Genomic DNA, 144,179 nt, shown 5'->3' on the forward strand with positions numbered 1-144,179 from the left:
AAAATTTAAGGCCAGATCCTGATATTCTTATTCATGTTGAGAAGTCGCAGACTCTCTGACACTTCCCACAAAAATCAGTAAAATGCCTCATGATATGAACACTTTTCTTGGGCAGGAAGACTGGGGAGATGTAACCTAGCCATTGGTTGCCTTCTGTGTTTGCAGTACTTGTAGGGACAGTTGGGGAGAAGGAAGATTTCTGGAAGGCTCATTCATTACTAAAATAGTATATCTGCTCAGAAGCAGGGAAAAAACAGAGAGTAATATCGAGGCATCAGGCCAAGCGGTTCCTGAGCTGCAGGGGAGCTGGTGGTTCCCTCCGCAGCAGTGGCGCTCCTCAGGCAGCACCCGCTGCTGGCACCCAGCCCAGGTGGTCCCGGGGGCACTGCAGCTGCGGAGGGAAGCACCAGGCCCCCGTGCAGCTCAGGCAGGCTCCAGAGAGTTAAGAAAAAAAGATCAGGCTTACCACTCCCCTCTTCCCCCCCCCCCCCAGCCCCGCCTTTCAGTGGAGCCTGCCATTAATTGTAGATCCTGTGCTGGAAAGAGAGACATTTAGGAGCATAGGTCTGGAAAGGATCTCCTGGGTCACTGAGTCCAATGCTGTCACAGGCAGCCATGTCACATGAGCCTACTCATAATTTTAACATGTTTCTTCTTAGAATGAGCTGTTTTTGCTGTCACTGGGTTTGGCCATTTGCCTGTTTTGGCATTTTGTTTCCAGGCACTGCGTCTTCCCCAGTCGATTAGGGTGCCCGGGCTGCTTGTTGCAACTATGCAGACAGCACACCTGTGATAAAAGGCGTGAGGAGGAAATCGGGAAGAGAAGGAATGGATACAAGCTGAGATGGAGAGCTGCCCTGGAGCAGCCATTTGAAGTACATCAAAAGTGTTCTTGATCCTGCAAAACCCAGGTCACTTCGTGCAACCTAGTTATGCCTTTTCTGCTCACCACTTGCATACACACAAAACCTGGGTGTTCTTGTAACACATAAAACTTGGAAGAGATTCACACTGTCCTCTCCCCACAGCGACATACACCACCCATGGCTGTTTTCTGCCCTTCAGATTTGGTGCCAGGTTCTGCTGGAGTAAGGTACTGCTCAAAATGCGAAATGACAACCAAAATGATCTCTTGGTGACCTATGGTCTAGGGCAGGGGTTTTCAACCTTTTTTGGTCGGTGTACCCCCAGCAGGTGGTTAAGAAGTGGGGAGTCCCCCAGTGGCTGATCGACAAGCAGGGCAGGGTTGTTCAAAACCGTGGTAAAGTATCAGCAGCACATGACAGCGGTGAAAACAAAAGCAACAGCAGCACATGGGGTACAAGTGGTGCAGTGTGTTGGCGGCCCCACCCCCTGCTTCTCCATGCCACTGCTGCATACCCCCTAGAGCTTTCCTAAGTACCCCCAGTTGACAACCCCTGGTCTAGGGGAAGGAAGAAGAGACCCGTAACAACGGAGAATCCACAGCAGTCTGCTGTCCAACATCACCAGAGGCCTTTGATTCATTAGGAAATGGTGTCTGAAATTTTCCCCTGACGTAAATTAAGGCAAAGCTACTGACCATCCCACCAGGTACCATAAGTCTGCCTAACTCTATCTGAAATCCATCCTATTTTACATCATCTGAGGCTCTGCCCCAATGGAATTAAATTAACAAAAAACAAGTTCATATTCAGAGATACCAGATGATGACCAAAAGGGGCTGAAGGAATTCCTGGTACAGCTCAGCTGAAAGGAAATCTTCAAAGGATACAACTGCCTCGCTCTCACCTGGAGGTTAATGTTGAAAAAACTTAGTTCACAAACCAGGCAGCATCAGTGCTATCTGTAGGGGGCTCTAGACTTCCAGACATCTGCCCATCAACCAACCATTTTCATGACTATTAATCTCTGCTCAAGAAATAGTCAAGGACTGGAATAACAAGATTATTCCAAGTCAGGGCTCAGGTGCATTGCCTGGGCTGCAGAAGAAATCTGACAAGCAAGGAAGAGATGAGCACCAAAAAGAGAAGAAAACAACATAACTGAAGGCACCTGTTTTAGGGTAGTGTCTGTATATACACCTGCTCTTGTTTCTAGCATCACAGTCACCTCACAAACAGGGAGAAAGCAGAACAAGAACAGAACCGGTCTTGCCAGCAAGATAAGCAACATACAGTAGACAAAACTAAGACAAGGAAATGAGCCAAATTTTGCTCTACCATTTAATGAGCAAGCATATAACCACTTGCTCTACCAATTAAGGGAAGCATATAACCACTTCAATCTCCTCCCAAATCCAGGCTTTTGCACAGCATCGCTGAAATGATGGCTTAACTCATGATCACTGACTGTGAGCTGTATTCTTCATAGGAATCTTGGGGTTTCACTGAATGTCTTGACCGCTAATCCCTTACTCCTTCCAGTATGAGTCAAGAACTCATCTTCCAAACTATTCATCCTGCATATGCCAGTTCATAAAAATCAGACCCCAGCCTATTCATTACTTCATAGATTCATAGATGTTAGGGTCGGAAGGGACCTCAATAGATCATCAAGTCCGACCCCCTGCATAAGCAGGAAAGAGTGCTGGGTCTAAATAACCCCAGCTAGATACTCGTCTAACCTCCTCTTGAAGACCCCCAGGGTAGGGGAGAGCACCACCTCCCTTGGGAGCCCGTTCCAGACCTTGGCCACTCGAACTGTGAAGAAGTTCTTCCTAATGTCCAGTCTAAATCTGCTCTCTGCTAGCTTGTGGCCATTGTTTCTTGTAACCCCCGGGGGTGCCTTGGTGAATAAATCCTCACCAATTCCCTTCTGTGCCCCCGTGATGAACTTATAGGCAGCCACAAGGTCGCCTCTCAACCTTCTCTTGCGGAGGCTGAAAAGGTCCAGTTTCTCTAGTCTCTCCTCGTAGGGCTTGGTCTGCAGGCCCTTGACCATACAAGTTGCCCTTCGCTGTACCCTCTCCAGGTTATCCGCATCCTTCTTGAAGTGTGGCGCCCAGAATTGCACGCAGTACTCCAACTGCGGTCTGACCAACGCCCTATAGAGGGGAAGTATCACCTCCCTGGACCTATTTGTCATGCATCTGCTGATGCACGATAAAGTGCCATTGGCTTTTCTGATGGCTTCGTCACACTGCCGGCTCATGTTCATCTTGGAGTCCACTAGGACTCCAAGATCCCTTTCCACCTCCGTGCCACCCAGCAGGTCATTCCCTAGGCTGTAGGTGTGCTGGACATTTTTCCTCCCTAGGTGCAGCACTTTGCATTTCTCCTTGTTGAACTGCATCCTGTTGTTTTCTGCCCACTTGTCCAGCCTATCCAGGTCTGCCTGCAGCTGTTCCCTGCCCTCCGGCGTGTCCACTTCTCCCCATAGCTTTGTGTCATCTGCAAACTTGGACAGAGTACATTTCACTCCCACGTCCAAGTCGCTGATGAAGACATTAAAGAGTATCGGTCCAAGGACCGAACCCTGCGGGACCCCACTGCCCACACCCTTCCAGGTCGAGACCGACCCATCTACCACGACTCTTTGGGTGCGACCCTCTAGCCAATTCGCCACCCACTGAACTGTGCAGTCATCCACACCACAGCCTCTTAATTTGTCTCTTCATAAGACTTTAGCACAGAAAAAAACTGCATTTTTTTTTGTTTGGTACAAGAGGTGGGCTTGCACCGAGCACTCCATTCTTAACAGCTCTGCATTTTGATACATGTCTGAACCTGGACCTCGTTTTGGAGGTTAGGATAACACAGGCCATTGTCCTCTTCTACTGACTGAACATGATCAGAAGATAACAGCCTGGTACAACTAGTAACTGTAAATCCTGCAGCTTAAGCAGCAAAAGTTTACATTTCTAGAGTTAAAGACTCTAGATTTACTCTTAGATTATACCTTCATGCATGGGCTGTGGGGCAGGGCTGAACTGCTACCCAGCACGTCCATGGGTGGTGGATAATGGAATGACCTTCAGGGAAGCAGATGAATAAGCAGTCACAGACCAAGCAGCGACAGGACCTCCGTGATGTGGTGAGAACAGCAGATGGCAATGCTTTCCCTTCTGAAAAGCCACTGCCCCAGGGGAGCTGGGGCTACCAGAGGACCCCAGGCCAAAAACAAAAGAAAGCCCCACTTACCTCCTGCAGGGACTGAAAGACGCAGCGAAAGACGCGCCACAAATCCGCCTGCGCGGTTTGTTAGCTGTACCTATATTCAGCTGGAGCAAGGTGACGTCAGCAGGAGACGCAACCTGGTGGGGATAAAAGACTGCCCCAAGGACGCAGCAGGGGGGCGAGAAGGAGACAGATGCTCTGCAGGGACACCCGAGGGGTGCAGTGGCAGCGCCGGCCTGGCCAAGAAGGTGGGGGCAGATCTAGCAGCAGCAGGCAAGCCAGCAGCAGAGCCGGCGAGGGCTCGAGCGGGCGAGCCAGTGACGGAGCCGACGGAAATCCCAGTTGGCGAACGGACAGCGGAGTCGGCGAAGACTCCAGCAGAGAGGTTGGTTGGGAGGTTGACTGGCTAGCCAACTGGCCTCCTGGTAAGGAAGGCTGCTAAAGAGCGGTTAGAGGAAGAAACCCCAAGTGGGGACCAGCCGCTAGGTCAAGGGGAACTCCGGCCTAGAGGGGATCCACTATACTTTAGCAATCATGGTGGTTGGGAGTGCACAACACTCGTGGTGTGGCTCAGATACAGATCTGAGTGCGGGAATAGTTGAGGCCGGTGCAGAGGGCCTCAGCGTCTGTGTATTTTGGACAGAGACCCCGGGCCATTGGTGGCTCATGGCTGGATGGCCAGGAGAGATCAGGGTGGAGTCTGAAGAAATCCCGAGGTGCTTGAGGGCCAGAAGACCCACAATAAAAAGATGGCAACTGGCTGGGGTGTAGGGGAGGTTGGAGCCCTATGAGTGCCTGTCCCACGGCGTGGCGGGCCTGAAGGCTACCCCAAGGGAGAACCCCTCCACTGAAGTTATCATCAAAGTCGTGGGAGGCGAGATAAGGGGAACCCTGAACGTCAACCAGGGTAACCTTTGGGGTCCCACCCCAGACCTTGGCCATAGACAACCTCTAAGTTGGGCCAGGGCCACAAGGGAGCACCTCGTAGAATAGAGGTGGGCACAGCCACATATATCATTTGACAGTGCCATGACATGGCTAGTATAGGTTGCTACTATAATAAGCCTACCCAGGCTCCAGCCATGGGTCTACAAGTCCTCAGTGGCAGGGCAGGTTGAAGAAAATGTTAAAATCTCAATGGCTATGAAGACGGATGAAGGCTGCCGCAGATCCACAGTTATCTTGGTCTCAGGCTCTGCTACATACCCCTGATGCCCAAGGGATGACCCATCCACTGCTTTTACCATACGAGAGACAGAGAAAACAGCGAGTGCTTAAACCCTTGCTAAGTCTGTTCTACATCTTTTGAAAGGGAAATAAATCCAAGTGTCCAAGTTGATTTTTGATTTTATTCTGATTGACGTGACGCTTGCTCAGTCTCCGATTTTCATTGCCTAACAGGATTACTCTGGTAAATTATTTTTTGATGCATTTTTAATTGAACAATAGACTTAACTGATTGATCCATAGATTTTACAGCTGCAACTGCAAAGCTGAGAAGCTGACAAGTTGTACAGAAGGAGAAGCTCCTTTGTGTAGGGAAGGGAGCACCGAATGTATAGGCCTGGAGTTTTTGATGCATCCAAGTGCATCAAACAAACTCCCACGTGCATCTAGAGCCTCAGCACAAGATTTAGCACCATTTGGGAAATCACCATGTTTTGCCTAAGAAAGCATAGGATAGATTTTTTTTTATTATTATTATGTTAGACTAAGAGCTTCGTCACACTTCCATCTTTCCTGTGACCTTCCTCTTCAATTTTCCAAAGCACCTATGTATTTGCTTACTTCTAAACTCATTGAACAGTGTTACTAAATATTTACATTTACATTAAATGAGAAGCAAAACCCTGTGATAGGAAGTCCTGTAGGATCACAGAAACCCATAATTCTTGTTCAGGAAAGGTTGCAATCTAAGAAACAAGAACACTAATGTAATGCAGCAAGCAAGCAAAAATCAGAATATGCTGAGTGTGACAGCAGTGGAAGTTGCTGAACTACAGCAAACAAAAGCTCAAGTCAGTGACAGAGCTGGGAACAAAACTCCAGTGTAGTGTCTATATCCTGTAGCTCTTAAGGAATGGATTCACATATCAAATAGTTTTTTTCCATGTCACCACAATGCTGAATTGGGTATGTATAGTCCTCTCATTTTGAGAAGGGTTCAAGTCCAAAAGGTCTAACAACGATCTAAGATTTACTATTTCTTCTTTGCCAGTTTGCACAGCTTGATGCATTTCAGTTACAATGCAATAGAAATATAGGTGCTCAGATGCCATGGTAATGGCCTGATATGGGAAGCTATATAAAACGCTCCCTGTTTATGAACAATTAATTAAAACAGCTTGGGTTTTCCCATGCAGCCAGCTGGCAAACAGCCACCATGCGTCTCTCTGGTTATTTTAGTGCAGATTTTTAATGGAAAGGGAAAAAAAGGCTAGATTTCCATTATACATTTGCCTATGCCAAATATGTTCTTGGTCCAATCACTAAGTAGGATCCCATTTAAAGGTCAGCTTTTGCTCATTTCCCTGAGACCATTAAAGCATAAGCATCCACTAGACATCCTGCCTAGCCTATTAAAAAGGTTAAATGTTGTAAGAAAGCATACCTTTCAGTTCTAAATGCAATTAAACTTCCTGAAAATCACATCGCTTGCATATGTTTTGAAATACGTAATGAGATTTTCATACATCAGCAGGGCTGCAGAATTGATAAAAATCTTTGTATAATACTGTGACATGGGAAGAAAACCTGTTTCCTTCAACTATCATGTGAAAACAACTAGGTCGTGCAGAAGTTAGTTGCTAAAAGTTCCAGCCTGAGCCTCTGCAGCATATTAAAAGCATTATTGAAATCCAGTTTCAAACCCTGTTATGCTCGGAGCCGTATAAAGATAACAAAAATGACAGTCCCTGCCCCAAAGCGCTTGCAGCTCAGAAGTCAGGCAAGTTACAAGTGGTTAAAAGGGCAAATGGGAGTAGCCAGGCGGAGTGACAGGACAACATAAGAACATGAAGAGTTTGGCAGTGATAGGAATTCAAATCTCACCTTGTTAAGATTAAGCCCTTCATACATGGGCAACTCATCTTCCCCCTGACACTTGTTTTAAACTGCTTTGACAGTGTAAAGTAAGTGGCCTTAAACTGGATGTCAATGTAATTGCAAGAGCCCAGTAAAATGGCTTTCAGTGTAAAGGAGAATCTGGCTAATTGATCAGCAATATACTCCACTGATTTCTATGGACTTACTTGTGACTTATGCCTTGATACCCCTGCAATAGGGAAAGTCAGTGCATGTAAATGCAGGAGGCTTTTTATTAATCATTTTCCCGATTTTCTTTTTTGAAGTGATGAATGGGATTACGTCCTACATTTTATGGCATTTCAGTATAGCAAGTATGCCGTTATATTATGCTGTTGTTCGTAGATAGCCAGTTTTCTCCCCTCATACAAGGCCTGCTGGCTCATCAAAAGTCCACCCCCTCCTCTCCAGAGTGAAAAATTAAAACATCCCTCCGTGGTAATTCAGTTTAGACAATCACAAATCAAATGAACAGTTCCTGGAAAGGGGCCTTTGTGCAGTGGGTATTTCTGGTTTTTAGGCTGCCAAGAAAAGCAGTTTACATTAGCAGTCCACCGAATAAATGTAAATCTCTGGCAAAAATTGCATTTGCCGTCAAACAGTTAGACACAGCAAATAATAAAACATTGCAAAATGGAACAAGTGTTACAGATGTTGGCCTCTTTTAGATCCTTCATAATCAATATGTTCCTTTAAATTCTAATGTTATTTCAGTGCTTAAGAAAAAGATTGGGACTTGCTTTGATTTTAATGGTGCTTTTCATTTTAACAGTCAGGAAAAAGATGCTGAGCAGACTATTATTTTCCTTGATAGGGCTGTTACAGACTCTTACTTGGCCATCATACCAATCTTCCTTGCATTAGCTTGACATACATGATAATTTGGGCTGTTTCATTCATCCACTGATTTTCATATTCATCTTTATGCTTAGTGGAGACTGCTTGACCTTTTCCCTGCACGGCATACAGTACTATACAGTACTAAGCTGATTAAATGGATTCTAGCATTCTAGCTAGTTTCCAGTTATCATTCTGCATCTCACATATTCCTTTCACCTGCTGGACATTGCTCACTGAGAACCAACCCTACATCCTTACAGTGCTGGCTGGAAGTGCTGCGCTGCTGAGAAAGAGAACACGGTGACACAGATTTAACTTTAACACCAAGTCAATACAAATTAAACTTGGGTGCATTGGGTATTGTGATCACTAACAGAATTAATTTGGATCCAATGTGTGCCTCCCTTTCTGAATCAAGGGAGCTCTCAAATCAAAGCCCATATGCATCTCCCTGTATAAAACAATAACCCCTTCTAGAGCTGTGCAAGCTTCACTTCAATTTGACACATTGCACCAGCTTTCCAAACATGTCTCACTTGTTATTTATGTTTTGCCTGAAATTTTTGATGGCTGATGCAAGGAACAGAACTGAGTTCTCCGACAGCCTGGTTAGCCTGAGCTGAAACAGATACTGCATTTCCAAGTCTATGTCAAAACCTCAATATTTGTTCCCTCTTGGCTGCACCCATAAGTGACTGCCTACAACTAGCAGTGACAGCAGTATTGCTATTACAGAAACAGGAGGTACCTCCGCATTAGGAATGTCACGTTGTTTTCCCATCACATGAAAATTTCAAACTGCATTCATTTGGGGCACAATGCTGTAACCACTGGGCTTTTGGAATAAATAGCTAGACCTGATTTCTGGGGTGACACAACATCAAATTTGACTCTAATTTCTTAACTGATTGAAAACACAAATTTTAGACCACTCATTATTCACCTAATAATATTTCCCCAACTCTTGTTGTAAGCATGTGTTTGTAGAGGATTATAAGCATTAGAAAGAAAGGGAGAAAGTTATAAACTACAGCTATAATCATTTTTTTTGCCTCCAGAATTTGATTAATCTATAACTGGTTAATTATTAGAACCTTTATTCATGTATTACTCCACCAATGCAACTTTAGCATCTTATACAAACTTTAACTCCTTATACAAACCCAGAAAAGGGTTGGAGAGGACACAATATTAACTCCCAAACAGTGTCTCCCCTTTCATGGTACATGAAAACCAGGCATGGGTGTGGAAGAGAAGGGTTGTCTAAGTAGCACATCCCTGATTCTGCCATTTCTAATCCCCTTAATACTGCTGCTACATCCTCAACATCTCCTGATAATATACATATATATACACACACACATATATATCGCAAATCAATTTGGACATGAAAGGGAGAGCTGCTGATGCTGAAGGTCCCAAGGGATTATCACATTTGAGCTGGTGCTGAAGTTACAAAGTAATGGTCAACAATAATTAAAGCAGGACCGAACAAGATCTGATATTCCATCAGGAGCCCAGGACAGAACTGAGGACAAAAGAAGGGAAGAAGGATGATCTAGTGGTTAGGACCAAGAAATGAGTGGAACTGAGTTCAGCTCCCAGGTCTGCCACAGATTTCAAGTAGGATTTGCAAAAAACACCAATTCCCTTCCAGGATCAAGCTTCTTGCCTCTCAAGTAAAGTTAACACACCATTTCCTTAATCTGTTTTGCATTTGGATCGCAGGCTGTTTAGGGCAAATGCAGGCTCTTACTACATCTATGTGCAATAACTACAATAATGGACTTTTTCAGGAGCTAATTCAAGTAAATAAAAGAAACTTTTGGTTTTTTTCCAGAAGGCAAAGTAGTATTTTTACATAGAATGTGGCTCCATTCCTGTCATATTTTTTGCAGTGTATCTGTAGTTACATCCCAAGGTTTTTTTGTGCTTTATAAGATTGAAAAAAACCCCAACCTATTAAGTCCCCCTCCCCAAAACTGCTTATACTTCAAGGCCCCAGGGTGGAAAAAGATCATTGCACTTAGTTGTAAGTATGCACACACTATTACTTCATTCAGCGGTATATTTACTCCTAACCTGTCTAAACTAAATGAGACTACAAACATGATTAAAGTAGTAAAACGGAGCACCTGTCTTGATTCTTTCAGAACACAAGCTGCAACTAGACCCAGCCAAAAACAGTAACCGAAAACACGCACGTGAAATCATTTTCACAAGTGTGCACTTTAGAAAAAAGATTTTGTTTTCCTTCAGTGCAAAACCTCCAGCAAATCAGTAGTTGCTCAAACCTATAGCCCCTTGACCACCACTGAATTATGTTGACAATTTTTGCGTAATATTGTGGAAACATTTTTTTTTTTTAATTAAAAATACCATACTTGGAAAATTTTACCTGCTCTTCTGACATGGTAGCCTCAGTGTATTCATATTTTTCCACTCCCACAAGAACACATTGGTTTTCACTGAAGAGCTGTCTGCAATACTAAGAGCACTGAACTCATGACAATTGGTAATCATCTGGACTTTGCAAAAGTATCTAAGGAAAACATAAATAAAACATTGGGCACATTTGGGACCTCAGTGTCTTCCCATCCTAGATCTGGTCTTTAAATGGGATTTCCTATGTTAACACGCCCAGTTCCAAATCCACGTAACTGGACTGACACTTAGGCACCTGAAATGGATTTTGCAAGCTCTCAAACTTGGAAAGGAATTTAAAAGCTCATTAAAATGTGGGGAGGAAGCTTACAGGCTTGGATCTGAGAGGTGTATACCTTTCCTTTGGAATTCCATAGGATTTGAGCAACTAAATCCTTTGGGGTCCTTGTGCGTAGGAGAGGGAAGGAAAGGGTGCAGAGCAGGCATTACAAGGGCGTTCTTCCAAAGTTAAATGCAGTTATATCTTGCTTATACAGCAGTCTCCCCAAGGAGCCTTAATAATCTACTACAGCTGCCAACCAGTGAAATGACCTCTGCAGTTCATGGGATAGAGGCTCTTGCTCTGTTAATCCAGGTCTTGGATCCAGACACTTTATCAACAGCCTCGGAGAGGTACTGCCAGCATAGAGAGGAGGAGGTTGAAACCTTTATCTATTTAAAAGGTTTCTGAGGTACTCTTAAAAACCCCTCATGCAAAATGTATGGACCTGCCAGGCACCAATGGCATTTTACTTTCTAATCCCTTTTGAAACATAAACCCCAGTGCTATGAAAGTAAAGCAAAAATCACATTTGGGAATCAACAAGCTCATTTGCATTCAAAGAGAGAAGACCTCTTCTCATTGAGAAAAATCAATACATGTCAGAACAAGCCTAAAATATGCATTTAAAATGGAGATCACTGCAGTACCAGATTCTCATCAGGTTGATAAAATCACTGTAGCTAAGATTAAAAAGTAACAGAGTAAGTCAGATAATTTCCCCCCAGCCTTCTACCAGGAAATACCTATTTAAAGACATAATAAGCACAAACCCTGTTAAGCCTTTTGACTGGGAAGGAAAATAACCATTTCTTTTGAAACTCTGTAGTCTCTAAGGGCATTTTTAGATGCGTGTGCGACGCAGCACTGATTATGTTATTTCACGCCCTTAACCACATTTTCTTAGTCCTTGTGTTGTTGAGGGGCAACTTGAATGCATTTCAGTTTAGTTATTGGTGTATGAGTTAACAAGTGATACTGCCCTATTGTCGCTGGTCCACTGGCATGATAAAAGACTGTGGGTGCTGATAGACTGGGGGGGGGGGGGGTGCTTTACCAGAAAAGGAATCATGTCAGTTTGACCAGGCTCCCTAATGTCTTTATAGCTCGCTCGTGTGCTTCAGTGGGGCTTTTATCTGATGACTCCTGAATCCCCATCTGGTACTGTTTCAATCCTGCATCCTGTTTTCAGCTCCTCCTGGCTCATATAGAAACATTTGACTGACATCTCTAGCACAGCAGTCCTGTCATCATGGAATCCCTTCCCCAGTCAAAATGGGAGATAAAGTTAAGATTTTTCAAAACGGCTGAAAAAATTCTGCCATGTCTTTCAGTAATTACAGTGTACCCAAGTCTCCTGCACATGCAGCTTGTGTGCTCTTTAGTATGTAATGGTTGTACCTAAATGAAACAACTGATTTTTTCCAAGATGATAATCTCATTCCTAAATTCAAACCTCTGGCTAACAATTCAGCTCTTGAATAATCTTGGCTATTTGGGGTCTGTTTTCATGCATGATTATTGCCAGATGTTCAAGCTCACAGGGGTGGGAAGGAACCCAACAACTGTAACTCTAAGTGCCGCACAACTTAAATCCTCGAACGCTGGTTGATTGCACAGGGTGATGGGGGAAAGAGAAAATTCTCATAGCAGTGCTCTTTCATGACCACAATAGTTATTGGACGAAGGCACAGCACAGTGAGAAAAGAAACTCAATTCAATTAATTTAGCAAAAACAAAGATGCAGCGTGGGAATGAACCTGACACCGCCGTACAAGTCAGGCCACAATTACAGATTTCCTCTATCCATTAAAGAAGTTACAGCTGACACCAAGTTTGAAGCCCAACCCTTTAAACATCAAAATGCAGCAACAGCTTACAGCCAGAGTTCAAGGTTGAGTAAACCATTTTCTAGCTTTAGCTAGGTAGGGGGATAAACTCAGAAGAGAGTCAAGACAGTAAAAAAGTTGCAATAAAAAATAAAAGGAAACCATTTTTCACAGAAAAGGATTTCAACTGTTTTAGGATTTCAACTTTTTTCATCCAGCTTCAAACAATGGAATATGAAATGACTTGATAGACCTCTCAGGGCCAAGCCTGATTAGTACTAATTAACACATTCTGGAATTACTAGCAACACTTATAGAGGCCTAGCTTGCAATCATTTGCAGTGAACCTGTACATTTGAGCATCAGAATCTAGGACATGAGAGGTGGGGATTTTTTCCCTATTTTCACTGGCTTGGGTTACAATTTGAGCACCAAGTGACCAAATGAAAACAAAATGGATTTTTAGCTCTATCCCTGCATAGGCACTTCTGGGCTACGGGGAGACATTCAAAAAGCCCTAGCCTGAATTGATTCAATCTGTGCAGGTCAGTCTAATACTAAATCAGTTTGTAACCATACAGACATTCTAGAAATGCAGGCACCTGCCTGCAGTGGCTCAGGCTAGAAGCTAGGGGGCATTATAGCAGCCCTTCCTTTCCTTCCACAGTGATGAGGTGAGGCGGGGCATGGCCAGGCCCTGGCAGGATGCTCTGATTATGAAGGGGTTCCCCCCGCCCCCTTGATAACAGAGCATTTATCAGCTCTGTTATCAGCATTTATCACCCCCCTCCAATCAAAAAACAACAGCCTCTGTCATTAGTTCAGGCTCTTCTAATGGAGGGACATTACCAGCTGACCTGTTGATTAGCTCCAAAAATCCTTAAGCAGCACTGGCCTGTCTGCCACATCTTCCACAGCATGGACCGTAGCCAGCATATGGTTTGCTAGCTAAGATTGAGAGGCATCTGTGTAAGGCAGAGGGGAATGGGAAATCCCTGCTTAGCAGGGAGTGGGGAGGAGAGGGTAGGGGCAGGGGGAAGCCAGGCAGATGCCTCTGCTGAGTCTCTGCTGAGCTCCAGCCAGGGAGCAGAGGGGAGGGGCCAGCACTGCTGTGGGGCAGAGAGCCCCGCCCAGCCCAGAGAGTATACCGGGATGCTGGGGGAGTCTGGTTTAACTTAAACCAGGACAGGATCTTGGACAGACATTGCATAAACCGATTTGAGCCAAATCAGTTAAGTCTGATACGACATTCAGCCAAGTTTCTCTCAAACTGGTTTCAGCCATTTTTAAACTGGCTTATGTGCACTGAACATCTGTTCTGTTACAGGTTTAAACCAGGTTCTGATCACTTAAACTGTTTTATGTGTAGTATCTGTCCCTATCCCTGTATATCCCAGTAGGTGCCTAGTTTTCATTTTAGGCATTCAAAGAGGTTTGCTCAGCTGGCCACTAAATGCTTAGACTCACTTGAAAATCCTTGTCTCCAACATTAATTAGACATTTGCTATGCTTTACATGTCTTGGTGCCTGATCTGTGTCAGATCTGGGTTATGGAACCTTTCAGGAACAACAGTGTATTCCCAGTTTGCACCACAGCACAAGCCCATTTGAATGAACAGAAGAGAAATAATACACCCCATTTATATCCATATCTTCATAGTCACCATCCCAGTCAAAACTTTATTTTAAATTCACCCTCATTTAAAATTTCAGCCAACCAAAACCATAAAACAATAGTTCTAAAATTAATTGAAATTAACCTGATGCTTTTGTGACTTGCTGTCTGCTAGTTTGTCAGCATCATCATTAGGCTACAATTTATGAGCAATACACTGGAAGACAATTAATCGACTAAATGTTAAGAGACCAAGACCATTAAATTTGTCTACATGCTGAACAGAAATACAATATCGAAGTCCCAACTTCGATATAAATAAAAACTCCGATTACATTAAAACCTTATTCCCCCCATTTAAGCATGTGCATAGTTTCCACTGAGCTTAAGTAAACACACATATAGCTTTTTATGCTATTATGACTTATCAGTCTGATAAATGGTTATTAGGGCTGTGCAAAGCTTCGGGTGCTGATTTGATTCAGAGGAGATTCAGCCCAATTCGGCAGTCAAATCTCCAAATCTGAATTGAAACAGGAGACCAATAAAAAAGTTTGAATCAATTCAAAGTTCTCCAAATTGATTTGGAAAAGATTCAGAGATTTGGGCAGTCCCCACTTACTGCTGCAGGGAACTGGACCCGGACTTTGTGCTGGTAAATAGGGGGCAGGGAAGGGGAGGCTAGAGGAGGGGGGGCTAGAGAAGGGGGGAGGGGACCAATGGGGGGATCCCCACCAAACCCCATCCCCTGCCTGCTCCCCCAGGTCCCCTGAATGACCCCAGTCTCCACCCACTGTCCCAGCCCCACCCCATGGCTGCCCCATCCAGCCCCAGCTCCCCGCTCTTTAAAAGAAAAAAAAGCCCCCACTCACTGGCTGCTGCAGCAGCCTCGGGGCTTCTGGGGACTTGTGGCAGAGCACCCCTGCCACGCAATGTGGGGCAGAGGTGGGCAGCAGGGATCACCCCCTCCCCTCACCTGGCAGGAGCCAGTGAGTCTGGGTTGGTTTTTTTTTTGGTTTTTTTTTTTTAAGAACCAGGAGCTGGGGCAGGTGGGGCAGCCATTGACAGGGCTGGAAGATGGGGCCTGTCCAATTCGGAGATTTGGCCAATTTGGCAGCGGCCAAGTCTCCGAATCTGATCTGCCCGAATCAGTTCAGGACACTGATTTGAATCACTGAATCTAACCACAATCCCCCAAATCGGCCAAACCCGAGTCTGAAGTGAATACTAGCCACTTTGCACAGGCCTAACAGTTGTGCACTTCTCTATCTGAACTCATGGAGATATTTCTAAGGATTCTAATGAAGCTCAGAAAAAATATTTCTGATCATGTTTTAAGCCCATGAATACCTGTTTGCAAAAACTATTTGTGAAATGAAGTCAAATTTGTTTTCACCAAAAAAAGGAGGCAAACTCAGAGAAAATAAAACATCAAATGAAACTGGTCAAAATGTTTCATTTGGGTCAAAGCCGTGCTCCTTCTCTGCCAATCTTCCACTTAAGCCAGGAAACAGAAAAAGAAGGGGGAAAAGAAAGAAACCAGTGCCCCTTCAGTCTTTTATACCCCTTCAGTCTTAAGCACCTGTTCTTAAAGTTTACAGAAGACTAACACTATGCTTTTATCCATCATTCCTGATGAATGAAAAAAAAATCTGCAATTAATCCACAGAACTTGCTGCCACAGAAAAGCACTGAGGCCAAAATCTTAAGAAAGGGTCTGTTTACATACAGTTACCATAATTAATGATGACCTATTTGGAAAAGGAGATTAAACCTTGTACTTCTGGTCTTAAAGTAGTCCCATTATCAGAAACCAGTGTAGCCTGGGTACATCCAGAGGTGTGCCCTGTCTGCAAGTGGAAGGGATGGGGTGGTCAAGCAAGAGTGCTGTGAGGGCTCTGCCACCGGTGAGAAGTTCCCTCCTGTCTCTATAGAGCCAGGCAGGGACACATTTATTACTGTTTACCAAAATCCTTTAAAAAAAAAAGACGATGCTATTAATATATAAGTAATATCAATATTTACACATTTATAAAAACACAGCTAAATATGTACAATAACCACAGGCAAATATAGCAAGGCAAGTAAACACAGGTATCCACAGATAAGTTCAAGCAAGAACAACAACACAATCAAACCTCAATCTGCTGACATAACCCAGGCCACATTAAAATAATGACAACATATCTATCTATCTATCAATCAATAAAAAATATAACTATTTACAAAATGGGAGGTGCAATCTTCCCCCCCCCCCGCCCTTTGTGGCACAGACTATTTACTGTTCCCTTAGGGTGGCAACCCTGGCACCTGCTTTGGGGGAGGAGGGTCCCAGTACTTCCTCAGCCCAAGATGGGTCTACCTGGCCCCTGATCCTGCCAGATTCCCCTTTCAGGGCCTCCCCTCCTGGGGAGGGGGACCCATTCCCCGGGTACTCACGGATCCGGGTAGCAGGCTGCGAGCAGTTCCCAGAGCCATGGGTGCCTTGTTGGGGCTGCCTGGGGCCCTGCCTTCTGTCCTCCACTGCGGCTCAGGCCTCCACATGCGGGTCCCAATGCCCAGGCCTTGCCTCCTGCCTTGTGCTGGGGCTTGGGCCGCCTCATGCGGGTCCTGAAATCTGGACCGCCGGACCTCTCCTGCACCCCACTAGTGCCTCCTGGGTGCCTGGCCTCATGCTGGGGAAGGGGGTGCAAACTCAAGTGGTATGGCACCACTCCCATGGCTTAGGGCACCACGAACCACCATGTGCACCAAGTCCTTGGCCACATGCTGAGGGTAGCAGACCTGAGCCACCAAATGCAAATCCCAGGGTCTGGTGACCTCCATGCACCTCCAGATGCACTGGGGTTCTCACCCACACACTGAGGGTAGCAGACCCGAGCCTCCATCTGCAGCTCCCAGGGTCTGGTGTCCCCATGCACTGCTATGTGCACTAAGTATCCCGGGACCCAAGCTGCCTCCTGCAGCAACCAGGGTTGGCCCCATGCACTGGGCTGTGCATCATGTGGGGGGCCCCAGCAGGCTCTCCCTGCTCCCAGGGTCGAGGCTCTGGTGGCGATTCCTCCAGTGATGTCTTCAGGAGCCCAGGGCTATCACCCGCTAGGGCAGCTCTCCCCAGCTTTTCTTGGCTCCGCTGTTCTTGAGCCCCATGCTGCATCTGCCCTGCATGCCCTGCATGCTCTCTTTTTGTACACTTCAGGGGCTCTGCCCCTCAAGTCCAGCAGACCTGCCACACTGCAGTCTGCAATTAGGTTAGAGAGCTCCACTCCCCTCCCCCTCCTTTTGGGAAAAGGGCGGTGCCCGCTTTCCTCAGCTTGTTCCTGATTGGTGGACTGGCTCCACCCATCAGAAGTAAGGATTCTTGAGCCCCAGGACAGATTGGAGCTCAGTCAGGTAAGTCCGTCACACCAGTATGAGAACTAAGGGGAGACATATTATTCTTTATTTGTTTACAGCATCATGTTTATATCTACCAATGAAACCCTGGTAGAGAGACAGGATGCTGGACTCAATTTTGAGTCCAATCCAATCAAGAATCTCCTAGGTACCTATGATCATTTCAGACAGGTAGTGAAACTCAGAATCCAATTGCAATCATGCTTTTAACAGGAAATGCTATCTGGTTATAGTGATATATTAGTCTGCCAACCATGGAGAACAAAGCCGCGAAATATTTCTCATTTGATATTCACAGAGCAGCTGCAGTGAAGTGTTATGCATCTGTCCAGCTCTTCCTCAGGTTGGGTACCAGAAACAGAATGAGGCAAGCAGGCACAAGAGGCTGTCCTCCTCCAGCTCCCCTTGAAACATTTATGGCCATGGTTTCAGAAGATCTCAGCAACTATTGGCAGGTCTTTGGAGAAACTAACTGCTAATTTAGGTGTGTAAGTGGAAGCTGAGATGCCTTGAGGATCTGGCCCTACATGCCAATTTACTGGCTCAGCACCCAGTACAGATACCAAAAACACTCTCTAAACCCATTTACAAGTTGGGCTCCATTCAGACCTCAGTTGGCGGGCAATAAGTAAAGCCAGAACCAGATATATTGCACATTTAAAGCAGAAAACAGGCCAAGAAGAATTCCACTCTGGATGAGCTTATTGTTCAAGATCAGGTTCATGGCTACTTCAGAGATGAAAGACCAGGTCTGTGGAAAAGTCACGCAAATAGGTTTCACTATAGTCAATAAACCAAGAAGATCACAACTGCATGAGCCGGTTTAAGGGGCATCCATAAAGAAAGCTCCGTATACAAACACACACATCCATCCATCTAACTCCAGCAGTGCTCAGTTTCTACCTGTGGAAAGTTAGGCAGAAGGCAGGGCAGGGTGGCACCTTGTAGGCTCACCAGTTAAAAATACAAAGCTAACTACCTTTTTCCTATAGGTAGGTAGTTAAGAAATAAAGTATCTGTGGATGGTGCTCAGGGAAATGTAGCCCAATTCCTGGGGTTTATAGGATCACTAAAACCTGTACTGCACTAGAAAGCACAATCCTCAGGAAGTTTTCAACTGCTCCTACCCTGCCCTGGCTAAAAAGGAATGGAGTTTTTTTCAGATTTGGTCCAGCTCTAATACAAATGAATACAAACATATACAAAATGTTGTAATAATAAAACTCCGAAGTAGTGATTGCTCCAGGCTCTCTTTTGTCCTTTTAGTTCTTGGGCTACTGGATTAAAGAAAGCATATACACTTTGCTGTTAAGAAGGGTGTCTTCTGCAGTATACAAGCAATTGGAAATATAAACATAGCCCTCCAATCCACCCATTTGTCTTTTTAATTATTCTGAATCACAACCACCCTGAGATAACATCTCATTCTCTCTGTGTTTGAGCCACAGAAGCTCAGCAGAAACCTGATATCTTTGACCTCTTATTAAATTGAAGCCTGGATAGACGTGAGCGCTAAAGGAAAAGGATTATAGGGGTTTATATTCAGCGCTGTAAGAGAAAGAAAATCCCTGTCTCTGCCAGATGCATTAACTACTGATCTCACAATTGCGTAGAATTATCACTGGCATTCAATCTATGCTAATTCAATCTCGTCCAAGGAACGGTGATTCAACCCAGAACCCTTTCCCAAATTCATTCAACAGCTCTAATTAGTTAGAGAGGTGTTCCTATTCTCCACTCACGCTATATTATGATAGGTATTATTTAAAATGTATTATTAATATTCATTCAACAAACGGAGAATAACGAGGGGGTATTTTGACATACCTGAGGAGGGCTGTTTAGACACATCTGGTTACAGTTTTCTTTTTTCTTACAGAAACATTAACTTCTCATGTACATTGTCTCAGATGGCCAGAGCTGACTCGAGGTGATTTAGTAATTACTCGTTCGTTGGGTGGCCTGGTGAATAGAGAGGCGGACAAAGCTTAATGGTTGCAAAACTTTACTTACGCCGCTTGTAGCTGCGACGCAGACAGTCCGGTCGTTTGAACAACTACATGAGTTGCTCCAGCTGGCAAGGCTCAGGCTAGCTCATCCATCCACAAATCAAGCCGGCGGGGAAAGGGTACATCAGAGATTGAGCTTGGCGACGGGGAGAAGAATCAATAGGTGATCAGTCTATCGATCAGCTCAGCCGCAAGTCAGATCTCTTTTAGAAGCACTCTGCAGCGTGCTCAAAGTTCTCCGACTTGGGCGGAAGTCGCACGAAATTTTAAATGGCTAGCAAGCCAATTACTAGCTGCCACGTAGGAATAATTTAGAACTGGCCAATAGCGGGGCACAAATTTGCATTTGAAGGGAGGGAACTCTCTTGCACCGGGGTTTTTCTGTTGCAACAGAAAACCTTTGCTGTGAAAGAGGCTCTCATGTGGCGGGAAAAATCCATCGTGCCGAGGCACCAAAATCACTGGGTTGTGACATGCCCCCTTGCCGATGGCGCAACTGGAATTTTAGACACAAGTACATCATAAGGAATCTTTGTTTCAGGATTTACTGACCTGGCAAAGCTTTAACAACCAATACAAATATATATGTACAAAAAAACAATTTGATAGACCGGTCTTCTTAACAAACTATAAAATATAATAACTTGAACATATAACAACAACTATTGATTATCGTCTGATTGGAGAACATCTGCTTGGGATTCCCCTCGTTTAGTAGTCAGTCCGTCTTCTTCTATTAACAGGCAATGTCAATAAAATACTTAATAAAATGAGAGAGAATAGTGTTATAGTAAGTCCTGAGCGAATGGACGTTCGCCGTCTCAGTGTCTCCTTCACAACCATCACTCTATTGACTCGAATGAACTGTAGTTTGGTGCTCGACGAATCTCACAATCGGGCGGTTGTGGATTACTACTTTGCTGGGGTTAGACCTGTGAAGAAAGAGAACAACAACACAAAACAAAAGAGACTCATAATTGATTTCACTGTAAGGATACTGGGTGAACGTCGGAACGGCGAGTCATCCAGTTGTGATGAATGATAATAGGAGGATGATTGGGCTTTTCTTCTAATTGGACAGAATAGGTATTAGGATATTGTCCCGACCGTTGAACTGTTCCTTTGTGAACTTGTGGATGAGACTGATGGGGGTGCGGTATTGAGATCCACACTAACTCATCTGGCTGGAACTTGGGTTCCCAAGGTGGGGGTTTCTGGACATTAGCTTCGTCCCATAACGGTTTAGCAGTGTTCAGTGAGATGAGAAAGTCATGATTGAATTTAGTCCAGTTTTTAAATGTCCCTCCTCCTCTAAGGTGGTGTTGTTCTTTGTACAGGCCTATGTGTCTTTCGACAACGCCGTTGGACTGCGGGTGGTATGGCAGATGAAGATGCCAGGCTACATTGTGAAGACGAACAAATTTGTCTAGAGAGTTAGAGTTGAACAGGGGTCCCCCATCAGACTGAATCTCATGAGGGGGTTGCCAGGTAGCAAACACAGCAGTTAAGGCAGAAATAACGGCAGTGGCATTGCTTTTTCGTAAGGGAATAACTTGTAACTGTCTAGTTCCCAAGTCGACAACAACTAATCCTTTATTTGGCGGTTTAGACCCTGGGAGAGGTCCTAACAGATCTACCTGCCAAACTTTTCCTGCCTGAAACCGTGAAGAATCGAAAGCTCCGAGTTGATGTTTGGTTCTATGGCACTTTTCTTTTGCACATATCTCACAGGCCTGAGCTACCTTTTCCCAATCGCGCCGAGCTCTGTATGGGGCCGGCTCCATAAGGGTTCGGCACCAACGTTGATGGCAGGCCCGTGGCCCTGGGTGACCCCGATTTTCGTGAAGTCACATGAGGAATGTATTTACTTCAGGACCGGAGGTAGATGTGATAGGCAAGACTATGTCGGTCCGGAGTGGATCTTCTAAGAGCTTATCAATGACCTCATGTACTGGATCAGTATCCGGACGGTGGGACTTAGTGTGCCTAATCAACGGGAGGCGTACAAATTTAGTTAACGTTTTCGAGATGTCTTGCCAATCATTCAAATTTCCGGAGGGAAAAGCTGTACCGATAAGAATTTTATACATGTATTGCGAATCAATTGCGATGATTGGAACGGGGAGCGAGTCGTTATAACGTGTCAGACAATGTTCTAGTACCTTGAGGAATCCTAATAATTCACATTTTTGGGCCGAATTATCATCTGGGTCGGCTTGAAATATTTCCCTATCGTTACAAGCTTTGCAATAGTACCCATAGCCACTGCCATGTCGGGAGGTTCCATCTGAGGCCATCCACGCCGGGGCAGAAGTTCCATACAGTGTAGGGACCTTCTCCTCATCTTCTGGGCTTGGATCAGGTGCCGTGTCTTCCAACCTCCAGCAATGCCAGTTGTAATGGTGAGTAAGCACTAGCGTATTCCAGGTCTTAGACTCCCCCTGAAAATGTGGGTCGACTCTTTCCGCATCCAGCAAGGGTAACAATGTGGCACTGGGAGCGCGTAACGTCCCATGCCCCCTTGCTAATGGCTCCACCAGTTGTTCGGCTAGGAGGATTTTTCCTACAGCTCCATATCAATGTTGTGCCGCTTGAAGTGTCTTATGGGCCGTGTATACTAGCTCATCGCGAGGGTTATGTACGACAGGCCACACGTGGTTTGTGGTGAACCCAAGGGCTACAGTTAGTGACTCACCTAGATTGATGGCATGGAACTGTGTATCTTTAACCGTGGCTAGCAGGCGAAGCAGGTTCTGCTGATCTCCTTTCTTCCAGGGCGTAGACTTTCGGGATTTGTTACGGATCTGTCGCTGCAATTTGGTAAGGAGTGCCAAATCACTGGGTCCAACATAATGCCGATACCAATTTAAATGACCCAAAAGCTGTTGAAAGTGCCTCTTAGTGACAGGGAGGAATGTTTTTAATGGATCGATGTTAGGACCCTCATGCGAGATTCCGTGGCGGATGGAACCGATGTAACAAGTGCCAAGGAACATGATGTCATCTACAGGATGTAGGCATGACTTTTCCTCATTGATCGTCCATCCCTCACTTTGAAGGTGAGCGACTAGTTGGTTGACTATACTAGCAACTACGGAACTATCGCAACCCATGATGGCAATATCATCGACATAACTCCAAATTCTCAATTCCTCCTCTGGGGGAAGAGAGTATGAGGCTTGAAAATTCTTTAGGGTATTATTCATGGCACCAGCAGCTAGTGACGGAGCGTTGCGATATCCTTGTGGACAAACCGTCCACCTGTACATAATGCCATCAATACACATATTTAGTATTCCTTCCGGATCAGTTATCGGGATGGAAAAGAACATGTTTTTTAGATCCAATGCGACTCCGACCCACTTACTTTGTTGGAATTGTGCCATCTCAAACATACATTGTGGCAGAGTAGAAGGATTAGGTTGTTGAAGTACTTGACATCTTTTGTTAACCTCTCTATAGTCTATGACTAGCTGGGCTTCGTTAGGCTTTCCAGGTTTCGCAACTCCCCATCCTGATGACAGGTAGGTGCTGGCAGTTACGGTCTTAATACAGCCTCCTTGCTTGAGTCGCCGCAGGAGGTCAGTAAGGGACTGTTTTAGAGGACCCTTAGTTGGGAATCGGTCAATATCGCCAGGTGGAGGTGTTACGAAGCGTTGGTCGATGCCAATCCTGTTCTGGGATAATAACGGGTAATGCCTGTAGCACTTGTTCTTTAAGGTCAAGCCCTCTTATCCCTGGGATCCCTAAAATGTTGATGCCCCCTAGGACAGCCTCTAGGGGGTATCGGTGGCCCTGGACCCAAAATTTGACCTTCGTTGTGGCGGCGATAGCGTTAAGCCCTTGTACCTTGATCGTTTTGGTGGTCTTTTGGTAAGGTATCATTGAGGTAATTACATTGGTTTGAGCTCCAGTATCAAGAAGGAAGAATACTTGTTGTTGGTCATCCGGATCGGTAGGGTTGTAAACAGTGAGTTTGGCGTATGGACGAGGATCAGTGGGGTCAGGTTTGAGTTGGAGAAGGCCGCTGGCAGAGCCGACGGCCATTATTTGTTTTTTGGTGGGTCTTCGAATTTGAATCCTAATGTCTCGGCCAGACGATACTGGGCCCTTTTTCCCAAAATTCGCAACTGAGTCTTTGGTTTTCTTCTCGCTCGTTCCGGACTTACAAACATATTCCTTTCCTTTGTAGTTCTTTCCTTCGGGGTTCTTGGAGGTGACCACCATGGCTCTCACCGGGGGTTAAACCCTTGATGTCTGGATCTCAGTGTTTCGGCTGGCTAGGCTGAAGGTCGGTCCCTTATATCATCAGAAGCTTCTTCACCTTGCTTCATGAGTGCCTGCAGTCGTGGGAGATGACCTAAGAGATTTCCCACTGGTTGACCCGCCATTGGGTTCAAAAAGAGTCAGAGTGTAATGGCATTTGCTCCTCCGTATACCTCCACGCAGCCATCTATAGCTTCCAGGGGTGTTGGAATTGCCCCGGGGTTTGATAGGTGGCGATGAGCCCATCTCTCTTTGCATTGGACTGCTGTTAGTCCCATTGGATTCATTCTCAGGCTCCATGAAAGATATGACACCCCGACTATGGCCAGGAGGAGTTGCTCTGCAGTAGCCTTCTGCGGGCGGCCTTCATGCCAGGTGTGAAATTTGTGGGTTACCTGTCCCACTACGAGCACCGGGAGCGGGATGGGCCAGAGGGCACTGTCCGTGACCACATTCAAGTCGGTAGCACGCCCTCCGCTCCATGCCACTTGTCGGGTCAGGGCACTCGCTTCTTCCTTGTCTAAGGTGTCAGATCCAAATTACAATATTAATTGTCCTAACCACATGGCCAAGGTTTCTTCTGGTTTTATTTTAGATTCTCTACAAAGTTCCTGAATTTCTGGTCGGGCGTGTGTGCGAGAGATGACAGTGGTACGTGTGGTACCTTCTTCATCCGCAATATGCTTCATCACAGCTATCGGGTGAGCTGCAGCAGAGAAAGAGTTAAATTCTTCATCTGGGAGTGCTGGGTACATCCCTCCTCCCATTGCCCCCTCCCCGTGGCAAGGAGGTGGGGCCGTTGGGAAAAACATTACCTCGGGGGGCGGAGTCACTAGGCAGATCCCCGCCGGGTCTTCTGAAACTCCGCCCCTCCTTTCCGGGTTCCCCGGATGGCTCACGCTTCTTTCAGCGCCATTTTCTGCTAGCGGCATCATACGGCCGGTGCTTTTGATAGAAGTCGCTCCGGAGCACTTCGCTGTCCGCTCCAGCGACTCCTTACCCGCCGTATGCATCTGTGCCTCTAAATTTGCGTATTCCCTTAGTAGACCCGCTACTGTACGGAAAAGCACATTCATCATCTTTCCCTTCTTCCATTTAGTTAAACGCCATCTCGGCACATGACGGCCCTTAGTTTCCAGATCCTCCCGGAACTGAACGAGGAGCTCATGGCCCCGCGACCCAGGCACCAAATCCGGACAGTTGAACCAGTCCGTGGGGGTGGGTTCCCCTCCTTCCCTTAAGTATTGAGTGCATTGAGCAAACTCCTGAGCAGGGGCCAGCTTTTCTGCCTTCCGCGCCTTTACCCCAGCTAAGGATATGGTTGATGTTTCCTCCAGGGGTCGATAATAGACCCGGTCACTCCCCATTATGCACCCGAACTCCCCAAGGGATAGCTTAGTTCTCCATTCTTTCACGACTGCTTCTTCTCTCTTTACGGAGAAGTAACCATCAATATTTCTTTCATCTCCTTCTACCGCCTGGTGGTAAGTGATATGCGCCCATAGATCGTTTGCATTCTCTACGCGGCGGGTCCCGGTGCACCAGGGGCAGCACCCGATTAGGTTCATCTCCATCACCGTACCCTTAGATCCCATCCTCGTCGCCATGTCTTGGACGGCCAGAGCCGACTCGAGATGATTTAGTAATTACTCGTTCGTTGGGCGGGCTGGTGAATAGAGAGGTGGACAAAGCTTAATGGTTGCAAAACTTTACTTACGCCTCTTGTAGCTGTGACGCAGACGGTCTGGTCATTTGAACAACTATGTGAGTTGCTCCAGGGCAGGGCTCAGGCTAGCTCATCCGTCCACAAATCAAGCCGGCGAGGAAGGGTATGTCGGGGATTGCGCTCGGCGACAGGGAGAAGAATCGATACGTGATCAGTCTATCGATCAGCTCAGCCGCAAGTCAGATCTCTTTTAGAAGCACTCTGCAGCGTGCTCAAAGTTATCCGACTTGGGCGGAAGTCGCACGAAATTTTAAACGGCTAGCAAGCCAAGTACTAGCCGCCATGTAGGAATAATTTAGAACTGGCCAATAGCGGGACACAAATTTGCATTCAAATGGCAGGAACTCCCTTGCACCGGGGTTTTTCTGTTGCAACAGAAAACCTTTGCTGTGCATTAGGCTCTCATGTGGCGGGAAAATTCCATCATGCCGAGGCACCAAAATCACTGGGTTGTGACATACATAAGTTCACATTTAGCACTGCTAATGGAAACAGTGCAAAATCTAATTGGATGTTTTAATGTGAATGCTAACTGTAAACACACTATTTCACCCATCAGTTGAAATGCAAAGCTGCCTCCTTACCACGTGCCACCTTCAATCCCTAAGATTTCTGGAAAGGGACAGTTCACTTTCACTGATTAAAAACAAAAAATAATTCTTACATAGTATACAATTAGAGCTTGGAACAATACATCACTGGGGGCAAGAGATGATCCGCATTACCAAAGAACTGGACATTTAGATGGATGGTGTGAACACCTGCAGTTACAATATTAAGAAATAAATATGTTTTAAATCCAATACTATCTAGATCTTAAATTGTATATTTGCTTTGTAGGTCCTCAAGGCTTTAACCTAAGGTCAGGATAATAACATAAGAGGAAATCAAGGAACAGAAAGGTGAAATGACTTCTCTGAGGGAAGTCAAGAAACGCGGCAGGACCTAGACTAGAACCGATATCACCAATGAGGGAAGGGAAGGGGAGAATTAAATAACTGTATCTCCATTTTTTTTGGGAAGGCTATAAATCTTCATGCTACAGGGCACACACTAAACTAAAACTGAAGCAGATTAGGAAGAATCTCTCCCAGTGAACAGACATTTCCATAACATGTAGCATCATATTTTACATTTTCCTCTTACGAGTATAAGAAACAGGCAGACTAGTACACTAGATAGATCACCGGCCTGCTCTAATATGGCAATTTCTATATGCCTAAGGTTGCGGGGGGAATAAAACTGTCTGGTACAACTCACTCCAAGGAAAAATCTAGACGGCTCTAAAAAATTGAAATTAAAACATAAAAATTACAAGAACCTAATTTCCCTCCCTCCCCCACGTTGTGATATGATGTTATGTGCAGCATTAAAAGCACAATGTGAGTTATCATTTAAGGCTTACTTGAAAGATGCCATACGCTTAGATGCAGGCAACAAAATATAGGAATCTTGATGGATGAAGTAGGTTTATATCCATTCTAATTATATTCATAATACACTCATTTGAAATACCATAGGTATTATTTTGATGAATGTTACGCATTCTGTCTAAAATAAATTGAAATAACAATATAATGCAGAGCTGAAAAATATACTCTGTGCAAGTACTGTATCTCATTGACAAGTACTTTAAAAAAAAAGCCTAAGTAATAAAAATTACTGCTAGAAAAATCAAAGTGTTCCATTCCTAGATTTTATGGGGGCAATAAAAAATGACAAAGCAGCTCTAGTTAAGCTAGACTGATGAAGTGATATACTGCAAGAAAGGCATTTCAGGTTGTATTGAAACAGATTTAAAGTTGATATATAGCAAGTACAATAATTCTGCTGCATATTAAATAGAGCTTGAATGGAATTTTACAAAAGTGTAGACAAGCTAGTGTAGACATGCACCACAAAATTGTAAGCCAAACAAAAACTCTCTTCTTTCCCTCACCAAAGAATTTGGATGAAATCAACACGACTTTTCATCCATCAAATAGGGTGCATCATTGTAATCTCTGTTTGGTTTTTTTTAATTTTATTTTATTAACAGGAATTCAGAATGACCAACCTTTTTTTAAAATGTATTTTAGTTCTTCACTTTCTTTCATTGTAAAATAAAGGAAGATTTTGTGTTAAAAAATAATGGTATTCTAATGGAAAGCCATAACAGCAGTGCAGAATGTAGGCAGGATCACAGGATCTGGATTTGTGATCTGCATTTATTGTTATATGACTCTGGCCAAGTCACTTTTCCTTTCAAGGACCTTTCCCCTCCCAGGCTTGTTTGCCCTTATGTATACTCCATTGAGAAGGAACGTTCTATTACTGTACAGTTGGACGGTATCCAGCACAACGGGGCCTTCCTTCTCCTCCTCCATCTTCAAGGTGCCACTGTAATATAAATAAGAACAAGAATAAGGACTGAGTAATAGGTCACCACTGTGGTCCTTTGTGCTGGTCAGAATGATACTAAGTGGCCAGAAAAATCCTCCAAATGTAGTAGCTGAGGTTTCCATCACTGAGGTTTCCATGTCATCTTCCTTGAGTACTCTGTGGGAAGGATGCTACAGGGAGAGGGGAGCACTTATCTAACAGAACAATTCCCTTGGGGTAACTCTGACTGATAGTAGTTAGAGAAGATTGGTGACTGATCAACCTCAGGCCAGGAAAAGCATCTGTGCAGTCATTTAGCCTCCCTCTCATTTAGTTACCCAAAGCACGATCATATGCTGGGTCGCTGCATGTATGCAAACAGCCAATAGAAAAAAATTCCAATAGGCAGCACTTAAGAATGTAGAGAATAGCTGCTGGATTTATTGGACCAAAAAAAGATGTTGTGCCCTGCAAATGGCTTCCTCTGCCAGCTCTTAACAGACACAGATGAGAAAGGAGCCACAGGACAGTTAGAAAAGTATGTTATTTGTAACATAGCCTGAATTTTGATGCCAAAGATGAGACTTTACATTCAACTTCTACTGCGAGACAGGATGAAATAGAGCAATGGAAAATATGTTGTGTTTGTGCACGACAATTGAACAGTGACTCAAAACAACTGACATCAATGCCACATTCTCTATGTGGCTTGTGCAGATTTCTAACAGTATACCAGGCTTCTGCATTTCATATACTGCATTGAATTAAAGGGTCTACCACAGCTTCCCCATTAGGAATGAACAAATACTTCCCACAAAACTCAGTTCATTTACTCAATACTGATTTAATAGAAATCAGTAGACTGAGGTACAGAGAGCCATTCCGATATTTCTGATTGGAGCTATAAAAGTTATTTCTATTAAAGAGGTTCAGCTTCCAGAGATCTCTCACTTCAGGCAAATCTGATTTAGGATTTTCCAAGGTAAAACTGACAGTAGGGAGGATGCCAGCAGTATAACCATGAACCATTTAGACCCCAATTGTTAGTAGTTTTAGTTAATCTGGTGGTGCTGTACTTTACCCATAGACCTTGTTTTACTCAGAGGGGGGTAAGGGTTTTACTATATACCAGTACAAACCACAGCTTTCCAAGGACAGGTTCATCCATTCAAAGAGTGCCCAGCTGAACTATAGAGGTGCAGAGAGAAAGGCAGCTCTCAGGTCTAACTCATGGCACTTCACAGCAAGTGCCATGAGTTAGACTGATCCTCCTGGTGCAAGACATTAGCACACCCTCTGGTTGGGTCAGGAGGGTGTGCAAATTGAGTTTCAAGATACAGGAAAAGAGGCTGCATCTCTGCAGCCTCTTTCCCTAGCTCTGCCTCCCCCAACCCATGCCCCCGTCCCCACCACCACTGCCCCCCCCCCCCCGATCCCTTTCTGTCTCAAGATGGGAGGAGAAGGCAGGGGAAGGTGGTCTGTTCTGGGGTTTTGTAAGCCATGCTGGAATGGGGGGAGGGGCTCCAATCCACCCCCCACCCTCCAGTGCCAACTGGGCAACCCCCAGAATGAGCTCCCTCTGATCCCTTACCTGACTTCCATTCTGAAAACAGCACTCAGGATTGGGCTGGGTTGTGTCAGCTGAGCCCTGCTCCCAGTGTGCACAGACAGAAGTTAATGAATGTGCTCCACTTTGGAGCGCCTTCATCTGAACCCTCATGTAATAAGGGTTCAGATTGTCACAGAATCAGGCCCTTTTAAAGCTCGCTGCAGTCATGCACTTGTGTTTGGTTATGGCTGTCGAACCTTTTTTAGGGCCAGATCAGGTGAAAATGGTCACTTCTGTCTGTGCCATAGAAGTCCTTTGCCTCAAAGATGAAACAAAGCATTTTTCTCCTTAGAATGATCTTCCCCTGTGTATCCAGCAGACCTCAAGTACTGTGCCACTGTTTGGTTACACCTCAGCATTATAAAATGGTTAAACTGTTACCAAGCTTCTTATTTGTATCCCCGCTAAATGAGATGAGTCAGTGTGGAGAGACAGCGGCAAACAGCACTTCAGCATTAGAGACAACAGCATTGCTATCCTTGCAAAATTGCCCACACCATCCATACCAAGGAATGCGACTGATTTGTTAACAACAGAAACACTCTCAAAGATAAAGAAGGCTGGTATCCAAAGGACTGTGCATGCTATACCAATTATCTCAAAGAAACTGTAACCATGCTGTCAGCTTATTATGGGACACTTGTATACTCGGACAATGACAAAGCAGGAGACTGCTTTTGAAGCATTCACATTTATAAATGCTGACCAGCATAAGCCACTCTGCAAAAACAACTTGCTTTGTCAGTTCAAAATGAAAACACCCAGGTCTCGTGTATGCTCCACTGTCAAGATGGAGAAATGGTCTAGCCTTGGAGAAGACAGAATTAGCATAGGGAGAAAATTATATACACATCTTTCTGGCTCTGATATTAAAAAGACAATACGATACCACCTGTCCAATTTCCAGTTTATATTCCAAATCAGAGAGAAAGAAGTTATGTATTTATGTACAGTAGCAATGGCCTCAACCTTGGTCCCTGCTGCCCAAATAGTCTACTTTTCTTTGGTCTTCAGAATACATCGAGCTATTCTGTAAAAAACTATTTCAGAGGATGGGGTTAATCTGTGTCAGATAGGAGAGTCCTAAGTGCCTTATTTTAAGGTTTGGAAGAGGTGTTTTTTTTTTTTGTAATTTAAAGCAATTTTGTAATTTCCCTTTGCTTTTGAAATTCATCCCTATGCAAGAGGCCAGAAAAGAACAAGGCACCATTTAAGCCCTCAGATTTATCCATAAACTGACCCTCGGCAGAGACGAGCAACTTCCTATGTGAAATATCCACAGCTGCATACAAAAACAAGCGTTGGTGATAGCCAAGACCTTTATGCCACTATTGTGAAAAGCCATTCAATTAGACAGGAAAAGCCATACCATTAGGATTTACAGGGATAAACTAAATACCAGAATAATGGATCACAATGGCCAAAACAAGCCAAGACCTACCACTAACCTGACATACGTGGGTATAGGATGAAATGCATCTATACTCAAAGGGAAATCCCAAGGTCAGGTACAAATCCCGTATCATCCACAAAACACTGCCTAGGTAATGCTGCCCTTAGATCTCACACAGAACAGGACTCTGACAGCGTTTTCTCTCAACATATTCAGAAACTATTCTAGGCCCAAACACTTGCCCAGAATCTCTCTGTCGCTCCCTCTCAGCCTGGTGCATATGATTAGTGTGGCTCCATCCTCCAAAAGGTGGAACTGGACCTGGTTGCCCCCTGCGCCTCATCTGCCTATACATTTTTGGAGGATCCCAGGACTCATGAATACTTAATTCCAATCAGGATTAGGGGCTAATTAGCAGATGTCTCCTTTATGTAGGGGGGCATCTGGAGTGTGGACACACAATGAGCAGTGCTGAGCAGTGGGGTCACCATGGCTTGAAATACTGTTGACTCTGTGGGGCCCAGCCCAATGAGCTATATGGCAAATCATGAGCCTTTTGGCTTTAGACTACTATCAGGCATAGCTTGGGCTCTATATAAGTAGGTACAAAAGTGCTGCTTAAAGTGTCTTTATGGAGTACCTGTGCTAAAACTTGCAGCAGTTTCAAAAAAAAGATAAAACGCACCAATTCTGAATGAACTAAGTCTATGCTTATATCAAGATCAGTTTTTCAAATTTGCTGTTCACATGGTCAGGAAGAGCAGGGTCTGACAGTAAGGAGCGGGTAAGGGGATGCAGAGGGCTCCCTTGAGCTGCCTGACCCCACAGATTTATTTTTCCTGCTGTAGTAGTGGGAGGGGGACAAATTCAAAGCAAACCTTCAATAATTAGAGTCTCTACCTGGAAAATTGTAACAAATTTGTACATTTTGCACTTATAGACTAAGTATTGGAAGGTCATTCCATATTTGAGTAAATACGGTAAATCCAAATGCATGTGGACACAAGCCAGCCTTCAGGTGATAGCAAATGGGAATAAACCCTCTCTAGGGCAAATCTGCCAAATACATTTTCCATCATAAGCTTCCCTGCCTCTTTCTCTGAAACACGGCAGTGGCTAAAGTAAAACACGGCCCAGGTGACATTATTCATAAATCTGCATTAGGCTGCTGTATTTTCAAGTCGTGTATGTTCGTCACCCAGAAGTTTGCAGGGAGAAGGCATCAGAGGGAAGGCTCATTGAGCACTGAGGCTCCTGCCTCTCTCTCAGCCCACAAGAGGATTAAAAGCACAATGTAAAATGACTGTGAATAGAGCTTCTTGTGTTCACCTTTAAAATGAATTACTAGTGCTTTTTCCTCCATCTGTGAAGCAGACCACAAGTTCTCAGAGGTGTTGGTCATAGTCATGTTGGTCTAAGGACACAGGCGACAAGGTTCTTTAGGTAAATCTGATATCTTTTATTAGATCAACTCAAATTGTTGGAAACCATCTTCCTAGCAAGCTTTTGGGTTTACATACCCTTTGTCAGGCTGAGGAAGCAGATGCAGATGACTTCGTTGCTTTGTGATATCTGCACTCCTAAAACATCTCTATAAACAAGTCCTATTTTTATATAACATGGATATACATGCATGTGTGCAGCAAAGGGGCATGACTTTGGAAACCGATGAGCTGGTGTACACACATGGAAATACTTGTGAGTAACCCTGAGATAGTGAGGCATACTACATTTGTTCTGGCAAAGCTGCACTTGTGCGCCTTGGCAGACTTGAATAATAATTTTGCTTTGGGATCAACTCATTTTTGTATAAAAAGGGCCCATTTGCATTAAAAGTAATTTCTTATCACACTTTAACAAAGCCTACTCTATCCATTCATTTGAGGTTAAATTTTCAGTAAGCTGCATGACTAGAAGAGATTGCAAAACAAGAACTGGGGAACGTTGGAATTTAAAATAATCTTTTTTTAAGCATTTCATATAAACATTCATTTATGGAAGTAAATGACCCAATCTGTAAGCAGTTAGAGGATAAGATCCTCTTTTTACACATGTTATATTTACTAGGATGAGGAGAGGAGATCACAGGATTAGCAGCCAAGTGAAGGACCTTCAAACTCACCGGCTTGTATAGGATGTTTGATAGTAGTATATTATTCAACAACTAGACGTCTCTGCCTGCTGCACATAGTTCTAGACAAAGTACGATGCCTTTTATAAAAAGAGAAATAAAATACAAATCCGGGTCCGTTTTCATCACCGTTTGCAACATGTTAATAAATGCATCCTGTTGAAGAAAAGCCATGAGTTTTTAAGTTACGGCAGACAGGACAGGTCAAGGTGGCTGAAGTGCAACATTCCCTGGCATAAAACTTAATAGGGTGCTGATCTCTAAAATACAGAAATGACTTTCTGCAAAAGGTGCTCAGTTATTAAAGAGATATTCCATAATAGAAAACCCCCAAGATACAGAGAATGAGGGGGGGGGGGGGGGGGAAACTATTATAGATGCATGGGTAGGGATGAACTGAAATACCAGATGCAAACATATCTGGGCTTTGGGGAACTTGAAAATCCAACTCCAAACTTTGTGGTTCTTTAATTAGAGGCAAAAGTAAGAAAACCTGCAAGAGACTGAAAGGCTTGATTTGAATTTACACGTTCAACTTGCAGGTTCAGAGTCCACTGAGGAACCAAAATAAAGATGTTTTAGAAAAGCATTGCATTTCACTTTTATGGCTTATCCACCTGTTAGATATTGTCTGAAGTCTACATTGTGATCTCTATGGGGCATGGGCCGTTGTCTTGTTTGCACAATGCCTGGTATAATAGGGTCCTCATTGGGCCCTATGGTTGCTATCACAATAGTAGGAATAAATTACAAATCGCACACCGCTGGTTATGACGTATCACCCCTCCCTTGAACCTGTATGGAAAATCCTCCAAAAATTGCAACCCATACTAGAAAGAGACCCTATTCTTAAAAAGATCTTCCCAGAGCCACCCATCCTAGCCTTCAAACAAGCACCGAACCTTGCTAACCTCATCACCAGAAGCAAATTTCCTCAAGCCCAGAACACACCAAAAGGATCCAGACCGTGCCAGGACAAGAAATGCAAAACCTGCCAACACATCTCCACCACCCACACAATGACTACACCCCACAACACAGCCTGCATCTTACAGCTGCACCTCCAGAAATGTTATATACCTCATCCAATGCACCAAATGCCCTGATGGAAAATACGTAGGGGAGACCAAACAACAACGCACACCGGACATCTATCAAAGATAGAAATACCCAATTACCGGTGGGGGCACATTTCTCACAGGAGGGCCACTCTCTCTCCAATCTCTCAGTCCTGATCCTCAAGGGAAACTTACACAACACTTCCCAGAGACGAGCCTATGAGCTCCATTTCATCAACCTGCTGGATACTAGAGATCATGGACTAAACACAGACATTGGATTTTTGATACATTATAATCTGCCTGGCAACTGACTCCCCAGCCCAGCCCCTGGCTTCTTTACATTTCATTCCATCCAGGAAGAGCACACACCAACTGCTGCAACTTGTTAGCCTGACGAAGGGTTTTTGAACCCAAAAGCTTGCTTAATAACTATTCTCCAACTATTTGTGTTGGTCTAATAAAATATATCAAATTCACCCAAGGAACCTTGTCTGGCTATGCTAAAGAATTTGGAGAAATTATATGACCATTGTTCAGAATAAATTCCCACTTAAGGTGTGCACAAATGTACACACACACTTCAGTTTTGCCAAACCTAACTGAAGTTGAATGTGGAAGAACTGAAGCTGATTGCTTGTTTCATTGGGCCAGAGGGAAAACAGTAACTGTTATTAGAACATTTTAGACTTAGGGAATAGGTGACAGTCATGTATGTGCAGGGACTATTACAAGCAGCAGCAACGTCACCAATCCAATTTATCACCACCAATGAAGAAAGCTCAGCCGACCCTACAAGATTAAAAAGATGTTTTTATTATTCTGAGAAAAAAAAGTAACAAAAAAACAAAACCAAACAAAAAAACAAAAACCACCCAGAAGTCTCCCTGCAATGGAAGCATCTGATGGAATTTAAGGTTAGTGTGAAATATTAAATACGGGAAATGTTTAATGTTGCATTCAAGAAATATTGATGCTTACATAATGCATGGCAAAGTATTTAGTAATGCACCATGGTATAAACAAGCTGCGATAAAGGGAACCAGTCATCCCATGCTCATTAAACTGTGTTGATCCCCAATCACTTGGGAAATGCTAGTTTAGTGCTGTGACCTTCGGTAGACATTACTGCAGCCCAAACACCTCATAGCCACAGGTGCAGGTGTGAGACGGGAGATGCTTGTCCAGACAGACTGAGTCTGAACTATGTACTGTGCACATTGTTACTTATTTCCAGGACCCATCATGTGTTTTTCTTTACATGAATGCAACAAAAGCTTATATTGTATCAAAGTGCCACAAACTAGAATAGGAGTTCCCAGCCTGTGGCATGCATACCACCAGTGGTACGCGGACAACCTGTCAGTGGTACGTGTTAACAGACTTATTATATGACAAAAATTTGCTGGTGGTACTTAAGGGTGAACTGAGAAATTTGCTGGTCGTACTTAAGGTCATATCATTTTAAATCGGTGGTGCGCAATCTGTCAGAGTTTGGGAACTGCTGGACTAAAGGAGGTAGTCCTGGAGTTGGGACTTTGGAGACTTGCACTTCTATTCCAGGCTGTGCCACCAATTGAGTGGCCTTAGTTGTGTTGCCACCCTTCTCTGTGCCTCTGTTAAGAACACAAGAGCTGCCATTTACTGGGTCATGGGTCCATCTTACCCAGTATACTCTCCCAGACAGTGGCAGAGTGCATGCTGAAAGGAAGAGTGAACAGGGTCTGACCAGGGTTTTTCCCATTCTTCTTCTCTCACTTGCAGCCTCCAGCATTTAAGGTCTAGCAAGTTCTGATTCGGAGGCTGTACCCCGAACTCCTGTGCTCAATAGCTATGGATGCACCTCCAAGAATTTGTCTTGTCCCTGTTTAAATGTGGCTAAACTGCCACAAGATGCTATGCAAGCTGACAGTGAGTTCCACACGTGAATTCCACCCTGTGTTAAGAAGAACTTGCTTTGTCAGCTTCCCCTCCTCACAGTGGGATCTCAGTACTCACCTCCCTTCTGCTTTGACGTCTACTACTAAGGGAAAGCTCAGCAACTTGATTATCTTTATATTGTTAATACAACAAAGAGAGAGAGAGAGAATAGGCCTTTCTAGGAGCTGTATTCTGGCATTGTTTGCTCTCTCCCCTGAACACCCCCACCTTCCAAAATAGAGGATAACGTGATGGACACGGTATACAGCTGTTAATAGTAAATGAAACAGAAGTATTATGTGGTATAGCATATGCTTTAACCTTATTTCACATAATACAAGTAAAGTGTTCTGTCTTCCTAAACAACTAGAATAATTCGGTTAACATTTTCTGTTTGAGTCTCCCTTTGTTGAAATGATTTTAGTAAGGGCTTGACTTTTGGTTCTTTTCTTTTTTGGATTTGAGGTTATAGTTCTATAATTTTAAAACCAACTGTCTGAAAGTCTCTAGATTTTGGAAGACTATCAATACACTTGTAATATAAACTGTATCCAAGCTAATATTCTGGTTTGCTTTGGTGACAATACGTAGCCTGGCATTCTAATGTAACTTGTCTAGCTCAGAGCTGACTTAGGATGTGTTCAAACTGATCCTTTAATTCAAGTATTGTATTAATTCTTTTACTTAAAAATTAGCTGAGTCATTACTTTGTCTTAAATGCCTCCTTTTAACCTACATTTTAAGATAGCAGCTTGCAAATCACTACCACCTGGTGTTGATCAGGGGCAAGAACTTGTAATATCCAGTATCTGAGTAGGGGTGTAGGTTGTAGCTGTGTTATTATAGATATTATAATCTGCCTGGTAACTGACTCCCCAGCCCAGCCTCTGGCTTCTTTACTTTTCATTCCATCCAGGTAGAGCACACACCGACTGCTGAAACTTCCTTAGCCTGACGAAGGGTTTTTGAACCCAAAAGCTTGCTTAATAACTATTCTCCAACTATTTGGGTTGGTCTAATAAAAGATATCAAATTAACCCAAGGAACCTTGTCTGCCAATATCTGAGTACTAATTTATCCTACTGCTTACTGAGTAGTAATTTATCCGACTGCTTATCCCTCTTCTCCCTTTCCTCTCCATCTAGGTTTCACTTTTATGGCTTATCCACCTGTTAGATATTGTCTGAAGTCTACATTGTGATCTCTATGGGGCATGGGCTGTTGTCTTGTTTGCACAATGCCTGGTATGATAGGGTCCTGATTGGGCCCTATGGTTGCTATCACAATAGTAGTAATAAATTACTTATGAGCTGTATGCTTCTCTGCAAAGACATCGTCATCATTACAAATTAGTGACCACTGATGTATTTACTATCTACAGCCAAAAATTAGGAGGGCTCCGCCAAGACAGGGCTTCAAGTCAAGGCAAAGAAACTTATGGCAAGACACAATGGCAGGAAGCATGCCCCTTATCCTCAAGGATGGATAATTAATACATCATGAAACCAAACAGATCAATACAAGTCAATGGAAAGACTCTTCAGGTTGAGGTGCAACCCAGAACAGTCTTTCAACATGGTATGAACCTTCCACAGGTCCCCAGACAATTCTGCCCCATCCAATTTTGCAAAGGAAAAGGGCAGCTTACCTGGATTAATCCCTTGTTCAGCTGGACATGGTGGGCTTCGTATCTCCACACACACATGGCTCACATGACCATTTATCAACTTTTGCCACTTGCATTGTGGAAAGACCTAGAGACTCAAGCCCTTTTGCGTGAGGCACAAATGCCAAACAAAACAAAGATCGATTTTTCAGTGGAGAGCTTCAAAGATAACAGGTAACTGATTTGTTCGGATCAGAAATGAACGCAATCTTCTCTCTACTAATAAACAGGAGCACACAGGCCTCAAGTTGCAACTAGATCCATCTCTAGTGAAATCAATGGCAATCTTCAGAGGCTCAAGGACCCACATTTATGGATCTACAATTGCAGGATTGAGACCTATGTAGGCTTTATGTGACCCAAAGCATTGTAACAAAGCAGATGGATCTGTTTCTTAACTAACCCCCTACAGAATCCATGTGACTTGAAATGCTACTGCTAATTATTCTTATCACAGAATAGTGGGCACCTTGGGAAGATCGGAAGGAAGAGAGAGCTCTCGTATTATTGAAGTGTGATTTATCAGTGGAGAAAAAGCCACTGAAGGAATAAGAGGTTGTAAGACCAATAAACTATGGGCACACAGTTAGTGGAGTTTTCACTCCAGGCCACGAGACAGAGAAACTCCAAGACGAAGTAACTGCTAAGAAATGGAATGCAGGAAAAACATTCATGGGTTTTTTGTTTGTTTTACTTTTCCCCTTTGTGAAGATGAAAAGTTTTAATTCAAAAAACAAAACAAAACAGAACTGAAGAAGCCTATGCCAATTGAAGTAACTGATAGAAATGTGTGGTTGTTCTGAAATATTTACTACCCAGTGTTGAGTATTTTATGCAAGAAATATTTGTGCTTGTACTGGCACTTCATTTTAATGTACAGAAACATATTGGACCAGATTTGTCTACTGCCAGTAGAGGCCTCTTAAATGAGGCCTTGATGATCATGCTCCATAGAAGTTAGTGGGATTTTCACTACCTTTATGGGTAAGTGCAGATGTCACACTTAAATCAGCCTAGCCCTCGTTAGGTCAATCTAGCTGTTGATCTTTACAGACATTCAGGGAGGTTAGTTCTGGCAAAAAATGGACAGACAGATCTTAATTAGTTCACCCAAGGCAGCAAATTATGTCAGATCAGGAATGGTTTCAGCCCAATCTGCTGAACATCTGCACAAGTTCAGAGCACAGTCCTGAGGCTGGGAAAGCCCAGCCACTAGCCCCAGCTCTGGGGCCACACTCCTTTGACCCTCATAACCCTGACTGGGCTATTTTCAGCCCCCAGACTCCCCCACTTCTGGATAGGCAACAGCAAACCCACCAAACCCTACTCCGTACAGATCCACAAGCACCTCCAAAGATCCCACCGACCCCAAATTACTTAGATCGGGGTTCCCAACATATCTCCCAGCACTGGTGAACATGTGCACAAGCTACACCTGAACTATAATCACGCAGCTTCAAATAAGTCACATTATCATGGATCAGGTATGGCTAATATCTGCACGTACTATATGTGATTAGCTTTTTAAAAGAGATTTGCTCGTTAGCAAATCTGTCTATCATTGTCACAATGAGAGCGGTTGGGTGCTGACTGCTTGGGAAAGTAGATTCCCAAATGTGGGCTCTGGGAAACCGAGAAGATGACTGTAGGATCCCTTAAAAATCTGGGCCACAAAAGGCAAGAGGTAACGGGTAAGGCATGACATCTGGATCTAGTTCCAAAGTCCCTTAAACCTTTAGGAAGCTTGGATAAAAGGTATGGTTCAAGACACACCTGGAATAATGGCCGAAACGCAGTGTTACATTTCCTGTCCTATCTTTTGTTAAGGAAGGAAACGTTAAGTTACAGAAATGGGATTGAGGCAACCAACGAGCTCTGCTTTAGCATATTTTTACAGCAAGTTGTAGCTTGTAATGGTCTATCAACATTAAGCAAGACTTGCATCATTTCTGGATTGGGGCGCCCATGTTCAGACCAGGCATTTACCCTGCCACAGGGTCATTGCATGCCCTTGCACATTCTCCACCTCACATTTCCAATCCCACCTAGCCCCAGCTCCTACTGGAGTAAATGGGAAATAACCAAAATTCTCAGTGCAGGCCATACCTGGTCCTAACGCCTGACTTGGAGTAGGACTAACAGGCTTCATTACCAAAACTAATGATGAGTGTGGAAGAGAGGCGCACTGAAGAAACTTCTGGAGGCCTCTTCCAGTGACGCTTTTCCGTGATCCTATTTGAAATTCTCAAGCAAAACCTGCCTAAAAATACAGAAACATTCTTCATCAACAGTAGAGCCCTCGGATGGATAAACAGGGACGGCCTTGTACCAGATAACTCGAATGGCAAGACAGATGTGTTATTTTGCCTTGGTAGTGCTGGGAGTGATTCTTCAGTGACCGGATGAAAAATGTTTTGCATTGAAAACGTGTCTAACTTTACTGGACCAACTGCATGGCTGGGATAAAGATCACTCACAAAAACCCTTGTCTTTTGCATTATTTTGCCTTCTAATTGGTACACTGCATAATTTTGCTATACTTGCTGTCCAAGCAGGTAACAGGGCTTTATCTAACCTCAAAATCGCTATACAACCAAACTGTCTAAGAACCAAGATGCAAATCACAAACTGAAATCTCTAATTGTTCATATTCAAGCAGTACAAAGCCCAGCTGGATTCCATGCCACAGTTAGTTGTATTTGCAGCTAATATTGAAGTACTCTTCTTCAACTTCTTGTTTTCCAGTATATTAAAAAAAAAATCCTTACACCACTGTTGTCCCCTCCCTTGCCAACCTCATCATCAGAAGCAAACTTCCTCAAGCCCAGAACACACCAAAAGGATCCAGACCATGCCAGGACAAGAAATGCAAAACCTGCCAACACATCTCCACCACCCCCACAATTACTACACCCCACAACAGAGCCATCAGCATCCCTGGATCTTACAGCTGCACCTCCAGAAATGTAATAGACCTCATCCAATGCACCAAATGCCCTGATGGAAGATATGTAGGAGAGACCAGACAACAACTGCGCACCAGAATGAATGCACACCGGAAATCTATCAAAGACAGAAATACCATATTACCGGTGGGGGCACATTTCTCACAGGAGGGCCACTCTCTTTCCAATCTCTCAGTCCTGATCCTCAAGGGAAACTTACACAACACTTCCCAGAGACGAGCATATGAGCTCCATTTCATCAACCTGCTGGATACTAGAGATCATGGACTAAACATAGACATTGGATTTTTGATGCATTACAATCTGCCTGGCAACTGACTCCCCAGCCCAGCCCAGCCCAGCCCCTGGCTTCTTTACTTTTCATACCATCCAGGAAGAGCATACGCCGACTGCTGAAACTTCCTTAGCCTGACAAAGGGTTTTTGAACCTGAAAGCTTGCTTAATAACTATTCTCCAACTATTTGGGTTGGTCTAATAAAAGATATCAAATTCACCCAAGGAACCTTGTCTCCCCTTTTTAAGGCACTTGTGCAAATGATTCCTAAGTTCCTCTAGCTTAATTTTAATTTCCACTTCAAGAATTACCTTTTGGGGCAAGTACTTTGCACATCCTCCAAGTCCAAAGTTTTCCCTCCTCTTAAATTTTAACCATGTATAAAATGTGCAGCAGCACACAACACAGAAACAGTTGCTTTCCTGCTCTGCTTATCAAGTTGCATTGCTTTTGCTGTTTGTCAGCACAAGGGACCCAGCAGAGTCAGCCGACTGACACTAGGGTAAGCACCACACCACCTCAAGTTTAGTCACAATGTCTAGTCCAGGATGACAAAATAAATCTTTGTTACAGTGGAACAAGAGGACAAAGCAGTAAAAGGTAGCAGTGAAAGTTTGCTGTTCTTATCTACACTGACTATAAAGGTGGAAGGCCAATTCCTTCTTACATCTGTGTAAATCCACAATAATTCCAGGGTAGTGGTCTCAAGTTGGAGTTACACCTAATTTAACAGGAGTGTGGAGCCCAGCAGACAGCATTCAGAATAGGAGATCTTTTCAGAAGCAGTGTTGCATTAACATGCAGGATTACCATGCATACACATACACATAAATAACATGTTCACAAAACCCAACCCCTTAATTCTATACAAAACATAAGGAGCTTTGGTTGTCAGGCCCAAACATTTGTCTTTTGTGTTGCAAAGCACATTTCTTTTACATTAGGCATTCATTCAGCTCTAACTATTTCACTTCAGGGAGGTGTGCAATGGGATATCTATCCCAGGAAATAACCATGTGGTTTCTGCTTACCTGATATCGGAGCACCATTCCCACTCCCTCTCTGGATCACAAGTTCTGTCCCACTCTGGCTTGCAACACCGAGCTGAATATCCAAGTTCAAAGTCAGTCTGGTGTTTACAGCCTTTGTGCTTCCAGTTGCAGTAAGTCTGGAAACACACAAATCACAACTTCCCTATTAATTTGCATTAAGATATCCAGCACTCAGGATCTCTCTGTTCTGTGGAAATGCTTTTCCTTCTCTTGCCCAGTCACCTGATTTCTCCTTTACCTAGGATCAGTTACTAGAGTTTTCCTTTTTCCAGACATTTCCTCAGGCATGAATCAGGGGATCGAATGTGTTTGCAAGCACGCATTACATCACCATTCTAATAGTTGAGTGAGAGTTTGCTACTAAAATTGGGAATTACTTCCTTGAAATGGTTTGTGCTAAGAGTGTCTCACTATTCTCTGCAACATTGGGCCAGACCCTGAACTGACTTCCATGCATAGAGATGTTTACAGCATTGCCAGCATGGATGGTTCAAACTCATGAGATTTACAAATTATTTGTTTTGGTTTTTTTCATTGGCCTCCAGTTTTATTCAGCTGATAGAGTACATGTGGGTCATATTGTCAGCTTTTCTTAACAGCAACCAGGAAGGGTGTTCTCCCATACAAATATGATTCCAGGCATCCTGGCTTTAAAGGAACATGACAGCTCACCAGGGATCCTAGTTTTCTGTTTAGTGCAGAAAAATGCAGATTTTTCTCATTATAAGGGCAGGACCTGGCAGAGCAGGGTGAGGAAGCACAGTGAGCCCCATGCCACCATGGTGAGGCACCCCCTACCTGCCTGGCAGCAGCAGGGGTGGCACCACAGAGTTGTGTCCCCCACTGCTGCCAGGTGGGCAGGGAGCACCTTGCCATAACCTTTCAAATATTCAGTGTTGTTCATGTGTACACACATACCTTCCCTGCAGCAACACTCAAAGGAAGATGGTCTTCTAGAAGAAGAGGAAGAGGAAGAGAACTGAAATCCATGTATTTGGGGATCTGTTAATCTCCTAAATCAAGAATTGTCCAAAGGGAGGCCACTTGTGTAGAATCAGCATCCTGTCATTAGAGAAGGAAAAGAAAAAAACAACATCAATATTCCATCTCTCCCTCTCCCCCTCTCTCCTTCTCTCCCTCACACATACAGCCAGTCTACGTGAAGAATTACATGACAATAAATTCTTCTCCTATTGTGCGTGCACACTCAAGAGGAAGAAACAAACTGTAGCTCATGTCAGAAAACAACAGTCTCAGTTTAAAATATACCAATCCTAGCACCATATAGGCAGGTAAAATATTTTTATTTGTCAGTAAGTTATTTTCTTAAAAACAGACGCATGAGAAAATGTGCTTTGGGGAGAGAATTGGCAAAAAGTGAAGAAGGTCCAAAAATCAATAGAAAACTATGAAATAGCATGGCATTTATTATTAAGTGCAAAGAAAAGTACACCTTATCCAGTGTGCCACTGTCAAACTGAAATGTAGAAGAAGGATAGCAAAAGGAGCAAGAATGACAAATTTGACTTTTATTAGATTACAAATGTAGCTATATTAGTCTAAATCTGGAGTACTGACTTTATCCATTTACAGAGCAGGTACTTACGTACTATGTATGATTAAATACCCAAGTAGGTGTGGCTGCTTAATCTCAAAACATGCAATCTTGTGAGAACAGGTTTTCAAAACTGCCTCTAATTAGAAAGGTAACTGAAAAGGCTGCACAGTTAGCATCATCAGTGGTATTTCTGCTTCCAATCAAGGGGGTGAGAGTAATGGGAAAAAATAAGACATCACTCTTTACTAATAAATATCAAAACAAGGGAACATATTTTTGGTGAATACTTTGCCAAAAACAGGCAGTTTTGGGATAGGGCAAAACCTTTTGTGAATTGGGGTCATATCAGGTTACTAGTTTTGGACACACAAAAAAGGAGTGTGTGGGTGGCAGGCATTTTGAAAACGTAAAAATAATTTGTTTCACTGTTGTTGGAGCACAATGTTTCAACTTCCCTTTTGAAATGTTTTTTGGGGTTTTTTGTGTGTGTCAAATTAAAAAAAGAAACCTTGAGTCAACTCGAAACAAAGCTCTATTATTTAGGCACCTCTGTTGAGCATCTGCAGCTCCATTGACTTCAAAGGAAGTAGAGGCCATAAGTCCAACCAAATTGAGTTTAAGAAAGGTTATTAGCCAAACCTCATATCCCATTAGGGACTCCTCATTTATAGAAAGCTAACCTTTCTGTATGTGGCTTGTGTCACAACCAAATTAAGTAGTGCCCATGTCACAAACAAGTAATAACCATTTAAAACAGTTTTTCTGCACTAGGTTAACTAAGGGTTAACAATAATGATAGTAACCGCTTTTTTCTGCACATGTCAAAAAGAAATTTATTGCTGTGCCACTAACAGAGATAAAAACTTTTGCCTTCTTTGCTTTATATAAATCATTATAATTGGTCAAAGAAAACAGGGAGTAACCCTATGATAACACCCTAGCAAAGACCGCTAGATAATTGGCGATTCTAATTAGATTTATGACGTGGCGAAAAACAATTGGCTATCATACAAACAAAACCCGCTTACATTTTTCGCAAAGTCGAAGACAACTCTGCCCACACCTTGGAGTAAATCTGACAATTTGATCAGTTGTCAGCGTCTTCCCGCTGCGACCTCCCTGGCGTACCCTTGCCCCGCATGCCCAATAAGCCGACCGCCGGCCCGTATATATATATCTGCAGAATAACTGAATGACGATCTCTAAGCTGTAACTAACTAAGTATCTCTGACCTCCGTCTTACACCACCTTGACGTGAGTAAACCATCTTGCTTTGCAACCGATAAGCGTCCGCCTAATTAATTCCACTCCAAGCGTCACAAGTACCCGCCTGACGGCCTTCTAAGGCCCCGGACCCTTATCTGCCTGGGTGGGAGTCAGGGAGAGCTGCTGGCCGGCTGCCCTGGGTCCCGACAGCTTGGAGCCACTGAGAGGCTAGTAAGAAACAGCTTACAATCATATTCTTTTATGCAGCCGGAAACATTTATATAGTAGGATTAAAACAAATGTTTTAAACTGATGAAACATCTTCAGAAAGAAGTGTAAATGACAAGAGAGAAATTAAACCTCAAGCCTGGAAAGCTCCTGTATATTCCCCCCCCTCCCCCCCACACACTGTATCCCATTAATTTTTAAACTAGAGTAAAGATTAACTTACTCTGTTTTGGCAATGCTGATTTGCAAACTCTTCTGAGAGAACAGTCTAAGGAGACAAGTAAGAAAGAAAAAATGCCCTGCTATATTGGGACTTGGGGCAATGGGATGCTGTCTGATATTTAATATAAATTCATAACAAATGCAACTCCATTCGCTCACCAATTGCAATGGTTTCAAAATTGTCAATGGTATTTTCAAGATCTCTTAACAAATGGGCTATACATTCTGAACTGTCACACACTGGTATTAACATGTTCTGAATACTATCAATAGGAAAGTTTCCTTCAATATTATTAAATCCACCAGATTGACCAATTAATTTTTTTTTACAGCCCCTAAGGTCTTGACTCCACACAGAAAGTGAATTGGTTTAATTTAAATCATTTTGACTAGAGATAGACATTACACGTAAACCAATTTAAGTGATCACAAACTGGTTTAAACCTCTAACAGAACAGATGTGTAATGCACATAAACCAATTTCAAAATGGCCAAAACCAGTTTGAGATAAACCTTGGTGAATGTACTGTCAGACTAAACTGATTTGCTCAAACCGGTTCATGCAATGTCTGTCCCAGATCCCTTGCTGGAATGGGTAAAATGACAGAGGCTAACTGCTCTGGAAGTGTCAGTCAGCAGAGTTCTAAGTTGAGCCAGGCAGAAAAATTTCCTCAAAACCATGTTTGATAGAAAATGCCCTATGATTATGAGAAAACAGATTGGTTTCATGAAGTCTTATCAAATTTGACAAAACCCCTCTTTGAAAAATATGTCGGAGGTATATTTTATAACATCTCATTTAAATATTTTTAGACAAAACATTTGTTCATATGAGAACTCTTTGAAATGTTTTTATTAAAAATGTTGAAACTAAAATGAAATGCATATACTGTAGTAAAATGATGCATTTTAATTGACCCCTTATTTTTTTGGAATTTTGTCACGAGAAACAGTTCATAAATGCTTTTTATTTACCCTGACTTAGGATAAAAGATCCGTTTTCTGAACAGCTCAGATGTTGAGTTTACCAACTTGATTGATAATAATAGAAATCAGATCTGCACTTGTATTTTTAATCTTCATTAAAATGTGGACAGAAAGTTAACATTCCTTTCAGCATTTCAGTAAGCATGGTTAATAGGCAACATTTAAATCTTGTTTGGCAGCATCTGTGGTCTTTGATAATGAAGGACAGCTTTAGAGAAGTGCCCAGCCAGGAACTGATAACAGTGTTTATCTCCTCTAACTCGGTGTTCACCACCTCGTTAAGAAAACGACACAGGGACATTACCAACTACCTGTTGATTCTTCCTTTGTCCGGTCTGCCACAGCACACACCAGACCCAGCACGTGGTCTGCTAGCTAATGCTGTGCATCTACTTAAGGGATGGCAGAATCCCTGCTTAGCAGGGAGTGGCAAAGGGGAAGCCAGACAGATGCCTGTAGTCTGTGCCAAGCTCCAATCAGGAAGCAGAGGGGAGGGACCAGCCCTGCTGTCCAGCAGAGAGCCCCACCTAGCCCAAAGAACATGCCAGGATGCTGGGGGTGTCTGATTTACCTTGAACCAGCAAGAGGTCTGGGACAGACATTTCATAAACCAGTTTGATCCAAATCTGTTAAGTCTGATACTGCATTCAACCAGGTTTATTTCAAACCCATTTCAGCCATTTTCAAACTGGTTTAAGTGCACTGAACATCTGTTCTGTTACAGGTTTAAACCAGTTTGTGATCACTTAAACTGGTTTCTGTGTAGTGTCTGTCCCTAGCCTTACAGCCTTGAATATAACATGAATGCCTAGACAAAATTGTTTAAAACAAATGACAACATACACAGGACATTTCTTCTTCTCTCTCCCCATCCATTTCCTTGAAGGGAATGTGGCCTTGTTCTTGGTGTTTTGATGTTTTAGTGGAAACAGAATTTGTGGCAAATCTGCTTAACAGCAATAAAAAGATTGTTGTTCTTCCCTTTGTATAAGCATAGATGCTGGCTCTGTGACATCAGTGTAACAGGCTGTAAATGAAGCATGACATAAAAAATCCTTGCCCGTTGCACAGAGAGAATACAGAGAGTGCCCTATCATTTATTGTATTGCAACATAATGTTATATGCTATATAGAAACAAAGAAGCCATTAGGACTTTGAAACCTTCCACATCACATTCACCTTCCCCTTGGTATGATTTCCTTCACTACATCAACCCCTTTTTCCATCACTAGTTTGAAGTATTAGAAAGTAAACTTGAGCCATTTTCCAGTAACCTACTCCCTCCCTTTAAACACAAGGGGGGCCCTGTTCAGGGTTTACACTGAAGTAAATCCTTTATTTCTGTTTAGTTATTCTCATTTCTTTCTCCCTGCCCCCCCCCCAATATAAACAGGAGAATCAAGTCCAAGCCCAAAGATTTATATGAAACCTTATATATGAGTCTATATAGAGAGGCAGGTGTGTAATATATAACACACACACAAAAGGTGCAGGTGTTTAGCCTTTGCATATTTTTGTTCCTGAAATGAGTAAAAAAAAATGTTCTCTCTAATCACTCTCCAGGTGTTCCAAGCATGGAAAAAAGCTCTAGTCACAGCATTTTTTAAACCAAATAAAATATATGGTTGTGTTTTTTAACAGAACAAACTAAATAAAGATGAAGTCTGTTTCCTGTTGCAAAACAGCTCTTCCTAAGCACCTACATAAAGTAGGAATAATACAATACAGTGGTGGTTTTGTTCAAACTTGAACCAAGGTTCACAATGAAAAAAAAAAGATCTTGCTTAGCAAGTGCGCAGATGATGAAGAGGATTGCTACTCCCCCTTAGTTATTCCTTGCTCTCCCTGCTGCTGGAGACTAGGTTAGTTGTCAATCATTAGTTACCTAACTGAGCTCCCAAGTCACAGGTGGCTGCTCTCTCCAGTCCCAGCAGCAGCAAAGGTCATTTCTAGCTGCCTAAAAGCGTTTCAACAGAAGCTTCACACCCTCACTGCACCAGGCAAAAAGCAAGATCCTGCCAGAGCGATACCGGCAAGGAAACGTGCAACGGAGGACTACAATTAACCCAGTATTACTCATGAAATAGCCCGATTGCATTATGATGGCAGACAGTACTACCAGAAGCTGTCAATACAATGCTGGGTGATGGGAAATAACTTAGCAGCCTCTATGGTGCCAATGGCTTTGGAGACAAAGCAACTTTGGGGGGAAGTACGAGTCTTTATCCCTGGTGGAGGAAACGCTACCGAATGGCAGATGCCATAGCAGAATGGACTGGGCTCTCCAGCCTTGGTTGGCAACCAGTCCAGGAGTGAAGCCCCAAAAGGCAGATGGAGTTAAGATCTTCTTCACACCAGCAGCTCCTGCGGTCAAGCTGGCTCCAAATGTGCTAGTCTTTACCTTTCCTTTGGAATTAGCCAGCCATCCTGAGAGGGGGTCATTGATTGGGCAGCTCAAGTGCCTCCATATAAACTGCCCAGGGACACAAGAGCCATAACTGAGTGCACATTCAGCAGGACAATGCGAAGACAAAATGCCTTGGATGCCCCTGCCCCATTAGGTTATATTTTACTATGGTACTCTTCAAGGGAAAATGGTAGGGGAAGTAGTGGTGAAATCAACTTATCCCAGAATTCTGTGCAGTGATGAGCATCTCTTATAAATTCAGAATTCAGACTGCTGCGCTGATGCAATGAGCTATAAAGGAGCACGCCTAGGTTTAAATATTAATTGCTTTGATAAACAGAGAGCAAACTGACCACGCGATGAAGGATGAATATGCAACAAAACAAACCAAGGCCTAACAAAACAAGGAATCAAGCATATGGGCTCCCCACTCTGCCTAGAAGACATTGTTCAGCCTCTTTAACATAATTCAATTTATTGGTGCCCTAAAGCATATCCATCTGAACAACGGACTTTATGCCAGTTACTGGAGATGTGCAGTAACTGGGATATTTCTGCTTAGGGGGTATTTTTTTAAAAGAGGTTTCTACTCTGAACTGGAATTAAAACAAAGCATCTTTTGCAATGAACGTTTTCATTTGGAGTCAACTGAATTGTTCCTTCACAATTCAAATTTGTTTTCCATCACAGCTTACATTATAAAAAAAAATTCTATGTGAAGAGTTGAAAAGGTTAGATCCAAAAGTTTCAATATTAAATGCTTTGTTTTGGATTCTTTTAGATGAAGTTTCACTGAGAGTGAAAATCTTGATTTCTACAAAATGTTTTTCAAAGGAAAAAGCATTGCATCCGATCATTTTAAACTACCCTTACTTCTAACGTGCTTCTTACATGGTGTTCTAATGTTTAATTCATGTATAGTTTTAAGGCCTTTTAAGACTAGAGTTTTTCCATTGTCATTGAATACTATCAAAGTCTTGTCTGGAATAATGTTTGAACATGTCCCGCAGTGAAAGAATTCTTTTTTCAAGTTAGGGCTCTTGACTTCGGCTTTCTTTCACCAAAGGCATGTGCAACTCAGGGCTGTCTTAATAAGCTTTCCTATGTATAAAAGCTTTAACTTCTTGCAACCTAAAGAAGAGGAGAAAAAGGCAAGGAAAAGAAAGGGGGAAATATTGGACCCTGGTCCTGGAAGAAATTTCAACTCAGAGGACATGAGTGCGAGTGTGAAGGGAGATTTACAAGTTTCATCCCAACACAAGTAGGATTCCGTTTGCCAAGGTTAGCTGACACAAGCACAAAAATGGAGCAGCAATCAATTTGTCTCTAAGAAGGCTGACTGTCCCTTTGAGATGATGGAACTTGTTTTATCATTCAACTTTTAAAATATCTACACAGAGCAAGACATGCTCTTAACCTATAAATTAATACTGAGTTTGAAATTTTAAGAGGATACACACACTATAAATATATAACATTTCAAGTGAAATAAAGCAAGTGGTTGGCTAAACATTTTTTTTTCCAAAGAAGCCATGCTACCTAGAAGAAGTTAGATTGAAATATTCTATTGAAGCCTTTTTACTCTGGCAAATAAACATTTAAAAATGGAGACCACTGCTTGCACGACTAGTCTAACCAATGTGATAACCATTGATTGAAATCAGTGGAACAGTGCCCAGACACGTTTTACATCAAGCGACTGACTGGTGCTCTCCGTGTATGGGGCAGGGGTCTGTGTGTGTATAAAATTGAAATTCGTACCAATTGGCAGCCTGATGAAACAAGCCTGGGAATTTTTCCACCGATTTCAATTATTTCTACCTGAAATGTTGGCCTCATAGAAGACAAAGTCAAAACTAGCATGGATTTGAATGCAACCAGAATTTCATCCTCTGGATGAGTTTCCTAGAAGTAAAATGACAGCCTTAAAATATCCTCAAAGCTTTCAGCAGAGGTTTTTCTTCAAAATATACCAGCTGACAACTTTTTGGCTGCCATTGGTATGGTTTTGTGGTATAATTTTATTCCCATTAACCAGACGAAAAAAATACAACAAATAAAACTATACCAAAGAGTAGGGGTGTGCGAAGCAGGTAGTATTTGACTTGGATTCAGCTGGATTTAGGGGACAGTGATTTCATGATTCAGATCACTGTCCCAATTTGATTTGGCTGAACCTAAATCTGAAGATTCAATTCTGATTCAGAAAATCAGCGATATGGACATAGACACAGCTTTATATGTTTTTTCTACATACCTTGAGGTCCCAGGCACAACTCATGAATGCTGAGCTGGTGGGGTGGATGAGGCATCTCAGAGGAGCATGATGGGCTCTCCAGCGTGCTCAGCGGCAGACCCAGAAGTGGACCGCAAAAAGCATAACAAAATGCATAGTATCTTCAATGCCTTGTTTCTCTATTGTTGTTTAAGACATTCACTAGCACAAGAAATTTACCTTGTGGCCAGGCAAGAGTTCAAGAAGGCACCACTTAAGAGAAGTAACAGAACCTAAGGGAAAAATTACAGGACTCCAGAGGCCTCATGTATATTCTCAGCTCTGCTACTGACCCACTGGGTCAACTGAGCCAAGTTATTTCACTTCCCTCGGCTTCAGTTTCCCCAGCTATAATAAAGAAAAAGATTGTGACTCCCTTTGTAAAAAGTAAAAGTGCTATATAAAAGGTAGGGATCATGATAAAGCACTACTTATTCTAAGGCATATCATCATGGTCTGCACATAAGTGAACCAAGCCCTGATGAGTTCACCACCTGCATTCCCTCAGGTTTGGTCTTCATTCTTCATATTCCCCAAAGAACACCAGTCCAGTGAAAATAATGGATGAGAGGAAAGTGTCACATTCCTTAGCAGTCCTAGAGTCAACATTCTCCTCTCTATATTTTAGCTGCTCATTTTTATTAACACTGTCCAAATGCAGCTTTCCTTTTTTCCTCCAAACACAGCTTTGGAATAGGTCAGCTATTTTGTCACTGCTAAGTATACAGTACAAGGACCTACCTACCCCCTGCTGCTTCTCACATTCAGTGACCTAAAAGCAATGAAAAACTGTTTCTGATTATTTTAAGTGTAGCAACGTAGCTAAAATTGGATTATACTGGCTCCCAAAAAAGTGATACCTGGAATCGGCCTCCAGCAAAGCTATTCATATGCTTTTGTACTTTCAGGAACAGGGCTTACAACCAAATATATGCACATATAATTTAAATAGACTGCAATCATAACCTCATGTACAAATGGTATGTTAGGAGCAACCAACAGATGACACTAAGGTGGGGGAGCAGTAGATACGCTGGAGGGTAGGGCTAGGATTAAGAGAGACCTCAACAAACTGGAGGATTGGACCAAAAGAAATCTCATGAGGTTCAACAAGGACAAGTGCAAAGTCCTGCACTTAGGACAGAACAGTCCCATGCTCCGGTACAGGTTGGGGACTGACTGGCTGGGCAGCAGCTCTGCAGAAAAGGACCTGGGGGTTACAATGGACAAGAAGCTGAATATGAGCCAGAAAGTGTGTCTTTGTTGCCAAGAAGGCTAATGGCACACTGGGCTGCATTGGTAGAAGTGCTGCCAGCAGATTGAGGGAAGTGATTCTTCCCTCTATTCACAACTGGTGAGGTCATATCTGGAGTAGTGTGTCCAGTTTTGATCCCATCCCCTGGCTACAGAAAGGATGTGGAACAACTGGAGAGAGCCCCACAGAGGGTAATGAAAAGAGTTAGGGGGCTGGGGCACATCACTTATAGGGAGAGGCTCAGGGAACTGGTCTTATTTCATCTGGAGAAGGGCAGAGGGAGAGGAGATTTGATAGCAGCCTTCATCTCCCAGAAGGGTGGTTGCAAAGAGGATGGAGCCGGACTGTTCTCAGCAGTGGAAGATGACAGAACAAGGAGCAACGGTTTCAAGTTGCAACAAGGGAATTTGAGGTCAGATATTAGGAAAAAACTCTTTCACAAGGAGGGTAGTAAAGCACTGGAACAGGCTACCCAGAGATGTTGTGGACTCTCCATCCTTGGAGGTTTTTAAGACCCGGCTATAAAAAAAGACTTGGGTAGGACGATTTAGTTGGGGCTAAATAAATAAGTTTTGAGCAAAGGGTTGAATTAAATGACCTCCTGAGGTCCCTCCCAACCCTAATTTCCTATGATTCTATGAAATGGCTGGGAAAGAAGCTAACTGCGCCATGCATTCAACGCTAACAGGCAGACGACACACACAGTACATCTACTCTCATGTATGCCCTGCCATTCACATCAGTGATTCAAAATTAGGCACCTCTTGCACTCCATACTTTGGTACAGATCTTCAAAAGCTCACAGCGTTCTCATTTAAGCATCAAGCAGCTCTAATTTGGGCAACTAAATAAGATGCATTTGCTTTGCAAAAAAACCCAACAAAAAACAAACGCTCAGCATATACGCTTCCTTAAAGAACAAAAGGGTCTACTGGAAGGGACGCAGATCTGACAGCCTGTATTTTCCCATTACTTTGTCAACTCATGGATTTTGGAGTGACGTGCTGATACTCTTTATATAACTGGCCTTCAGACCTCACCAGACAGAAATCATTAAGCAACACTGCATTTAGCAATCAAATCATTCTGTACCCATTTAAATACTTACTCAAGCTGTATGTTGAATAAGCATCTCCTTTATAGAAAAGCTCCACTGAATTGCATAAGCTTATAATCTAAATGTCCTGTGAAGTGAGATCTTCATTCCCTGACTTTTCCTCACTCCTTAAAAAGGATGGCATAAACTCAGCGTAAGAGAGGTGCGTGGATGTCCTCCAAGCGTCTCCCTCAAATGCTCCAGCATAAAGAAACATCAGGGGAGGAGTCTTCAGCAGGCCGTACAGCAGAGATTTCAGGCAGCCATGAGGATCGAAAGGCAGCTCAAGGAGACAACTCTTAGATGGGCTCTGTCATCTGTGCTGGTGTCTCTCTCAGCCCATGAGGAAGCCCAAGATCAGAAAAGCACAGTGATTGCTCTACATCACCACAGATCCTGGTTTGCCCTTGGTTATGTGCTTTATGCTGTCTTTCTAAGTGGTGCAGCACTGAATCAAACCCCTGGGCTCAGAGAGAACAAAGTTGGTGAATGGCTTTGTAGGCTTCAAGAACAGAATAAACCATATGCTATTATAATCTACAGGGTGGCTCCAAAACCCATTTAAAAAGGTGGCAGTAAGGAAAAGATGATATTCTACAGGGTATTCCCAATTAGGGTTGAATCTGAAAGTCAAACACATGAGAGCCATGCAGTTTGGATAACCGTGATTATACTGTAACTTTATTTGGTCTTTTAAAACGATCTCTAACAGGAAAGCAATTTTGGCTAGTTCCACCAGTAGTCAATAAAGAAAGATTTTACTGTGCTATTGGAGGAGAACAATAGAAACTTTCATCACCATTATGTGTAAGCAAACAGACCACGTATGCTGCATAAGCTATCAGAAAGTGAAGGACATAACTTGAAACAGTAAGGCTAGCGCAACTAGAATTACCTGGCTTTTATCAGCTCTAAGTTACTCAGGAAGGGAAATTTAAATCAGCAGCTAGTGGTGAATAGTGATTGGTGAAGCTGTTGCTGTGATGATATCGTCATGTTTCCCATATCATGCTTTGTGTAATTCGTGATGTGCAACAGGCAATCTCCCTGCGGGGCAGTTGTCCATTCAGAATGCATTCTTTAATAAATCAAGTCTTTAAACTTATGTTGTGGTTCGTCTGAGCCTCTGTCCAACGAACCCGGGGACTTACATTCTTCCCCAACACTATAAACAACGCTGAAAAACATTTCTACTTAAAATCAGCCACTGCCCACACTGTGATCCCTGGACTATGTGCTGGGACAAAAGCCATCACAAGCAACAAAGAACGATAAGGAATTGAACTTGGTTGATTGTGTACATTATAAGAATGAGAGGATGATTTGGTAGCTGAAGCTGTGCATTTGGGCCCACAATAGCGGGGCTCATTTCCTAATCCAGCCAGTGACCTCCTGGTTTACTAAACCAATTTATTTAGCATCTGATCCAAAGTATCTTACCAACATACCTCACCATTGGCGCACTGTTAACCTCAAATAAGACTACTAATATGCTTAGTGTTAAACACATGCTTAAACACCTTTCTAAATTGAGGTCCTTAAGTGCTCCATGTCTCAGTTTCCCATGGTTGATGCAATAAGCCACCCTGCTGTGTGCGCGCTCTGTATGAACTAACTGCTTCCCTGCGGTGCTAAGTGAGCACCCTGAGCTGCTCTCTCTCATGGACATGCTCATTACCCCATGCTCAGGGCCACTCAGAAGAGGCTTAGCTGCCTCATTTCCAGCACTTGACACATGTGGGTGGGGGGCTTCACGCTTTCCATGCATGCTCCTCAAAAACTAACAGCATGGAAATAAATCAGGCATATCCTGTGCCTGTTGTGGCCCCAGTCAGGAAAGCTCAAATGCACACATGATTTCACTGGTGCCAGTTATCCCATTGATCCTGATACTACTCACAACCAAGCACATGCATAATTCATTGGAGGATCTGTGCAAGAAAAGATCTCTCTCTAAGACTCTTAGATGTTAAGGCTACACCTCCAAGATAATAGAGAACAAAGATTTTTTACACAATCATTTTGGCCTCAGCCCCATGACTTACCGTTGAAATACAGAGGCAAAGGTCTGCTTCTTTCCAAGACCTGAAGAAGTGTGATTTGTGGCCAAAAGGTTGTCACATCTCTCTGCCAGCTACATAGATGGCTTAATAAAAGATACCACAATTCAGACATTTCCTGGACCGTAATAGCTACAGTAAGACCCCAGCCCTATTAGTTGTACTATAGAATTTATTTCCCCAAGGTGTGCAGTCTTGATTTGAAAACAGCAACTGGTGAAGAACACACTGCACCTCCAGGTGAATGGCAACCTAGCCCCTTCAATAAAAACCCATTATTTCTCATCTTGAACCTATATTTTTTTTGCTCAGTAAAAAGCAATCTGTTTCCAGGAAACCCACAAAGACACTTATGGAACACAGTCAAATCACCTCTAAAGGTTTTCTCCAGCAAACTAAACAGACAACTTCTTCTGTCAGTCATTATTTTGGAAGATTTCCCAGATCTCAAATCACTCTTAATTTTTCTTCCATCTTTTCCAGCATTTCAGTATAGACACCAGAAATGGATATTTCATTCTAGTAATGGGCTTGCCTAAATTGTATACTACGTTCATGCACCTGCTTATCTTCTTAGGATAATATTTGGAGAGCAGGAAGCATCTCTTACTATAGGTTTGGACAATGTGTCTTGACCTCAGCCGGGTCCTCCAGATGCTAGTGTACTAAGTCACATAATATGAGGAGTCACCCAAGGTAGCTGATCACCTGAATTAAGACAGAGGTCATTTCTGCATAGCTCTTGAGAAAGCAGAATTTGAATTAAAATTGTGAACTGAGATGAATAAATTGCAACTTTGAGAGAAAGCACCAGATATCAAATACTCCTGAAGGATAAGAAGATCCCACAGGCATTTAGAAACCACACCTATTTGCAGCATGCTATCATCTTAATATAATGTCAAATACCAGTTCCAGCTACTAAAAAGGCTTAAAGTAGATGGGAAGTTTTGTATTTCCCTGGTGCTGAAAAAGATGAAAGTAAAGGTCTGAACTCATGGAAACTGGATGACAAAGTTTTTAATGGGTCGTCTTATTATTATTGCAAACCTCAACTTCAATGACCAAGCTAGGAAAAATAAGAGCAGGTATTTCTGCAAAATGAGAGTAAATGACTAGCGCTTTGAATAGAATTGTAAATAGTTTCTACAGTGCATTTATAACCATGTCAACAATAAACCCACAAACTCAGAAAGATCTAGGCTTCAATTTGGGATTCCTATCTGTGAAATCTTAATGCAACAAATATCTAAAACAGCCGCATATTTTGCATAGTGTGTTCCTGAGTTGAAAGGGAACCTCTCTGGCTGTACTCACTATTATCGTCTGCATAAGAAACATTTCCACAGTCATTTAAAACAGCCATGAACAGACACTTTTAGACCCCTAATATGCTTGTCTGCTTATTTTGAGGTCTGATATGAAGATTTGGAATGGCAATACTTAAAATAACAGTGAACATCATAACAAGCCTCTGGAAAGAAATGGCCTTCTGAATGAATTTTTCTTAGCCACACAGCATAGACTATTTCCCAGTGGTAGTGGATATTCAGAGACAAGAAGAATAGGACTTGATTGGTTCTTTCCTTCAGCTTAAGAACGTATGCACCACATAGAACATGAGTCTAAAACAAGGAATTAGCAAGAGCATTTTACTTTCCTTGAACCTCAACAATAGCTCAATGCCTTTGAAAATGAAAGCACTGTAAGAGCCGGTTCTAAAGCTCATTAAAGTCAGTGAAAAGACTCTGTCCAGTGACTTAAGTAGACTTTGAATACACCCCTTTTTTTAGGAGTACACCTACTGTAGAATGTGGAGTATGATCCAGGTGTACATGATAAGTAGAGTCAGTGGTATAGCATTTGGAAGGGAGTCCTGGGGTTATTTGAAAGTCTGGACCTACAGTATGCACATAACAGGCACTACAGAAGTGTGGTGGGAGAAACCTCCCTCAGGTCCGTTGTCTAGCTGTAATTTGATTGACAGACAACGCGGGTAAAGAAAGACAGCTGTTTATTTGCTCGAGCAAAGACCATAAAGCCAGCAAAAGGCAAAATGGCCCCCTCTCAAGGGTGAGGTGATCTTTTATACTTCTTACAACAAAGCAAGATTATATGGTTAACAAAAAGCAATACTTGGGGCGGTGCTCTACAAAGCTTTGTAACAGAATATTTCTATTAAGCTGAACTAGCACTTTTAAAAGCTAAAAGTTAAGTAACAGTAACATTATAATATGTTAGCAAAACCTTACACAGTAGAAGATACTTCTCAAGGACGCAACCAGTGTACACCCAGAACAACAGTTTCTCTGTCTTATCTTACTTCTTGCTGTAGCTGATTTTTTTAGCACACAGACACAGATTCACTTTTTAACTCAGAAAATGCTTGGTACAGTTCAAATGATTACTTGACACAAGCAAAGGCCTAGCTATCATTCTGCCTTGTGGTCAGCTGCATTGCTAGGCCACAGGTCATGCCTTGTATTCAGCTGTAAAGGTAATACTTTTTAATAATCCAAATTATTGTAAACCTAACAGTATGCTATCAGAAAACTATTCTATTTCAGGGTAATAACAAACCTGTGCACTACAGAAGCTTGGACGCACAGAAACACATATCTGCAAGTGCAAAAACATGCCAGACAAACTGGAAGCCAATACAGAAAGTCAGTCCCTGTACATCATATTTCTAACCCCACTTGGTAGCATTGTGCATAGTGTCATTAAGACAGCAGGCAGTAAAGCAGACTTCCTGCCTGTACTGAAGCAGTGCCAACAGCTGCCATCTTAAGTAAGTCCTAGGGACACTGTCTCTGATGGAGGAAATAGCAGCAGAACTCCAATGAGCCCCCGGAGGGTCTGGAAGTGTGTCTGAGGCTGCCAATTCAGACCTGAAAAATCAATTGTAGAAGACCTTGGCTGGCACCTGTTGCCTCGCCTGTTTGCTCTGACTGCCACTTGCTTTGATGGGACTTTGCATGCAGTTGGCTGTGATCCTTTGAAATATTCCTCAAAGCGGTCTGTTAAAGTGTAGCTGTGCAAGAAGTGTAATAACTTACACTTTTGTTTGTTCAAAGGCATAATGCAAGTGCCACATTAAAGCCACTAAAGAAATACACTTCTGAATTGTAATGATTCACTCTACAAATTAACCTGAACAAACTGCAGCTAAGGAGAGGAACCAAAAGTGTTCCCAGTTGGAGGAGCCCAGCGCTGATACTGAAGCAAACCAACACTTGCAGGGATCGTTAGCCAACGGGCCTGTGCAAAGTGGGTAGTATTTGCTTCGGATTCGGATGATTTGGGAGACAGCGATTCGATTTGGTGATTTGAATCACTGTCCTGATTTGATTTGGCCCAATCTCTGAGTCATCCAGGCCAGGCCCATCCCCTGCCCACTCTCCCAGCCCAGCAATAGCTGCCCTGCCCTGCCCTGCCCTGCTCCCAGCACCTGGGGGAGAAAAAGCCCTGGCTTCGCAGGTGCTGGTGGGCAGGGGGGGGGGCACTCCCCTCTGCCCCACACTGCATGGGGGCTCTCCCATCCCCTCCCTCCCCTAACCCCCTCATGGGTGCCCCACACAGGTCAGGTCTGGCCCTTTAAGAACCCCCCCCACCCAAAGAAACCCCCGACTCATCTTGCTCCTGCTGGCACGGGGTGATCCTTGCTGCCCCAAGCCATGTGGGGGGCTCTGCACAAGCCCCCAAAGCCCAGAGGCTGCACCAGGAGTGATGAGTCCTGGGACTTTTCTCCACTTTTTTTTTCTTAAAGGGCAGAGCCCTGGCAGGGGGGGCAGCTGTGAGGGGGACCATGAGAGCAGGGGGGAGGGGGGTTGAGGGGGCTCATACAGAGTCCCCCATGCAGCATGGGGCAGTGGGTACATGCAGACATTACATTTAGATTGGCCGAACTGGGGTTAGGTTAAGCTAAATGACCATCTGCACAGACATTAGAGGAGATTCAGTTGGATTAAAAAGTACCAGGCCCTATCTAAAGTAGTGCACTTGTGGAGGCGAACCAACTTAGATCTGGAATGGCTTACTTGGGTCTACTGAATGTCTGCTCACGTTTGGAGCACAGCCCCAGGGCTGGTAAAGCTCAGCTACTCTTCCCCACTCTTCCTACCTGCCTCCCAACTCTGACTCGGCTGTTTTTAGTTCCCCACTTGCCCCACCCCTGGAACTACAACCCCACACAGACACATCATCACCCCTCCCCACCGCAGGGTCATCTGTCCCTCCCTCTCCACTCCCTTCACCTGCTAGGCCCTCTATCCACCCCAAATTACCTACATGGAATTCCTGGCACCAGCCAAGGGGTGCACTTGCTGCTCCTGATCTAGACCAGGTGCAAATGTCTGCACAAACCTGAAGGTGCAACCCTGCCTTGACTTCTGCCTGACTTCAGACTAACACAGCTAACTACCTCACTTTCCTAGAAACAGAAGGAGGTTTGCCACACTTGCCAGGCTGAATTATCCAGGCTTAGGCAGATGTACTTCAAACCATTCCATTTCCCGTACCACATACACAACTCAGGTCAGGTTTCTGTCAACCAATCCTACTCTGGGTGAATTCCTTGACAAGGTACCGAACAAACACAAGTCCAACAACATTCAAGGCAAGCTGTGGTGTTCAGCTCCTCTAAAAATCTATTCTGCTGCCTTTGTGAATATTGGGGATTTGTACACAGACCCCATGTGCATGCCTGCACATCCATGCAGCCATGCATATATGTGCATGTGTGTGCATGCATGTCCCTGCTTAACATCTGCTTCGTTCTCCTGGAGTGTCCCTTCTTGAATGTCGAGAAAGCACCTTGTCCCTTCCAAAGCAAATCATAAAAACAATAACTAAAGAAATCCTGCCCAAAAACTGGGGAATTTTACAACCTTCATTTAAGTAATCCAATTAAGAGCATATGGATAGGGAGGAAAAATAGTTTTAAAAAAAATGCACTACCAACCCCAGAAGGGAAAGTAACTACTGTAAAAGGTAAAGGTGGCATTTTTATACTCGGCATCAAGATGAAATGTGGACATGCTGGAGAACACGAGAGCCAAAAGTCTTACCACATCAGTACCAATGTGCCCTTTAACGTTTTCAATGTTTAGGACTTGTGTGCCTGCCTAGGAAGATAGGGTGTGAATTAACAGCATACCAACTACTCTTCACTGGTTTCCATTATGGACGATTTGAAAGAGTTCCAGCATGGGTTCTATGCAGCTCAGCTCAATTAAAAACAAAGCAAAAATTATTTAATTCCACCCCCCCATGCAAAACTAACAAAAACCCAAGTCCCTACTGTAAAAGTAGTGCTTGGAAATAAATGTTGAGGTTAAGCAGAACCATAACAATTCTAGAGGATCTCTGGAGTTAGCTGCATTACACTGAGCTGAACTTAAAAGTATGCTCAAAGTGTTCATATACAAAGTTATTGCAGATTTGTACACAGCTTACCTGTGCATGAATAGACTGTGGCAAAGAAATCCTCAACCTGTTTCTTATGATCTCTACCTCAAGTAATGTTTTGTTTAAACACCACAAGGACCATAAGCATCCATCATAAATGCTGAAGGATGAATATGTCTTCTTTCAGGTACCAGTTACTGTGCTGGAAAAGAAAATGGATGAAATGATAAGAAAAGTGAGAGAAGAATAGGAGGGCAGCAGATACAAGCTAAGGTTAAGGCCCAAACTGATTAGGTACATGCCAAGCTAGTCAAAGCTAACCAGGATCTCCAGTCCTAAGATTCAAAGGAAAATCACTGTGATTTATTTTCAAAAAACAGAAAGAGGTCCTGCCCTTTAATGTCCAAACACAAACACAACCAAGCTTCCTTCAGTCTGAATCCCAACAGCAGTATTATAAATTGTGCCTCACCTTGGCAAAGTATTTGCAGAGCAATCAAAAGCAAACGCTTGAGGACTTCTCTCCAGCAGACTGCTGCACTCAAGCCCCAGCTCCAAACACAGCAAACTACTTAATTAATTAAATTCCCCACACCTGGTTCAAATCACCTATCCAGCCCCCAGAGGGAACACCTGTGGCCATTATTCTAACCCAAGGAAGAAGTTTAACTCCTTCCCTGACAAATTCTGAGAATAGAGAATGGTTTCTTTATTACTCATTGGGATGAAGTCTAGGGAATAAAAACATTAGTGGATTTCAAGGATTTTAAATAAACTGCATGTTTCAATATAAGGCCCATCATGGATGCTGAAAATAAAAAAAGGAATCCCAGGTTAGGAGTGCTAATGGCATAGAAGTAGTTGTTGGCAGCCATTTATCAGAAGACAAGATTACATCTCATGAATAGATTGGGAATAATGGAACCATTACATTTCAATTTCCTTTTTCATAATCACAGCACCTGAGTCTTGGTGAGAGTGAATCTCCTAAACAAATTGTACAATACATAATTGCATTGCTTTAGATGATCTAATTAGGGATGGTCCTGCTTTGAGCAGGGGGTTGGACAAGGTCCTTTCCAGCTCTAATTTTCTATGCTTCAGAGGAAACTCCTAAAAGTCTATTTAATTACTTGATAGTAGTCATTACAGCAGTATCGTCCAGCTGCGACCAACATGAGGATCACAGAAGAAAGTTAGCAAGACTTGTTAGATCATCTGTTTCAGCCAAGGCAAGCTCAACATGCATTCCTCCAAAAATTGATACATCAGACATCAAACTAATTTTAGAGCATGTCTTAGCTAAGAGGCACCAAGGGATGCTAAAAGTTTTACAAACTTTAACTCACTTCACCAGCTAATTTGGGGGTGAAACATCTCATACATATCAATTCCCTCCAACACAGAGTGGTAACTCAGTGGTTTTATGCATCTCTGGAGGATGTACATTGGTGATGTTCAGCATTCAAAGACTTGAAATGAAGATTCATGACACTTCAGAGAAAAATTGCTTGGCTATAACTGGAAGATGGCCAGAACATTGGAGCTAACACCACTATTACGACCTCTCACAAAAGAATGGTGATCTTCAATATCCAGTAACATATTGTGTGAAAAGAAAACCATTTAATTAAATAACACTGTGCGACACCAGGTCACGCAGCTGGTGAAGCCCTGATTCTGAAAGAAAATAACTCAGTCAAGCCATCCTTTACTAGTAAAACTCAGGGAGAGGATTGTGGCAGCTAGTACCCATACAACTTCAACTCACAGCACATTCATTTTTTTGACAAACAATTTTATTTTGGCCTCACTTGTTCTTCTTCTCCTCTTTTGTGCCTCACTTGTTCTTCTTCTCTCCAGACCCCAGAGACATGTACAGTAAAAGGTCTAGAAAGCACGAGCCTTTAAGTAATTATCACATGAAATATTTTTTGCAAAAGCAGGTAATTTACTTTGCAACTTCTGTGCCAGCTTCTTCTGAGCTTCACAGATCAAAAAAATGAGTTGACACAGATAACCTGGGCTAAATTAGAGGCTTTTCCACCCACTTACTGCCAGAAAACAAGGACAAAAAACAAAAAACCCTACCTATAATGCAAACAAGAAAACAAATGCAACAGAAAGGGCTGTTTATGTTTTAATGGCTGCGATATAATGCTGCAGGTGAAAGGCAGGATCATTCTTTTTTGAAAGAGAGCTGAGAATTAACTGGCGGTACAGTGAAAAATAAAAATGATCTTTAAAGGATGAATGTGTGCAAAGTACCTTTGAGCTTTTCTTTTCTGACAGATGCTTCTCGCCACTGGAGTGTCACAAAAGTAAAACATTTAAAAGGGAGTGGGGCCAGATCATCTCCTGATGAAAGTCAACATGGATTCATGAACTTTGTAGGAGCTCTCCCACTTTACACCCACTAAGGATTTGCCTTATGGTGTGGGTGTTCAGTAGTAGTCTCAACCATTCCCTTCAACACCTTACATTATCATTATGCAGTGACCTAACTTGCTTGCTTTCTTTAATACATCATTGCTTTCCAGGCCTGTGCCTCTGTAAGGTAAGCAACTAATTAGCAATAAAAGACATCTTCAGAGCCTGTCTTACATACCCTTTCTCTGGTTTGTTTGTTCCTTTCAAGACAGTTGCAAAATCCATGGGAAGCAAAATAAGCGGATGCTCAATTTTTCCTCTCTTTTGTACTGGTGTAAATAAGGAACAACTTTTTCAACTAGAGAAGCAAGATTGAGAAACACAGAATGCATCATAAATGTATTTGGAACAAAGACACTTTAACCAAACACCCAAATATGTTTTCTCTGCACGTTGGAAATTAATGGTCCACCAGCTGGGGAGTAGACAGGACATGGGCAGAGCCCTGACTTGACACAGTCGGGTTTTTGGAAGTCCGTTTTTGGAAGGACATTGCAGTTGGACTTCCCTCTACTTCCCAGGAAGGGATGGAAACAGGTACATCTTTGAGAACCTATTCCTAAGGCACTTTTGTCTCAGCCTAGCACAGAGCATGGTTATGTATATCAGAACAAATTTAAGACTTTTTTTTTCAAATGTTAATTTTTCTGAAAATGGTAGGTCCACTGGCAATGAAACCAGAAGTCTTCCATTTACCATCCATTGGCTTCCAAATCTCCCTCTCTTGCCAGCAAAAAGACTTGGAACTGATCTTCAGCAGCCTAACTGGGTGAGGTCCAGTTTTAGCTTCAGCATTTCCGTTCACAACCAAAAGTGTTCACATCAGGCCCTCTGAAGTGAAAAGAGTTATGTACCTGTTCGTCTGAACTAAGAACCTGACAGGTCATCTTTGACTCCTCCTGGAACGGTTAGCACATAGAGCAGCACATAATGACTATAACAACAAGCTGGAAGCCATTTAAACGTTATAGGTAAAGTCCTAGGCCTCTCAAGTCAGTAAGGCTGCAATTTTACCCCATATGACAGCATCTGCAGAAACAAAAATGAACCCAGTGGAAGCATCTCTGGGATGTGCTTGTAAACCCCTCAGACCAGTTTTACTTCAGGTGACACCTGAGTCAACAGCTACAGATGAGTAACACCAGTAACACTGCCAGTAAATTGAAAAGCCAGAAACCAACAACAAACTTCCATCTACTTCTACTTCCTGGGCAAGAACATTTTCCTCACATATTGCTCAGTTTTATTTTATGACCATTTGGGGTATGAATGTGTTTATCACAACAAGGTCCCCAAAATCCACAGCCTATAAATGCAATTGCTCTCTGTAATTCTCTCTATATAAAAGCCTTCGTCTGTCTGTCTGTCCATCTCTCCGCAATGCCTTATTCACACTCGGATTGGTTGTCCGAAACAACCCATCACAGAGCTCCAAGAGTGTTCTGGACAGGAGGTGGCGGTGGCAGCATGCTGCCATGATAGCGGTGACAGAGCAGACAGAGCTGGGGGTGAGGCCGGTGGTACTGGCCTTGTCCCTCCCCCAGCCCTGCTCCTTGGAGATGGTGGGGTAATGAGGCGCTGGCAGTGCAGTGCTCCCCTGCTCTGGCCTTGCCGCCACCACCACCGAGCCCCGACAAAAGCTGACAGACAAAGGGGACATGGTGGGGAGGGTAGAAGGGAAGCAGGGGGCACAGTGGCAGCTCCCCACAACACACTGCTGCTGCAGGTGGTTGCAAACTATGCTGGAGAGATCCCAGGAAGATGGCTACACCCCCTGGTACAAAGGAAGCCAAAAATCCCCACAGTCCATCCCAGTCTCACCATGGGGTGAAATTCCATCCTGATCTCAAATATAGTAGTTGCTCTGACCCCGAGTAAAGGGGCAAGACCCTCTATCCAGGAACCTCTTGGTTTATGTCCTGCTAGAAGCCTTGCCACACCCCAGTAAAAATCCCCTGCCTTGATTGCAGCCAACAACCAGTGTGATGGGCGACTGGTGCCTCGAGTCAGGGGGGGAGGGGCACCAGTCAGTGATGGTAGGGGGGGTCTCACGATATCTGATTGCACTGGTGGGGGCTGACTGCACTGATTGGAGGGGGGGGGTGTTCCCCTGAGGCCAATCTCACTCACCACGGTCCCACAGACACTTCCAGAAGCAATGGAGCCACTTTTGCTGCCAGCCCTACTCCCTGGCTGGCGCTCACAGGGGGTGCACAAGCTCTCCCACCTGCCCCCCACACCTGTTGCCTAAACAAGGACTGTGGCCCGACACCCTGCATCAGCGTTCTCAGGGGGTACAGTGGATTGTACGTTCTTTTCTCATGACAAGCCTAATATTATTTGACCTGGTTACTTCTAAAAGTAATAGACTAAATAAATCTCATTTATGTCATGTCAGCAATTCCCGACAGGGTGTTAGCAGCCTTGGACACTCTCAATTTGTGTACCAGGTAGAATAAAACACAACAGCATGGGAGCCCATCCACTCACAAGGAGATGACTATTTCACTTTAAATCCAAAAGCAAGGAAATCTGATCAAAACAATGTGCTTGCTCTGAATGCCAAGGAAACCATGAAATATGTAGATGCAATAGGTAAGTGATGGAAGAACAGGTACGGATTTATTCCTAGGACGTATGATATACCTGCAATTAAACTAAGCTATAGCCTATGTAGGAACAGCACTGGTACCTTTGGCAGGTTATACACAATGTATAGCATCAACCTGTTCTTGGAGAAGCTCATTTAAAGCATCTCATTGCTACATGGGAGCTGAAAGGTCCCCCTCAACAGGTCCCTGCAGGCCACTGTTCCAGTGAAAGCCACCGTCAGCCCATTGGAAGTGATTTGTACTGGTGTATGGAGGAAGCCAACACATTCTCTCTCAGTCAGCTCTACCTAAGGGAAACATTGGATAAATTGGCCATTATGGGGAATGGAAAATAATGACAGTTTTTAATAGCGTGATCCTGAAGTAATTGCACAGGTTGGGTTTTAGGAACATAGGACTGGAAATGACCTGCTGGATCACTGGGCTGTATGCCCTACTATCACAAGCAACCCCATCACGTAATCCTGTTAATTAAATGACCAAGCTCCATCTTTAAATCATTCGTTTTTTTGCCCTCATGTATGTAACCCAACTTGGCAAGAATCATAGACTCCTAGGAAATGAGGGTTGGAAGGGATTTCAGGAGGTCACATCTAGTCCAACCTCCGGCTCAAAGCAGGACCAGCCCCAACTACATCATCCCAGCCAGGGCTTTGTCTAGCTGGGTTTCAAAAACCTCCAAGGATGGAGATCCCACCACCTCTCTGGATGACCTGTTCCAGTGTTTTACTACCCTCCTAGTGAGACAATTCTTCCCAATATCCAACCTAAACTTCCCCTGCTGCAACTGGAGCCCATTGCTCCTTGTTCCGTCATCTGCCACCACTGAGAACAGTCCAGCTCCATCCCATTTTGAACCTCCCTTCAGGTAGCTGAAGGCTGCTATTAAGCCCCCCTCAGTCTTCTCTTCTCCAGACTAAATAAGCCCAGTTCCCTCAGCCTCTCCTCACAAGTCATGTCCACCAGCCCCCTCACCATTTTTGTTGCCCAAGTTGCCCACGTCGTTTCTATAGTGGAGAGTCCAAAACTGAACACACTACTCCAGATGTGGCCTCACCAGTGCTGAATAGAGGGGAATAATGACTTCCCTTGACCTACTGGCAATGGTCCTACCAATGCAGCCCACTATGCCATTCCCTTTCTTAGCAACAAGACCACACTGCTGGCTCATATTCAGCTTATTGTCCACTGTAACCCCCAGGTCTTTTTCTGCAGACCTGCAGCCCCCAGTACTGGTGCATGGGATTATTCCATCCTAAATGCAAGACTTTACACTTGTCCTCATTGAACCTCATGAGATTTCTTTTGCTCCAACCCTCCAATTTGTCTAGGTGCCTTAACCAGCCATTAAATGCCCTATGTGACCTTGGGACAGTCAATTTGTCTTTGCCCCAGTTCCCTGTCTGCAAAAAGGAGATGATCATACTTCCATTATGCCCTTCTTTATTCTCTTCAGATTATTACTCACCATCAGGGGAAACAGAATGAAGCATGAGCTCCCGTCTCAGCTGGAGTTTGAGTACTACTCTAAAATAAATACCTAGATTGAGTGTGTTTTGGTGCAGAATATGACTTTAGACAGCATTTAACACACAGGATGCACATGCTTACTGCAGTGCAAATAAATAATGGGAAAAAATTTCCACAGGGGTGTTCACGGAGTAGATTGTGACTCTGCCCCAGGCCCCAGCCCCATGCTTTTGTCACTCCACAATCCTAGGGTCTTCGTGGAGATCGGCTGGGACTCGATGTGAGCAGAGTGCATGGACAAGCGGACAGGATGGGGACACACAGGGAGTTTTGTTGAACTGCTGTGCCGTGGGGACAGGGTGAAGGGGGTGGGTGCTGACCCACCTCACACCAGCTCAACAAAACTCCTTATACTGCCCACAAGACCAAATAATTGCCTCCCCCTGAGATAGTCTCTTCCCCCTTTCTCTCATTTCCATAGAGCCCAATGCTGCAAAAACTTTATCACATGCTTAACTTACTGCATTCTGGGTATCTCCACTAATGCAGAGTCTATGCAGAACTTCCCTTATGTACTCTGAGTCCAGGGGGCATCTTTCACCATGCAAACTTCTCGCACACCTTTGGCCTTTAACAGCAAAAAGAAAAGTCTACTAGAAGTATGAGCCCAACCGCTCAACGTTTCATAGATTTCATAGACATTAGGGCTGGAAGGGACCTCGGAAGATCATCGAGTCCAGCCCCCTGCCCGAAGGGCAGGAAGTCAGCTGGGGTCATAGGATCCCAGCAAGATAAGCATCCAGTTTGCTTTTGAAGGTGTTCAGTGTAGGTGCTTGAACCACCTCCGGTGGCAGGCTGTTCCAGACCTTGGGGGCTCGGACAGTAAAGAAATTCTTCATAAACTACTACAAGACTGTTTCAGGCTAGACATAAAGAAATTCTTCCTTATGTCCAGCCTGAAACGGTCTTGTAGTAGTTTATGACCGTTCGACCTAGTTGTCATCCCTAGGGGTGCTCTGGTGAACAAACGTTCCCCCAGATACTGGTGGTCATCCCTGATAAACTGATAGGTGGCCATCAGATCACCCCTGAGCCCGCGCTTTTCCTGGCTAAAGAGCCCCAGGGTTCTCAGCCGTCATCGTAGGGTCTGCTTCCCTGACCTCCGATCATGCACGTGGCTCTTCTCTGGACTCTCTCAAGCTTCTCCACATCCTTTTTGAATTGTGGAGCCCAAAACTGGATGCAGTACTCCAGCTGCGGCCTCACCAAGGCCAAGTACAAGGGGAGAATGACGTCTCAGGATTTGCTTGAGAAGCATCTATGGATGCAAGCCAGCGTTTTGGTCACTTTACTAGCCGCAGCATCGCATTGCAGGCTCATGTTCATCTTGTGGTCAATGATGACCCCCAAGTCTCTTTATTCCATATTGCTAGCCAGTGTAGCACTGCCGAGCCTATAAGGATGCTGTGGGTTTTTCTTCCCAAGGTGGAGAACCTTGCATTTATCGGCGTTGAACACCATCAGATTCTCATCCGCCCACTTGCTGAGCCTGTCCAGGTCAGCCTGGATCACCCGCCTGTCTTCTGATGTGGATGCTTTGCCCCAAAGTTTGGTGTTGTCAGCGAACTTGGCCAGTCCGCTTCTGACTCCAGTGTCCACATCATTAATGAAGATGTTGAACAGTATGGGTCCTGTCGGGACTCAGGGCAGCCGGCCAGCAGCTCTCCCTGACTCCCACCCGGGCAGATAAGGGTCCGGGGCCTTAGAAGGCCATCAGGCGGGTATTTGTGATGCATGGAGTGGAATTAATTAGGCAGACGCTTATCGGTTGTAAAGCAAGATTATTTATTTATGCCGTCAAGGTGGTGAATAGCGGAGGTCAGAGATATTTGGTTAGTTATAGCTTAAGGTTCGAAGGTCGTATGTCGGTCTGTATAAAAGTCTTTGATCGGGCAGATAAACGGAGAAAAAATCAGGCCGGTAGGTTGTTGATTTACATCTGATAAGGTCGAGACGGGGGAGACTGACAAGAGATCAATTTGTTACTTATTCTCACGCATACATTTAGAGGTTTTTTTAGGTGTGCGTGTGGAGGTCTCCCGTTCTTCACGGAAGTGAAGACGGGTTTTATTTGTGTAATAGCCAATTGTTTTTCGCCACGTCATAAATTTAATTAGAATCGCCAATTATTTAGCGGTCTTTGTTAGGGTTTTATCTCATAGGGTTACTCCCTGTTTTTTTTTGATCAGTTATAATGATTTATGTATAGAACAGAAGGCTAAGTTTTATTTTTAGTTAGTGTCGCAGTTATAAATCTCTTTTTGATATGCGCAGCAAAAAAAAAAGCGGTTATTATCATTATTGTTAACCCTTAGTTAAACAAATAAAACCATTCAAAACAGTTTTTTTTTTCTACACTAGGTTGTGACATGGGCAGTATTTAATTGGTTTGTGACATGCCCCCTTGTCTATGGCACAGTAAGTCACATCATGTTTATATATAGATCATTTTGTTTATCAATGTCTTTTTTGAGTTGTTTGTTGGGGCAGGCTGCCGTGTTATCTGGAATGTGTTGTTAGGCATGGGTGTCTTTGGGGCCCGGACCAGTTGGCGGGATCAGTCGAGGTTGGTAGCCTAGTATATGTGTCAGTTGTCGTTGTTTTGTATCTCCTAGGACGTGTAGCCGTTGTTTGGTAAGCGTGAAGTGGTTTAGGAGGAACTCAAACATGGCTCTTTCCTCCGGTGTCTTTTGGGGTGGCAGTCTTGATTTTTTTTGTGAGTTGAATTGGGAATGTCTTGGCCCTTGGTATTTGACTGGATATGTAGTAAGGTGGCTTGATATTTTGGCTGGGTTTGTAACTATTGACTTCACAAGGGCTTGTAGTTGTGGAAGTTGACTTAAAAGATGTTTTGCTGGCTGAGTAAAGAGCAGGTTGAGGAGAAGGCGAAGGGTGATGGTATTTTTTTTTTTTTATAAATCTTTATGTATGTTTTGATGACATTAAGGGTGGTGGTGGTGGTTGTATCTTTTGGGTTGGTTATTTGTTTGGTTATTGTTATAGGATGAGCGGTAGCTGTACTTGTTATTGTGTTTGATGGGAGGATCGGATTTTTATTTGTTGCCCCCTCCCTGTGGTACAGAGGTGGGGTCATTGAGACCGACGTTATTTTCTGGGGCGGGGTAGCTGGGTGGAGTTTTGTCTGTTTTTTTGTGGCTCTGTCTTTCTTTTTTAGGTTTTTTGGGCAGCTCATATTTTTTTTGGTGTCATTTTTTGGTGGCAACGGAGGGTTTTGGCACGCTGTCATTTCCGCAGCAGCTTTGCTGACTGTAGCTAGCTGGGTTTTTAAGTTTGTATTTTTATGTAGTAGGAGTGACACTACATTAATCATCTTTTTTTTGTCCCACTCAGAGTTTTCTTATTTTTTTTTAACTCTCTCCTCTCCTCTCAGCGAGAAGTAGCCGTTGACGCACTTTGATTACACTCCGCTCGCTTGATGATAAGCGATGTGGGCCCATAATTCATCTGCGTTATTTATACCCACTATATCAGGGGTAGTTTTTAATTAATTTTATCTCTATTACATTTTTTTTGTATCCTGTTCGTGACGCCATGTCGGGACTCAGGGCAGCCGGCCAGCAGCTCTCCCTGACTCCCACCCGGGCAGATAAGGGTCCGGGGCCTTAGAAGGCCGTCAGGTGGGTATTTGTGACACGTGGAGTGGAATTAATTAGGCAGACGCTTATCGGTTGTAAAGCAAGATTATTTATTTACGCCATCAAGGAGGTGAATAGCGGAGGTCAGAGATATTTGGTTAGTTATAGCTTAAGGTTCGAAGGTCGTATGTCGGTCTGTATAAAAGTCTTTGATCGGGCAGATAAACGGAGAAAAAAAATCGGGCCGGCAGGTCGTTGATTTACGTCTGATAAGGTCAAGACGGGGGAGACTGACAAGCGATCAATTTGTTAGTTATTCTCACGCATACGTTTAGAGGTTTTTTTAGGTGTGCCCGCGGAGGTCTCCTGTTCTCCACGGAAGTGAAGACGGGTTTTATTTGTACAATAGCCAATTGCTTTTCACCACGTCATAAATTTAATTAGAATCGCCAATTATTTAGCGGTCTTTGTTAGGGTTTTATCTCATAGGGTTACTCCCTGGTTTTTTTGATCAGTTATAATGATTTATGTATAACACAGAAGGCTAAGTTTTATTTTTAGTTAGTGTCGCAGTTATAAATCTCTTTTTGATATGCGCAGCAAAAAGAAAAAAGTGGTTATTATCATTATTGTTAACCCTTAGTTAACCTAATATAAAAAAAAAACTGTTTTAAATTATTTTATTTGTTTGTGACATGGGCACTATTTAATTGGGTTGTGACAGGTCCAAGGACAGAGCCTTGGGGGACCCCATTGGTCACAGGACACCATGATGAGTGACTTCCATCAATTACTACCCTCTGGGTCCGACCACAGGGCCAATTTTCCAGCCAGTAAAACATTGTAAAATGTGGTACAGCTTTTAAATCCTCAGAGGGTTTTTTGTGTGTTTTACCACAGAACACAGCTTTAACTCATGGAGACAACAGCAAAATTGCTTTTGCTTTTTTAAAAATTGAGGCCTCGTACACTACAGAGTTGAGGGCAAGAGATCATTTTTACAGCAGCAGGGCTTGCAAGACAACAGTAGACATGCAGGAGACAATAAACACAGTTAACTCTCCCAGCTCCTGAAGATCATAGGCTTGGAAAGGAAATATTATCTTAACAAAAAAAAAAAAAAAAAAGAGCTTGGTCTGGGAGTGTGTTTTACTAAATATCCCACACATTTTATTATAAGCTTTTGTAAATACAGAGGAAAATACTATGTTATATATAGGAAGCAGGAGAGATATTAAAAAGTGTCAGTGCTCCCAACTTAAGCTATATCCAAGGCAATAGAAGAAATACAGACTTGCTGACCAACAGGTTTAGAAGTGAACAAATCCTTTATATGACTGGTACAGACCGGTGTGACCTAGCTGCTGGCTGGTAGAACAGATTTCATGGGCCAGGATTCGTAACAATGCTTTCACCAGAGAGTTTCCCCTCCAAAAAACATTTTTATACTTGACATTTAGGCAGCACATTTTCTGACAAGGCATCCCAACTGGCCAGATCCCAAAGCTAGCCTAACTCCCTGCTAGTGACACCAGTTTTCACCAGATAAGGACCTGACCCACAACTGTACACAAATGCACAGCTCGCCCCATAAATACAGGCGGTGCGTAAGTGGTGTCTCTTTCTACCTATATAACATACTATTTCCTTATCCTCTGGCAGAATATTTATTGTCTATATGCCAACTTACATCTATATATATCCCTTGCATTACTGACACTTGCAGAATGAACATAAAATACCGGGTGTTCTCATTCACTTTGCACCAGTATAAATGACAACACGAGGTAAATGAGAGTCTGGTAGCCCATGAAAGATATTATGAAAAATTCTCTCACTAGGAAGGTAGAAAAGCATTGGAACAAGTTAACTTGGAGAAGTTGTGGCATCTCCATCCTTGGAGGTTTTGAAGCCCCAGGTAGACAAAGCCCTGCCTGAGATGATCTAATTAGGGATGGTCCTGCTTTGAGCAGGGGGTTGGACAAGGTCCCTTCCAACTCTAATTTTCTATGCTTCAGAGGAAACTCCTAAGTGGGAAAACGTTATTGGAAATGCAAGGTTCATCCCTGAGCCAGGAACTTAGTTGTTATTATTACAGTATTAATTTTATTGTTATTACAGCTATGACTAAGAAGGAGGCTGCTTTGTGCCAGATACTATACAAATAACATAATATGCAACAGTTGGTGGAAAATTTACAGTCCAAATAGACACAGCTGACACAACACAAGTGGGGAATGAGAGGGGAAGTGAGTTGCCCAACACCACCGTGAAATTAAACAGCAGGGCTCAAGTAAGAACCGAGTCTCCAGACCTGCAGCCCCGTGTGCTGTTCACCGCACTATGCTGCTTTCTCAACACCAACAGAGTAGGAATCCATTTTGCTGAGGGTGCCCATTTTGTTGGCTATCTCCATCTGCCTAGGCATTTATATCATGCTCACCACCCTGGTTACCTATGTGTCCATTCCAGGAAATCATTCTGAGCACTGCTGTATCCACCCAGTCAATTATTTTAGGAGTGGTTAGAGATTTTCACTCTTACAGAAGTAGTTTCTTGGCAACTAATAGAGCTCAGAGGAGACATCCCTCCTGATTAGAGCACAGATCTTTTTACTGACACTTCTGAACCTTTTTATGTTTGGTTGGATGTTCTGCAGACATCGGGGGGGGAGAATCCCAACTTTAATCAACTAGAAAGCTAATGTTGAGTGCAACTGCCACCTTGCTTCTCAAAAAGAAACTGGGAAACATGCATTAGGCAGCATGATTGTGATGTTCCCTTGTCCTGCATAAGCAGCCTCCATGCAGAGTGTTTGTAACGCCTTTTTATGCACTTGGCACTGCCCACTGTGGAAGGCCCAGGCTCCTCAGGACTTTCTCTTTTGTGGGAACTAAGAAACCTCAGCTCTATTCAGCTTCCAGGGACTAAGCATTCCTCAGCTTGTAAGAGACACTCAGCACTTGCTATACACCCATACACCTCAACTTCATATTGCTCAAAAGTGCCACATGAGAACCAGCACATTGCTGCCATGTTCCAGGAATAGAGAAACATTCAGCTTGGTGCATAGCAATTGTTTTAAGGCTCCCCTCAGACCCTGATCAAAACTGTGAAGCAAATCAGGCAACTTCGCCCATCTGCAGATTGAAGGGCAAAAGGAACCACTGAATCAATCATCAGCATGATCTCCATGTAATACAGAGGTGACATTTTATTTAGTTTATTTACTCCTTAACTGTGCCCAAGTACTCATCTTTGGCTTGAATGCTCTAAGAAGTTAACTGCATTTCCCACTCTTTGACTGGAGCTCCCAGAAAACCCGTGCACCAGCTCTCAGAACTGCTGGCGTGGATCAGTATGTGCAGCTCCCCGAGACCTAAATTCAAGACTTGAAGGCTGAAATTTCCAAGGTTGGGCCATCAACTTACTACAAAGGAGAGGTTAACTGTGTTTCTAAAATCACATAGGCAGCTCTGATGATTACAGCCAAGACACACTCAATAGTATCGCACATAAGGAACCATGAAAATAAATATGAAAAATAAGGCTCTGAGATGAGTATCTCTCTGTTATTCTGGAAATATTTAGCACCTCATTGACAAACAGAATCAGACATTTATGCTGTTTAAAGAAATGTTGCAAACAAGCTCACAACACAGGTTATTGCAGTAAACTCACAGAGGAATGATGACTCAAAGGTTACAAGGCCATTCCAGGAGAAGCAGTTCAATTCCTCAAGGAGCTGCAAACAGGACAAGAGCTGTTTACAGACTGGAAATTATATGTGGTAGGCAGCAAACACCAGGTGCCAGGTGAGTCCCTGAAATCAGGAGCTGCATATGCAGGTGTTCCCCGTGCTGCTACTTTGCAGCACAGGGGTTTTTTTAACCCCAGGAGATCCCTGGGTCAAAAAAACCCATGCCAAAAAAAAGCCAGTTGGCACATGTGGCAGCAGTCAATAATGATGCACCAATTCAAGAAGGATGGAAAGCCCATAATGACCAAATGTGGTGGTGACTATTCAGGTATGAGAAAGGCAAAGGCAATCACTGCAGATCATACTGAGACTACCAGGAGATCAAGACACTGATCCAGCAAAGCATATCAGCATGTGCTTGATTTCTACATCTCCACGGGCCCCAGATCCAGTTCCATTTTTCCTGGCAAAACTCCCAGCAAAGAAGTCTCCTGCAGTGCTTAAAGATGTGCCAAGTTCTGTTAGCTGATTTACAATGAGGGAAGATACTCAGAGCAGCCTCAATCTCAAAGTAGTTTTACAGTTAAGTCTGCAAATTCCTCTCACTGAAGAAGGAACAAGAGAAAGCTAATGACCACTGAAGCAGATGGTACTTGGCTAACTCTGGCAATTAAAGGAAAGACCAGTTCTAACTGGCAAATAAAGCTAAGTAATTCTTAAATAGCAGAAATCTCCCTAAAATTAAAAACACCGCTTGATTTCCACGTCCAAGGATCTTTCCGCTGAAGCTCAAAAAGGGCTTTAAAATACCCTTAAATAAATTTTGCAGTAGCACCATGAACAGAACTGGGTTCATAGTGAACATTTCGTTTGGTTAAGGTAATCTGTAAGCATATCACTACATGCATATGTAAAAATACCAAATTAATGTTTTGTGAAAATTTCATTATTCCATTAATTTTTTGAGGAAACCTGTTTCAGTCCATGATCTATTTGCATGTTCACTGAGAGTAGGTCCAGACAATGCATGCATACCAACTAATTTGGAATAAGACTGCCAATAAAGCTTAAACGAGTTAGGCACACAATTTGCTGGGACCTGAAATATCCAATTAAGGCTTAGAAAAACACAATCTTATTTTACAAATGTGTTCCTTACTCCCTTCACAAATTATTCATATACCAATTCATTTTTTTAGAAGATTTCTTGGGCACATTTGATTTATTGGACATGTTTGATAGAAACATATCTCCCCCTATGGATTGTTCACAATCCATTTTCTGTAAAAAATACTTCAACCATTCGCACCCGTTATGCTGTGTGACCAGTCACCAACATCACACGGTTCTGCAAGTCAGTAAGGGAACAACAGCAAACAGAAGAGCTTGAAGTCATCACAGGAAATGGTTAAATCTCTCTTACAGTTTTAATGCTTCTGTCATGAACCGTTGTCAAAGTATATGCTTGTGGAGACTTTACTTTTCATAAATGCTTCCAGCATTAATCCCACCTCAAGTGTAATCCAAGCACTCCTGAAGTCAATGGGATGTTGTCATGGACTTCAATGAGGGTAGAATGATGTACACAAACTGGTATGTTGATAGGAGAAAATGAGTTGTCCAACTCCCACTGAATTTCAATAGCTTTTAAGTGTCTAATCCCCTTAGGCTTCCTTTAAAATCTCAGCACATTCATACAAATAAAAACATTGCCATGATTCTTTGTGAAAATATCCCTTTGCTTGCTCCAATGCTAGTAGCAAGTAGGAGACAGTGATAACATCATTCAAATGACAAGTATCTGGTGGTAGATTAGAGACACGCTAAGGTGATTAAAACCATTGAATTGGCCTTTACAACCCCACATGAGTTTGCACTGCCCCCATGTCATGCCTACAACTGCTGCCAAGAATCATATGCCACCACCTGGCTCCTGCTTTATATGTGCCAAATCACAGAAAGGAGGCAATGGAGCGACCTTAGAATAGTGCTCGGCACCGCTCTTGATTTCTCTGCCATGGACACGCTTATTGGCATGCTCTAAACATGATGCTAGTTGACTACTTTAGTTCAGTTCTGGAATTACGTGAAAGTTGAGCACATACAAGTGGGAAGGGCAAGCTTCACAGCAGTGGTACTAAATGAAGAATGGAAATAATGTAAACATGCCTTAAGGGCCTGAACCCACATTTAAAGCTTCCTAGACTACAGAAAAACATAAGTTGGGAGAAAAAAAATCTAAATTTTAACTTAAATTTAATATGGGTTATTCTCATATGTTTGCTTTTGGTTAGGATCCCTTATGATTTAAGTTTTCAATGTTTTTATTGCCATAATGAGGATCAGAAACTTATGCTATTTTAAAGTAAAACATTAACGCTCACTTCAATCACAAAAGAACCATAAAATAGCATGACAGTTAATAAATAAATGGAAAGACAAATAAAGCAGCCAAATCTCACCTCCTCCTGCCTCCTTTCAACCATTAAAATACTTGTCTTTTTAAACAATGGGTTCTTCAAAATACCAAAGGACTTGGCAGTTTGGAAATACATTTGGCATAATTTAAAAAGCATCATCCCATTCATTGGACAAAATCCTGCATATTATGCAGATTTCTAGATGATAATACGTTAGCACACTTTAGTGACTGAGACTGATTTTAAATTACATAGCCCATTACTGTACATTTAACATTTTGAGGCAAACACTGCCAATAAAGACTGAAAAAGTCCAGATCAAACAATAAGCTCCTCAGTAGCCTTTCCCCCCACCTACAAACAGTAAATCATTTCATGTTAGTAATTTTAAGCCATAAAAATGCAAATAAGGCATTTTGTGCTGAAACTTGATGGCTATTGAGAACTATACCTCCATGAAACTTAATTTGTAAAGAACATGGATTACCAAGAGGGCTTGCAATATAAAAATAGATAACAGTAAGTAATTTAGCAGCTTATTGGTAGTCTTGCATCTTCAATCTAACTGAAGCTTTTTTTTTTTTTTTTCTCTCAACGTGTGGCACCTAAGACAGGAAGCTATTTGCGGGAAATTGAAGTGGAAGTGGAAGTGCTGTTGCAATACATCTCAGGAGTTCAACTATGGTATACTTTAACCTTTACTTTTCATTTGTTTTAACATTTATTACAGCAGGGTATGATCAGGCATTAGGAAGGCAACATTTAGTATTTTCCAAGAACCTAAGCAAACCTGAGCAAAGAGCACTTGCACTGCAAAAATCCCAAATAATACCTTTGGCAATTCTGAGATAGACTGGAAATAATCACTCTCTGTTCACATATAATGTCACAAACAAAAAGAGCTTCAGCACGTCCTTAATCGCTGGGAGATGGGTCACCGAGTCCTGGAAGCAGCACTACCACAACCTATTTTTATGATGCTTATCGGGCTCCCAATTTTCACAATGTAAATAAACATTTACATTGATGCAAAGTTAACAGGGATCATTTGAAGCTGCTGGATGATAGTAATTAAAACGCTGAGATCCCAGAACCAGAACTTACCCAGAATAGAGGTGGTTTTGGGTATTCTTCAATCCACTGAGCCCAGGGCCACAAACCAGTGATAAAAAAAGTCTTAGCTTGTTGACACCTCCCTCTTCCCACAAGATTTTGCTGTTCTCACTGAAGTAGGTGGTGTGACTTCTTTGGGAAGTGATGGCAGAGAGTGTTCCTTCTTATCCTCCATCTTCAGGAAAGAAATTAAAACAGTGCTATTGAGAGCTTATGTGGTCTTATCCAGCTCTCTTCCATTAAAGCCTGTCAGTCAATCACACTTTTTGTGCTATCAATGTCAATTAGACGTTGACATGATTTTCTGTAAGAGAACTCAGTCTATTAGGAGAAAAAGTCTATGTATTGCTTCCTGATGATCAGGATCCAGTGTTTTGTACTGCATGCTCTTCCAAGCAAAAACTGCAATTGAAATCCTGGTTAAAAAAAGAATCCTCTCAAGCTGGGATGGTTAAGATACATCAGCTTCTGCAACTCATGCCATGCAAGGGAATGATGTGACAGCCCAAATGACCACGTGACTGGGACAGGTGTCACCACAAGCCCACAGCAAGGCTCTGCCTTGTACTTCTGGATCTGTGCTGGGATGCGTTAACTGCTCAGTCTCGGTTACATAAAGCAGATTGTTCATAACACCTAAGAATAAAATCATAGAACTTTTTCACCCATCAATTCAAAATTCAAATGAATCACCACTAAAAAATGCAAAGTGTTTTAGACAGTTAATGCACCAAATAAATGCATCCACAACTGCTTATTCGCCTCAGTGCATTTAAAATATAAGACAGATAAAGAACAGCAGGATAAATGCTTCGGCAGTCCGATGCATTCCAGCTCAGAACTAATTAGCCGGTGTCAAGATGCAACCGGAGTTTTTTCCTGCTAGGAATGATCAAAACAGTAGTTCTTCTCGGCACGTCTAGATGTATTGAAAGAGCCATGGATATTCATAAAATGACTTCTGAAATGTCATGTTTCTACATTCTTATTTATTAACTGCTTCCATAGCTATCAAAACTATGAATGCCAGTCTTGGCAGTTTTCCCCTAAAACAGCAGGCCCCCATCCATAAGACCTTCTTTCACCATCAGAGCAACACCAACCTGCTTTTGCCACTGCAGAGAGGCAACCGGAAAGTCTGTATAGAATATAGCCATACTTTCTGCTGGTTGCCATGACCCTAATAAAAGCCAGTGCCTCCCAGGGTGCATCTCATGCCCTCCTCACACAGCTGCTGCACTGAAACCATCCAGAAGCGCTACAAGTGGAGATGCACCCTGGAGTCTTCCCTCTGATAGCTGCTGTCTGCCAGCAGCAGGTTTATAGGGTAGACAACCACTTTGGAGAACAGTCACTACTGTCACTTCCTCTCACAGTCACCATTGCTTCTGTTGCTTTCAGCTACTGGCGCTAACCCTCCAACACACATGCAGTGATACACCCAGGTGCAACCCAGATCCTAACCTTTATATTTGCAATAAGTCACAGGGAGAATCCTGATTAATCTACCTGGTTTCATTTTGACTCAGGCCATACTGTCCAACTGCTTGCCTTGGCAGTAGTTCTTTACTGTTTCTCTAGTAAGGAGAAAAGTTGCTGTAAAAGAAGAGGGGAAACCGTTCTCCCTTTCTACAGAGGGCAGGACGTGAAGCCACAGCTTTAAATTACAGCAAAGCTATTTAGCACAGCTGAACACTGTTAAGGCAGTGGAGCTGACTACCCGGGGGAAGTTGGGGAAACTGCTTCATTGGAAGTTTTCAAGGGAAGGCTGGATAAGCATTGGTCAGAGAAGATTTAGGAGCAACACTCAGGCAAGGAGGTTGGGTCAGATAACTCCAGTGAAACTTTCAGCCCTATTTTTCTTTTAATTGTTCCTTTCACTGAGCACAGTAGAAAACCCACTAGAGCTTTGACAAGGCCTATGACAGTCTGTGGATCGAAGACTCACTTGATGGCAGCCGCTAACCACTTCCAGCATATCAGTGGTTGGTTCATGTCTATCATTAAGTGATTTTATGTAAACACAATATTTGCCAAAAGTGCAGGAAATATACTTGTGGGTATGAGTCTGCCACTCTCCCATTTATAAAGGGTATTTGATGCATACAGTACTGTGCATCAGATCTGGAATTCTCTTTTTACTTGCTGCTTCTATTCGCTGAAAGTTAGGTACCATATTAAAAGGTACCACAAAAAACAAAACATTTTGTTGGGCCTTTTGCTAGTGCAGCTGCCTTACATTTATGTTAGATTACATTTATGTCCTCTGTAGGGTTTATAAAGCAATCACCAAAAATAATTAAAGCCATATTCCCCTCCAACTGATTTTAAAACTAGGTCATCATGTTGATTTAAATAACTGAAATTATGCCTGTGAACATTTAATGAAAATAATAACAGCAAGTTAGTAACAAGCAAAGACAAGGTATTGCTTCATTCCTATCTCATTTGGTATTTTTTATTCCCAGTTACAAAGAACATTTCTGAAGTTGTAATTGGAGTGTGTCCCCCCTCCCCTCTCTTTTATTTTAAGATTAAAAAGAATAAGAGGCTCCGGTCATAAAACCTGAATAATCAAAAGAATGCAGGATTCACAGTTTGACTCAGTAAAAACCCATAATATGCATTTTAATTCCTATTTATCCTGCAGAGGATACAAGAAATACACTCTACTTTCCCTCAGTCTGAAATCTCTCCCGGTGAGGTAACCAGCATTTAAAACACTAAATCTGCCTACAGTCCCAGAAGAAACTATCACAGAATTCATGGAAATTAAGGGCTGCAAGGGACCTCGAAAGATTAAGTCCAGCCCCTGCTCTGGGCAGGAATACTGCTGAGATCAACCGATCCCAGCAAGCCCAGTCTCCTCTTGAAGACTTGCAGGGCTGGGGACGGCACCACCTCCGTGGGCAGTCTACTCCAGATTCTGGTCACTCGTACCACAACTTAGTTTTTCCTTGCTGTCACAGGATGGGCTCCTTAAGGATGGCTGCGTTCTCCTAAGGCCCCTTGACCATGCCAATTTGGCCAGATGGGCACCCTCAGCATTCTCACGCCACACCTTTGATGAGAAATATGAAAATAGGAAGCCTGCCTTTAAGTCCTCTGGGACACGGTGTGATGGATTTACTGAACCCCGTGGGCTCCCGGACCCCTTGTTTCACAATGGGCGTTTGGGGGCACCCTAGCCTTATGGGCTGGACGTGCGGCTCCAACCACCCCTTTACCATGCCCCAAGCCTCACAGATGGCACTGGCATTGTCTTGCCTCGGCCTCATTGTAATTCGGCCCCTTGCCCTCACTGGGCTCTCCACAGCCCTGTCTCTGAGCCCCCTCTGGTGCCAGGGTCTCTACTCTGTAGTGGGCCCCAATGAGGCCTCCTCCTTCCCCGACTAGCCTCACCCAAACCACCTGCCTTATAAAACTTCAAACAAAACATAAGCCCCGGGGCTATAACTTAACGCAGGCTACCGACGGTGTGCTCTGCCCCGTTCCATTGCCCGGAGCAGAGGTGAGTCAGGCCCCTTTCCCTTCTCACTTCAGAGGGCTCCTTCCCCCTTAGCCGCCGGCAGGGAACCACTTCCCTTCATATCAGCCTGGGGTTACCTGGGCCCACGGCCCCGCCCCTCCCGCCAGCCAACCAGGTGCAGGTGCGGACTAATTCCCGCCTTAGCCGGTTGCCATGGCCACCTGCCCCTGGGCTCCCGCCTGGCTCTTCGGGCTCTCCCCAGGCAGGTCCTGCTCTTCTAGGAGCAGGCACGGGAGTGCCCTGCCACACTCGCTTCCAACCTGAAACCACCATCTACCAGTTTATGGCCATTGCTCCTTGTCCTCTGGGGGTACCCTGCTGATCAGTTTTTCTCCCAGCTCCCAAGATTCACCCCTTACATACTTATAATCAGCCGCCAAGTCCCTCCTCCTTCAGTCTTCTCTTCCCCAGGCTGAACAGTCCCAGAGCCAAAGGCATAGTTAGTCACTCCTGACAGCCATCAGAGGGCTTAAAAAGAGTGGGAACATGACCGGGGAAACCCAGATATATGGTAACCCTATCTTGGTGGCACATACACACTTGAGCACTAGCATTAGACAGACAGATTAAGCCACTTACGATATGAGAATTGATGTTAACAGAAGCAATAGTACTAGGTTTGTTACAAACGGGGAGTTAAATGATGCTCTTTGCTTAGAATCTGTGCACAGGACAAGAGACAACAGGAAGATAGAGATGGGAGAATAAAAGGCAACACTGAGACCATATTGGACAGCACAATAGACAGCACAGTCCAAATACAAGATGCCTAAATCGTTATCAAGCTGGTTGTAGGCACTGCAGCAAAATAATTATTAATTATAACTCTGGGTACTCATGGACAACCAAAACACTCTTCTCTTTGTCCTTACAACATTAGATAAATCACTGCTCAGGTTCAAACTTCTCTGACCCCCTAAAAACAAAGTAAACTTCCATCATTGCTTAGTAAGAAAAAAACATAACCCAAGAACAACCATTAGATTGGTTACCATTGTGAAACTCTCAGAACTTATGCTATATCCAAATATAGGGCTTTTGGGGGGAAAGGTATATACATCCACGTAAGAAAATCTGTTCAGTAACAGAAGTGCATTAAACGAGTGAGGATTCTTACACTTGCTAAACTTGGAGATTTATCTGAGTTTTCTCAAGAAGAGCTAATTATGCACAAATAAAGTATGGATGCTTCCAGTCACATCTAGCATCTAGTCATCTGTCATAGCCAAGGAAGCACATTCAGATCCACACATCTTCTGCTCCCTTAAAACGCAAATCAGGCAACTGCTTCTGTTTCAGCTGTCGAGCCATTTAATAGACCTTTACATGATCTTCACACAAAACAACAATTGCTCTGTTTGCCAACAACAGTGCCAGTGCCACCAGGAGCTTTGGGTTGTGACAGCTTGCATCCATAGATGCTTCTCAAGCAAATCCCGAGACGTCATTCTCCCCTTGTACTCGGCCTTGGTGAGGCCACAGCTGGAGTACTGCGTCCAGTTTTGGGCTCCACAATTCAAAAAGGATGTGGAGAAGCTTGAGAGAGTCCAGAGAAGAGCCACGTGCATGATCAGAGGTCAGGGAAGCAGACCCTACGATGACAGGCTGGGAGCCCTGGGGCTCTTTAGCCTGGAAAAGCGCAGGCTCAGGGGTGATCTGATGGCCACCTACAAGTTTATCAGGGGTGACCACCAGTATCTGGGGGAACGTTTGTTCACCAGAGCGCCCCAAGGGATGACGAGGTCGAATGGTCACAAACTACTACAAGATCGTTTCAGGCTGGATATAAGGAAGAATTTCTTTACTGTCCGAGCCCCCAAGGTCTGGAACAGCCTGCAACCAGAGGTCGTTCAAGCGCCTTCACTGAACACCTTCAAGATGAAACTGGATGCTTATCTTGCTGGGATCCTGTGACCCCAGCTGACTTCCTGCCCTTTGGGCGGGGGGCTGGACTCGATGATCTTCCAAGGTCCCTTCCAGCCCTAATGTCTATGAAACATAAGTGTTGAATTGAGTGCCCTCAGGACTTTTTCACCATGAGCACCAATTCTAGTCTTGTGTGACACGTGCCATTGCCTTGTGCAGTGTTTCAAGCAAAGCACTGAGTTTCAGTGGGGAAGAAGAGCTATTATTTTTTCCTGTTGGTTTTCTATTAGTAGCAAGATATATTTGCTTCTGCTCCATTCAAAGACATTAAGGTAATAATTAATTGGAACATGCTTTGTTCACTTGATTGTCGATCTCTGTAGGCCATGTTTAAAGGTTGATTGTCAAGTGGCAGAAAATTTAAGGATTTGTATGAAGTTTTGTAAAAGATTATTTACATAATCCGTTCCTTGGAGAGGACACAGAGAGACTACTTCAGAGATTGTAAATCAGCACAGCTTCACTGAAGTTGCGGGGAGCGGTAGGGGATGGGGCTGACTTATAACATCTGAGGATCTGGTCCTCCTTTGAGGAGGAGCCAGGATGCTACAAACGCTTACAAGTAATAATCAACTTCTTTCAACCTGCAAACCCCCAATTTAATCTTCCTTCTTTGTTCCCAACAAATAACTTCAAATTATGTTTTTATCTTTTCCAACCTGTGTTTCTTTCTTTGGTGGTGGTGAGCAGGGGGGAGATAGGGGAAGGGAAGGTATTGTTTGTACATACGTAGAAACAAATATATGAATAGTCTTATATCAGCACACATGGGGAACAGGCTGTTTTCCCCAATGTATGCCATATGTTTAGCAGAGTCCTCATCAACCCACTTATATTCAACAGATGTGAGAATCAAGGTCTCTGCTCTCATTCAAATCATCAGGATCTGGTGCTGTCACAACAGCTTTCCAGGGTTGCAAGATGGTGAGATCAGAGACTCAAGAAACTTGAATTATACTCCTGGATGTACACTGATTTGTTGGGCAACCTGCAGCTAGACCACCCTGTCTTGAAAAAGTATGCGCAAAACACTAACTTCCTTGGTAAAGCACTGTCATGGATAGATGAAAAGATCCCTGCACTCCCATTAGAACAAGCACGAGTCTGAGCCAGTGTGGACAGTCATATGTTCCTGTGTGCTTGGGGGAAGTGAAGAGCAACAAGGGGTAAAATTAAGGTTGCTGCAGCCATAGCATCAGTTATAATGTACCTAGCGTTTATTCACCTGTTAAAAATACATAGCAGCACTAATTGCTATAAATATTAAATGGAACAGTTTCCATTTAATCTCATCAAGGTCAAGTAAAATTTCCATGCAATATAAAATTTTCTACAAACTAAACTGAAGCTCTATAAATTGCCAATTAAAAAAAAAAAATAGAGTTAAACCCATGGACCAAATAATAATCTCTTGTATACAAATCAAAACTAAAGCTGACCAGATGCTACTAGCCACAGGGAAGCATGCACACATACTATTTGTTTCAGGAAAAGTATTAAAAGGGAATTACAATTATTCACAGGCTCTGATGCTTGCAGTGTGTTGCTACTGTGTGTCTGTTGCATTTCATCAGCATCCCAAACCGAGCCGTGTACCATTAGGAGAGCTTGCGACTAAAGGGGCTAGCAAATGGGCAAACGACTGGTTCTCATGCAGGCCACCATCAGGCCCCCAGTCCATTCTGTGAACAGTGATGAGCCAAGGCGATCACCCAAACATCTCAGTAGAGAAATTACAGTGCACTTCCGACGTTGTGACTGCAGAAACAAACAGCTGTATCTAGAACGTTGCTGTGCATAACAATGTTTTGTGTCATCAATCAATGTCGACTTTGAGAATGGGGCAAATGGGTAGATATAGCCTCACAACGGGGCATGTGGCCCACTGTTTTCCGCCAGGCAGAAGCCAAACTGCTAGCAACTAGGGCAGATTTCTGATGGGCAACGTAGTCCAATATGTCAAGGGCCACTCAAGCACCAGGAGTATTAGATGCTATTTCTGACTCCACTACATACAGACTTTGGGCAAGTCCTGTCATCTCCATGTGCTTTCATCCCTTGTCTCTCCCTGTAGAACATGTCCCAAAATGAGGTTACATAAGAGACTTAAATCCTGGCATTTCCTAATATTTACATGCTTGACTGTGCAACCATAATAACCTGTGTGTGCGAGTGTGCACACACTCACACATATGGGCATGTCTGTGTCCAAGAGAAAGACCACCAATGCAACGTGGGATATCCAAACTCTAAACCTTCTTAGCTTTGTCATTCTGAAATCACTTCCCTTCGGGCCTGCCTTTCATACCAGAGCAGATTTCTGTCCCCACATGACCTGTCTATGAATAAATCATGGGAGCAGATTCATGTCTACTCATCCCAGGGTATTATTGCTCTTTTGCAAAATGATCTGCAATAGAGAGTAATTAAAAAAAAAAAAGTTGCAAACCTACATTGTACTCATTAGGCTGAGTCAATACAATGCACTTTAAGGTTACAAAATGCTCTTTAATATAATATAACCTCATGTTTTAATGAGTCTTTATTGATAAAGGAGTTTTGTTTTATTGGTTTTCTTGTACTGAAATGCAGCTCTACTGCCATACCGCTGCAGCTTGCACTTGGAGACGCATCACAATTAAAAGGCTCTGCTCCTTGAGGACCCGTTTAAAGCCCATTTTAGTGAAGGGAAAGGCTCCCACTGACTCAACTGACTTTTGACGTAGCATCTTAATTTTGGCTCTAAGGAGATCACTACCAGGGCTAGCTTTATGGGTTTGTGTGTAACGTACAGTCAACTTGGCAGTGATAGGTTAAGGTAAAATCCTAGTTGGGAGCCCATCTGCAGAAGAAAAAAAGTCAATTTTTTTTTTTTTTTATGGTGCTTTATGTACAGCTTAGCTAGCACAGCGGGGAGCCTAAGCTAACATGTTTGCTAAGGCTGGAAATACAGAAACAGTGAGGACAGTGCACTAGTTTTGCAGTGGGAATGTTCCTAGCCAGGTAAGGCTAAATTGGTTGAACTGTAATAAACATCATCTAGCCATGATACGAAGCAACCAAATTCTTTCACACACAATGATCCCCAGGCCCCTTTCATAGTGTCTTCTTCATGATCCCTAAAACAACAGTATTGCCCTCTATCCCTGTGAAAAAGAGATCCCTTTGCATGGCAACTTCAGCCTGGAGTGGTAGATTTAACTCTTACCAAAAGTTCAGTCCATTTAATTAGTAGCTAATCACACTCAGGACCTAAAAAGACCTACTCTTGCTGGAAAAAGACTCTCTTTAGAGAAGCGTTGCAAACTCTACTGTATGTGCCTTTTAAACTAGACCATAGAAAGCACTCGAGCATGTTTCTGACTTAAATTGACAGAAGGATGGAGTAGATTGTCCTTTTCCGTGTCTTACGACTGCCTTCCCATTACGTTAAGTGCATAAAATTAACAATGAAAATACAATTGCCAACTAGAAAGACATTAGTCAATTGTTCTAATTAATACCTGACAGGCTAATGGTAATTAATTCGTGACTGATTATACATCTCTTAGGTGCCAAGTCAATTACTAAATGCTGCATTTAATGCATGAAAAAGGAGTGACTTGTGTGCGGGCCGGGGGCAAGCAGGGCCCGTCTTTGCGCACGTGGGCTGTGGCCAGCAGCCCGGGCATGCGGGGTCGGAGGATACGGCAAGGCACGCGGCAAGGCACGCGCAGGCTAGAATTAGTCACAGAGGCGTAATCGTTGATTGAAAGATTATTTACTTACACCCAAGATGGTCGCGGTGTAGGCTGGACAGTTTCCAGGTGCAGCTCCACTTAAATCCTCGTTGGAAGACTACGACAAATTCGGTTCTTCGGCCCTGGAGTTGTAAGGCTCCGCGGGTTCAGCAATTCTTTCCCATGGAGTTGTCGAAGTTCCGTGGGCTCTGTTCGGTTCTCAGGCCCCGGAGTTGTTAAGGCTCCGTGGGTTCGAAAATTGAGCATATAGGAAAGGGATGTCTAGGATTGTGCTCAGCGACGGGGAGAGGCCAGAGGCTGTTTAGACCTCTGTTGCCTGCTTAAGAGATGCGTTGGGTCCGTGAGGATCCGCAGCGCTTAGAGATCTTCACACAGCGTGAAGATCTCCCTCCTGGTGAGTTCTCCAATCTCTCCTTCTCTCTCTCCAGTTTCTCTCTCTCTCCAACTTGGGCAGAAACCACCCAAGCCCTTTATACGGCTAGCAAGCCAATCGCTAGCCGTTACGTATGCATATATTAGAGTTGCCCAATAATGTGGCACGAACTTTTAAACAAATGGCGGGAACTCCTTTGCACCGTGCATCTCTGAGATGCAAAAGAAATGCACCATGCAAAGAAGGCTACAAATTGGCGGGAAATTCCCCGTTGCACCGGAGTTCTCTCCTGCAGCAGAGAACTCCACCGTGCAAGGAAGCTGCAATTTTAGCGGGAACATAATTTAGCGTTGCCGAAGCGCACACAAACAAAAACTCACAACTTTGGGTTGTGACAACTTGTACCTCTATAGCTGATGGTGTGGTAAATTGGTTACATATTAATTGCATTGTTTTAACTTTGGAGAAGTTGTAAAATGTTCAGCTAGTGTTGCCATGCAGTGCCAAGTGAATTCACGTCACCTTCCACTCTCATCACAGCCTTCAAACTACATGGCCGACTATTTTGCCATCCAGAAAAAAAAAGCTTTTGTCAATTTGGAGGGGAAATAAAGTGCTCCAAACTTCATCAGGATGAACCCAAGGCCTTTCAATTGTCTTCAGGAAAAGCTAAAAAGAGATAGCCTCACCAACACTAGAAGAGCAAGCTGCTTAATGATCAAGGTGCTCAGCTGGGAGGTAGGAAACTAAAAATCCTGAAGGAGGAGGAAGAAACACTTGAACGTTGGTCTCCAGGAGCTGATCCCTGGACAAACCCAGAGCAAATACCCTTGCCACGGATCCCAAAGAACTGCGCATCTAGAGTCAACTCAAACCAATGTTGGCAAAAAGGTAGGGCTATTCTCTCCTTTTTAGCCATTGGGAACCTAGAGTGAGAGAGACATGAAGACTCAGCTCTTCCAAGTCATTGAGTCTCCTCATTTCTAACTAAGATCAGTGAAAACTACCTGTGCTCAACACTGGGGAAAAAAATCAAGTCACAAGTGACAGTCAAACAGCTTATGGCAGAGCAAGGAACTTAATCTCTTTCTCTTGATGCCCAAAAGCAGTGCCAGACCAATAAAACCACCATCCTTCCTTTCTCTTGGCCATAAAAGAAAACTATTCCAGGGGGCATCTGAACACTATGATCTGTCTCCTGCGAAGGTAAAGGAGTTTACAACATAAAGCGGCTAAACCTGTGGGTGAACAAGAAATGGTTCAGTAAGTGTCAATAATTTAAAAGACCAATTTGTTTGTTTGTTTTAAGAACAAACCAACCAACCAAACAAGAAAACCCAAAAAAGTAATTTTGTTATTTGACCTTCCATGATAATACAGTGGGTCTGGCCTACAAATCAGACCATTCTTCAAATCATTCTTCACTTTAGCATGGATCTGGTATTATTCCACATCACTAGGAAATAATGAAATCATGTAAAAACAAAAATGTAAATATGAAAATCTATTTAAAAATGTGTTGGAAATTAGATTCCAACATTTTTTGAAATATTTCAAAATTCTGCCAAGAAATGCTGGGATTAGGAATGGGAATTTCTCAAAAAAAATCTATTTTATAGCAAATTACAAGAATATTTGTTTTTATGCAGAATGAAAACAAATTTCAAAATATCATAACTTCTTCTGAAACCTGTGCGGGCCGGGCCCCGATCCCGCCGCCATGTGCAGGCCGGGGGCGAGCTGGGCCCGTCTTCGCACACGCGGGCTGTAGCCAGCAGCCCAGGCACGCAGGGCTGGAGAGAACCGGCGGCGCGGTTTGGCACGCGCGAGCTAGAATTAATTACGGAGGCGTAATGGTTGATTGAAAAGATTGTTTACTTACACCCAAAGATGGTATTGGTGTAGGCTGGACAGGTTTCCAGGCACAGCTCCTGCTCAGATCCTCGCTAGAGGAACACGACAAATTCGATTGCTCCCACAGAGTTGTTCAGGCTCCGCGGGTCCGGTTCGGGGTTCGAAGAGTTCCCCGGAGTTGCTTAGGCTCCGCGGGTCCGAAGTTTAATACACTCACTCACACGAAGTTTGCTAGGCTCCGTGGATCTGGAATTTTACAGGAAAGGGATACGTCTGGGATTGCGATAGGCGACGGGGAGAGGCTAGAAGCAAAAGCTCCGTAGGTTCGGTTCTATTGCCTCTATTGCCAGCTTAGGGGAGGCGCGTTGGGTCCGCAGCGCTTGGAGATCTTCACACAGAATCTCTCTCTCTTCCTCCCTCCTCCGACTTGGGCGGAAACTACCCAAGCCTTTTGTACGGCTAGCAAGCCAATAGCTAGCCGCCACATGTGGGAAATTCTCCATTGCACCGGGGTTCTCTTCTGCAGCAGAAAACTCCACCGTGCAAAAAAGCTGCAATTTAGTGGGAAAAATAATGTAGCAGTTGCGACGCACACAAACAAAAAGTCACAACTTTGGGTTGTGACAGCTTGCATCCATAGATGCTTCTCAAGCAAATCCCGAGACGTCATTCTCCCCTTGTACTCGGCCTTGGTGAGGCCGCAGCTGGAGTACTGCGTCCAGTTTTGGGCTCCACAATTCAAAAAGGATGTGGAGAAGCTTGAGAGAGTCCAGAGAAGAGCCACGTGCATGATCAGAGGTCAGGGAAGCAGACCCTACGATGACAGGCTGAGAGCCCTGGGGCTCTTTAGCCTGGAAAAGCGCAGGCTCAGGGGTGATCTGATGGCCACCTATAAGTTTATCAGGGGTGACCACCAGTATCTGGGGGAACATTTGTTCACCAGAACACCCCTAGGGATGACGACTAGGTCGAACGGTCATAAACTACTACAAGACCGTTTCAGGCTGGACATAAGGAAGAATTTCTTTACTGTCCGAGCCCCCAAGGTCTGGAACCGCCTGCCACCAGAGGTGGTTCAAGCGCCTGCATTGAACACCTTCAAGAGCAAACTGGATGCTTATCTTGCTGGGAACCTGTGACCCCAGCTGACTTCCTGCCCTTTGGGCGGGGGGCTGGACTCGATGATCTTCCGAGGTCCCTTCCAGCCCTAATGTCTATGAAATCTATGAAAAAATAAAACCCCTGGGGAAAATGGAAGCATTCAATGAAAAAATAAAATAGTGTCAGCAAATCATCATTTTAAAACAACCGTGTGCCTTCAGTAATCCAAAATATTTATCAGTTTTATAACCCATGTCAGTATTAACAAATGTTAACATCAGTATGACATCAACAATTTTAAAGGGAAAGGGACATGTGAAGGAGAAAGGACATGCTGCTGGAGTGACATGAAATGTATCTACTGGCTTTATTTTCCCCCCACTACTGAAAAAAAAAATCCTTTTCATAAGAAAAAAAATATTCTAAGTAAAATGCTGGACGAAACATTCACTGTGATGAATCGTAGCTGAGGATTAGGAAAAAGAAAAAATCATAAATTGGATGGAAATGGCTTTGTGAATTCAGGGTTGCTCCGGAATATGTTTTCACACTGGTAATTTTTTCACTGGAAGACTGCTTCACACATGGCCACTGTCTGTTCTTATCTCCTCATGACTTTGCTAAAGGAAGGACTGAACCCCCTCGGCTTGCAGACCTCCAAAATGAACCTCAGTCTATCACTGGAAATGTGTCCAGCTGCACAAACACAACTGCTGGGCCTTATAGTTTCATAGTTTCCAGGGTCGGAAGGGTCCTGAGCAGATCATCAAGTCCGACCCCCTGCCATGGGTAGGAAAGGATGCTGGGGTCAAACGACCCCGGCTAGGTGGCTGTCTAGCCTCCTTTTGAAGACCCCCAGGGTAGAGGCGAGCACCACTTCCCTTGCAAGTTGGTTCCAGCTTCTTGAAAGCAGGAGTCTGAAAACTACTGCTTATGTCGCTACAGTGTGCAAACAGGCAAGATGCATCAAATGCACTGGCAACACCAACAACAACCACATCTGCTAGCTGCACATCTGGCCCGGCTGCTTTGGGGGCTAGGGTCTGCAGCTATATCTTAATTTGCACTCGCGTGAAAAATTTCAAAAGGAAAATCTCTTCTGAGGCAGAAGTATTTAGAGAAGAATAAATGTTAAGTGTATCTGACAGGAAGATAAATGCTTTGCACAGTCCTTGGCCTTATCAAAGCCTGGATATGATGTTCAATGTCAATCCAAAAACGTTGAAATCCAATTCCCAGGAGTTTTAAGGTTAGCCTCAAGATGTCCCACCATGCTTAGTCCCCGATTCAGCAAAGTGCTTAAATGCGAGTGTGTACTTAGCAGGCTTTGCTAATTTATGGCTTTAAAAAGAGCCCGGGTTAGAGCCCATCAGAATATTTAATGAAACACAGCTTTGCTGGACCAGCAAAAAAAGGCTATGCAAGTGAAGTTGTGACTGCAGCATAGACAGAGTTACAGAGACAGGGACAGTTTTATATCTAGATCACTGAAGTACCAATAGTAGAGAAATGGTATCTTTGACCTTCAGCATGGAGTAGCAAGAGGAGTGTATGTTCTCAATATATTTGAATGTATTTGTCTTCAGCATACTGAAGACACATTGCTGCTTACTCCCTTTTGACAGGGATTCTTTAAGAATCCATAATAATGATGGTGGTAATACTAACCCTGTCCTGACAGGCAAAAATCAATAGGAAGTTAACTATAAAGTGCGGTTTTTAAATAAAGTTTTTTCTTACTTTTGTTGCTCCTAAGTTTGAAAGCAACTACACATAGTATCTCAAGACTGAAGAAAAAAAACAAAAACCCACAATAATTTTACATTGCCCTAAACAAGGAGCTTTAAACTTGCTCTGCATCCTTCAGTAGCTGTTGCCGTCTGGCAGTCATCCATACCAGTAGCTCAGGTGACCTTCACATGGTGAAGGCCCTTGAATGAAACTTCCAAGTGATCCTTGAGACACCCGGCTCCTGTCCTTTAGCCCCAAATCATGCTTTAGGCACAGATCTTAATTCATCACGCCCCACGAAGATACTGCAATGATTCTTTTGCTGATCTTTAGTGGGGATTTGTCTAGTTCATCATCCTGGCTGGACACTGACAATCAATAACCAATGATTTATTTATGACAGTGATGAATTTTATGTGGAGATTATGCAGGGGTGAAATTATAACATTTTGCAGACTGATCTTCTAGTTTCTCTCCCTATACCTTGGACCTACATTCATAATTACTGCAGGTGCTCACTTAAGCCCTGCCAGTAAGTTTTAACTAATGATAGGCTGATGGCATCACAAGCCTGATCCATTAGATCCTGATTTCCAGGCACCCACGACATAAGGGGTATTCCGATCACCCGTGGGTGCATTTAAAAGGAGACCGTGCACAAGACATCACATATGCCATGAGGCCATATTCAAAGCTTACTCAAAACTTTACTGAAGGTCACCACTCAACAAACCAACCAACCAAACACAAAACTAGTTCTGAAACCTCTGCATCTCACCCCTTCCTGCTGGACCTGCTGCACTTGGTACGTGTAAATTATTTGGGCACATCTCTTGCCATAACTAGCATGAGAGACCACAATACCCTATGGGAACATGAAGCAGTTGATCGACGGCTCCCAAAAGACATGACAGAGGGCTTTGAGAATCAAAAAATTCATTTTTAGAGTTCAGTCTCCACCCCCCCCCCCCAAAATGACTAACTTTGTCACAGAAAGGAAACTATTTTCCAGCCAGTTCTGTAAATCACCACACTACCCTCATTTTGCCTCCTCAAACAAGCAACCAGTTTTAACTGCTGTGTGTTAATCTATTGCACATCTAGTCCATTATCTCTTAGCTGCTCATTTATGGATGAAAGTATTTTAAGGCCCCTCTTCCTCCTCCCCAGCCCCACCCCCAACCCTCAAAAAACTGACAAACAAGTAATTCCATTTGCTCTTGGCCCAACTGCAAGACTGAGTGTGAGGTTTACAAGGTAAATTCTTTAAAAACATAGGATTTTTATGGAAACTTGGACACAGCCTTTGCTAATGTGAATGGCACTGCTACTCCTTTCAACAAGTAGCAGCACCGATCTAGTAAGGCTGTGTGAAGGTTTGGGTGCTGATTCAATTCGGATGAGATTCGGCCCAATTCCTGGAAGTCCTGGAATCCAAGATCTCCTTAGGGACTCAGATAGCTACCACAAGACTAGTGCTGTTTTAAGCAGCACCTTAAATGCAGGATGCAAAAAGGAGGTGGGATGAGCCCTGTGCTCACCATTCATTACATGTTGAAGTGCTGAGCTGCAGCTGGGGGATGCAAAGAACAGGACAATGAGATCTGCGTGAAGATTGCCCACAGTGGGTTTTGCAGCACGGTCTCTGTGCCTCCATTTAGGTTTTTCATTGTCCTTCTTAAGGGTCCAGTTCTACAAAGAGATTTATACACAAAAGCAAGGATTTGAAAATCAACTTCATAGCTTAAAAGCTGCTTGATTTTTGGAAAAACAACAGTCATTCAACAAAACACGCTATGAGTTTTACACGTTCTGCTGTGAACATAAAGCCTTCCCCAATAAAGCGGTCAATACACTCATAGCTGAATAGTTTGCCTTCTATTGTATCTTAAAATTTTCAAAGCAGCAGATTCTCCACTCCAGAAAAACCAACACTTCACAGTCACTCGTGCACACGTTTATCTTGAATTCAGTCGTGCAGAGGAACTGAAAGTGTTTGCAAAATTGGGCCCAAGACTCACTAGTGAACTCAGAGGGGAAAAAAAAATATCATCCTGGTGTTGGATCTCTCCCTCAAGGCTTGGTGAACCCCAGGAGATCCACATTGCTATGGCAGAGAAGGGGAAGTGTGTGCATCCTATACTAGATCTCCAGCCCCAGATCCTGATTACATTCAGCAGACTAAATATTGAGCATATGAATATATATATATTTTAAATCAAGGTATTCTTTTATTGTTGCAGTCTCTAAGAAACCCAGAGACCCGAGTCTGTCAAGTTAAGGAATTTAAGTCGCTATCCACAGGGCTTGCAGCCTGATCTCATGCTATCAGGTACTGAAGCTAAGATTGCGATCTACCCACCTGGTAATATTACATTGGATAAACTTCCACTGCAGGCAGCTTAATATACAGCTTGAAGGTGACAATAGCTAGTCACAACACATACAGAAACAACAACCTGTAGGGAGAATTTGTTTAAAAGATGAAAATCTCCTTCCCAGCCTTTCCCCTCCCATCTGAGACTGTACAGGCAAATCTGAAGTCCACCACATTTGACTTGGTTATTTTAAAAATCATGTTTGGTTGGCTCCCTTTTCCAATCTGACCTGGAAAATAGCAATCAAGGTTTGACAGCCTGTCTGTACCAGTATAAGAGGACCAAGTGAAATGGTTTCACGGGGGACTCCAGATTGCTATATACCCTGGCTGGCTCTTCCATGAAATGTCCAGGAGAATCACAGTTATCAAATCTCTCAGGGGGCCTTGACAAAACAGCACTGGTTAGGGAATAAAGCTACCACAAAGTGATGTCAAGGCTTCCAATCTCTCTGTTGAGGTTAATATGGCCTGAAGAAGGTTACTTTAAACTTACTTGCAAAAAGCCATTTCCCATTTTCTTGCCCCTTTGTTTTCCAACAGGTTCTACTGTTGCAAAAGCATCTCCACTTAACACACAGCATCAATGATTAGTGTGTGGTAACCAGGTTTAATGCACAGCAGAAATGATGGATATAGAGTGGTAGCTTACTTAATATAGTGCCAATACGTCATGTTAAAGGGGGACTGTTGTGTCACATCAAAACGGAGAAAAGAAAGCATTTCTACAGAAGTTAATTTACTGGGCTGGTGTTTCTTAGCTTCCCTCATTGACCATGGGAGATATTTAGAAATAAATTGTTCAGGATTGTGACTGTCCCATTCTCCTACCCCATTTCCAGATAATGCAACCACCGAGGGAATTACAGGCTAATTCCTCTTGATTCATTTGTGATTGTGTCAGCAGCCTGGAGCTCCAGAACGAGCGGAGGAAGAGCCATAGGAAGAATACTTGAGCTGAATTTTATTCTGCTTCAAGAGGCTTTGCAAATAATAAGCAAGAAGGGGAGAGGCAAAGCATCTACCCAGAGAGGCTGCTTCCTGCTTTCCCAAAACTTGAAACCTGCGTGGATTTACCTGTGCACAAAGTGGGGGTAAAATGCTCCCCTTCTGATCAGGTACTATTTACCTCTTAGATTAGATACAAAGGGCTATGTCACCCATCACTGACCATGACATAAATGCCACGTGGGCCTGGGACCGCAGTGGTTTGATACTGGGGTGTTTCATAAGCATGCCTTTTCAGTGGTGTGCATGGACACAGAAGGTGGCAGATGGCCAGGAATCAAACACCCTCATTGTGCAATAAAGCAGGGTAAAAATATTGACAGAGGGCACTAAGGAAGAGCCAAGCATGACTATCAGCTCATCACCGAAGGCAGGGTAGCTCTTCTCTAGAAACTTTTGGCACAGTTACCTCCCACTGAGATACAGCCAGGCTCAGGGCAATTCTTTAACAGTGTAGGGCAACACCACCAAAGCTCAGGCACGAAAGGAAGACCTTAATGCAATAAAAGTGGGGGGAGGATTCAAGGGGAAAGTGAAGTGCCAGACCCCTAAATTAATATTCTTCCCCTTCTTAGAAGTGCCCAGCACTTTTAGGAACTGATCCTTCAAGGTGCCCGTCTTTCTTACTAAGCAGCGCAGGACAGATCCTGCATCCCCGACTCCCATTGGCCCTAGCATGTACTATAAGCAGGCTAACACTTCGCGGGAGTCACTCATCCAAGTGTAAAATCAGTCCCAGCTAGCTAAAAAATCCCATCCAAGGATTTGCTCACATCTAAGATGGAACATGCCTCCTTGCCTCATGCAACCTGGCTGTTGTGTCAGGAACATGTTAGTCTTACTCTCTTGTAACATGGGCTCATGTAAACATTTTCTGCCACAAATAGTGCGTGTTATTCCTGAAAACAATCCTTCCAAAATCCCTAACTAGCTCTAATGATCATCCAGCTGAAGTCAGACATGATTAGTTTGTGGCTTCTTTCAGCCTTCAACTGAGCATGCCTACATCTATTCTTGTTGTTGTTATTTTTAATCACATCCATATTAGTGATGGGACTAGGGCAAATCTGTGGACAACAGGAAAACAAATGTAAAGTAAACGTGCACTTCTATAGAAATCTTTTAAAGCCATCATCAAAACGATATGCTGTATTACTTATATCCAAAGTTTCAAATCCATATTTCGTGTAACTTCCAATTACTCTTCTAACACAGTATTTATTAATTTAAAAGCAGTGATATGTTTTTATCATCAATTTTGACTAAAACAGATGGCTAGCAGAGTTGTCATTCCCAATAACAGATTAACTCTTTGCAGGCTTCTCATTCTTTTGAGGCTGCTTAGAGATTTCCTATTTGGCTTGTGTGAATAGGGAACTATTCGATTCGGATTCAGCCAGTTTGGATGCCACAGTTTCAATTCAGATGTCTGATTTGTTTTTCCAATTCAATTCAGCCACATTGCTTCGGAAGATCCAGAAACGATTTGGAGATTCGGCCATAGAGTATAATGGGGAATCAATGACATGACTATAACTTCATTGTTTTTTAGCCGATTTAGATGAAACCTGCCGAGATGGTAGACTATTCTGAGAGCATGAGGCATCCCAAGCTTCAAGGTGATAGGTACAGGCATTTATGGGAAACTGCACCTCAAATTGCTGAAAGCAAAAGTCATGCCTGTGTGTGTGTTAAGCCACAGTGGGGTGAAAACTGCAGGGATGGTAGCTCTTGCTTAGGTTACAAAGCCTGCCAAGTTTCAAGGAGACAGGTACAGGGGAAGATAGGCTCTGGGGCCCTGCACCTTTGGCCACAAGCAGGCAAAACTCGTGACACGGGTGCCATCTCCCAGTCCTGATTCGCAACAGGAATTTACAAGCCACGTTTCACAAACAGACCTATGAACTTCACTTCATCAACCTCCTAGATAAATCCAGTCCATGCATTTCTATATGACACACTACAACCTGCCTGACATCCGACTCCCCAGGTACCTCCCTACTTTTACCTGCTACATACCCCTTCGCCTACCCCAGCCTCTCTCTCAACCCTGACACCTCCATTTCCATTCTCACTGACTGGCTTTCTTGCCTGCATTGCATGCCAGCCTCTGGCTTCTTTGCTATTCCTTCCGTCCAGGAAGAGCGCGTGCGTGCGCACACACACACACACACACCCCCAACTAGATGCTTCGTCAGTCTGATGAAGGGTTTTTAAACCCGAAAGCTTGCAAAGAACAATTTCTCCAACTCTTCAGTTGGTTTAATAAAAGATATCAGATTGACCCTAAGAACCTTCTCTGCGCAACGTCCTTACACTGACACGGCTACAACCAGACCCCTTCACACACACAAGTGACGTAAGTTTTGCTTTCAGCAGTTTAAGGTGTAGATTCACAGAAACCCCTGCACCACTGCCTGAAACCTGGCAGGCCTCATGGCCGCACAAGCGGCGATGCATGTGGCAGGACAGGGCGGCCATGTAATGCCCCGCTCTCAGAGCTGAAGGTGGCTGTTTAGTTTCTCACCTACGAGCAGGGGAAGAACATCTCCCTGCTGAGCTCCTGTGCCCGGAAGAACTTGTACGCATAAGGGCTGGGGCTATACGGGGAGGAGGAGGCCCCACATCATCCTCGCACCACCTAAAACTGCACCCTGCGAGGGTAGGGAGGCCTGGGTGGGACCACCAGGGGTGCGGCAGCCCTAGGAAATGCCAGGACCATGAACATCCCTGGTGAAAGGCAGGTAGGAGAAGGAGGCACCTGATAACCTCCAGCCACCGCACAGTCCTGGCTGTGGAAAGACCAGACCTGTAAGATCTCGGAGAAGCCTGAGGCTTACTGGTTGCAGGGGAGTTGTGAGGGTGAGGACAGGGGCTACCAGCCCTGCAGTTTTCACCCCGCTGCGCCTGAACACACACACACAATGTCACACATGTCACCAGTTTTTCTTGTCAGCATCTTGAGGTGCAGTTTCCCAGAAACCCCTAAGCCTAACTCCTAGAAACCTGGAAGGCCTCATGCCCTCAGAAAGGGCTACTATCCCTGCTGTTTTCATCCAAACCTGACAAAAAATGACCAAGTTACAGGTATTTCAGTGATTCCCCATTATAGTCTATGGCCGAGTCTGTGAATCTGCACTGAATCATCCAAAACTGATTTGGCCGAATCGATTTGGAACAGCGATCTGAATCTCTGAATCAAATCACTGCCCTCTGAATTGGCCGAATCCAAATCGAATACTTCCCTGTTTGCACAGGCCTACTTCTTTTGGCCTCTGTTTATATCATTAGCTGTTCGCAAGTGTTTACAGGGAACATTATTCGTGTCACAGCTTGTGTTAACTTTGCAGTGGGGGGTATTTTTTTCTCCATCATTTCCACAGAGAGGAAATTTGTGATCTAAAAGTAAAGTAGCAGGGTCCTTGGTCGATTCTTCCGCTCTTTATTTACATGCAGGAATACTTCGAACTGCAAATGTTCTTACTCATTGTAATGCGACTCCTCGTTGAGTCAGGAACTACCAAGCGTTGAGGTGGAAGAACAGAAACAGTCTGTTAGGCCCAGGGCAAATTGGTCCAACCAAAATTTTAAAGGTGAGAAACTGCTGAAAGGGATTTGAGTGTTACATTAAATCATACTTATGAATTCAGGATATATTTTGATCATGAACATCCAGAGCTCAAGGAGAAATCCTCCCTCCTGCTCCCATGTGCGTCTATACATCTAAATACATAAGCAAGAAATGACCCAACCCTTCACCCTTAATTCCCTGTGAATAAAAAGCAGTGATTCACAGCCTCACAGGATTTAGAAGCATCCTTAACTACTACTGAGCTGATGAAAACAAAGAAAAACATTTAGAAAAGTCAAAATGCCCAAGCTATTTTTTGTCAAAAAAGTTAAGGTTTTTTTTTTTAAACTTTAAAAAATGACAAATTTCATCCAACTCCAACTTGAGCAGCACACATTTCTTTATCAAAACTAACCCAACAGTGCACACGATACCACCTGGAACAGTTCTGAATGACATTTTATGCAATAGTAAGGTGCTCTAGTGACTCGGTTTGGATCCTGCAGACCTCCTGACACAAAAGTTCCTCTGCTAGAATCCAGTGACACAGGATTGGACAGCAGATGACTTTGTAGTTTCCAACATCTGATCCAGTGCCTATTGCAAAGGCTCTAGCTAACTGGAATAGGCACTGGTTTGTTCCCCAAATGAATACTGACATCATCTTACCTTTCCACTGCTTTCCAAGTGAGGCTTAAAAAATGAAGCACTGGAAGTGTAGTTCCCCTTGTTTCCCCATGGTAAAAAAACAGGAGGGTTTCACCAGGGTAACCCTCTATAATTACTGCATGTAGCAGTGTTGAAATACATGAATTGTGTTGACAGATTGTCACTTAGTTCACTGGTTGATTTTGCATAATTACAATAGTTTCTCACTTGATTGTTTCTCTAATTTGCAGTCTGAGTTATATAAATTAGATTGATTAACAGAGGTGCTTGCTTTGCGTACCTTGTAGCAGAATATACAAATGGTGCTCTCTCCTTGGGCTGTTTAATCCTTTGGCCATGTTGTGTATTATCCTCTGCAGACCCATTTCTCTGCCTTGGTGAAAAAGAGAAAGCATTGATGAAATGAGAATATCCTTCCCTGAGTGCTTGCTAGCATTTTGCTTAGGCTGAATTTTACAGCTGGCAACTCTTAAAAAACAGGCTGATTTTTATGTTGTTTTATAATGGTCAGTAAAGGATGCTGAAAGCAAGGACTTCTGTGTTTTCTACTCAGCTCTGTCACCAAAACCATGGAAAAGTATACTTAACTTTTCTGCACCTCAGTTAACTCGTGTGTGAAATAATTCACATTTATAATTATGTAGATGCTTTCACTGAAGGGTAAACAAGTGGTTCAAACTTACAAAATATAATACTCATGACTAATAATGTACCCAAACAGGGTCCCCAACAGTGTTGCTAGTTGGCTCAAGGCCATCACTGCAAAATACTACATCAAACAAATAATAACACCTGTGTATAATTAAGGGGACACATTTTCGCAGCCTGAAAAGCAGGAGCCACAGGCTAAACAAAGCTTAATTCTCCATGGGCATGAACATAGTATGGGCATTCAAATCACTGACAAATGAGCGTGCAACACTACAACATCAAAACATGGAGCATGATGTACTCCATTTGATCTGAATTTAAAAAATAGACAAAGTACTCGTCAGAGAATCTGGACTCCAGAATCTACCGCTGGATTCCAGGTACATGCCAGGATTAGCCAGACTGGTTAATGCTCTAAAGCAAGAAGGTGTTTAGTATCCTCAACCATTTTCTTTACACACAAAAAAATCTCAGCACTAAGCACATATATATAATGGCTTTTGTCACCTATCCTATAGATGTCCAGTCTCTATGCTTTATATGTAACAGAACATAGATTCTGCCCATTGTAAGAAGTAATGGAAGCACTTTGATTGATACAGTTTTGCAAAACCTCTTTTTCACAAGTGAGTGTGTCTAGACTCGGAGCTAGTTTCCTGCTTTGCCAGCAAGCCCCATAGAAAGGGGATCCACAGCTATGCAGAAGGAACACAGGGGGGAACCATGCCCCAGACAGATACCACTACATACTTACCTCCCTAATGATGGAAAACAGAAGCCCGACACAACTAAATACCTCTCTTGACTCACCTAAGGGAATAGATAGCAATCCACTACTATCCCATATTCACTTAATTAAACCTAGGAGCTTGGCAGAACTTCTGCTTCATGGAAATAAACAGTTGCAAAATTATTTTTTTTTTTTTTCTTCCTAACTGGAAGAGAAAATTGAAATTCAACATTTTCCAGAAAAAAAATATTGGGGGGAATCACAGACAGGAAAGAAAGCAACAATTATTTTGAGATCCCAAAACAGTCATTCTAAATTTTGCCTTATACTTGGTTTTAGAAAAAGAAACGCCTTTTGTTTTCAAATACATTTTTCTTTTGGAAAACAAAAATATTACTTATTTAAAATGTTTTGAAAGGGACTTTTTCAATTTTTCTAAACAAAAAAATGTATCAAAAGCAAGATCCTGCAGCAGAAAATTTAAAATTGATATTAATGGGCATTTTTGACACAAAAAGTTTCTGTCAAAAAAGTTAAACGCTCGATTTAATTTGCAAGATACACATTTGATAGTAGTAATTGTTACGGAGGACAACAGATTCTGTTAGCACTGGAGGACATTTTATTCTTCACAAGTAAGTCATCTTAAGCAGAAATAAGTTAGGTGCTTAGTAGAGAAACACTTCAAAAGAAAAAAAAATCCTTATGAACTTCTTTAAAAGTTTACTGTAAATGATGCAAAAACAAAAATAACTAAAAATCAGCAGTAGAAGACTGCCATATGTAAAGCTTTGCTATATGCTTCAACATTAGCAAGTCTTATGGATTGATTTCCTCCTTAGAAGGGAGCCTGATTCTCCTTTCACTTAAAAGGGCACAAATCAGGAAAAATTACACTGAAAATGAGCGAGTTGCATTGGCACCAACGAGCGGAAATCAAAAGTGAGGTGCTTTTCACAGAAACCCAAAACTTTGAGGCTGAGAAAGCTCTTGCTTCACTCCGGACAGAAAATAGGAGAGGGGGAGAAACTGGTTAGAAAACAGAACAAAACTTAAGTGATGTGGTAGGTCTCTCAGAACTGAATCACTGCTTCACGGATAGACTCATCAGAAAAAAATCCACACAGCCCCCTGTGCTGTGGGTTAGGTTTTATTTCACTAGGCTTACATGACCTGCCTGGGACACCTACCAAGGGGCAACGTATCCCACCTACGAGTCTTTCAGGTTTGTTTGCAGGGTCACAGGTGCCAGGAAGAGAGGCTTTTATTAACAGCACCTGGAATAGCATAGCAACCGTCTGCTCATTAGCAATCATGCACATCTTCAACCCAAGAGTGTGTTTTTTATTACTGTTATGTGCTGCTTTACCTCTCAAGGCCTCCCTTTAACTTGGCATCTGTGAAGATCCAAATCCAGAACTTTTTTTTTGGTTTGGTTTTGGTCTTCAAGCTGGCTGGCACTGAAACCACCTCCTGGCTTTGATGTATATTTGTGCACAAAGCATTTTAAACCCCACCAAAAATGGTACAGAAGAAACCTGGGCTTGATCCTGACCATGACCTTACATTGAATAAACTAATTAAATGGTAAGAAGTGACCTGTGCTACAGGGCTCATGCTTTTTACTAAGAGAAAGTTCCTTTTCTCTCTGCCAGACAGGTGTAGGTTTTGCATTGGGAGGCCTGAAAATACTGGGTCATGGCAATGAACCAGGCCCTAGAGTGGCAGTGGCATAATTCAACTCCTTATTTTGAGCCACACTCAAATAGACCAGCTGAGACTCTGACCCTATGAGCTGAAAATGCATTTAGGATGTTTATCATTATTGCTTTTACTTGCAATATAAAAATACACTTGTCAGAAGTGCCCAAAGTTAGTTAGGAACTCAAACGCCACTTGAAGAAAACAGAACACAACAAACAAAAAAGTCTCCACCTCCCCAAAAAACCCAACCTAACAATGAAGCATCAAAGTCACTTTAGCATTCCTAACCTTTTCATTTGCAGTTTCACATTAATAATTTTCCTGTTAACAAAATGCTTTTGGCATCCAAGCTGCACACTTCTGAAGAGAGCTCCTGACAAGAAGCTGCATTTTTCAAGCAGAATCTGCACCCTCAGCCTTTGGGCCCACAATTACAGCTCATCTATTTATGTTCTAGGCATTCAAGGTTCTTTGGATGGATCTGGTATCTTTTATTAGACCAACTTAAATAGTTGGCAAAAAAAAAAAAATCCCCCAAGTATTCAAGTTGGTCTAATAAAAGATAATCAGACTCACCCAAAGCACCTTGTCTGCCTCGGTCCTTAGACCCACAGGGCTACAACCTACACCCCTATTAATGCCAAGTAGTTGTCAGGCTTGTAGTTAGTAGACACGAACCTTGGCTACCCAAGGGTGGTTGCTTGCTTATTTCTTCTCATCTGTTGAGGGGCTGTCACCAAATACTCTTTCTGACAGTCAGAGAAGAGCAACTGTAGAAGTCTCCCAAACTATCCATCTCATCCCAAACTCTACAAACAGGCTTTTATATCCACTCAGCAAAATGCCCCACTGCCCAAATGATTTCATCCCAACACTAATAAGTAGTGTTTTTCCCAAAAAGAGAGAGACATGAAAAAACAAACAAACCCAAAAGTTAAAAAAAAAAAAAAAAAAAAGACCAAACAAGCCTTTACTTCATCACAGACATGCAGAAACCTGCACTCCCTTTGGCAGCCTTTAATCAAGGCCAGAAGGAGTCTCAGCTGCGGTGGGTTCAGTTCCAAGGCTCTGCTTTAACCCTTTCCTTTTCTCCTAGGGACAGGATCCTTTAGGGCCATGTCAGTGCCCAGATAGGAAATAAGCAACACAAACTGTTCTCCAGGGAAAGTGGATGAACAGAAAGCAAGACCAGAAATACCGTGGTGTGAAGGGACGTTCTGGAATCGCAGATACACAGCAGAGGCTCGCATGTTGTGTGTTCACAAAACACACACACAACACCCCCACCACCCCTGCTTCTGTTTTCAAACTCACAAAACATTTTGGAAAACAGGCAGGGACCCTAATTAGGCCTTTGTCTAGGAACAGCATTTCTAAATATTGCACGCAGTTTTGAAGCAATACTGGGGATGCACTTATGAATCAAACTGATTTAGGGGCAGCATCTGTTGGGGACAATAGCTTTATTATAATAAAACAATGTTGGTGTCTTCTAGATTTACTTCCTCCCAATTCAGCAGATATATTTTGTTCACAAAATAAGAGAAGTTACATAAAAGAGGGAGATGAAGTTACTGACATACTGCAAGACAATGTCTGTTAGCAGGGGGCTGCAAGACCTGCTTTCAGGTGGCTTGTATTTGCTGCTCTACATTTGCAAAAATGATAAGCAGTTCTTCTTCGTATTTACTTATGGAGCTGGGTATTCATGTCATAGGAGCTAAAGCTCAGGAGCAGGGCAGACACCTTGCCAATGTGCTTCCCACAGGTCTGCCAAAAACCCTAACTGAATCTCATACTCTTTGAAAGCACTCAATCTCTTAACTAAGTATCAGGCTTTAAACTTCATTTTTGACAGACCATCTGCAGACACTTCCTTAGTCTGATGAAGGTATTTATACCTGAAAGCTGGCAAAGAAGAATTTTTTCCAACTATTTGAGTTGGTCTGATAATAGATATCAGATTCACCCAAAGAACCTTGTCTGCCTATGTCCTTAGACCAATACAGCTACCATCTGCACCCCTGAGGCTATAACCTTGGCAGCCGTTGTCCGAGTACTGAGGAAGACATCCATGTGCAACAGGGAGAGTGTCACTGGGGCCTTGATGGTCCTAGAAATGTATGAGGCGAGAAGGGGTAGGAGAGCTGTGACATCTGCAGCTGGACCAACTGTACAGCTGGGAGAGATGTTGGACAAGGTTTCCACGGCCTTCTCCAAATGTGGGCTCAGTATGGAGAAGGGCACTTTGGACCTGAAAGCTTGTTCAACAGGGCCCCAAGTACACAACAAAGAAAAGGAAAAGTATGCCTAATACTAATAACACTAATAATATTAATAACAACAGATGTTAAACTATACTGTGTTTACACAATCCTGCATAACTTAGAGCCGTGGGTTTTCTGGATGTCTGTACCACACAGGATTTGAAGCGCCATTCACTGAAGTGCCAAAGCCTGGTTGTGAGACATTGCGGCGTTCAGTGAATGCCCCCCACATCATACTAGGGACACTAGCACTCCCCTGGCCCCTACGACTGCTGTGAGAATCAATGCACCGCAAGTTATGGGCATGGGGGAGATGGAGCTGAGAGCCCGCCACAGGAGAAGAAAACCCAAGAGCCCCTGTCCTGGCTGCACCTGAGGCAGGGCCCTATCTGAGTCCCGGGCCAGAGCTGGCTTGGAGAAAGCTCAGGGATAAGAGCCCCACACTGGCTCTGTGCAGGGCAGTAGCTCAGGGCACAGGAACAGGGGCGTGAATGCAAGCAAGCAGCTCCTGGTGCAGGCAGGAAGGAGGCAGCAGCCGTGAAGAGAGCACAACCAGTGTTGCCAGGTGTACAATAATTGTCATATATGCATGGTAATTTATACCCTTGTATGATGTACCAGCATTACTAGTAAAAGTGTTCAAAATGTATGATAATTTGTGAGGCAGCTCATTAGGGCAGCATAGGCAAAACCCAAGTCCCCCTCAGGATGTCTTAACTGGCTCTGGGGTTTGCTGTTAACACTTTCTTGCAACTGCTTGCCTCAAAATAAACTCTGAGGACCCAGTTCTCACCCACTCACTGGCAATATACAGTAAATAGGAAACAGGTTTATTTGTATATTGATTTGCATATTTTTAGTGTACAATAGTTTTTCAGCAAAGATGATAATTTTGAGCTTCTAATATGATCATTTTATATTTAAGACATGGCAATGCTAATCCCAGCAGGGGCTGGAGACTGCGCAATGCCCAGCACTGTGCTTTCAGGGCGCAGCTTTGGCACCAGCAGTGACTGGGGTGGGGTGGGGGACATCAAAAGCAGCTGGAGGAGAAGAGGGACTGTAGGGCTGCAGACACCTAAAGACATCCCATCTGGTGCCTCCAAGAGGCAGGCAGAATAAAAGCAATATACTGTAAGGAGAGATGGACTGAGGACTCTCCCCACACCATTTATTCCTCTGTGAATAAGGTGGGGAGGCTCATTATTCATTCTGCCTCTGTGGTTCTGTAGAAATGAAAATGCTAATTGGTTTTCTTGAAGTTTGATTGAAAATTAATAGGACTTCACTAGAGATTTGTTGACTGGGACCAGAGTTAAAATTACATTTGATTCCAGTCAGGCTCAAAATCAAGAGCAGGGAATTTGAAGACAGTGGCTCGATGCTTTTTCAAATGCAGGGGATACAGACTTGTCTGTTGGTATCACCGCAAAGATGAGTCCTTGCTTTAAAAAAACAGGGCGGGGGCAGGTTTGGGTGAATGGCAGAGCAGGGCGGCTCAGAGCAACACTCCAAGAAGCATATGCCGTTTTCTTTTCTTCCGATGTCTGTGTAATGCAAAGTGATAGACTGGATACTTGTCACTCCCTGAGTGAGGGGCACTTCTTACCCCATTGCCGGGAGTCTCTTTCTATCTGAGAGCACTTAAATTGTCAAACCAGTCTGTGCTTCCCTGAGCTAGGAATAAACGGTCACTGGCAACCCCATCAGAAACCTACAGTCCTTTGGAGCGTTTCATAACAGTGAATCAGCCACAGTAAGTGTTCATCAGCTCATCTAAGAGCATCCCTGAGGGGGGCCCTGCAAGGTCTGAACCTCGGGCTGGAACTGGGGGGGGGGGGGCAAGTATACCCTCGCTCCCTCCCAGCAGGGCTGGGTTTCCATGGAGACCGGCCCCAGCAGCGCTGGCAGCACCAGCGGTGCCAGCCTCTTCCTGGTTGGGGGGGCTGAGGGGGACCTGTGATGAGCGGGTGGTGGCAGCGGCACTGCAAGGATTGGCTATTGGGAATTCTGGGGTGGCTATAGCCCGTGCAAGCCCCTCCCTAGCGCTTCCCCTGCTGGCAGGGCTTGGAGCTGCTCTGGGGCTGGGCTGGGCTGGGATCTTGCGGCAGTGACAGCCAGGGCAGAGCCGTGATCTGCAGCCTGCGTGTCCTGGGCAGGGGTGCGCAGGCAGTGGCCCATGGCTCTGCCCTGGCTCCGGGCCATGCTGTCACCACCACAGCATCCCAGCCCAGCCCTGCAGCAGCTCCCCCGTCCTGCCACCCGCCATGCCAGAGCCGTGGAGGCCAGTCTCCACAGAAACCCCGCCCTCCTGCTATCACAGCACAGCTGCTGCTGGGCTCTCCATGGAAACTGGCCCCAGCCACACAGGCAGGGGCTTCTGGGAAATGGAGTCTGGCCACCGGCCAGATCCACTGTTTTGCCCACCCCTTATTTAAGGTCTAGGAAGCTCATATTCGGAGGCTGTACCCCTAACTCCCATGCTCAATAGCTAGTGACGCACCTTTCCTCCCACCATGTGTCCAATCCCTTTCTGAATCCAGCTGAAATGCCCAGTGCCACCACAGCTGGTGGCAATGAGGCCCACACTTTAATTACATGCTATGCCAAAAAGAACTTACTGCCTCGGCGTTTCATTTTATGACCCGTACTTTTTGTACTGAGAGAGACCGTAAATACTGCATCCCTATTTACTCTCTCTTCCCCACTTAGTATTTTGTAAGCCTTTATTATATCCCCCTCAAGCATTGCTTTTCTCTGTTGTTTTGTATCGAAACAATGTTCCAGCAGTCTTGAAACTTCTTTAATGCCAACCACTGATGACCTGTTGTAACCAACACTGTTCAAAATGAAATGTCCTTAAAAAACAAACGAAAAACAAACTTTTCCTTGAAACAATTTTAAAAGTTTTTCCAAGTTAAATTGTCAGCCTTTGTCCACAGGGCATGTGCGCGCATGCGTGGCTGTTAAAAACGGTATTTTTTGATGAAATATCTTACCAAAATACTTCCAACTCGTTCCTCCTGCAGCTCTGGAATCTCACTTAAAGCAAGAGTTTCTACTTAAGCTGAAGAGCTAGGTACCTTATTGAAGGAAGAACCACACACACCCCTTCAATCACTGAAAGAGGAAGTAATGCTATGTTAGTATGGTGTACTGTTTGGATGATGCTCCATAGAGATCAGTGCAAGATTGGGGGCCTTGGTTGTCTATCACTGTTTTTGGACCAGGAGATACTAGGTCATTTAAAAGAATCAAGGATGGTGGCTTTTGAAAACAAGTGCCAACAGTTTGCAGGTGGTTTAGGCAGCTATGAAATCTGATTTATAGTGCCTTTTCATCCTTATTTGAATTCACCTTGTGGGAATGCATGGTAATAAAACGTTCTGCAATGTTACAACTGCCACGCTGTTCAAGTTTCAAGCGCTATGTACAGAGAAATGCCATACATTCAGGTGGATTTTTCATTCATTTAGTCACACCACTATGAACCCTTTAACTATAACCTAGTTCAGTTGTGCGTTCTGTTTCTTGTTGTACATAATTATATGTTAAACGAGAAACAAAAGCAGAACAGATCCTTCCAAGGCTGCCATCCATCTGCTATGGCAATGCAAGTAAAGCTAACAAAGTTTGACATGTAAGTTTGAAGTGAAATTAAAGTAACAGTGTGAAGCAAAAATGGAAGCTGTTGATCACAGGATTTGCTTTAGTGCTTGCTGTAATACACACACTTACCATGCGAGATTGAGGAGCTTGCTCACTCACTGGAAGGGACAGGGGATTCACCGCCTTGCTTGAAATGCTTTATTTGAGGGGGGAAGAGGGGAGATATTGAGATGGGAGACCAGCAGATAAACTGGAAACCACATTGACAGGTAGTCTTGAAAAAGCAAGTATACCAAGGTGTGGAAAGAGGCTGGGCCTTGTGTTGAAGCAACGTGCAGGGGCTCAGAAGTAACATCTTCTACTCCTAGGTCTGCCACAGATTTGACATGTGACCTTGGGCAAGTCTCATCATTAATTTCTTTTTCTGGAAGTATGTGCTGCTTCAGAAGTCTAAGTACTATCACAAATGAGGTTGGCACTTAGGAAGCTCAAGTGTCAGTGAAAGCCAGAACTTAAAGGCTATGGGCCTGGTTCACTGCAGAAAAGAAGATGAGGTTCTGTAGGTGCCTATGAGCAATCTGAGCTCCAGTTTCCTATACATTAAGTATGGGGAGGCCACAATCAATCTTTTCCTTATTGCCCATCTACAAGGTAAATTCTTCAAGGCAGGGACTGTATCAAACTATGTGTGTACAGCTGCCTAGCACAATAAGGTCCTCATTACAGTCTGGGGCTTTAGGGACCACCGTAGTAAATATGATAATTAGCACTAGCTGTCATAGCTGGTTTTGTCCTGACAATCTCAATACAGCCCCTGCTGTCTCCAAGGAGGAAGGTAAGCTGTGCCAGGAGAAATAACCCTTGCCAGGCTTTCCCTCTCCATTGCAGTTCAGTTATGCTACTGGCAGGTTGGAGTCCAAGTCCTTTCCAACCTAGTGCTGCCACTTGAAGCACCTGTGTGCCCACAGGGGACTAAGAGGTGTCCTTATTTCCTAGAGCAGAAAAGCAGCAAGGATTTTGAATTTACCAAATAGCTCACAGAGAAATGTTAACCCACCTTCTGCCACCTTCCCTTCCATAGAGTAGTAACTAGCTGCATGAAAAGACCTACTGGTTGGGTGCATCTACATTAATGTGAAGCAATAAACTCTGGAGTTTATTGCTTCGGAGTTTAGTGCTCCCAGACATGCTGCTTGAACGTTTGCCCAGGACTGCAGCATGTTGAGCCAGATTGGAGGAGCCCTGGCTGGGAGGCCCTGGGGTCAGCCTGCAGGCGCAGAGCTGCTCCCCTCGGCTCAACATGCTGTGGACGGGCTGCCTGGGGCATAAGGGTGCTTCCGTGTGGGGTTAGCCAGTAGGCTTCATTGTAAATAAAAGTTAAAAAGGTCCCACATTCAGTATACCATACAAGTGGAACAAGCTGTTTCCCTGCTATTCCTCCTCCTCCCCACACCTCAAATTCCACTAGTACTAACATCATTTGTAAGGAGAGGGAAATTGGAAGGTTAAAAAAAAAGACTCTACTATAGATGCTCCACTCGGGTAAAACTGAATTATAGGTCACTTCAATTAGAGTTAATTACGTTTCAGAATATTAATTTGATCTGTAAATCCATTGCTATCAACGTCAACTTCCAGTTGAAAGTCTGTGGGGTTTCAGTCATGATGTTTTCCAGGGCATAGGCTCTGAAGTAGCTGCATGGGATAGAAGACATGCAACAAACTAGAACTCTTGGTTCCAAAATGATTTGCTGGGATGGAATAGGAGGCCAATATGCAAAATCCAAGTCTGTGAAAATGCAAATACAACGCAGTGAGGAACAGAGGATATGGGAGACAACAGGTATGAGACAGGTGCATGGCAGGGAAAGGAGGAGTGTTGACCTGGCGATAAGAACGTAGCTGGTAAAATGTAGAGAGGTTACCTGGGGTTAACCAGATAGCAAGAAGAGTATAATGTGCCATAAATCCAATGTCTATATGTAGTCCAGGATGTTTTGCATCCACTACATTTATGAAGTGCAGTTTTACCCTAATTTCCATGCCTGTAATTCTTCTGGGCAAAGAGATGCTCGCAGTGTTAATTACCCTTGTGTTCATTCCCCGTGGTTAAGCATTTAAAAAAAAAAAAAGTGTCACTTTAAAAACCCCACTCTGTCAAGTGCATGTGGGGAAAACATGTCTTTGCAAGTTTACTGAAAAATGACTGAAGACACTTGCAAGCACTGGCTCCAAACTTCTTTCTGATGAACAGGCAGAAAAGACATTTTTCCTAGACTGCCTGTGAGCAGCAATCAGTGCTGAGCAATAAAAACTCTCATCCAGTCCCTGGCAGTGCTGCTCTCACCATTGCAAGAAATGAAAAGCTCCCTCCCCCTAGGGACTATCATTTTGGTTCACATTATATGAAAATGGAGACGTAGGGAGGAAAAACAATAGAGAACAACACAAGATCAATGATTAGATGCTTTCACACACAAAATTCTTCCTTTGTTGATGCAAAATTATCCCACATGCCCCTTGCCAGATCAGCTCTTGCTCAGATTTTCTAGCAGTGCTCAGAACCCAAAGACCTGAGCTCTTCCAAAAATTGTTCCCCTTTTCTGATACATAAGTGGGAGCTGAGCTCTCTGGAAACCTGCACTGAATGCATGCGTTGGCTGTCCCTCGAGGTTGAGGATGACATCTGACAGGCTTCATGGGTCCTCAGGTGACTGAGGAGCCGGATTCTAGATGCACATGTTCTTTGACAATGGGGGCATGTTGTTGCACGGGGGAGTGGGATTCAGAGTCCTGAGTTGGCCTCTTCTGCTTCCTCCACCACCACCGTTCCACCTCAGTATCATGTCATTGGGCCTCAAAGTGGCAGACACCTTGGTGGACCAGGTGGTGCCAAGCTGAATGGTCAGCATCTTGCTCCTCCCAGCCATTGGTGTCTATGCCCCGGTGCTTGTGGGTGACCTTGAGCTTGTCTTTGTACTGTTTCCTTTGGCAGCCCTTTCAGCATTGGCCAATGGAGAGCTGGGAGCAGAGAATCTGGTGAGAGAGGTGGTTCTTGGACATCCAGACTCAGTGGCCTATTCATTGGAGTTGATTTCTCAAGAACAAGGCTTTGATGCTGGTTGATGCAGCTTCATGGAGGACGCTCATGCTGGTCTGGCGGTCCTCCTATTTGATCCCCAGGATTCGATGCAAGCACCACCGCTCAAAGCTCTCGAGGGCCTTAATGAGGTATGGGTAGATGGTCCAGGTTTCAATGCAGTAGTGGAGGGTGGTCAGCACAACAGCCTTATAAACCAGGACCTTCATCGACTTCCCAAGGTCTCTATTTTTGAAGACACATTGTCACAGCTTGAAGGCAGCACCACTGGAGCAGCTGACCCGGTGCTGGACTTCTTTATTGATGGTAGCCCATTGAGGGACGTGGCTGCCGAGATATGGACGGTGCTCCACATACTGCGGAGCCTCCCCGTCTATATAGATAGTGCGAGGGATGTTCAGTTCTCCAGCAGGCCTAGGAAGGGTTGTTGGAGAAGCTTCATCTTGGCAGCGTTCAGGGACAGGCCAAGTCTCTTGTACAAAGTGTTGAAGAGCTCTAGGTTTGTTTGCAAATCCTGTGCAGAGTGAGCTATCATGCAGCAATCGGAAGCAAACTTAAGGTCATGGTTGTCCTTGGTGGTGAGTTTCATTTATGTCCAGAAGTGCCCAAGATGAAAAAGCTTCCCATCCAGTCGATACTGGATACGGACGCCAGATGGTAGATCATCTTGGATGAGGTGGATGATGATGGTCAGGTACATGGCAAACAAGGTGGAGACAATCACACAACTTTGTTTGACCCCGGTCTGGATGTGGAAGGTATCAGGTTCAGATCTGAGTCAGTGGAAGATCTGAGTGGACTAAATGCATGGATCCCTACCTCATCATTCATTCATTCTCCTTCCTTTTATTACTACTAGCAATCATAGAAACAGATGTCCCTTAAGCCTGAAAAACATGAATTTTTAAGAGTTAAGGACAGCGTTGCATTTGTAAGGAACAGTTTTTAACTTGAAAGATTAGAGGACGTTTCAGGTGGCTGCCCAGATGGAAATTAAAACTCCCCTCATGACTTTGCAAGCGCTTCCTGTCTAGAACTGCTTCTCAATAAAACACACCTAAGACACCTAAGCTCTTGCTCAGCACATAATCATCTCTCTGACTATCGTCAGCCAGGTACTGGTTTCTAACTCATTACTGTGAAGTGTAATAATCAGGTGGGCTGCAACACAGGCAGTCAGGCTTTTACCAGATGGAGAATCAGCGATCAAAAGCTGGAGATAGAAACCAGGAGGCCTGAGGTGGGCAGAAAAGAAGTCTGAGGACTTCCGTTTAAGGCGGCAGGCCTGGATGAGCTCCATCTGAGGGTACTGAAGGCACTGGCTGATGTCATTGCACGGCCACTGGTGGGAATATTTGAACACTCATGGTGCACAGGCCAAGACCCGAAGGACTGGAAGAGGGCCAATGTGGTCCCCAATTTATAGAAGGGGAGGAAGGAGGACCCGGGCAACTATAGGTCAGTCAGTCTCACCTCCATCCTTGGCAAAGTCTTTGAAAAAATCATCAAGGCTCACATTTGAGAGAGCCCGGCAGGAAAAATTATGCTGAGGGGAAACCAGCACGGGTTCGTAGCAGGTAGATCATGGCTGACTAATCTAGTCTTTTTTTATGACCAGGTTACAAAAAGCCTGGACGCAGGAGTAGGGGTAGACATCGTATACTTTGACTTCAGGAAGGCCTTCGATACGGTATCCCACCCCATGCTGGTGAACAAGTTAAGAGGCTGTGCCTTGGATGACTACACAGTCCAGTGGGTGGTGAATTGGCTAGAGGGTCGCACCCAGAGAGTCATAGTGGATTGGGTCGGTATCGACCTGGAAGGGTGTGGGCAGTGGGGTCCTGCAGGGCTCGGTCCTAGGACCAATACACTTCAATGTCTTCATCAGCGAGTTGGATGAGGGAGTGAAGAGTACTCTGGCCAAGTTTGTGGATGAGACAAAACTGTGGGGAGAAGTGGACACGCCGGAGGGCAGGGAACAACTACAAGCAGACCTGGACAGGTTGGGCAAATGGGCAGAAAACAACAGGATGCAATTCAACAAGGAGAAATGCAAAGTACTGCACCAAGGGAGGAAAAATGTCCAGCATACCTACTGCCTAGGAAATGACCTGCTGGGTGGCATGGAAGTGGAAAGGGATTCCTAGTGGACTCCAAGATGAACATGAGTCGGCAGTGTGATGAAGCCATCAGAAAAGCTAATGGCACTTTATCGTGCATCAGCAGATGCATGACGAACAGATCCAAGGAGGTGATACTTCCCCTCTATCGAGCACTGGTCAGACCGCAGTTCGAATACTGCGTGCAGTTTTGGGCGCCGCACTTCAAGAGGGATGCGGATAACCTGGAAAGGGTCCAGAGAAGGGCCACTCATATGGTTAAGGGCTTGCAGGCCAAGCCCTATGAGGAGAGACTAGGGCACCTGGACCTCTTCAGCCTCCGCAAGAGAAGGTTGAGAGGCGACCTTGTGGCTGCCTATAAGTTCATCACGGGAATTGGTGAGGTTTTATTCACCAAGGCTCTCCTGGGGGTTACAAGAAATAATGGCCACAAGCTAGCAGAGAGCAGACTTAGACTAGACATTAGGAAGAACTTCTTCACAGTTCGAGTGGCCAAAGTCTGGAACAGGCTCCCAAGGGAGGTGGTGCTCTCCCCTACCCTGGGGGTCTTCAAGAGGAGGTTGGATAGGCATCTAGCTGGGGTCATCTAGACCCAGCACTCTTTTCTGCCTATGCAGGGGGTCGGACTCGATGATCTATTGAGGTCCCTTCCGACCCTAGCATCTGTGAATCTATGACTGGCTTTGTAATCAACCAAACAAGGGAAGAGACTGAATCTGAGAGGCATTTTCCACTTGGCGGTCCAAAAGAAAAAGGAATAGTTCTTACAGGCTCTGATAAACTGTCAAAAGCAGAAAGTGACATCCTGCTAGACAGATGAAGAGAAATATGTATACAGAGATGATTAGATGGACCTTAACTGCGGTTTTTAGCACAAACTTGAGCAGAAGGGGCTGGATAATCTTTGGGGGCAGCACCATGACTCAAAGACACTCCCGTGAGTCACGTTTCCTTCTGAGCATGGGAAGGGGGTGTACTTTATTCATTTGTTGCTGGCTTATACTAACAGCAAATGATGACAATACAGAGCTGTGCCCCAAGTAAGGAATTTTCTTTCCCCTTCATAGTAGCTAGGGTCAGGAGGGACCTGAAACAGATCATCTAGCCTGACCCCTGCCACAGACAGGAATGAATGCTGGGTTCACAAGACCCCAGACAGTTGATCGTCCAACCTCCTCTTGAATATGTCCAAGGTAGGAGCAAGGACCATCTCCCTGGGAAGTTGGTTCCAGATTTTGGCCACCCTAACTGAAAAATCTTGCCTTCTGCTCTCCAACCTAAACCTATTCTCCATCAGCTTATGACCACTGGTGCTGGGGAGAAAAGAGCTCTGCCTATTTGCTGTTGATCCCCCCTGACGAGCTTGTAGGCAGCCACCAGGTCCCCCATCAGCCTCCTTTTCCTGAGGCTGAACAGATTCAGGTCCTTCAGTCTCTCCTCATAGGACCTGTCCTGCTGCCCTCTCACCAAGCGGGTGGCCCTCCTTTGAACCCACTCCAAGCTGGCCACATCCCTTTTGAAGTGCGGCGCGCAGTACTGGACTCAGTACTCCAACTGCGGCCTGAGCAAAGTCACAGAGGGGGAGGGTCACTTCTCTGGACCTGCTTGAGATGCACCTTTGGATGCATGACAATGTCTGGCTGGCCTTGTTGGCTGCGGTCTGGCATTGGCAGCTCATGTTCATCCTGGAGTCAATAACGACTCCAAGATCCCTTTCCACCTCTGTGCTTTCAAGAGGGGAACTCCCCAGCCAGTATGTATACTGTGGATTCCTTCTCCCAAGGTGCAGCACCCTGCATTTGTCTACATTGAACCCCATCCTGTTCTCATCTGCCCACTTTTGTAGTCTGTCTAAATCTAGTTGCAGCCTCTCTCTCCCTTCAACTGTGTCCACCTTGCCCCACACCTTAGTGTCATCAGCAAACTTGGACAGCGTGCTTTCCACCCCCTCATCCAAGTCGCTGATGAAGATGTTAAACAGTGCGGGCCTAAGGACCAAGCCCTGGGGTACCCCACTGCTCACATCTCGCCAGGTTGAGTACGACCTGTCCACCACTAGTCTCTGGGTGCGCCCCATCAGCCAATTTTCTACCCATCCAACGGTGCAGGCATCAATGCCACAGTCGCTTAATTTATTGAAGAGGATGGGGTGAGAGACAGTGTCAAAGGCCTTCTTAAAGTCTAGAAAGACTGCGTTCACAGTGACACCATCATCCAAGGATTTAGTTACTTGGGCATAAAAGGCAATCAGGTTGGTCTGGCAGGACCTGCCTTTGGTGAAGCCATGCTGATTGCCCCTGAGCATGATCTCCCTGCAGGCCCCCCACAGATGTGCTCCTTGATGATTCTCTCCAAGATCTTCCCGAGCACCGAGGTGAGGCTTACAGGCCTATAATTACTTGGGTTCTCCTTCCTCCCCTTCTTAAAAATAGGGATCACATTAGCCAGTTTCCAATCTCCCGGCACCTGGCCAGATGACCACGAATGCTCATACAGCCGGGCCAAAGGCTCCACGATGACCCCTGCCAGCTCCCTCAATACCCTTGGGTGGAGGGCATCTGGACCTGCAGATTTAAAAATGTCTAGCCCTTCCAGAATATCCCGAACTACATCTGCACTGACTGAAGGCTTGCTAGAGCTATCCCCAAGATTGTCCCTACCTCCGGTAGGTAGGATATCCCAGTCCCTGGTTCAGGAAAATGGAGGCAAAAAAACTGTTAAAAATATCAGCTTTCTTGTCTGGCGTGGCCACCAGATTACCGGTTGTGCCTTGCAGGGGTCCTACATTGCCTGGTGCTCTCTTCTTGCTCCCAATGTACTTGAAAAAGGACTTTTTGTTGTCCTTAATCCTGGACGCTAGCGTGAGTGCCATCTCTGCCTTGGCCTTCCTAACAGCTCTCCTACACTCCCGGGCCGAGGAGGAGGACTCCTCCTTGGTGGTAGTTTCTCCCTTCCACTGGTTGTACACCTCCCTTTTAGTCTTAAGGCATTGCTGAATGCCCTTGCTGAGCCAAGGGGGTTTCTGAGCGCTCTTACCCACTTGATTCTTTCAGGGACTGTTATCCATTGGGCCTGGAGGATCACCCCTTAAGGTATGACCATCCCTTGTGGACTCCCATCGCCTCTACCTTCTGGGCCCTTAGTGCCTCCCCAGCTCATTGAAGTTGGCCCTTCTGAAGTCAAGGGCTTTAGCCTTCGTGTGAGCCCTAGACGCCCTGCATTCCATAGATTCATAGATGCTAGGGTCGGAAGGAACCTCAATAGATCATCGAGTCCGACCCCCTGCATAGGCAGGAAAGAGTGTTGGGTTTAGATGACCGCAGCTAGATACCTATCCAACCTCCTCTTGAAGACCCCCAGGGTAGGGGAGAGCACCACCTCCCTTGGGAGCCCGTTCCAGACTTTGGCCACTCGAACTGTGAAGAAGTTCTTCCTAATGTCTAGTCTAAGTCTGCTCTCTGCTAGCTTGTGGCCATTATTTCTTGTAACCCCCAGGGGTGCCTTGGTGAATAAAACCTCACCAATTCCCTTCTGTGCCCCCGTGATGAACTTACAGGCAGCCACAAGGTCACCTCTCAACCTTCTCTTGCGGAGGCTGAAGAGGTCCAGGTGCCCCAGTCTCTCCTCATAGGGCTTGGCCTGCAAGCCCTTAACCATACGAGTGGCCATTCTCTGGACCCTCTCCAGGTTATCCGCATCCCTCTTGAAGTGTGGCGCCCAAAATTGGACACAGTATTCCAACTACAGTCTGACCAGCACCTGATAGAGGGGAAGTATCACCTCCTTGGATCTGTTTGTCATGCATTGGATAGTGAAATCCAGCAGGTGATGATGGCTATTGACTAGGTGGTCAAGGACCTGTAGTCCCCTCACCAGGTCATCCCCCGTGGCCAGGACCAGGTCCAGCAAGGCGTTACCCCTAGTGGGGCTGTGCACTTCCTGCTTAAGGTGAAGGTCCTGTAATACAGCCAGGAACCTATGCGATTGGTCAGACCTGGCTGTCTGCTCCTCCCAGCAAATGTCTGGGTAGTTTAGGTCACCCATGACAATAGCATCCCATGACCTAACCACCTCCATAAGCTGACTGGAGAAGTCCTGGTCTAGCTCTTCCCCCTGGTTGGGTGGTCTGTAGCAGACACCCACCGTAAGGTCCCTTTCGCCACACCCCCTTGTAGTTTGCCCCATAGCGTCTCTGCCCGACCTTCTTCTAACTGGAAGCTAATCCTTGATTATGTGAGGTGCTCTTTCACATAGAGCACAACCCCCACAACTTTCCTTTCTGTCCTGTCTCTTCTATATAGGGTGTACCCCCGAATGCCCACCGCCCAGTCATAGGTAGGGTCCCACCAGGTTTCTGTGACCCCTACTAAGTCTGGGTTCTTGCAATCAGGAGGCATAGTTCCTCCTGCTTACACCCCATACTACAAGCATTAGTGCAGAGGCACCTGAGGCCTCCTGAGGGTTCTCGTGCCTTCCTCCCACTCCCAGGACAGTTGTGGCCCCCTACTCCTCTGACATTGACACTTACCTGTTCTTCCCTTCCTCTTGTCACCCTGCATGCTGGTGAAGCATCCTCTCCACTCGAAGCGGCCCCTTCCCCCAGTGAAGCTAATTTAAAGCCCGCCATATGAGATCAGCCAACCTAGAGGAAAAGATACGTCTGCCATTAGAGGAGAGGTGAAGCCCATCCCACCCAGCATTCCCTCCTTACAAAAACCTGGGTTGCTGTCAAAAAACCCAAAGCCTGCCTCGTGGCACCAGCTCTGAAGCAGCCAGTTAACCATGTCAATGCAGGCCTCATCATGCCTACCCCGTTCACTTACCGGGAGAATGGAGGAAAATACCAGCTGAGCTCCCATGCTCTTCAGCTGGTGTCCCAAGGCCTTGTAGTCCTCCATGATGTTATCCAGCTTGCCCTTGGATGCATCATTTGTACCCACATGGACCACAACCAGTGGGTAGTAGTCAGAGGGCTTGATGATTTTAGGGATGGTCTCTGTGACATTGCGCATCCTCGCTCCAGGCATGCAGCAGACCTGCCATGACCAGTGCTCTGGGTGACAGTTTGGACCACCAGTTCCCCTCAGGACGGAGTCCCCAATGACCAGAACTTTGCATCTCCTTCTTGGGGTGTGCCTCTTCTGAGCTGGTGATGTAGGTCGACCAGCTTCAATTCCTCTGGGTACCAGTTCTTCTGCCTCCTCCTCCAGGGGCACCAGGGCTGCATACCTGTTCCCAAGGGGTGCCTGGGGAGCAGGCACAGCAGTTGCTCGGACTGCCCTGCCCTTGAGAGGTACCTGCTGCCACCAATTAGTTGGGCGCTGTGCACACAGGGTCTCTCTGGTGGATTCCTGTCTCTGCAGAGAATGGAAATGCAGGTCAATTTTATCTTCCACTGCCTGGATCCCCTGCAGCATGCTCACCTCAGCCTGGAGCTCTGCCACCTGCCCCTCCAGAGCCTGAAGGTGTTCACAAGAGGGGCAGGTGGGGGAGTCACCAGACCTGAGTCCCACCCCCAGGCATCCTACCTGGCCACACCCACAGCTCAGGGGACAGGTGGTCGCCTGGCCCCACAAGGGCTCCATCTGGGTGGCAGCCTCAGAGGGGCTCCGGAAGGGTGGCAGCACTGAGGTGGAGCCAGAGATATAAGCAGCCATGGATATATCGATCCAGGGATATATGGAGTGAGACATAAATGGAGCCAGAAATATAAGGAGCCAGAGATGTATGGGGACAGAGAATATTAAGAGCCAGAGATATATTGGGGAGAGAGATATATGGGGACACAGACATATAGAGCCACAGATACATGGGGACAGAGATATAGTGGGAGACAGTTATATGGAGACAGAGATACATAGACCCAGAGACATCTGGGGACAGAGAATATTAAGAGCCAGATATATATAATGGGAAGAGAAATATATGGGGACAGAGATATATGGAGCCACAGATACATGGGGACAGAGATATAGTGGGAGACAGTTATATGGGGACAGAGATAAATAGACCCAGAGATATAAGGAGACAGAGACATCTGGGGACAGAGAATATTAAGAGCCAGATATATATTGGGGAGAGAAATATATGGGGACAGAGATATATGGAGCCAGAAATATATGGGGACAGATATTTATAGAGCCAGAGATATAAGGAGCAAGAGATATATGGGGCCAGAGATATGCAGAGCCAGGTATATATAGGGAGAGAGATATATGGGGACAAAGATATATAGAGACCCAGAGATATAAGCAGCCAGATTTATATGGGGACAGAGATATATAGAGCCAGAGATGTATGGGGACAGAGATATATAGAGCCAGATATATATGGGGAGAGAGACATATGGAGTCAGAGAAATAAGGAGCCAATAATATAAGGAGGAGAGAAATGAGGAGAGAGAGAGAGATGGGGACAGGGCTATATGGGGACAGATACATATGGGGAGAGAGGTATATGGGGACAGATATATATGGAGCCAGAGATATAAGAACCCAGAGATATGTGGAGGCAGAGATATATGGAGTCAGAAATATAAAAAGGCAAAGATATATGGAGCCAGAGATGTATAGGGACAGACATATAAGGAGCCAGAGATATCTGGGGGCAGAGACATATGGACCCGGTATATATGGGGATAGAGATATAAAGAGCAAGACATATATGGAGTCAGAAATGTATGGGGACAGACATATATAGAGCCACATATATATGGGGAGAGAGATATAAGGAGCCAGAGATATCTGGGGGCAGAGAATATTAAGAGCCAGATATATATTGGGGAGAGAGATATAGTGGGAGACAGTTATATGGGGAAAGAGATATATAGACCCAGAGATATAAGGAGTCAGAGACATCTGGGGACAAAGAATATTAAGAGCCAGAGATATATGGGGACAGATATTTATAGCGCCATATATGTGGAGGCAGAGAGACATATGTGGAGGCAGAGATGTATAGGGACAGACATATAAGGAGCCAGAGATATATGGGGACAGAATTATATAAAGCCAGAGATATACAAGGAGCCAGAGGTATCTGAAGGCAGAGATATATGGGGACAGAGATATAAGGAGCCAGCTATGGGGAGAGAGAAATATGGACCTGGTATATATGGAGCCAGAGGTATGTGGGGACAGAGGTATGCAGAGACATGCAGAGACCCAGAGATATAAGAAGCCAGATTTATATGGGGACAGAGATATATAGAGCCAGATATATGTGGGGAGAGAGATATGGGAAGAGAGATATATACAGCCAGAAATGTAAGGATGCAGAGATACATGGGGACAGAGATAGAATTAGCCACAAATATATGGTGCCAGAGATATGCAGAGCCATAGATATATGGGGACAGGGATATAAGGAACCAGAGATATATAGAGCTAGATATATATGGGGACAAAGATATATAGAGGCAGAGATATAAGGAACCAGAGATCTGTGGACAGACAAATATAGAGCCAGATAAATATGGGGAGAGAGATATAAGGAGCCAGAATTATAATGAGAGAGAGAGAGAGTTATTGGGACAGAGATATTTACAGCCAGAGATATAAGGAGACAGAGATATGGGGTCACAGATATATGGGGCCAGAATTATATGGAGACAGATACATATGGTGAGAGAGGTATATGGGGACAGATATATATGGAGCCAGAGATATATAGAGCCAGGTATGTATGGGGACAGAGACATCTGGGGACAGAGACATATAGAGAGCCAGAGTTACATAGAGGGCCAGAGTTACATAGATCCAGAGATATAAGGAGCAAGACATATGTGGAGTCAGAAATGTATGGGGACAGAGATATATAGAACCAGAGATATATGGGGACAGAGAGATGTAGAGCCAGAGATATATGTGGAGAGAGATATATGGAGCCATAGATATGTGGAGCCAGATACATAAGGAGCCAGAGATATATAGGGACAGATATGTATGGGGAAAGAGATATAAGGACCCAGAGATTTAAGGACCCAGAGACATCTGGGGCCAGAGGTGTCTCAAGGCAGAGATATATGGAGCCAGAAATATATGGGGACAGAGATATATAGAACCAGAGATATACGGGCCAGAGATATACGGAGCGAGAAAATTATAGAGCCAGAGATATATGGGTCCAGAAATATATGGGGACAGAGATATATAGAACCAGAGATATACGGGCCAGAGATATACGGAGCGAGAAAATTATAGAGCCAGAGATATATGGGTCCAGAAATATATGGGATGAGAGATCTGTGGAGCCAGAGATCGACAGAGACTGTTATTTATTAAGCCAGAGATATATATAAACCAGACAGAGAGATGGAGAGAGAGATTTATGGAACCAGAATTATACAGAGCCAGAGATATACAGAGCCTGAGGTATACGGAGCCCAAGATATATGTAGCCAGGGATAGTTAGAGACTGATATATATTCAGCCAGAGATAAATAAAGACAGAAATATATGGAGCCACAGATACATAGAGGAAGAGGTATATGTATGCAGAGGTATATGGAGCCAGACATATATCAAGCCTAAGATATATGGAGCCAGACATATAAGGAGCCAGAAATATATGGAGCCTCAGACATATGGGGCCAGAGATATATAGAACCCAAGATACATACAGCCTGAGACAAATGGACCCAAAAATATATGGGGACAGAGATATAAGAAACCAGACATATCTGGAGGCAGAGATATACGGAGCCAGAAATATATGGGGAGAGAGATATATAGAACCTGAGGTACATGAAGCCTGAAGTAAATTATCTAGAGATATATGGAGCCAGAAATATATAGAGCCAGAAATATAAGTAGAGAGTGAAAATTAGAGCCAGAAATATATGAAGCCAGAGAAATTTGGAGCAACAGATATATGGAGCCAGAGATATATAGAACAACAGATATATAGAGCCAGAAATATTAGGAGCGAGATATATAAGGAGCAAGAAATATGTAGAGCTAGATATACATGGAGCCAGTGATATGTGGAGCCAGAGATAGCTAGAGACTGAGATTTATTTATTTAGCTAGAGATATATATTTCTTGGTCCATATAGAGCCAGAGATGAATGGATCCAGAAATATGTAGGGCTGGAGATATCTGGCACCAGAAATATCTGGAGCCAGAGACATGATTTCAGAGATGGATGGAGCCAGAGGTATGTGGAGGCAGAGATATATGGAGGTTGAAACTTATGGAGCCAGAGATATATAGAGCCTGATATATATGGAGTCGGAGATATATCGAGCTGGAATTTTATGGAACCAGAGATCTATAAAGCCAGAGATATATAGCACAGTATATTGATCTGTAGTTTTATAAGACCAAATGTATATGTAGCCAGAGATACATAGAACCAGAGATACATGGAAGCAGGGATATATAGCATAGGACAGGTATAGATCTGTACTTTTATGAAACCGGAGTTATATACAGCCAGAGGTATATAACGTGTGGGATATATAACGCTAGAGATATATGGAGTCTAATATATATGGAGCTGGAGTTGTATAGAACCTGAGATAGACAGACCCAGGGAGATATAGCGCAGGGCATATATAGATCTGGAGTTTTATGGAACCAGAGATATATAGAGCCAGAGATTTGTGCAACCAGAGATACATGACACCAGAGATATATAGAGCTGGAATTTTATGGAACCAGAGATATATAGAAGCAGAGATATATATAATCTTAAATACATGGTGCCAGAGCTGTAATTTTATGGAGCCAGAAATATATGGAGCCATAGGTATATAGAGGCAGAAATATATAGAGCCAGAGATAGATAGATGGAGCTAAATATATAATGAGCTGGAATTTGGTGGAGCCAAAGATATATGGAGGTAGTGATAAATGGACTTACGGATATATACAGCTAGAGATATAGGGTGCTAGAGATATAGGGAGGTAGAAGTAAATGGACATAAAGGTATATGGAGATAGAGATATATACAGATAAAGATATATATCAAGAGAGATAGGCACACTGCTGAAGAACTGTTGTTGCTTAGTAGCTTGTTATAGAAGAAAAGGGAGCTGCAGTTGTGCAGCCACGCGAGCCCAGGCATGCTCTCTCACACAAGAGTCATCCTCGTTTTCTGACCTACAACCAGAGCGTTGCCATAACATGGGGTACATACCTTTCATTAGGAGGTTGGACTCCGCTGGGTGCTGTATGACTTTTGAAAGAAGCCTTGCCGTTTTCATACAGAGAATGAAAGGTACTAGCCAGTGGAAGAGGTTCACAAACATTGAGGACATCACTGTGAAAGCAAAAAAAATTGAAAATTACAGCAATTACTGGCAAAGTGCAATTAAAATACTCAGGAAACACCAAAAACGTTTGCTTATGTCACAACCCAAGGCTGTGATTTTTGTTTGTGTGCGCTTCGTCACTGCTAAATTATTTCCCGCCACTCGTCGCTTTCTTTGCAGGGTGCATTTCTAGGTTGCAAAAGAGAAATGCACGGTGCAAGGAGTTCCTGCCATTCGTATTCAAATTTGTGTCCCACTATTGGCCAATTCTAAATTATTCCCACGTGGTGGCTAGCAATTGGCTTGCTAGCCATATAAGAGGCTTGAGCGGTTTCCACCCAAGTTGGAGAACTCCACGACTATCAGGAGGAGGAGAACTTCATGTCTCGTGAAGATCTCTAAGCGCTGCGGAGCCTACCGGACCCGGCGTGTATATCAAGAAGGCTACAGGGGTCTGAACAGCCTCTCGCCTCTCCCCGTCGCCGCCTGATCCCTCGACGTACCCTTCCCTGCGCGCAAGTTCCACGGAGCCTAGCAAACTTCGTGCGAGTCTGTTCAGAGCTCTCTGCTTCGAGTACTTACTTCGGTTGACACGACTGGCTCGTGGTTTAGAGCTCTCAACCGGATTGGGCTAGAAGGTTCATGGGAAGGAACTCTAGTCTGCCTCTCTTCTTTTCTGTCTGTAACTGCAACTCAAGCATGTTTTCCTGCCTGTACCGTGACCATCTTCGGTGTAAGTAAAATAATCTTAAATCAACCACTAAGCGTCCGTGCCTAATTCTAGCGTGCCGCCTGCCTTCCCCGACCCGGCGTGTCTGGGCTGCTGGCCACAGCCTGCCGCGCGAAGAAAAAAAAAAAAAAACCCCAAGGGCCTTGGACCGCTCCCGGCCTGCACAGCTTACAGTGGTATAAAATGACTAGCTTTCAAAAAAATGGAACAACTTTTAAGCTATTTTTCAACCACTGTGAGTTTCTGTACATCTGGTCCATAAGCACACTTGAACAGGAAGCACAGGGGCGGGGGTCCCAGGAAGCTGGAGACCTGGGGTGAATCTGCACAGCTGTCTGTGAGACCAGCATCGATCCCATGACAAACGTGCACGTGGCAGACTGATCTTTCCCAAAATGGAAGTTCTCTCATCCTCTTGGGCCTTGGCACCTTCTGGGCAGAGAGGTACCTATACTTAGCCCTATCAGCTGGAACTCAGCCAAAGACAGGGTGTATAGCTGCATTTGTACAGACTAAATTAATCCCGAGAGCCATAAGCATCCGTAAGGAACAGCTTACACCATCGCATGCTGCTTTCCAGAAATCCTCTGACACTGCACTGAGCCCAGTCTGCTCCATGCAAAAAAGCCCCTCTCGATTTCCCTTCCTACCTCAGATGAGATGCCGCCAACTTCAGCCTAACCCTGAGACATCCCCCCCACCCCACCATGACAGGGAAGAAAAGGGCTAAAGCTTCTGCTCTGCACCACCCCCAGACAGGGTGCTCTCTGTGCTCTTGTCACCACAGACACCCCCAACCATAAAATCCCCATGGGGAGATGTCACCTCTCTACCACCAGCACTTAAGCTAACTGAAAGAGTGCCAGCAGCCTCAGGCACAGCCACAGACAGGATACACCCTGAGCAATACCCTCTTGGTAGAAGGCAGGGGCAGACCAAGGTTGAAAGAAAAGGGTGATACCAGAACAACCCCAGGAGAAAGGACGGGCAGCAGGTGTGGTGACACAATGCCAGAGCAGCAGGGGAAGCACAGCAGGAGGAGGGATGCGAGGGAAGAGGAGGCAAGTGTCAGCAAAAATGAAATGGGGAGGGTTGAAATTGGGCTGAAACTCCAGGAGGGGCCAAGAGGCAGGAGCTGAGGGCAGGGAAAAGGGGGAGAAGGTGCCAAACCAAACAGGGGAGTGAGGTAAGACAGGGGGTTTAATAAAGAGAGAACAATAGTAGCATCCCATGTTTCACATACGCTAAAGGCCAACACAGTCGGACTTCCCTCAGCAACCTACAACCCACCACCAGTTTCAAGCCCCAGCCTACAGCCAACCAAACTAGGGGCTGCCTCTGTGCGCATCCAGAAACCAGGCCCATGGGTTACGGGCAGTTGCCATCAACTGTGCCCGCACACCCCTTCCCAACACAACACCCAGCAAATCCCATCAGAAATCCAAACTCGTGGACTCCAACCAGTACCTGTGAAGTGCATGTTGTCCATGCCAACCCCCACCCCTCCTGGTGCACCAAACACACTACGATTTGCACCTGGTCTAAGCTCTCAGATGCAGCCGAACAATGCTTGCATCCCAGTTGCATCAAACCTCTGTCCCCAGCACTGCCAGCCTTCACTCTTACTGCCATAACAAGGCGCTCCCGTGTGCACCCCACTAAGAAGGGGCCCCACAGGGAGCACCCAAACAAGCTAGCTTACAACTATACTAACTTTAACCCAACAAGCCGGGACTGCCCTGACGTGTGGAAACCCCCACCAAGTACTAGTTAGGGGACTGCTCACAACACGACAAGACGGGGCTACAACCTGTCCCACGCCCAGACCAAACAGCTGCCCCATCACCATCCCCCAGCCCAACCAGCCCCACTCACTGCCATCACGCAATGTCTACTTCAAACCAGAGATGTTCCTATCCCTGTCCAAACCCAAATATGGCACCCAATCCAGACAGGTCTCCAAGCCCTATCTGCATACAACCAATCAAAGCATTCTACCAATTAGTTCAGCCTCCCGGCAACATAGCCCCCTCACCTCACCTGAGTATCTGGCATGACCCAAGAACATGTTGTCTCTTCCCTGAACACCAGGTTTAGACTCAATCTCCTGAGGACCCCTCTTGCAACCCAAGCCCCAGGCCATAGCCAATGCCGCGGCCCCATCCACGTCCCAAAGTCCCCAGGCTGCAGGAAAATAAGCCCCAGAACCAGACTCCTGGTGTAACTCCAGGATGCTCCCAACCAGTCAAGCCACCTCCCCACCCTCAGTCCACAAAATCCAATTAACCGATGCAGAAGCCCCCAAGCTTCCTAGCCTGCTCCTAGCTCAAAAAGGCTCCAGGCTCACACACCAAAGGAGCCGAGGCTCTTCTCTCAAAGCCTCAGAGCTCCTGCCTCCAGACTGCTGAAATACAGCGCGGATACACCCTACTGCTTGAGTACCCAGCGTGCCCCAAAGTCTAGTCAGTGCCCCCACAATTACATCCCAACCCCAATAAGATGCCCCACAATCCTATGCAGGCTGCAGCCATCCCAGCCAGCCCTCGTCCTTTGTGGAAAGCTTCCCAAACTCCCCAGTGCATCCAACCAAGCCAAGGCTCTGATCTCTCCTACGTCCGCCCGCAGTCTGTCCCAACCACATACCAACCACCCTTCCTGGCCACAGGTGGCACCACACCAGGCTAGGGAAAATCAAATGTCTTTTTCTAGTGCAGTGACAGTCTCGGAAGCATCCTAAACAGGCATGCCTTCGCCTCACAAAGAAACCATGCAATCAAGTGCACGCCAACACTGAAGGATGCATATCTTAGTACCAGTGCACCACTGCTCTAATTCGAGAACATGTCTCAGGGGCAGAGTTATGTTTCTGGTACATATTTAATAAATAATTCAGTGCCTAATTATTTAATAAATAATGCAGGGGTTTATGGCCCCGGGTATAGGAAAGGCTAAGCAACCAATTCATTCCATCAAGTGTCAGGGGTCTTACACATCCACCCAAAAAGCAATCACTTCATAGTGATACCTATCTTTTTCAGGAAGTGGGGCACACTGCTTAAGAAATGTGGGTACAACCAGGATATTACTGACTAGCTATAACAGACAAGAGAGCTGCAGTGATGCAGCAACATGAGCCCCAGGCATGCTGTCTCACACAACAGCCATCCTGCTTCTTGGACCTACAACCAAAGTGTAGTCCAATAAAAGGTGCTATCTACCAAAATATGCCATTTGCCCTATATGCTAAATATCACCCTCCCTAAGTACCATATCCTCCTTAGACTTCCAGCATAATGCAACCCTGCACTGAAATAATTAGGGCTGGACACAAAACCTGACAGTTTTGTGAAAAACAGCAGAAATCTTACAGGTAAGCTTTCAAAAACCATACTCCTCACTTTCCAATACCAGTGCAAGGCATGTCTTGGTCTCCCCATAATAAATGCTGCTAACGACCATACTATGTTTCAGCTGCTCAAGTAGACCCAATTATAACACCCTCCCAGACCTGCTGCCAACAGCAGTTAAGTCCAGTGCTCCAATGCATGAGGATTTTTTTAAAGAAATATAAATCAAGGGAGAGATATTCAGGCCATAGTCTCAGGGCTACCCATGAAACTGAAAATGTTGCTGAGGAGCAGGGGTGCAAGAAGGCTGTTCCAGAGGACAGGCTGTACGTGGCCAAAGGGTGCCCTTAAGGCTCAGATGCATAACTGTCAAGACAAACTGCCACGTCCAGCCTCCAATAACCTGCCTGTCAGAAAGGCTGAACTTCTTTGGGGAAAAAGCACCACCATCCCACCCATCCATTCTCATCTTCCTTGCAAACAATGAGAATGAAAACCAAACCCAGTGTTTTCGCTCTTCAGCAGTGCAAGGGCAAGTAGACTTTTTCAGACGTTGGATGCCCGCTGCTCAGCACTAGTGCTCGTACAAGTTGAACACGAGCTCACATGGACAATAGTGAGGAAACTGGAACAGACCAAAAAAACTCCTTCTCTCGGAGACACTAGCTACTATGACAAGTACATCTACAGGGCCTACCAGAAAGGGGCCCTGATCTTTGGCCCTCTAATGATACAATACAATCTGTACATGAAAATGGAAGCAGGAAGCCAAAAGGTGTGAGGACATACCCTCTGAGGGCAAGGAAATCAGCAGAACAGAATCCTAGAAAAAAGTAACAGCTTAAAGATCAGCAAATATACTGCATGTTATAAAGAACAGTGCTCACAAGTTTTACGTAACACCACAAATGGTTTGGGAAAACAAACCAACCCAAATTCAGGCCGTTACACTGATAGCCTGACCTTCCAGTGATGGTGGCATTTCAACACAGCCCCAAGTCCCTCCTAAATACAGACTCAGGAAGAACAGCCAGCATCATGCAAAGTGGCAACATTTCCTATTCCTAAAGTGTAAGAGGAGTGCCTGCCCGACCGCTTTTTGGCAGACTCCGATGGAAATAAGGATCACAGCTATCTTTCTCCTTCTGGATTAACTTGGGTTCAGAAGCAGGATGGAGCCACCATATAGTATGTTGCTGTGAGTAAATGGTCGAACCTGCACAACTTGACTATAGCGAGCTATCAGTACTTTGCCGTGAAAGAAGGGTTATTAGGAATACCACACAGATGGTACCACGGGACACCTCTTTCCAGAGTTTTACCAATGTACCCCTGGGGGGCACACAGAAGCATCTGAATAAAGCTCCCACTCCCAAGGGCAGCAGCATTGAGCAAAGGCCAAACCATCCAAGCCTTTAAGTTGGTCAGGATCACTGGATGAGAGACCAAGAGGGAATGCAAAGCAAGTGTAACTTTCTGTCAGCACCGAGGGCCGGGTTCAGATTCTGGGGCCGAACAGCACCTTCCTCGCCCTGGCTCTAGCTCCAGACAGAAAACCAAGAAACTAAGTTCTGACTGGCTGCTCTAACATTTGCAGACTCTCCTCCCCCTGCCCATCACCAAATATAATAAGTCCTGTTTCCATGGACTATGGACAAGCTCAACAGCACCACTAAAGGCCACCCTAACTATAGCACATTCAGCAAAAGCAAAAACAGTTGTCTTTGCTACTCACAAGACAACCCAAGGGAGGTGCCACTTGGCCCAGTTAGTGTGAAGGGAGGATCACCCACAGCTGTCCTTGCGGAGCTCCAGCAGCTACACAGCCCAAAGCACCAAGTGCTGAGTAGGGAGGTGTGCACCATAGCCTAGGCTACACCTTGTCAAGTCATCCCTGTTCCTCCTTGCTCCCCATGTACTTCTCTACTGTCTCTGCTCCAGGGCTGTTGTCCCCTGGCCCTGCTTGGGGACCCCCCTTGGTGCACTATGTGCCAGTCAGCCTCATGAATCCTCTTCTTCCCTGTCCTGATTTCCCCCCTCCTGCCTCACTGCCTTGTGTCTACTCTCCTCCTGCAGCCTTGCCTCCTATCTTGCCTCTACTGTCTTTATTCCAATCCTGGATTCTTTTTCCCTCTTCTTTCTTTTTGTCCTTTGGGTAGAGACTGGCCTTTTCACGAGGCTGGAGTTGGTAAGAGCTTGGGAACATTCAGGAGCCTCATTTAGAGGGTGAAGCGTAGGGTGGCATTCAGCCCAGGCATTCGTCTCTGCAGCATTTGCATTCCTGAAGCCAGAATATATTTCTTGCACATACTGTTACAAGCTTTGTCCCAAAGGTGCACAATTAGTTTGTGCAAAACAGGTTGAACAGAAAAGCCTCCGTGGATGATAAAAGTCAAGTCATACATTTTAGGCGTAAAATGTACACATAAAATGCTAGCTGAAAGGTAGCTGGAGATGCTACTATATGCAGCTTTCTGCCATGGTTTAGCAATGTGGGGAGCTGTCTGCATCCCAGGCCCTGCTCTCCCCACCCCAGAGCCAGGCGCAGTCACCAAGGGGCTGGCAGTCCTTCTTGCTGTCCTGGAACCAACAGTCCTTGAAGGCGTGCTCTGGCTGAGGTCGCATGTCAGGTCCCCGGGACCATGGCACGTGCAGCACTCAAAGCACTCCTCCTCAAATCGGGCGTCTCCCACCTGTCAGTGGGGGGATGAATGGGAAAACAGGAAGGAACATGCAGCAACACTCATGCAGATCCCACTCGGGGTCCAGGATGACGTGCTACACTCAGCCACTCTCCCTAGGCCAGAGGCAGTTGCATCTCCCCTCCCTGCTACACTTGGTGTTGCCCCACTCCATAACTGGCTGCAATGGGGCTGTGCTATACGCAGCTGTGCCTCACCCCACATCTGGGTGCATCCAGGCCCCTTTCTATCCCACCATGCCCCTGCCAGCTCAGTGGGTGGTAGGTGCTGCTGGGCCAAGGCAGCCATAAGCTGAGGCCAGGATGCAGTCAGTTCCACTGGAGACGAGGCTAGCCAGGCAGATGCAGCCCTCAGCACAGCCCAGCGGGGAGGCCACAGAGCAAGAGGTGGGGCAGTGGGAACCATACATGCTGTAGTTGCTGTTGTCCGGGCAGAGAGAGTGGAGGGGGTGAGTGCCCGGATGCCTGGGTTCCCTAGGAGGGGGTGGGGGCTGGAGAGTGAGAGCTAGGGAGTCAGGGGGCCTGGGTGCTTAGGCCCTGCACTCCAAGCACATATTGGGACCGTGCCAAGCCTAGACACTAACAGGGGCACTGGAAGCTTGGCAGGCAACTGCATGGAGGTGAGAAGTGCAAGAGCTCACCACAAATACATCATGTTAGGAACCTGCCCATTATTGCAGATCCAGATAAACAGCCCTGATGCAGCTTCACGTGACTAAGGGCCGAGGCAAGAGCTCCGAGCAGATCTGGTTCCAGGCAGAAAAGGGTTAAGGAGATTCCCCAGCAGATACTGTCCTCCTCAAGCCACAGGCTCCAGCTGCTTAGTCAGGGTGTGGAGCCCAGGGCCAAAGTCCCTGGGAAAGCCCCTGGCTGGGACCCAGCCTCAGTCCCCTGAGAGTGTGGGAAGGGTGGGAGGAGCTGCAGCACCCATGTTAACTCCTGCCATCCTGGGAGCCAGGGCTTCAGCAGTCTCAGAGATGAGGGGCAGGGGCCAGGCTGCAGAGCCCCATTTCTGAGAAGGATGCAGGACATGTCCTGGAGGTTTGCAATCACTGCTTCTGCCTGACAAGAGGAAAGAGGGGGAGGGAAAGGAGGGAGAGGGGTAGGATGGGATCCAGGGAGGAAGAGATGAGCAGGAGGCTACTCAGTGGAGAGGGTGGAGGCATGAAGCAAGGGGACAGGCATCCTGGGCAGCTGTGGGAAGGGCTCCAGGCACTGGGGACAGCAGCACTGCAAATCCCAATCCCAGGGAGGCTGTAGAGCCTTGGGGTCTTTGCAGGTGAGATTCAAATGATTATTAACCAGTCTCTCTTCCCAGACACCTGGTCCCAGGTGCATCTGCTAGAGTTGGGAAAGGCTATGAGGAAGCCTGGAGACTCTCTGCACCTCTCCTGCAAAGCCTCTGGGCTTGCATTCAGCAGCTCCCACATGCACTGGGTCCCCCAGGTTCCTGGGGACCAGAACCGGCAGCAAGACTTAACTCTGTCATCACCTGCAAGGATTCCCTCTGCTACCCTCCTTGTGCTGCTGATTTCAGGGAAATGCTGGACTTCTCCTTCTCCTGATTATGAGGGCCCAGGCTGTTAATTAGGCAGAAGCAGAATCACCCCTCCCCACTCCCTGCAAGGGTTCAGGGACTGGGGGAGGCAGCAGCAGTAACTGGGACATGAGTCAGGGTGGATGCAGACTGATCCCTGATGTTTCCAGATCTCTGCTACCAGTTCCAGTTCGACAGAGTCCAGACCAGGGATGGTGCAGCCTGGAGAGACCCTTACCTTGACCTGCGCAGTCAGCAGTGACTCCAAGACAACTTATTACTTTACTCCCTTATAGTGATCACAGACTATGCTACATCTCTCCAAAACAGAGTGACCCTCTCTGGAGCCTCCTCCAAAACCAGCTTTCCTTGCAGTCCCAACAGACAGACAGGGCAGTTGTACCATGATGCCAAACAGCTGGGATGGCACAAAAAGGGAAAGCTCCTTTCACACAGACTCAGGGCCCTTTGGCACTCATTTCTCCATGAAAACCAACCCAAAATCTGACCCAGCCCTTCCCAGGCCCTGATCCCCAACATCCTGCCTGCCCCTCCAGTGTTGCCCAGCTCCTACTCCAGGGACAGTCACCCTGAGCTCATGCACCCCCACGCCCATGAGTTCCTGCTTACATGGCACAAACTCTGAGCTCAGGCCCCATCACTCCCACTGTCCTGGGAAAGGGCTGAGAGTCCCCCCAGTGCCAGTTCTCAAGAGCCTGCAGAAAGCCTCATGAACCCAGAGCCAGACAGGGCTCAGCTCCCTCCCCAGCTCTCATTGCCCCAGGGGCAGAACAAAACCCACAGGGGCTGGACGGTGGGGAGGGAAGGGCAGCACCTGCAAAGTGAGGCCCAGGGGTGGCTCCTGTAGGACATTTCACTCCAGGACTTCTCATCTGAGACCTCAACCTAGTCCCTGGGGCAGGGAGTGGAGACAGCTCTCACCCCAACTTCCTTTCCCCGGAGCAAGGCAATAGTCTGCCAGGTGCAGCCAATGGCCTCCCTGCAGCAAGCTGGAGCAGCTGAGGCTGATTGCAATGGGCACTAGCTGATTAGGGCCCTCCTTAACCCTCCTGAGGCTGCTACCCTTTGTCCTGTCCTTCCCTACCCCAACCTGGCTCCTGATGCTGCCCCCAGGAGCTGGGCTTCCCTCCTGGCTCTGGCCTCCCCTCCTGCAGCACCAGGACTGCCCTTCCCTGCCCTGGTCCCACTGCTCATCTTGATCAGCAGATTCAGAGCAAGAGCTAGTGCTCTGCTTCCACCTGTGGCTGCTCCTGCCTGGCCTAACTAAAAGGTACCTGAAACCACATGGCCTGTCTCTCCTTGCCATGGACATGTTGGCAGCACCTGCAAACATCCTCCCAGCATGAGGACTGTGTCACAACTCCATGCTGAGGCAGTATGAAAAATCCTAAGGAGTGATTCATGGTCATATGCATGATTCCCATCACCTTCTCAGGACCCATTAAGGGGCACAGGGTCCTATGTAGGCTTTAACACTTCCTTGTGAGGCAGAAGCAGGCACCATCCTACTGCCTGTCATCACTAGGGACTAGACACCGCAGCTCTGTCCACACATGTGCGTTGCACAACGGCTATGGGCACTACTGTGCCCGCCCCACATCCCAGGGCTTATCCCCTGGGTAAATTTCCCTCTGGGCACAGGGACGGGCACCAGGCCTGGGCACCTACAGACTCCTGAGCCTGAAGGGGCTGGCAGCAGCTCACACACTGCTCTGTACCCTCTGTGCAGACAAGGAGTCCCCTGTCTCTGCCGCGCTGACTCCCACGTTTCCCCGTCCCAACACTGGTGCCTGGCTCCAGGGTGCTGAACACACTGGGAACAAATCCTCCTATTGAGCACAGCCCCACACTCACCATTGCATTTTTACCCTCATTTGCATGTCATGTACAAACCACAGGCACAATCTGAACAAAGGAGCCCTCACACCTGCAGCCAACAGAGCCAGCTCTCCCAGCCTCCCAGCCACTGCTGCCACAGACACAGGGCAGGGGGTGGGATGCAGCTTTGTGCCTCGTGCTTCTTCAGGGCAGGTGCTGCCCACTCCTCCTGCCATAGCAGCAGCCTCTGCTAATGTGCCAGGCCTAGGGAGAGCTCCAGGTAAGCCACAGCCAGAACAACTGGTCCCTGTGCACCTACAGGCCAAGCAATCATCCTCCAGCTCAGTCCTGGACACACACAATGAGTCAAACCCCAGCCATGGCCCATCTCGCTCCCTGAGCCATGGGTGTTGCAAGGGCTTGATCCCGGGAATGTTCCCCTTCATCGTGGCTTTACCGAGAAAGGAAGCTGCTTCCCGAAAGACAGAGCCGAGAGCACAATGGCCACTCATCTCCTGGCAGTTCCAGGGAAGGTATCTGGGATGCTTGGCCATGACCTGCCCACCTGAGATCAGCCAGGGCACATTTCAGATGGAGCGCTGCAGCCCAGCCCCTGCTCTCCATGGGCCAGCCACTGGGGTTTGAATAGAAAGCTCTTCCTGGGGCTGGCTGGCACCTAAGCAGGGATGAGGGGAGGCAGGAGTTGTCTGTGGGTGCAGCCTGGGCAGAGCCAGACAGATATAAACTGGGAAATGTCACTGGGAGTTGCATACCCCGCTCCTTAAGGGATGCAGATTCTGCCCCTTCAGGGAGCCTAGTCTCTATGAGGCTCTGGGGAGGGGGAATCCCTTCTCTTGCCTACACTCCAGGCCTGGCCCAGTGCTGAGGCCCTGATGACATTGCTGAGTGAGGGTCATGTCACCATGTGCCTGGAAAAACTAACCCCCAACCCAACACACACACACACACACACAGAAGGGGACTCAACCCTGCAGATGCTAGTGTGGTGAGGCAAAGGGAGATAGTTGCACTTCGGATTCACCTGGTATTCATTGTACCAGCTCTGGAAGGTATTTTCTCCCCCTCAGGAAATTGGTGAGACTGACACACCTGGTTTCACTCACCATAACACTCTCCTGGCTAGAAGTGACTCTCCATGCAGGTGCCTGGTCACAGGGGCAGCAAGGAGACCTGAAGACTTTCTGCACCTCCCCTGCACAGGCTCTGGATTTGACTTTAGCCAATAAGGGATGTACTGGGTCCAAACAGCTCCTGGGAAGGGCTGGAATGGGTCACACTTTTATGTCTTAGGAAAGCAGTAAAGAATACAACACAGACTCTGTGAAAGGGAGATTCACCATCTCCTCAGACAACTCCAAGCACTCCAAGAGCAGGGAGTAGCCTGCCCACACTCCACGCACAGATCGAGGGGTGGGGGGGCACATGTCCCCCAATTCATCCCCTGGGGATGGGCAGAGTGGTGGGAGCTGCTTCCCCCTTCCTGGCCCCCAGACAAGCCATAGCTCTGTCCTGCACCCCACCCTGGCTGCTCAGCACCTGCCCCTGCCCGAGCTCCAGCCCCACTCCCTCCCTCACCTTGGGGGCCTCTTATCTGTCCCACCCTTGCCCCTTCCTCCACACAGACTTACCAGCCAGACTCCACTCTTGAAGCTGCCAGGCCACACTGCTGGTTGTGTATATGCACGTGGAATTTCTTGGTGACATTACTGGCCACATAAACCAAAAAAGTCAATTGCCGATAATGTCAATATTCATTTAACGGTGCCAGTACTATATGGACCGATATATTGGTGCACTTCTAGCAGATGCTCCCTTCTTCCTCCTATTTCATCCCTAAAACTCACAGCTGATGAACCCGAATGACCCAGGACACCCCGAGCAGGACACAGGCAGCTCAGGTCCTGCTGAGCAGAACCTGGGTAATTTGGTCTAGAAGGTGCAGCCCAAGGGGATAAAACTGGTGGAGAAGCCTGTTTCCCTCATGAGATGACTCTCAACCCCAGATCTTCCTTTCTGCACCACTGTCCCATGTCAGCAAGCAGGCCCAGGTGTGCTGGAAGCACTGCTGTGAGAGGGTGAGGACCCTGCCCAGACCTAACGGGGTCTGTGAGCCGCCCTGTGACACCCTCCACACCCTCGGAGACTGGATTCTGTGGAGGCAACATTGTACCTACATGGGAAGTATGGCCCACTCACGGCTGTCAGGGACTGCCATCACCAGGAAGCCTGGTTTTCCCTGATAAAAATAAATAAATCACAAATTCTCTGATAAAAACACCCAAATCTGTGATTAAAATTAGCCCACCAGGTCCTGCTCATACCCTTCTCTCCCCTACACAGCCCTCCCCAGCCCTGCTGGTGCCCCTCACCCCCCATCCACTGCTCCCTGTCCCCCCAGCCTTGCTGGAGGGGCCCCCACCTGCCAGGGTTATGGGGCCAGGGATCTGGGTCCACAGCTCCCTGCCCCCAGCAGGAGGTGGTGGCTGCTGCCACGGAGCAGGAGCCCAGCTCTACCCACTGCTGCCTGCCTGCTGCGGGCTCGGGTGGGGGGGGGGGCTCCGCACCATTGTGCACACTCCCTGGGGAGCAGGGGGGACCCTTGCCCCCAGATGTCTGTGGGACAGAGGCAGGGTGGGCTGTAGGGCCAAACAGATATCTCCTAGGTGCTGTGAGCTCTGTGCTTCTCTGGCAATGCATCCCTTGCACGAGGGACACAAACCTGAGCAGCCACCCCTGCTGCTGCCACGCAGTCAGGGGACGTGTCAGCAAAGCAGCATGGAGATCAGAGTCAAGAAGCTTTCCTGTGCTGCTCCACTCTTCCCTGCAGTGCTGGGCCGCACCTGCCATGCTGTGCACGTGCTGAAGGAGGGCAGCAGGGTGGGAGCCCGAGCCTGTAGCGGGCAGCCCATGCCCGCCCCTGCCCCGCACACAAATGTGTGGAGCACGTCCCCCTGGATCCCCAGGCATACATGCCCCTCCCCCCAACCCCTTCTATGAGCCTCCCATGGCCCTGTCCCACTCCTTGCTAGGGCCCTGCAGCCACGCATTGTGGACCCAGGTCCCAAGCACCGCCCAGCTGTGCAGCATCCCCAGCTCTGCCTAACTCCCTCCCTCTGCGGGTCTCAGTCCCTGCCTCAACCTCTTACCTGCGGGAGATGCTCTCCAGGCTTCCTGGCACCTGTGTCCATATAGATACACATGGTACCTCCTGCCTGACAGCCCTCCTCCTGCTCCCTACAACCCTTGGCAGGATGGACCTCTGCTGGGCGGTAGAGACCTCTCTGCAAAACTGCAAAATCCATGGGTTTCTCAGCTCAAACGAGAAATACACATTTCCCTTTGGTAACAAGGGAAATCCACATTTTACTCTGTTTTCCTGTGGGAAACAGAAAAGCCGGATCCAAACCCAGACTGCCAATCATATAGGCCTGGTCTTCTACCCCAACTTCTCCCAGGCACTGAACTCTCTATATATTAGGGACTGGATCTCTCACTAACACGGTCACAGCCAGGCCAATACCCACATGCAAACCTGAGCACTGCCTCTCATCTCTCAACCTCCCCCACCCACCCCAGCCTTGCCTGAGGGCCGGAGACCCACTGATTGCCTCGAGGTCCCCTGCAGTCTCTGCACAAGTGGCACCAGTCAATGCTGTGGCCAGTGGCCAGGGGCTGACATTCAAACTTCCTCACAACCCGCAGGGAACGCTGACATGTCCCTGTCCGGGGAGACACTTGTTGTGCATACAGCTGACCCACCGCACATGGGGACGGCGCTCCAGTGCTGACCTCCCAGCACAGGGTGCCCCAGGAAGGGACATGGCCTGACTCAAGGAGCAGGAGAGCAGAGGGTCTCCAAGGCCTTGGACTGTTTCCCCTTCAAGCCTGGTGGAATCCAGGTCTCCTGGTGCTGCTAGTGCAGGAAAGAAGAGGCAGCCTCCCTTCTTCTCTCTCTTGCTCCCCCTCTCCCTCTTCCAAACACTTCTAGTTCCTTAAAATTCAAGGAAGGGCACCTCTGCCTCCAGGGACAGCCTCAAAAGCCTAGTGCATTTGCAGGGGAGGACACTGAGACCGAGGAGATGCCTGGTGTTACTGCAGGAAAGAGCATGTAGGGCCTGGCAGCCTGGGTGGAAGGCACCTGGTTACACAGTCACCCGATTCTGATTCGGCTTCAGATGGGGGTAGCCATTCCCAAACCAGGCAGCCGAGGCAAGGATGGGAGCAGGTGGCTGTGCAAGTCCAGATCAGCAGGTGCATTGCATCCTGGGGTCTAACCCTGGCAGTGGCTCCTTTGCTACACAAAGCCCCTTGGAACCTGCAGGGCATAGGTTGCTCCATGGCTAAAGAAGCCCCACTAGGAAACAAGGGGTAGAGGCCACAACAACCACCACATGAGACAGAAATGAAGGGAGAGGGAGGGGGAGCCATCAACAAATAGCACCTGGTCCTGGGCACTGGTAACCAGCTTACAAGTTAGCAAGGATTTAAGGGAAATCTAATGTCTTCCGCCATCCAGGTTCCCCATCAGCATCTGCATGAAAACCCCTGGAGAGTAGGTTGTAGGGATATGAGATATAGCAGCATCTGATACGGGCCCATTCAGCCAGGACAATCCAGCACATCCGCACACTCCCAATCCTGCCTTTGGAGATGAGGAGGCAGGAGAGAGGCCACTTCCCTATCAGTGCTCTGCCAGCCTCAGTCCCCTAGGACTGCCCTGGCAGTGACCATAAGAGGAAAACCTGCTGGGGCTGCTCATGCTCTGACCCCCTCCACAGGGGAAACTGTGGCAGCCTGTGCACTAGCCCTGCAAGGGAACAAGCTGGGATCCACCAAAGGGGGTGCAAATTCTTTCTGATCCCCAGACAGCCTTGCCCAGACCTGAGACTTTCCAGAGACAGTGGAAGACTCCCTGGCATTGCTGGAGGAAAAAACGTATCCCATTGTAAGGGGCTTTTCTGGGGCCTACTGGCAAATCCCCCAGCCAGACCTGGAACCGGGCACATGCACCCAGAGACATGACAGATGTGGGAAACAACTGGAAAGAAACAACACAGCGCTCTTCCTCTGCAGTGGTAACTGTGGTGAAAATGCCTTCTGCAGAGTCTGCAATGAGACCTTCAAGGCCCCGCCCACACCACGCTGGAGAGCTGGCTTGAAGGGCCATGGGCCACACAGCTCTGAATTTCTCATGTCAAAAATCCCCGGGGATTGATTGATTGATTGATTGATTGATTTTAAAGGGCAGATTCCTTCCCTCCCACGTGTCCAAGATGGGTTGTTTGAATGTTCAAAATTCAGCTTGTCTTCGCCCTGTGAGAACATTCTGATATTTGGGAGGGACAAGGGTGGAGAACCACCGCTGACTGGACGGGAGTGAAACCAGTCACTGCGGGGAGTTCAGGACCCCCAGGGCTGTAGTATCCGAGTGCCGGCATTACTTAGGCCAGGGAGCTTTCTGCATCCAGCCCCGTTCTGGTGATTGAGCTAGGAAATATTTTCTAGGAAGAGACAGAGGTTGTTTCAGATACCGTCCCCCCTGCATCAGGTAGCAGGTCACAGGGAAGTGACCTCAGTCATTCCTCTCCAACACTCTGCAGTATGGGTCCATTTTGCAGAGGTCCTTTCCCATGCAGATGGTCAGTCCCCCCCCCCCCCCCCAATGCCCTGTTGCCATGCAGTCTGGTGCAGTATTCCTAGTGGGAAGTGCAATGCACAGCCAAACTGACCGGGTGCATTTCCAAGGGGCTGCTTGGATAGTCCCCCTCCCCCCCTGCCCCCGTGTATGTGAGAGCTTCATCATCTTGCTCTGATGACAACAATCACACTGACAACAGGACTTCGCTCCAGCTCATGCATCACCAACAAGCACATCCAAGTGGGCTTCCCTTACCACGCTGCCTTGCAAAGCCATGAATGGGGAATAACGGAGGGTGGGATTACACTCTGCTCAGTGGAAACCAGCCTGCACTTCAGACCATTCCCCCCATCCCACCCCAGCATGTCCTTGCTGACAACCTCCAACCCTTGTCCTCTCCGTGCCCAGGGCCTGGACCTTGGACACTGCCTTGAACTGTCTGTTCAAGGGCAATACACCGAGATCGTAGGACTAGTACTAGAAACCCTCCTCGCACAAGTCGAAAGGTAGCCAGCCGTGTTGCAGTCCTGGCCTCACCAGGTGACCTTGTGTGGGTCTGTGGTGATGGGCTGGTGAGTGCTCGATGGGGCAGGATGCTATGTTCCCCCCAGAGCGGCAGATCAACCCAAACACAGGCCAAGGTTCAGAGAGGATTTCAAGGTGTGTGACTGCAACCCAGGAATCGAAGGCAAAGGATGCAAACGGGTTGGCATGACAGAATCTTCTGAGCTTTCAATTTACCTGGGTCAGTCATCAAAAGGATTCACTTCTATCTTACTTTTCACCTAAATCTTGAGCTGAGAGAGGGGCCGATTGACTCTCTTCAGAGGGGCAATCATGACTCCATTGCTGCCTTGGACTGAGCTGTTTGAGTGAGATGACGTTTGGAAATTTCCCTTGGGATAATCAGCTCATCAGTGAAAGAGCATTAGTGAGGCAGTGGGATGGACTGCCTAGGAGAGTTGTGGGCTCTCATTCATTGGAGATATTCAAGAAAATTATAGATGAGCCTTGTCAGGAATGACTAGGAATAGCTCTGCCTTTGCCATACTAGGGGTATTTCTCATTCTTCAGAGCATTGCTGGCTGCCACAAGGGTCAGGAAGGGATTCTCCCTGGTTGTCAAACTGGCGCAGGCTGTGGGGGTTTGCCTTTCATTGTAGTGCTGGGGCTTGCTCATCACCTCCTCTTCCTGCTTCCAGGTGCCTCTGGGATTTGTAGACCACAGTTGCAGCCAGCAGCAAGTTTGAGCAGGGGAAGGGGTGTTTAATACACGTCCTTGACCCCAGACTCCACCGGAGTTTGCCTGGGGAAGAGGCAGTCCCCCCCTGTAGACTGGGCTGCATCCCCAATGGGGCTTGCCTGCCCCCGGGCAGCCAGCCATCAAAGCTCCCAAAGCATCACCTGCATCAGTGTCCCCATGCTGCCCTGCTTCCCTCCCCCTGGACCCAGCACAGCAGGGAGCAGAGAAGCCCCAGGCCCCAAACCCCAACCCCTACCCAGTGGGGCAGCAGCCCCAGCCCTACCCAGATCCCTCCTTATAGGGGCCTCAGTCCCTCTCTTTTTCCCTCACGCCCTTACCTGTTGTAGCTAGTCTGCAGGCTGCCTGGGGCCACATGCATGTCCATGCTTGTGGCCAGCCTGCAGGCAAAGTCCACGGGTTTGTCTTGTAAAACAAGAAATTCATGTTTGCTTCTGGTAAAAGATAACATCCGGGGTCAACTCCGTCTTTTCGTGGGAAATGGAAAACCCGGGTCCCTGGTAATGACAATACATCAGAGCAGGCTGGTGGCATGTCTATAGGTGTCCCAAGTGACCAAGTGGCAGACACGGAAGTTAGGGGCACAGCCTCTGAATTCGAATTACCTGGATCATAAATGCTGGAGGCAAGACAGGAATAGTGGGGAAAAAATCCCTGGTCACTCCCTGTTCACTTTCCCTTTCAGCAGCCACTCCCTGGGCACGTCTACATGAAAAGCCCCATCGCAGTAGCAATGAGATATGGTAACATAGTGTGGGGGGCACTAACTGTGACGCTACCATGCAGGAGCTCATAGGTGGCCCCTGGTGGCCCTGAGCTCCCAAGGGGGAGCAGGGGTCAGGGACACCAGCAGGTCCTCAGTCCTGGGTGTCTTCTCCCCGCAGGCAGCTGTGCCACGCTGCTCTTCTGCTTAGAGAGCTTGAGCTCCACCCCCGGCGCTGTAGCTAAAGACTCAGACAACTGTTCCCTGTAGTGGTGCGGAGAAGGACGGGTCAGCACCTCTGATTTCAGGGGCCTTCTGATGACCCAGTGATTGCAGGTGGAGAATGAGGCCCTCTCCAAATGGCATTATCTGCTGGCTTTAATCCCCCACCCTTGGTAGGTGGCACCTCCACGTTGCCTCAAGGAGTGCTCTGGCCCTTTGTGGCAAGACCCGCTGGTTGGGCTGCGTCCTGACCTCTGACTCCAACTCCCCTCCAGTGGCACAGCCACCTGCTTGGGAGCGCACCTTAACTCCAGAATAACGCATCCCGAATGGAGACTCCCGACTACACGAGAAAAAGGTTGCAAACACTCTCAAACTACAATTAACAGCCTCCACCAGGCCCCATTTTTTCTAACTCTATATTTTTCCTAAAACAAATTTAACATTGCGGAATAATCTCAGGTGCAATTTTCCGAAATTTCCTGGGGTGTGGTAGGCAACGTGACAGGAGTGAGCGGACTCTGGCCAGAGCATTTGGTATGTTGTTAAACAAGGAAGACTGTTTTTTTGGCCCATTGGCACCAGCTGCTGTGGAGAAAAGAGAGCAGTCACTTAATATAGAAGAATAAAGCAAGGGTGTCCACAAAGGTCATTTATTCCAGTGCCCTTCCTCAAGAAACAAGCCTCTCCTGTGGAAAGGATTTGATTTTGTACGGGGAAATACCTTGGGATTTCCAATCCACTCTGGTAATCGCTCAGCCCTGGCGCTTAGCCACAAAGGCGTCTACAAGCAGAGTGAACAAGCCGTGTGTGCTAGGAAGGTGTGTGTTAGGATGGGGCACTGATCACCAGCGTGACTGGATCCAAGCTCTGCAGACTTTCATGCTTGAAGGTCAGGTGCTAACTATCTCTTTCCTGCAGTGCTGCATGGGAGATGGGAGGTAGTGCAGCAATGATGGTCTCTGGGAGGTCAATGAATGCAGATTCGGGAGGCCTCGAGTCGCTCCCTGGCCTCGCTACAGACTTCCTGCATGACCTTGAGAACATCACCTAACTTAGGCAGTGTTGCTTCCCCACGCATACCTGTGTCGACCCCCATGTCATCTGGTATGGCAGGTCCAGCATTGTCAGACGGCGTATTGAACTGTTCCATGGAAAGAGGGAAAAAAGAAAAGTCAGACCAAGTCTTGTTTGATCCGCACTCCTAGGATTTCTCTTGCTTACTCCTGCTGTGCTCACTAGCCCCCCCCGAAAATGCTTGGTAGCTCTACTGCTGCCTTTGCTGCCCACCCTCCGTTCCCTACCAGAAGAGCTCTGCTAGCTCCTCTCTTCACCTTTCTGTGCGTGTCCAGGGTGGCGGGGCTTGCAATGCCGGAGTCAGGAAGTATTGCTCGACCCCCACAATTAATTCTTGGATGTGGCACCTGAGCAATGAAGTGTGGCACTTGGCATTGCTGTGAGCAGCACTAAGGGAGCAGACCCCAGCTACCCATTGTATTGTAGAGCTTAGAGCTGCAGATTGCATAGAAGCGAAGATGCTCTACAGTAATCCTGCACAACCAGCCAGCCTGAGCAGAGGGGAGGCAGCGCAGATATCCTTCATTTCAGGTCATGCCCTAGCCTCTCTTTTACAGAGACCCAGCCTTTATTTCAGGACCTCAGGTGAGAGACAATTCATCGTACCCCTGCTCGGGTAAGTTGTTCCTGCGGTTAATAACCTGGTGTGTAACAAGAAAATAGGGTGCACCGTATTCCTCGAATG

At 45.3% G+C, this 144,179-nt stretch overlaps 1 protein-coding gene across 7 annotated transcripts; it reads right to left on the reverse strand.

Annotated features, from left to right (window-relative positions):
• Positions 1-15,588: 15,588 nt before the first annotated feature.
• Positions 15,589-104,044, reverse strand: LOC132245874 (uncharacterized). Of its 7 annotated transcripts, none has more exons than XM_059719078.1 (7): positions 103,745-104,044; positions 100,262-100,354; positions 60,750-60,903; positions 42,916-43,059; positions 41,977-42,113; positions 19,393-27,945; positions 15,589-18,316 (listed from the first exon to the last, which is right to left on the reverse strand). In XM_059719078.1, exon 6 carries the CDS (start codon positions 25,445-25,447, stop codon positions 24,380-24,382), a length of 1,068 nt encoding a protein of 355 aa, XP_059575061.1. In that variant the 5' UTR covers positions 25,448-27,945; positions 41,977-42,113; positions 42,916-43,059; positions 60,750-60,903; positions 100,262-100,354; positions 103,745-104,044; the 3' UTR covers positions 15,589-18,316; positions 19,393-24,379. The 7 variants fall into 7 exon arrangements, with proteins under 7 accessions (XP_059575061.1, XP_059575063.1, XP_059575062.1 ...); XM_059719080.1 differs by lacking the exon at positions 103,745-104,044 and adding an exon at positions 103,643-103,736; XM_059719079.1 differs by lacking the exon at positions 103,745-104,044 and adding an exon at positions 103,355-103,624.
• Between the last annotated feature and the right edge of the window lie 40,135 nt (positions 104,045-144,179).

The sequence above is a fragment of the Alligator mississippiensis genome, chromosome 15, assembly GCF_030867095.1.
Source record: "Alligator mississippiensis isolate rAllMis1 chromosome 15, rAllMis1, whole genome shotgun sequence".
Classification (NCBI taxonomy): domain Eukaryota; kingdom Metazoa; phylum Chordata; order Crocodylia; family Alligatoridae; genus Alligator; species Alligator mississippiensis.

Coding starts and splice junctions, on each gene's coding strand:
- LOC132245874 (XM_059719078.1), bottom strand. CDS start 25,447: ATGGCGACGAGGATGGGATCTAAGGGTACGGTGATGGAGATGAACCTA.